General features: G+C 38.2%; 6 protein-coding genes and 5 long non-coding RNA genes across 15 annotated transcripts; 5 read left to right on the forward strand and 6 right to left on the reverse strand.

Annotated features, from left to right (window-relative positions):
* Nucleotides 1–9,555: 9,555 nt before the first annotated feature.
* On the reverse strand, nucleotides 9,556–19,093 carry LOC132122735 (uncharacterized). Its single transcript, XR_009426429.1, has 4 exons — nucleotides 18,844–19,093; nucleotides 11,614–11,772; nucleotides 11,343–11,420; nucleotides 9,556–9,619 (listed from the first exon to the last, which is right to left on the reverse strand). It is a non-coding gene; the product is annotated as an uncharacterized LOC132122735 (long non-coding RNA).
* On the reverse strand, nucleotides 15,303–15,989 carry LOC132122599 (uncharacterized). The gene is made up of 3 exons (XR_009426416.1): nucleotides 15,961–15,989; nucleotides 15,518–15,666; nucleotides 15,303–15,414 (listed from the first exon to the last, which is right to left on the reverse strand). It is a non-coding gene; the product is annotated as an uncharacterized LOC132122599 (long non-coding RNA).
* On the reverse strand, nucleotides 16,275–17,181 carry LOC132122674 (uncharacterized). The gene is made up of 3 exons (XR_009426421.1): nucleotides 17,037–17,181; nucleotides 16,666–16,949; nucleotides 16,275–16,558 (listed from the first exon to the last, which is right to left on the reverse strand). It is a non-coding gene; the product is annotated as an uncharacterized LOC132122674 (long non-coding RNA).
* Nucleotides 19,094–40,048: 20,955 nt separating the features above from the next.
* On the forward strand, nucleotides 40,049–74,173 carry LOC132150138 (myocardin-related transcription factor B-like). Of its 3 annotated transcripts, XM_059559222.1 has the most exons (17): nucleotides 40,049–40,190; nucleotides 49,776–49,838; nucleotides 54,212–54,433; nucleotides 62,994–63,059; nucleotides 64,180–64,235; nucleotides 64,455–64,530; nucleotides 64,640–64,780; nucleotides 65,062–65,222; nucleotides 65,510–65,617; nucleotides 66,880–67,127; nucleotides 68,531–68,702; nucleotides 68,781–69,509; nucleotides 69,609–69,740; nucleotides 71,165–71,293; nucleotides 72,321–72,446; nucleotides 72,858–72,918; nucleotides 72,997–74,173. In XM_059559222.1, exons 3-17 carry the CDS (start codon nucleotides 54,280–54,282, stop codon nucleotides 73,455–73,457), a joined length of 2,820 nt encoding a protein of 939 aa, XP_059415205.1. In that variant the 5' UTR covers nucleotides 40,049–40,190; nucleotides 49,776–49,838; nucleotides 54,212–54,279; the 3' UTR covers nucleotides 73,458–74,173. The 3 variants fall into 3 exon arrangements, with proteins under 3 accessions (XP_059415205.1, XP_059415206.1, XP_059415207.1); XM_059559223.1 differs by lacking the exon at nucleotides 49,776–49,838; XM_059559224.1 differs by lacking the exons at nucleotides 40,049–40,190; nucleotides 49,776–49,838; nucleotides 54,212–54,433 and adding an exon at nucleotides 59,340–59,601.
* Nucleotides 74,174–77,698: 3,525 nt separating this feature from the next.
* On the reverse strand, nucleotides 77,699–79,694 carry LOC132122778 (cell death-inducing p53-target protein 1-like). 2 transcript variants are annotated; one of them, XM_059533305.1, is made up of 6 exons: nucleotides 79,208–79,694; nucleotides 78,860–79,061; nucleotides 78,559–78,675; nucleotides 78,381–78,422; nucleotides 78,108–78,255; nucleotides 77,699–77,973 (listed from the first exon to the last, which is right to left on the reverse strand). In XM_059533305.1, the coding sequence occupies exons 2-6, from the start codon at nucleotides 78,993–78,995 to the stop codon at nucleotides 77,865–77,867; spliced, it is 552 nt and encodes a 183-aa protein (XP_059389288.1). In that variant the 5' UTR covers nucleotides 78,996–79,061; nucleotides 79,208–79,694; the 3' UTR covers nucleotides 77,699–77,864. The 2 variants fall into 2 exon arrangements, with proteins under 2 accessions (XP_059389288.1, XP_059389198.1); XM_059533215.1 differs by having other exon boundaries at nucleotides 78,860–79,694.
* A 1,995-nt stretch (nucleotides 79,695–81,689) lies between these two features.
* On the reverse strand, nucleotides 81,690–82,841 carry LOC132150190 (U11/U12 small nuclear ribonucleoprotein 25 kDa protein-like). Its single transcript, XM_059559226.1, has 5 exons — nucleotides 82,392–82,841; nucleotides 82,188–82,278; nucleotides 82,011–82,116; nucleotides 81,868–81,942; nucleotides 81,690–81,748 (listed from the first exon to the last, which is right to left on the reverse strand). The coding sequence occupies exons 1-5, from the start codon at nucleotides 82,647–82,649 to the stop codon at nucleotides 81,691–81,693; spliced, it is 588 nt and encodes a 195-aa protein (XP_059415209.1). The 5' UTR covers nucleotides 82,650–82,841; the 3' UTR covers nucleotide 81,690.
* Nucleotides 82,842–83,048: 207 nt separating this feature from the next.
* Nucleotides 83,049–84,320, forward strand: polr3k (polymerase (RNA) III (DNA directed) polypeptide K). Its single transcript, XM_059559228.1, has 3 exons — nucleotides 83,049–83,277; nucleotides 83,768–83,855; nucleotides 84,011–84,320. The coding sequence occupies exons 1-3, from the start codon at nucleotides 83,167–83,169 to the stop codon at nucleotides 84,136–84,138; spliced, it is 327 nt and encodes a 108-aa protein (XP_059415211.1). The 5' UTR covers nucleotides 83,049–83,166; the 3' UTR covers nucleotides 84,139–84,320.
* Nucleotides 84,321–86,541: 2,221 nt separating this feature from the next.
* LOC132150174 (cell death-inducing p53-target protein 1-like) lies at nucleotides 86,542–92,768 on the reverse strand. Its single transcript, XM_059559225.1, has 5 exons — nucleotides 92,554–92,768; nucleotides 89,178–89,331; nucleotides 88,839–89,009; nucleotides 87,954–88,224; nucleotides 86,542–87,114 (listed from the first exon to the last, which is right to left on the reverse strand). The coding sequence occupies exons 2-5, from the start codon at nucleotides 89,260–89,262 to the stop codon at nucleotides 87,003–87,005; spliced, it is 639 nt and encodes a 212-aa protein (XP_059415208.1). The 5' UTR covers nucleotides 89,263–89,331; nucleotides 92,554–92,768; the 3' UTR covers nucleotides 86,542–87,002.
* Nucleotides 92,769–94,812: 2,044 nt separating this feature from the next.
* LOC132122889 (uncharacterized) lies at nucleotides 94,813–95,737 on the forward strand. Of its 2 annotated transcripts, none has more exons than XR_009426452.1 (4): nucleotides 94,813–94,911; nucleotides 95,028–95,086; nucleotides 95,314–95,371; nucleotides 95,527–95,737. It is a non-coding gene; the product is annotated as an uncharacterized LOC132122889 (long non-coding RNA). The 2 variants fall into 2 exon arrangements; XR_009426450.1 differs by having other exon boundaries at nucleotides 95,314–95,367; nucleotides 95,518–95,737.
* Nucleotides 95,738–96,238: 501 nt separating this feature from the next.
* Nucleotides 96,239–99,928, forward strand: LOC132122967 (uncharacterized). Its single transcript, XM_059533531.1, has 3 exons — nucleotides 96,239–96,814; nucleotides 97,886–98,225; nucleotides 98,807–99,928. Exon 3 carries the CDS (start codon nucleotides 98,891–98,893, stop codon nucleotides 99,884–99,886), a length of 996 nt encoding a protein of 331 aa, XP_059389514.1. The 5' UTR covers nucleotides 96,239–96,814; nucleotides 97,886–98,225; nucleotides 98,807–98,890; the 3' UTR covers nucleotides 99,887–99,928.
* A 5,649-nt stretch (nucleotides 99,929–105,577) lies between these two features.
* LOC132123060 (uncharacterized) lies at nucleotides 105,578–106,539 on the forward strand. Its single transcript, XR_009426456.1, has 3 exons — nucleotides 105,578–105,632; nucleotides 105,883–105,961; nucleotides 106,104–106,539. It is a non-coding gene; the product is annotated as an uncharacterized LOC132123060 (long non-coding RNA).
* Nucleotides 106,540–129,254: the final 22,715 nt, after the last annotated feature.

Below are 129,254 nucleotides of genomic sequence, written 5' to 3' on the forward strand. Positions count from 1 at the left end.
ACACATGCATATAGCGAAACGTGCTGCAAATCTTCACAACACATGCATATAACGAAACGTGCTGCAAATCTTCACAACACATGCATATAGCGAAACGCGCTGCAAATCTTCACAACACATGCATATATCGAAACGTGCTGCAAATCTTCACAACACTTGCATATAGCGAAACGCGCTGCAAATCATTACAACACATGCATATAACTAAACGCGCTGCAAATCTTCACAACACATGCAAATTAAGAATCAATTAATTAAGCATTTCAAATTTATTTTCATTAACCTTGAAATTATATTTAGCTGAGGATATTAAAGTTAGCCATCTTAAGTAAAGTTTTACATTTAATCATGTAATTATTCAGCTTATTCAGGCTAATATCCCAAAGATAAAGGAATCATGTTGTTTAAAAAAACACCATGAAAAAAAAACCTCATCTTTCAGTTCACCAACAACTCCACTGACCAGTAGCCACTGCACGATAAGCAAATCCCAGCTGGGTTTCCTCGAAACATTTCCATGGTGGTCAGTGCTATTTGCAGCGCGTTTCGTTATATGCATGTGTTGTGATGATTTGCATTGCGTTTCGTTATATACATGTGTTGTGATGATTTGCAGCGCGTTTCGCTATATGCATGTGTTGTGAGGATTTGCAGCACTTGTGTTGTCAAAATGATGAAGATGTTTTTTTTTTATTTGCTGGTGTTTTTTCAATTTGCATGTGTTTTCTTAAATTGCAGCGTGTTGAGCTATCTCGGCCACCGTACTTTAATCTAGATTTAAACTGACAGAGTGTGTCTGCCTCCAAAACAACGCTAGGAAGACTGTTCCAGAGTTTGGGCGCTAAATAGGAAAAGTCTCTGCCACCAAGAGGTCAATTTTGAAATTCTAGATGTTATCAAATGGCCAGGAGTTTTGAGATTGCAAAAGGACTTTAATGTATGGAAGGATTTGTATATAATGTGAAGGATTTGCTGCGCGTTTCGTTATATGCATGTGTTGTGATGGATTTGCAGTGCGTTTCGTTATATGCATGTGTTGTGATGGATTTGCAGCGCGTTTCGTTATATTCATGTGTTGTGATGGATTTGCAGCGCGTTTCGTTATATTCATGTGTCGTGATGGATTTGCAGCGCGTTTCGTTATATTCATGTGTTGTGATGGATTTGCAGCGCGTTTCGTTATATTCATGTGTTGTGATGCATTTGCAGTGCATTTCGTTATATGCATGTGTTGTGATGGATTTGCAGCGCGTTTCGTTATATGCATGTGTTGTGATGGATTTGCAGCGCGTTTCGTTATATTCATGTGTTGTGATGGATTTGCAGTGCGTTTCGTTATATTCATGTGTTGTGATGGATTTGCAGCGCGTTTTTGTTATATTGATGTGTTGTGATGATTTGCAGCGCGTTTCGTTATATTCATGTGTTGTCATGGATTTGCAGTGCGTTTCGTTATATTCATGTGTTGTGATGATTTGCAGCGCGTTTCGTTATATTCATGTGTTGTGATGGATTTGCAGCGCGTTTCGTTATATGCATGTGTTGTGATGGATTTGCAGTGCGTTTCGTTATATTCATGTGTTGTGATGGATTTGCAGCGCGTTTCGTTATATTCATGTGTTGTGATGATTTGCAGCGCGTTTCGTTATATTCATGTGTTGTGATGATTTGCAGCGCGTTTCGTTATATTCATGTGTTGTGATGGATTTGCAGCGCGTTTCGTTATATTCATGTGTTGTGATGGATTTGCAGTGCGTGTCGTTATATTCATGTGTTGTGATGATTTGCAGCGCGTTTCGTTATATACATGTGTTGTGATGATTTGCAAGACTTGTGCTGTCAAATTGATGAAGATGTTTTTTTTTTTATTTGCTGGTGTTTTTTCAATTTGCATGTGTTTTCTTAAGTTGCAGCATGCTGAGCTCTCTCGGCCACCGTAATAATGCTTACTCAAGCACTGTGGAGCTAAAATATTCAGGGCTTTATAAGTAATCAGCAAGATATATCATTGCATTGCAGTTCATTATATTATATTGTCCCCCACAATAAAAAACTAGAGCTTTTATCATAAAACTAAGTCTTTAAATATCATATTACTAAGACATATTATTGGCCTCTATAAATTGACTTCCGATATATTTAAAGACATTTTATGTAAATGGTCTTTTATACTGCCATTCTGCTATTCTGTCAGCATTTACGGTACGCATTTCTTCATCCTACTTTCCTGTGGGACACAAAGGGACCTTTATGTGACAACAGTTATTAACTCAGGAATTATACAATTAAGATATTCAATTATAGAATGGAATATAGAGTGATGTCAAGTCACCTTTATTTATATAGCGCTTTAAACAAAATACATTGCGTCAATGCAACTGAACAACATTCATTAGGAAAACAGTGTGTCAATAATGCAAAATGACAGTTAAAGGCAGTTCATCATTGAATTCAATGATGTCATCACTGTTCAGTTTAAATAGTGTCTGTGCATTAATTTGCAATCAAGTCAACGATATCGCTGTAGATGAAGTGACCCCAACTAAGCAAGCCAGAGGCGACAGCGGCAAGAAACCAAAACTCCATTGGTGACAGAATGGAGAAATGGGAGAAACCAGGCTCAGTCGGGGGCCAGTTCTCCTCTGACCAGACGAAACCAGTAGTTCAATTCCAGGCTGCAGCAAAGTCAGATTGTGTCAGTGATGTGTTGGCGGTGCAGTTGTTTCCATTTTGATACTGCCCTGGTCAATCCAAAACTTTGTGTGAGTGTTTTATATACAGTATTTCCAGACATAACTTTAGCCTGAGGAACTAAAATATTTTTTGTTCTCTCTATAGATTTGTTTTAAAGCACTTTTTATAATTTCAAGGTTAGTGGGCAGAAAGGTTTTTGTTCCCAGAGACCTGGTAGTGGTTAGATTAATATCCAAAGGGCTCTTGACAAAAATGACAGCCAGTGCCATTCATGTGCACCGAGTGGTTATTTCAAGCTCAAAATAATATTTAAAGTCACAGAAAAAAAGATACAAAACCCCAGCTAGAAATGGACAAAGACATATCAAGCAAGATTGTTCAGAATTTAATGATAATTATACAGAAAGAATATCACCGGAATATTTTTTGGCTGCTTATTTGGAGAGCCACATTCAGTTCAGTGATACGGCTTGACATAGTTCCAGCATCTGTGACAATGATAGCCTGATTATGTGTCATTTACATTACATCATTAGCATTAATAACGCAACGCGGTCATATGTTACTGACTGTACTGCATGACTGATAGGTACAGCTCTCACTGACACACTTTAGCACTCTAAAATTATTCTGCTTGAGGAAAATGTTTAATTTTACCTTATACTTCCTTTCTTGTGTAGATAACAGAGTCAACTAGATTGATGTGCTGGAGTATATCTTCAAGTTCTGCAGTGGCCCTGTAATTACAGTCTATTAAGCAATGAGGCAATCTGGATCACATAGCAAATTAACAGGTTTTTAAAACCGCCGTTCTCTGAGCCTAGAGCACCCACTGTGAAATATATAGAATGTGTGTTGCACTTTAATTACATTGGTTGATTCTCCCTATAAGCCCGGTGAGTCATATGTGAATGCACAGCATTATGGAGCAGCTTCCTCCACATTAAGATCACATAAGATCTGTTAATGCACTGGGGGATTGAATACTAGTATTCCTTTAGATTTCATGCTAATTCAACCTTTGGGTGATTGAAGGTGTCAAGTCTCCATTGTTCTCCTAACACGCACCCGTTTTAAAGCACCCTTCAGCATCTCTGACATAATGCCAGCTGATAAACCTTTGTTAGATTTGCCACTGTCTTAATATAAAAACGCTTGGACTGCTGCCCTTTCAATTCAATTAAATTTTTTTATTTGGTAATCCTCAGGTTCTAAGAAATTCATCCTCGTCACATATTGTGAAATGTGTCTTCTGTGTAGACCATAAGATTCTTAGCTGCCTTTGCTTGAGGACAGGATATCAAGGTAAACAGAAATGTCCTTAAAATCAAACACTGAAAAGGGTTAATATTGCCATAAACTGCAAAAATTTGCAACAGTTATCTTTTTTTAATACTGTAAAAAAAACTATTTAAGGTTTAATGACATTTATTTATATTAAAAATATATATTTTAATAGGGTATTATATTTAACAGAATTTTTGTTTGTTAGTATTTTTTTCTGTAAATTACTGACAAAAGTAAAACCAAGTATACAAAGTGTACTATGTAAAAAATGCAATCCATGTTATGATTTACTGAGAAAACAGTAAAAGGATGTTCCCAGAAGAATGTCAATATTCAAATATTGATGTGTCACAAAATCTTTGTTGTACTGTATATTATGTGCATTAGGGTGTTCTGTGTTATAATTTTCTTACATAAATATAATATAAGAAAATATAAATATATATATATATATATATATATATATATATATATATATATATATATATAATAAGGTATGAAGGAGATTTTAGTATCTCAAGTGGGTTGGAATATGAAATTAGTTAATGATATGCACAGGTATAAAATACATGTTATAAGTATATATAGGCATCTCCTGTAATGCCTTTGTCATCAAATTTTTTGACTATGTACTTTTCCAACTGTGCACAATCATATGGTTAGATGTGCTTTATTTAGTGCATTTCACATAGCTTTTTTTGTTTGTTTGTTTGTTTTTTAAAAAGCCCATATTGATCGACCACTTTTCCAAAATTAAAATGATATGTATCTTTCTTAAATGGGCTAATAAATCAGGCTTTTATATAAACAAAACTTGTCTGTCTGCAGTAGGATTTTTTGTTTGTTTGTTTGTTTGTTTATTTTTTATTAAGGGGCTGTGGTGTTCCCTTTTGCCAAAAAGATGAGAAAACTTCAACACCCATAATGCACTAGGCTCAATCTGACTGTCCATGAGCAGAAACACAAAAATACTGAAGTACTATGTGTAGTTTTATACAATTCAGCAGGTTTTTGTTGTCAAATAAATGGAAATATGTCATACTGAAAAAAGTACACATTGTTTATTTGCATTCACTAGTAACAGGGTAACAAGAAAAAGCTGATTAAACTTCAGCAAGTTTATCCTTTAATGTCTTTCTCTTATGGATTTGACATGTATGAAGTGATATATGTAAGCGCATGACAGTGTTGTGTGGAGCACTGGCAAATGTGTTGCATTGATCACTGTTGTGTTTGCTGGTGAGAGATGCGAGTTCAGTACGCATGACACATTTTGGACAGGAGTGGGTGTTCAGCCCACATGGCAAAATGAGTGGAGAGCCTCTGAAACAGGTTTTTGTTATTCTGAGTACCAAGCTCTTTGAGAACAACATCATGTTCACATTGTTTTCAAAGGCTCAGATTGTTGTTTGTTAATGTCAGGTGTAGTTGCAGGCTATACTCCAAGCCATTTCTTGGTGTTGGGCTCAGAATCTATCCACCAATTTGTGGTTGTTTCAAGTTAAACTTAGACTTTCTGTATTTTACATGTAATATTTGACCAATTATAGTTGACTGTATAGAGCACCACTGCTCTTTCAGTGTGCCTTCAAAAATCTATTGAAATACAAATCTTAAACCTCCAAATAGAAGGGCTGCAAGCTGTTCTTGGTTTTCTAATGCTTTTTCCATAAAATTGCCAAATTGGAGTTGCTTGCGATGAGAGGAATTGGATGTGGGGTGTCTGCAGATGGGCCCGACAAGCCACTTTATTTCTTTTGTATCACTATTTGGCAAATTCAGAATGCAGGAGCAGAAAAAAGTGGTTGTCATGACAACAGCTGAAAAACAGCTGAGATGACCATTAGTAAAAGGTGCCTATTAGGTAGTCCATTGTGAGATGCCCCCTTTGACCTGACATAATGACACGCTGTATTATGACGATATCCTTAAAAGGATCATATTATGCTTTTTTAAAGATCATTAATTGGTGTATTTGGTGTAACGGAATATGTTGACATGCTTTAATGTTCAAAAAAATTTTTTTTAATAATGTACATAATTGTAGGTCCTCTGTGCCTTTCTCAAATGCATCATTTTCTTCAAAGTCTCTCCTTACAACAAGCGCAGTCTGCCCTGATTGGCCAACTGACCCAGTGCATTGTGATTGGTCGAACACTGCTAGCACTCTTCAAAAATGTAACGCCCATTTCCATAATCGTGAGCTTCATCTTTCAAAATAAATGTAAAGACAGTTAATAATGTCCTTAGTTTTACCATCAATTCAAGTTCAAAAAAGGGGAACAGAGTAGCGTGACAGACACAGTGATGAAGCTCCTGTGTTTGCAGTACACAAGCCACAGACGGTTAAGACAGCTGACTCCACTGTGTGACACTGTCTCTCTCTCTCTCTCTCTCTCTCTCTCTCTCTCTCTCTCTCTCTCTCTCTCTCTCTCTCTCTCTCTCTCACACACACACAACATGCAAAACTCCACATTTGAGCAGTCATTGGCAAATTCTTAAACTAATAACAAAACATAGTTATCATTTCTGATTCAGAAGCGCCAGATTGTTGTAGCAAAGTTAGAATGACCTCCTCTCCTAGGTTCACGAAACAATTGTCCATAAAATGTGTTGCTGTTCTGTTGTAAGTAATCTTAAAGATTCCTAAATGCATTTACTCTCGGAAGGCCAAATAAAGTGCTTTTGGCTTTTTTGCTTTTTGCTGATTCAACACTAACAGTGGCTACTGAAACTACATCTTCTTTCTTTGCGTGAACATTTGGGCAGCATTACGCAAATATTTCCACATAGTGACGTAGACATGTGGGGCTGTGTTTGAATGAGCCATTTTAGGGGGGCGTGGGAAATACTTAACTTTGAGACTTTAGTCTTTGCAACTTTACAGATCTTCTTCAGAGCTTGTAACACTCCAAAGAGAAAGGAGAAAATGTAATTGCATCGTATGACCCCTTTAAAAGCCACTTTCATGAGACAGCTTATCCAAATGAAACATACAAGTACCTACAGCTAATTTAGCCAAATAATGAATATATAAGCAATCTCAAATTAACAAGTGTTGTTTTGAATGTTGAAGGCAAAAGAAAAATGGCGAGCGTTATATTGCTTTTATACAACAGCTCAATTAATAAGTTAATATTGAGTTACTTATAAATGCTCACAGTATCGCTGTTGATTTTGTCAAAATATTTGCACTGACAATGAAAATAGTTCCAAATGAAGTCAAAGCAAAACTGTTGTGCATCTAAAAAAAAACATTCAGGGTGTTTCATTCCTGAATGAATCAGAATTTGAACAAATCAGTGGAGTGAATGATTCAGTGACTCACTCATGAAGACAAACACTGTTTTGTATTCTGAATGAATCAGTGTTTTCAGAAATCAGCGGAGGGGTTGATGTAGTGACTCACTCATAAAGCCTTCAATATGATTTGTTCCTGAATAAATATTTTTTTGTTCAACAAATCAGTTAAATGATTGATTCAGTGACTCATAAATAGGCTTGGGTATCGAGAATCGAGTATCGATTGGAACCGGGACTAGCTTTGCGATTTTCCCGGAATCGTTCAAAAGTTTACATTTCGATTCCTAGTTTCGATTCCTAGTCCGCCGACCAGAAGAAGAAGAAACCGCTGAACATCAACAAAGAAGCGTACACCAGAAGTGTTGGCATAATTGAGCGAGTTTAAGTGTGGTTTCACTTTCTTAAACAGAACGAAATCTTGGCAAAATGCAACATTTGCATTAAGATTGTTTCGTGCATAGGAGGGTGTACGTCGAACATGATAATGCACCTCCGAGTTCATGCAGTAGAAATAAATATGTGCCCCGTCTTCCATCCTCCGCTGCCTCTTTTTTCTCCTATTTATGCGTTCAAGCTTCTTCTACACCACAGCAGGAGATAATAAAGTTATCTGTCCAGAACGCTCACGCATCCTGCCTGGGAAGGCAGATATGATAATTTTCCTAAACAAGAACTGTTTCTGATTTTATACTGTACCTGCTGCTAATCTATACTGGGTTTTACAATTTGTTTCTTATCGTAAGACCCTATGATTTCCGCGATGCAGAAAATGCGGACGGAATCACGGAATCCAGTCATAAAAATGGAATTTACAGTTTAACGCGGAATGTCAGATAATTTGCCAAATTTTGAATGAATTAATCAGAAGTTGGTCATTGCACTTACATCAAATAGCGATATGGACTAGTATCTGTAAATATTGAGCCGGAACAGTCTATTTTAACATGAATCCTGCATGTTCTGCATGTCTGTGTTAATGAATGGCGCAGAAGCGCGTCGTCATTCATCACACACACGGAAGCGCGCGTGACGCTCGTGGTGATTTCAGTCTGTCGTCTCTCTAAATAAGTAAAAAAAAAAAAGTTAAAAGATAAAAGTAAAAAGTTCATAGAATTAAAATTGATGAAAAAGGTCAGACTATTTCCTTCAGAAAGACCGTTGGTTAGTTGGTTAACTTTTTTTGACCCTGCCTCTTAAAAGAATCGGAATCGAGAATCGTTAGGAACTGGAATCGAAACAAGGAATCGAAACCAGAATCGGAATCGTTCAAATTCAAAGGATACCCAACCCTACTCATAAAGTCCGTCATATATTTTTGTTCCTGAATGAATCACCTTTTTCAACTAATCGCTTAAATGAATGATTCAGTGACTCACTCATAAAGACTACATTCTTACACAATTTAATTATGGACAGTGGTTACACACAACCAAATTGTGTTTTGATAACATTAATGGAATTTTTTAAATCTATGCAAACTCCTTGTGTTGTGACAACACAACTGAATGAGGTAGAATCTATGTGAAATAGTAATGTCCAACCAAATCAATTTAATCAATTTGCTTTAACTTAAACCGGTTAAGTTAACTGAACATGTTTTGGTTTATTACAATCTAGCCAAAATTGTTTCACTCTATCAACATAAGGAGGTTTGTTTCAAATTACTCATTTAAATTATGGACAGTGGTTCCACACAATTAGTTCTAGTTACTTTAACTAAATATATTCTATTTAAAGTTACTCCCTTCAACAAAGCATTTTTTGTGTGATTTGTCTTGTAATGAGTCAAAAGACAAGATGTCACAAATGATCAAAGTGTATTTGTTAAACAAGCAATAATTAATTACACACAGTTAAATACAGTTGAAACCACATTACGAAATAGCGGAAATATGAAACTACTCATTTTCTAACTGGCATTCATGGGTAACCAATCAAACCTTATTCCAGGAACAGGAACTGGCTCCAGAAATTACTTCTTCAGTACTCCAAATGTGTACCTGAGTTCAGGAGGGTTGCTCAAGTTAAGTCCATATATCAGTCCCAGCAACATGGTTTTGCAGACTGTAAACTACTAAGTCCTGAAGAACTTTATCCTTTAACACTCCAACATCTGCTGGACTGTCTTCAGTGATTTCAGCTTCAAGATTCCCACGAGTCTTCCGGATCACCTCCTGATTGCTGGCAACGTCTTTATCCTAGAAGTATTTAAAAGGATGGAGAACTCAAATTCTTGTGTATTAACTTTAACAAATCATTTATTAACCTTGGAAAAAAAACTCACCATATACTCCATACTGCTAGGGTCTTCATTGGATACTTCAATTTCATTAGTCTGAAGATGAAAACAACATAATTTTGCCTTTGTTTTTTTTTTCTAAAATTACATGAAAAAAAAGTCAGTCATTCATCTCCTTATGGGAACTACAGGCAAGCAGTCAAGATGGGATTCTAACAAACATTACAATGGAAAATGGTACACACATCTGGACCCTGTACGGTAAGCAACAGAACTGGAATGTTCCCAGACCCAGAAACATAGTAAGGACATCAGTAAAACAGTCATGTGACATCAGTGGTTCAACCATAATTTTACAAAGCTACAAGACTACTTTTTTGTGCAAACAAAAAAACAAAACAGCGACTTTATTCAGCAATTCTTCTCCAAATCGCATCTTCCACCATTATCGACAGCACGTAAATAATTAATGCGCATGGTGCTGCTGACCCAGAACACGCATGCGCTGAGCCTTGATTACACGCAGAGGAAAGCAATGTTCATGCCTCTTGTTACTCTACATAATGGCGGCATATGTGATTTGGAGAAGAATTGTTGAATAAAGTCACTATTTTTGTTTTCTTTGCACAAAAACGTATTCTTGTAGCTTTGTAAAAGTGTGGTTGAAGCATTGATGTCACATGAACCGTTTTAATGATGTCCTTACCATGACTCTGGGAACATTTCAGTTGCATTGCAGCCTTTATGGAGGTTCAGAAATCTCTCGCATTTTCATAAAAATATTAGGGATGCACCAGTTGACCGGCCATAAATCGGAACCAGACGGTTTTTACTTAAAATATGCGATTGGTAATCGGTCGGTCTTTGGCCTTTTTTTCAGCCGATTTTTCCGGAAGTGCGCCCGCGTGCTCAGACTACATTACTTCTGTGTGAAAGCAAACACGTCCTGGGATTGATTCCGGGATTGATCCTGGGTCGGGGACCTAGTAACATTGCCGGGTTCAATCCCGGGACGAGCGCTGTGTGAACAAAAGCCAGATCTAATGCCGTGTCATAGTGATGACGCGCGTTATCGCGCAACTTTTTTACCGGCTGTTTGAAGGAAGATCAACGTTCACGAAAAAAAAAAATGCAAACTGTATGAAGCACAGATCAGTTAGTTCCTCACTTTCCGCGCTGACACCGAGATTGTTCGCCAGCTTCAGTGAAAGTATAACGTGCCTAATGTTTTTGACTCGTACATTACACGTCACATGTCGTTACGGGACCTGTATTTGCCGGAATCGCAGTGTGAAGGGGGCGTTATTGAGCTTTTCCTCAATATTGGACTGTAGAACTATGCAGTTGTTGCCTTTAATTTCACATGGTTACAAATAATCTTTTAATTTAAGGCCAGTTCTATGTCGTTTCAACCCAATTCAAAAACAAAAGCTAAATGCTGATGTCTGTACCATCTATGTCTGTATTGAATGTAGGCTAATTACTGTGCAGTTACTGCTGTTAATTTCAGACTGTCACGGTTATTGTTTTCAATAGCCAAAAGACAGTTTAGCCTATTAAATACCAAATAAAATCTTGTTTATGCATACTTTCCTTCTTTCTTGTTTGTTGCTTAAAGAAAAAAAAAAAAATCGGGGTCGGGGCATTCCTAAAAAATGTCATTATTTGTGCTCTGAAGATGAATGATGGTCTTACGGGTTTGAAACGACATGAGGGTGAGTAATTAATGGCATGTTTATTTTTGAGTGATCTAGCCATTTAAACACACCTGAACCAGCTAGTCAAGGTTCTTGGGAATTTTAAAACAAAAAAGTCTTACTAGAAGTTCCAGGCAGGTGAGTTAGAGCTAAACTCCATAGAACACTGGCTTTCCTAGAGCAGGTCTGGACACCCCTGCCTTGCATTAAAATAAATTGTTTTTGGGAGGCAAATGCATTCATAACCTGCCAGTTTATAGTATAACCACATATTTTGTATTTATTGTATTAATAAACCTTATCTTATTATATCTGTTTTTTTTGTCAATTTCCAGTGGCCAGTGAGAGAATAATGTTTTAATACAAGGTTGTGTTGAGTGCAGTAGTTCTTACCTGTGTAGTGGGCACCAAGAGGGTTTCTTTATTTGTCCAAGGACTCTTCTTCAGTATGCAAACATCTTCATAAGTCTTGTAGTGCGGATCCAGTTTGGCAAAGATTGTTGATTCTAATGGGCCTATGGTAATTCTGTATGTCTCAAATTCTGCACAAATCTGTAAACACATGAAGTGCAATGTGTTACAAAAAAAAAAGAAAAAAAAAAGTTTAACAGCAAAAACCAGTTCAATTATCAAAATATTAAGTGATTTATTTGTGTGAGTGATGAATAGTGACATGTTTACCATTCCAAAAGGGTGAACCTGATTACATATCTGGAGCATTTGTATAATGTGAACAGCTCAGAGTAGTGTCCGGTTTAAAGTCATTGTATGACCACACCGTCATGTTCATAAACATAGCTTCAAATACTTTCACTGTGCAGAGCCAGGGCTCTCCAAACTCGGTCACATTACATGGTTAGACATTTATTGATTATTTAGCTTTTGCAATTAGTTAAAATATACATATTCTAACAAATAAAGGTAATTACTCCCGCTTTTGAAAGTCATTATGTATTACTAGTATACAATTAATTTATACAAATAAATATATTTGGCACACAAAATGAGATAAGAGAGAAACTCCTATTCGCCATTTGATTAGTTATATGAAGAAGTAGCTGAATGACAAATCATTCTGCCTCTTAACATCTCTTATTGTAAGCCATATGTATAATAAAAGTAAAGGTAAGTGATAGGACGTTTTATTTTTTGGATAAACATTTTATTAATAAATACAATCTTTCTTAAAATACCTTATTGGGTTATGATAATCAAAACAGTTTGGTTTGATCTAGCGCAGAACTAAAACTTTAATGAAATATTTCCCCCAATTATAAAATGATTTTATCATTAGCTAGCTCCACACTGGAGAGCTGCTTTATAACAGGAAATCAAGTTATAATTCTAGCGACACTGACTCTGTATTTTCATGTTTAATATTGTAAAGCTATCTATTGCATAAAGGACTGTTATATAAATAAACGTGACTGGACTTTTCTTTACTGGAGTGCCTGGAGAACCTCAGAGTTCGTGCAAACATCCACATCGCTGTAATCAAATGTGTTCTTAAGAGCTGCTTTTACACATAGACAGAAATGGACACAGCGACCCCATTGGAACTCAATTGAGACAAGTGAAGCCCATTTTTAGCTATTTTTAGCACTTCCGTTTCTGACGCGCAGACTCAAACTAAGCTTGATGACGTCAGCAACCTGTCTGACAGATGTAATTCTTCTAGTAGCTGCACGTGAAAACTGCCATCGTTAATCTTGCAGAGACGGCGAGCTTGAGCGGGGAGTTCTTTGGCGTGAGTGAGCAGGAGTAAGTATTCTGATTAATTATTTTGTATAGTATTTTAAAATGTACCGCCAGGGCTTGTATCTATGGGCTTCTCTCTTGATGTCTCCCCGATTGCCTGCGAGCTTCTCCTCCTGTCTGTACGGTAATTTCTCTACTGTGCGACAGAGAGTCGAGTGGTTATGACGCAATCGTTAGCCTATTTTTACAAAAACTGTTTCTATGGGGCCATAATGTAACATAGAAGGTAATGGAGCCCTTTATACATTGTTGTGTATCTTTAGAAATAAATAATGGACAAATGGAGTCTTTAAACGCCTCAGATGTAAAGTTATTCGCTGTCAAAGTGACGCCAAAATGAATGGAGTCAATGGGATGTTCAAGCCTATCTTTCAAGTTGAAGATCCCTGTGAATGAACGTGTAGATAAATAGTGTAGGAATTCGACTTGCGTGAAGAAATTAATCATAAATGTACATTAAAAAAAGTTTTTTTTAAGAAATTGTGAGTAAAATTACTTCCGTTGTGAAAAACGCTCTGATCGGAAGTGACGCAACGGCCGGTAAACATCGTCTCTTCGTAATGGAGTCAGACAGTAAAGAGGTTGCAGTAGGGATAAATGTCAACTCTTATGATGGGCCATTGCCGTATAATTACGAGCCGCCTAGGCTAGAGAGGGGTCAGGCAGAGTTAAGGGGAAGGGTAAATGGACAGAGGAGAGAGATAGAGTTGTGGTGTGAGGAGAATCGGTTGAGAATTGGGCAGGTGTCTTGGTGAGTGACCACAGGCTAAAGCCAATTGTGGCTAACGTCTCCATGTTTAACACATTGCAGTATCTTTAATAGATCATATTTAGCAATATTGCTGTCGACTTTGTTGTTTTTCAAGCATCCATGTAGATTGTCACCATTTATGCCAGCAACATGTGTCTTAAAATAATTAATTTAGATCCCAGATTTTAAATGAATGTTGTAGGATGTAGGCTATAGCTTACATATGTGACGGTCAGCTAGTCTGGATAGGGATAGAAATTCTGTGCATTTCTACACAACAGTTTATCGTGAAATTTTGTAGAAATTGCAAGCTGATTTTTAATCAGTAACTGCTTTTAGACCTAGGTGTCCGCATGTTCTGCTTCTGCAGATGTCAAGCGTTTGGGCCGTATATCTAAACAACATAACCGGACAGCTGGAATTCCGAACTTAGTCGGCTGTTATACTACTCACCTTAGTATTTCCGACGGACATTATGTAAATGAGCTCACATGTACTGTGGAGTACGTGTATGAAAGCGGTTAGTCTTGAGGCTAGGACGGGAATATGCTGTTCATGTAAATACAGTCATTGTAACAAGGATCTTTTATTGTCATGTGAAGGGATACTGGTTGTAAGGCATACTGATAAATGCATCTAATTGACAGCCTATACTGTACAGGGGGTGTGTCTTTTTACAGTGCATATTTACCCAAGTTTTAGGAAGTAAGTAGTCTACATGTCGTTTCTTACAAGGTCTTACACCAACCATTAGAGCTACAAGGAGGGAAGGAGAGTGAGTTTATCTTAGCAAATTTGTTTAACAGGTGCTTGTGTGGTAGATGTGAGGCTATGCCATCAGCAGTGGAGAGTGTGTGCTGTAGGGAGGTCGACGCCTATTGGTCCCTTGTCCAAAACCTAGATCCCCCAGAAGACATTACCTGCCTCACACTCCATCCAGGGTTTGAAGCATCCTGTCTGAATCCTTTTGTGCTGCAGATAGCATACATGAACTCCAGACAGGAGCATGGCCCTCTTCAAGCCAGCAGACCAGAGTAGGTTTTGAGCAAAAATTATTTCACACTGCAATTCAAAGAAACGGCTTTTCTACACCAAAATAGTAAATCCTGTTAAGCAGGTTTTTAAACTCAGTGGTTTCCATATACTTCCTATAAAAACAACTTTGGTGTTGTGTAGTACAGTAGAATATCAGCCAACAGGACATGCAATATTTACCATTGGAATTGTTTACTATGAAAACATGGTATGATCAAAATGTAATTATATCCCAATCTACACCACAGGCAGTTCCGATACACAGCATACAGGCAGGTTGTCCGCTGGGCGTACGGAATAATAGGCAGGAACATTAGGAAAGCCATACCTTCATGTGTTGTGTCAGCAATAAGGAGGCAGTTTGCAGAGGAGGGACAAACATAAAAAGGTTTCCAGTGGCCCCGCTTGGAAGACGATTAATAAATACATAGTGAAACAAACTGTACTGGTAAAATTGATCTTTTATTACATGTTAAAACGTGAGTGTCGTGCGAGATGGAGGCTGACTGCCTCATCCTTGGCAACCTTCTGGACGGAAAAGGTGAGGGGGGGCGGTGCAGCAGAGGACAAGACGGCACTGCTTTCTTGTAGGGCCTGTGGTGACTTGCAGTATTCCTCTACCAGAGAGACCATAAGATTTGTTGCGTATCCTTGAGGAGAGAAATGTTTAGAAAACATTTAGTAACATGGATGACTCGCATAAAGATAGATTCACACAAAAAAGATATTGAAAAACTAAGTGAAACTACTAACCGTAAGATGGTTTCTCCTTGATGGGGTGGACTACCCAGCCACCTTTCCGAAACCGTGGGTAGCGAACAGCGTAGCGTACCTCACCCTCACTAGTTCGCGCTACATCTCTGTTGCCATTACTATTGAAATGTAGGGCTGCCAAGAGAAGTCTCTACGAGATAAGTAGATAGAACATTAGGTCTCCAAAGCTAACCCAATGCAGTGAAATGCAACAGAAATATGACATTAATGTTTTCAGTTCAAATGGGTATAAGACAATGACTTATCTTTGCAATTATTTTTTTGCAAACAATATGTAATGCTGTTATCAATCTATAACATTTTGGTCTGCTATACAAGACTGCATTAGTTTTTAGCCATATTCATTCTGTCATAATTTCCTGAAATTGAAAAAAAAAAAAACTAATTTTATTAGTATCGATACTTTTAAGTGATAACACTACCTGCTGTACATCCCAAGAAAAGAAAAGCCAATGTGTTTGGGAGCAAAATGCAGAATAAGGGAATGGTAGGCCTCCAGGGAGAATGTCTAATTCTGAGGTGACAATTGTCGAATATCCTTTACCAGTGCTTTCCTGGCAGCTACACTCTCCAGTTTAGTGGCTGCTGGTGATCCTGAATAAAACGTATTCTGTCATATAATCTCTCGCATTTCATAACACAAGTAATTATTAGTACACATGGGGTTACGTATTGATAAAACCAAACTAAAATTTACAAGCACTGAAAAAAGTTTAGACTCAAAACATTTGACATCTTTTAACATAGGCTATTATGTTGTACCTGGTTCCAGCCACTCCTTGTTTCTTGCCTCTCCTTCCAACGGTGGATGTGCGCAGCTGGTAAATGCTGGAGAGCTGTGTTCATGTATGTCCTGTACATGATTTATCATACTCTGCCATTTTGCCTGCATCTCATCTGGATCTCCTGTAGGGGTGGAAGCTGCGGTCCAGTAGAGATGGTTGATAATGGCAGGCCTCCACAGCTTCAGATCCTCACAGTCCCTCTCTTTTGCAGCAGCATCCAGTGCTTTCTGTACACCTGTTCCAGAGCAGACAAACAGAGCAGAGCAAATTAATTATTAGGAAAGTGAATTTAACTACAAAAACAAGTCTGTTATATAGAACTACCAACATCACAATACATACTTTTCCCAATATGCCAGACGTCAAAGAAATGCTTTGTTCCTTCTGAACACATTTTCTCACGTACCCACTTAGCCACCTAAAACACAAATTGATTTTATAGAATTTATTTTGAGTGATACTGTGCCTGTCAATGCTGTTCAGCTTTAGATCTCTCCTAGCATCATTACCTGCCGATTTCTGTCTGTTATCAGAGCAGACACTTGCATGTCTTGGTCCATCAGGAACTGCATACTCCGCTTTAGACCCTCTAGCTCACACCAAGAGCTGCTTGGGACTTCTGAGCTCTGTAAAACCAACTGATTATTACTGAACAGTAACTGTAATATCAGTAACTAAATCAGACACAAGATTTCTGTGTGACATCAACTTACTTGGACAAGCTGAACATCCAAAACTTTGTTAATTCGATCCTCAATCAAGGAGTAGCTACCATACTTGGCACAGTGTCCAGGAGAATCTGATCTAAGAACGTCAAAAACAGTTACATTTATAGGTTAATGCAAAAACACATTGACCTGTTCTAAATCAGTTCTGGCTCAGGGTCCATTGTAGAGATGTCTCCATCTCCGTCAGGATCTGAAGTGGCAGTTGCACCCGCCCCGTCTTTGCTGGCAGCACTCTCTCCCAAAATCTGAAAACAGACCGAGATCACAACTTTGAACTCTAAAAAATGTAGTCCTTTCATGAAAATCCCCCAATCATGCATTATTTAAAAGACTGTTAATCTTTTCAAAATCTTTTTAAAGTACGTTAGTCCCGAGCTGCATTCCCTCGCATGTGCCTTGTTGATACCAGCTTCGATTAGTCAAAGAAAACCAAGGCAAATCCGATTTAACTAAGAAAACTAATATTGTAAAGAATTACTTGGATGCGTTTTGGAGACGGTGAAAAGTGCGCGCTCTTTTTTTCAGTCAAACATGCGCCCTGTCACAAGGGCAGCAGTTCATCTACATTACTCACCGATCAAATAAGACTTTGGCGGGACAAAAAAAATCAATTTGGCGGGCGCTAAAACAAGTTAAATGTAGGAAAATTCAATGCGTGAATTTAACCGAGTAGTAATATGCGAATGCGACCACATAAAATTGTAATTAAAAAAAATAACATTTTCTGGAACCCTGTCTTAATAGCTCAATAAAATAAGTGACAGGAGGCTCATGTGCAGCCTCACGGGGTGTAACAAGAGTAAGCTGACGGCAGCTAGGCGGGCTTTCGTGCCATGCCAAGACTAATCCATTATAACGTTAAGAAAAATACATTTGCAGAAATTACATGCAGAGCTACATTTCGATGCAACAATTTGTATATGGTATTATAAGACTTACTGTGCAAAGCTCCCGTTTTCGACGTGCAGATTCTCTGCTAGTGCTAACATTAACGTTAGACTCTTCACTCCCGCCAGATTTTGCAGGTGGACTTGCATGCACCGATGGCACAGCTCCATTTGCCAGCCTAACCCACTCTTTTCGTCGAAATTCCATGCGAAATTCCATAAGATCTCCTTGGTTGTAGCTGTCCGGTGTGAAGTGTTTTTCACATACCACCGTGTGTCTTGTCAACGAGGAGGCAGCGAAATTGCTTCTCTTTGCCTGGACGAAACATATCCAAGCACGGAAATCTTTGTGTTTCTTGTTTGGAAATCGGTGGACCCGATGGCCAGACAAGTTGGAGTTGTTGCATCCAAAACAAACACAAGAATTCACCATTGTGACAACTCAAACCTACTATAACTATAATAACGATAACGACAATCTCTATTTTCTGTTTCCACCTCTCAGACTACGTAAACCCACACTGAGAACCAGGGCTGCAGCGCCTATGTTTGCCTGTCGTTACGTCATATGACGCGTTCTCTGGGAAAAGGCGGTTTTTTGGCGCGTAGCTTAGAATAGGCACTTTTTTTTCTTAATTTCTGCCCGTGGGTGTTGTAAAACATATGTATTCTTATGTACGTCTTTTTAAATTTACATTTTCATACAATATTCTGTATAAATTAAGTTATAAAATTATATTGAAAGATGGCCTTTAACGCAAGTGAAGCTCTGCTACAAGATGGCGGCACATGGCCGACTTCAACTTCTGGTCGACTTCTTTCCCGCCTGCTTTTACATCGCGGTCAGTTTTTGTTGTGTTTATGCAGTTATTGAGAGGAAGGCGTGCCGTGCAGTATATATTTACATATTCATCCAAGGTTCGGATCGGCTCGGTTTCCTCAAACTGAAGTGCTATCTTCTTCTTTTGAATTAAATCAGGAGAGTGTACAATTTTGCGCTACAGCGACACACTGGTCAAACTGCATTATTGCAGGCTTTCACATTAGGCAGATACGAGATCAAACCACTAACGTTACTCAAAAACATTTGCCGACAATTTTTTTATTGTCGACGTTGTCGATAATGTCGACTAATTGTTTCAGCCCTAGTGTATATATATACTAAAGTCAGTATGTTACAGAGAGTCGTGTGCTTTCACATCTCCCAACCGCTCAAAATCATCTATTAACGGTGCAATAAACCGATTACACAATACTAGACTGCAAAACAAAAGCACCCCAAAACAGAAACTCTAAGAGAAATTAAAGACTTTGACTTTAGATTTTCTTACCTGACTGGTACCTCTTGCTCTCCTCCGCGCCATCATCAAATGCGTTGGAAATCGTCACTTCCGTTTTTTTGTTTTTTTTTGAATGACGAAATTAAACCTTTTACGTTAGTTTAACGATTGATACTTAAGTAAAATTGAAAATGAAACATTTTCAAGTATAGGACGAAAATGTTAATAAGTTGTTTAAGCACAACACAATTGTGTTTTGGCGGAAAACTAAATATATTTGTGTTGTTTTAACAAAACATATCTGTGTAAAACGAACAGTGCCACAAATCCATTTTTTGAGTGTATCACTTGTTTAGTTCCAAAATGAATTAGTGTTTTCAAGCAAATCGTGCTGATGAATAAATCAAGAACTAATTTCTAAAGAATGTAATTTACCTAATAACAGTGTTACAATGCACATACCGTGTGACCTGCGGAAAAAGTAATGCAAACAATGTTATAGAAACAATGTGATACAAAGTCCCAGGCTGTTGGAATAAATTAATTAGAGCTTCTAGAATGCCATTCAACCAAGCAAATTCGAGGACTGGAACTATATGTCATTTTTGTCATTATTATGAAACAGCTATGCAAATTTATCTTCTTACATATATGTGCACAAATTGCTCTAAAGTGGTTGTTTAGAAAGTCTAGAAGTGTGTGATCGACAGCATATGTAGCCAGTTTGTCAAACTAATGTAAATCAAGACAGAGATTTGTTCAGTCACAAGTACCCACATTCCCCATGAGTTCTTCTGCACAAAGATGCTATTAGAAGAATAAACAAGGTATTGCCTTCAAGCAGCAAGAGCCAAAAGTCTTGTGATGTTTAGTTGTTGTGGAGCTAATCTAACACTGTTGATTCTGACACAGTTACAGCTGCTTAATTGTGCTTTAGGGAATGGATGATTCATCCCATCTCATTACAATAAAGATGTAAACCATTATGCTTTCTCATCCCAGAGCCTGCATTCATGCATTCTCACAGCACTCATAATGACGACTGAATTTGAATTGATTTCCAATCTGCAAAGTTGGGTGGAAATGTGGCACCCGGTGGGGTTTTCTGACAGTCTCAGAGATGTTCTTCGGTTTAAAAGCTCACGTTGTAGTATAACTCTGACTGATAATACTTTTGTGAATTGAAAAGTGAACTGAGGGGTAATCCTTATTTGAGAATGCAAAACATGACTTATTCCTTATTCAAATAGTCTTTGAATTTACATCACCTCTGTATTTATGGTGTAATATTTTGCTTATTTATTTACCTATGATTATTATATTGAATGCAATGATGAGAAATCCACTTAGAAATGTCTGTTTTTAGAACAAGAAATGAGAAGTGAGATTGAAACACAAAATTGGCTTGCAAATGCTGTATCCCTGATGCTTTTACCTATCACGACATCATCACTTCAGGGCTTCAGGCTTATATTTGCACTCTTCATTTTCACACAGCAGAAGGTGAAATAAGAATAATCAAGACATTAAAGCAACCGGAATAATGCCATAATGTTCGAATTATTCCATCTTTTTAAAAAAAAAACAAATTCAGAGCATAGCTTAAAATTTATTTGCTGAATTTTTTTTTTTTTTTTACTTAAACTATTACTGTTGCGGTGGGATTATACTGATACTAAACCTTTTCAGGTAAACATTCTAAAGAATCATTGTTAGGAGTTACTACTGTACCAACAAATTATGTTTTCAATACCGCGACAGTAATTTGATATAACTAAAGCCTAGTGGATATTTAAAGTCTTTTGATATAAACATTTGGGGAAAAAAGTAAACTTTAGCATAGTGTACTTTTGTACTTATACACATAATATACTATAAAAATGTATATGCAATTTCTAAAAACTGACTTTGATTAATATGATAAAAATATACTGCAGAATGTACTAAAAAGCTTTTATGAAGCTTTATAAAACTATAATCTACTTAAATGTCATTTATATTGAAACTTAAAATTTAATATCTGCAGATAATATAGGAAGGAAGGAAAGGACTAGTCGTGTGGCGTCCCATACTTGAAATTTGTGCTCTGCATTTAACCCATCATAGTGCACACACACAACAGTGAGTAACGAACGAACACACACACGCACAAACCCGGAGCAGTAAGCAGCCAATGCTGCAGCACCTGGGGAGCAGTTGGAGGTCCGGTGTCTTGCTCAAGGTCTCACCTCAGTCATGGAGGGTATTGAGCGTGCTGGTTATTCACTCCCCCCACCAACAATCCCTGCTGGCCCTGAGACTCAAACCCATGACCTTTGGATTACAAATCCAACACTCTAACCATTAGGCCACAACTGCACCTAGTATTATAAACACATACTTTTTAAAAAGTTAAAGTGAGGTGCATACAGCCAAGTATGGTGACCCATACTCAGAAGTCATGCTCTGCTTTTAACCAATCCAAAGTGCACACACACAGCAGTGAACACACACACACTGTGAACAAACACCCAGAGCAGTGGGCAGCCATTTATGCTGCGACGCCCGGGGAGCAGTTGGGGTTTCAGTGCCTTGCTCAAGGGCACCTCAGTCATGGTATTGCCTGCCCGAGACTCAAACCCACAACCCTAGGATTAGGAGTCAAACTCTCTAACCACTAGACCACGACTTCCCCAGTAACTTTAGTATGTTAATAGGCGCATGTCCTGATATTGCTGAGTTAGATGTGTTCCTAGGTCAACATATTTTGTTGACCCTGGAACAACATTTTCCTCCAAAAATTTATTCTTGACCATATCCCTACACCTAAACCTAACCTTAACCATGAGTGATCCTTAAAATCAGAGGAAATGATAGATGAATGACACTGATGTACAAGCACCTAACAGTGTTTGTAAGCGTAAACTTCACAATCTATAAACTTGTTCTGCAAATCTGATTGGTTAATCACAATGTTGTTCCAGGGTCAACAAAGATGTTGTCCCAGGAACATGTCTCACTTGGTAAAATCAGGTTCTGCTTAATAGGCACCTCAAAATAAGAGTACTTCTTTAAACCATGAAAAAAATAATTATGAAAGTCGTGACTTTTGCCAAATAAGGTAACCCATACTCGGAACTGGAGCTCTGCATTTAACCCATCCAAGTGCACACACAGAAGTAAGTAGTGAACACGCACCCAGAGCAGTGGGCAGCTATATCCAGCACTTGGGGAGCAAATGGGGGGGGGTTCAGTGCCTTCGGTAATTAGTATTGAGTATGAAAGAGCGCTGTTCATTCCCTCCCTCCCTCCCTATAACTCCTGCCAGCACCAAGACTCAAACCTACAACCTTCAGGTTATAAGTCCAACCATCTAACCATTAGATGGTTGGACGGACCTTTTCCTGGACTGTGCCCAGCTGGTGGAATGACCTCCCAATCTCAATTCGTACAGCGGAGTCTTTACTCATTTTCAAGAAACAGCTAAAGACTTTTTCGCCTGCACTTAACCAACTAGCACTTTTCCTTTTATTGTCTTTTAATTAAAAAAAAAAAAAAAAAAAAAAAAAAACCTACCTATGCGTTCTATACTAGACTGAGACTTGTCATGGCACTTGTATACTGTTGTTGTTCTCTTGTTGACCTGACTGCTTCTATTGTTCTCATTTGTAAGTCGCTTTGGATAAAAGCGTCTGCTAAATGATTAAATGTAAATGTAAATTAGGCCACAGCTGTATATTATTTAAATATAATGATTTAAATGTGTACTGAAGCATGTTAAGAAACATAACTTTTATATTATCTATTAGCTAATATGTTATATGCAAGTCCAGTTTTTTATATGCTTTTGAGATTTGCAGTATAAGTGCACATTCAATAAAAATAAGTGCAAAATAGTGATTTATAGTTTTATTTAGTGTACATTTATCTAATTAAAATGATACTGACCTTTTAACTTCAGTGTACTTTGTAATACATGTTAGTAGCTTGTTGTGTGCTTTACTGCTTTTTAAAAAGGTGGCTGGACTGTAGTTTAACTACTTTAAATGAGGAGCCTAGGAAACCAGAGTTTCAAAGAAACTTCTCTAACAGAGCCAAGTAGTGATGGCTGTGCTGTAAGTTCTGGTCTCAGCTGGAGTTCTCCACTCGGTCTCACCCCAGGGACAGAGATACAGTCAATTGATTGACAGACACAGAGCCATGCTGGAATATAGACAGCTTCTGCTGTTCAAGGATCTGCTCAGATGTAAGAACTCAGAAACATGTCACTTTCTGATGATTGCTTTCTTTTCATCAGTAGTTGCATCTGTTTCGGCATGATAGATGGCTTTTTATTGGAGTATTTACTTTTTTATCTTTCTTTTTCTATCTTTCTGTCTTTTCAAATTATTTCATATTAAAGGTGAAGTGTGCCATTTCTGTGGCATTACCAGTTACATTGCTAGATATAATAGCAGAATTACTTGTTTAACAATGTCTGCAGTTTGTTTGACATAACTTATGAGCTTATTAGCTTGATCAATGTGACACATTTTGACAGTCTCACCAATAAATTCACTGATCAGCTCACTGTTAATTTAATAGATAAGGTCATGGAGTTTATTAAGTATTTCATTGTCGGCAACACCAAGGAAATTACAGATGAGAAAAAAGATAAGGTCACCAATGAGCCATTGATTAAGCCTCAAATAACCTTTGCAATAAGGTCATCTTTGCAGTGTGATAGGTTTAATTATTCAGGCATGGGCTTTACGTTATGCTTTATATGCCCATCATACACCAATTACCCTGGTTGAACATCTTTTTTCATATTTTATTTTTACCCTGAATAGCAAAGCATTGCTGGAATTGAGACAGTAGTAAACTAAACAGTGCTTACTTCATTAAATATTCATCTGCTTTGTACAGTCTCTGAAAATGTCATGCTGCGTTTGGTTTTTATCAGTTTTAGTTCCATTAGTTTTTGATTTTGGATTTTTCTAATTTGTCAAGTCTTTAATGAGGTTGTTCGTATCTTCAAAATGAACCTTTCAGACAGTGCGCTCACAAACAAATTCAGCATGTTTGGTCTCAAGCAAACAAAGAAACTGACACCTCTGAGGTTTTGCTCCATCACAGAGTAAATGTCCATCACAGCTCTAACCCGAGTCGAAAAAAAGCTCTCTGATGCCAGGATATTCTCAAAATACTATGACAGAGCTGAGTAGAGGTGAGAAGAGTGTCCTCAGGTGTAGTTTGACAGCAGAGCTGAAGAGAGAGTGAATCGGGGATAGTGGTGACACGTAGACAGGATGATGGCACTTATCCAGACAGGCATGAGTCACAAGAGCAGAGCAACAGAATCACTGGCCCAACATCACACACTATTAATAAGGGACTACCTTAAAGTCTTAAGAAAGGAAGTCAATAATAACAATAATAATCATCATCATCATCATTATTATTATTATTAATATTTGATAGTTAATAGTTGATGCTACTTATATAACAACAAAAACAAATAATAATTATAACTGAATTTATTGTCAGATATAAATGTTTTATATATATTTCACGTAGCCTAATATTTATCATTCTATTATCATAGTAATAATATTTTATTACTATACGTATACCAATTCTGTACTTTATTGTGGTTATTATTATTATTATTTTACTGTATTTCTATTATTATTGAATTGTAGAAGTGTAATTACAGTTCAGTAATGAGATGCACATTGTGTGTTAATGCTAGAAATTCATCAAAAAAATTATAATAATAGTAACAGCAACAACAAGATCAAATGATTAGTAGTTGTATTTATTATCAAATATTAATATTCTTCTTTAAAATAGTTTACATAGCCTGATATTTATAAGTGTATTATTATAGTAATAATATTACTATAAGTATACAGATTCTTTACTTATTTATATTCTTTATATTATTATTATTGTTATTAATATTATTAGTTGTTGTAACAACACACATTCATTATTATATTGTATGATTTTATATGCACCATATTACTGTACTGTAATTATACTTATACAATTCAATACTAATAGTAATACTAGTAGTAATAATAATAATAATAATTATTATTATTATTATTAACAAAATAACAATAATGGATATATACATATATACATATACATAAATATACATATAAAATACATAGAATTCATACTACTACTACAACTAATAGCTACAATATGAGTAATAATGTTTGCAATAATAACAGTTTTAATTAATGTTGTATTTATTATTAAACATTCAAATTAAATTAAATATAAAATAGTTATATATATATATATATATATTTGATCAATTTAATAATTGTATATTTAATAACATATATAAGGACTGTTGTTACTTTTTTTCCTTATTTGATGCTTATTAAATAGTATTTATTTAAAATACTTAAAGGAATACTCCACCCCAAAATGAAAATTTTATCATTATTAATTTATTTCCATGTCATTCCAAACCCGTAAAAGCTTTGTTCGTTGTAATGAACTAAACCTTCATATTCATCCGGAAGAAGGAGGCGGGAACCGGCGGACAATCAAAATGAAGCTTTAATAACAAAATAAACACAAACACCAGCCCCTCACGGACGACTGATGCGCACAAAATAAAACCAAAACCTAAAATAACGCCCAGGCCTGGTCCTCTCTCGTCCTTCACTGTCGTCGCTCCAGTTTTATATCCTTCCATCTCCTCCGTGGGCCTCGAGACCGGTGGTTCGAACAGGTGTAGCTCATCTCCAATCACTCCAGGCTGCCATGTAACTTTCATTGTCTAGGTCCGGAAAAGTATGAAAGATGTCAGATGGACTATTCTGACGACGCCTTTCATACTTTTCTGGACTTTGACAGTGTAAGTTACTTGGCAGTCTATGGGACAGTCTCAAGCCTCCCAGTTTTCATCCAAAATATCTTAAATTGTGTTCTGAAGACGAACAAAGCTTTTACGGGTTTGGAACGGCATGGGGGTATAAGTGATTAATGAAAAAAAAAATCATGTTGGGGTGGAATATACTTTTAAGACTTACTGATATAAAATTTCAATTAAACTTTATTTGGAGCATTTCTTTATTGCACAATGCACATGTATGACTGAAATGTGCTTTAATATCACTATTAGTCAGAATTGCATGTTCTCTGTACAATATCAGTCTTTAAATTCAAGATATTTAATGAAGTAAACTTGCAATAGTTCCACTTTAGAACCATCAGAAATACTTCAGTATAACTTAGTTGGACTTCAGCAACTACTTCCACACAAAGTGCATTAAGCACAAAATGAGTTGATCCATTTTAGCAGACTTTACTCATTTTATATACCAATAGTACAATTGAAAAGTATTTTTATTAAGCACATAAATATGTCATTGTATTTGTAGTATACTTTTTTATACGTTTTATACTGAGCCTACTAAGAGGACATTGTGATGAGAAAATACAATAATATGAGATGGGAGGAATAAGGTTTATTCCCTCTCTTGAAGAAGTATTGTGTTCCCATTTGCTCAAAATCACTGAAATATAGTTTTTCTTCCCATCCTGTATGTTTTCCATCACAAAAGTTTTGCAAGTGAATGCAATGTTTCTCAGGGAAATTCTGTAATTTTGCAAGATAAACAATTTATTTTTTTCATCACCAGTCCCCTTACGAGTCATACTGTATCACTAAAATAATAATAATCTGTGATATGATTTTGTTTACTGTAGGGATGGGACGATAACCGGTTTTATTGATAACCGTGATAAAATGTGCTGAAGGTTAGTAATATCGTTTAAAAATGAATTATCATTAAAACCGTGTTTGATTATCGCGGTTTTAATAACTCACTATTAAATCATGTCCAGCCAGCAACAGTCTGACGCAAGCGCAGCGCACAATGTTTTTTTTGTTTTTTTTCGAGAAGGAATGGCGAAAGTCAGTGACTTTTCTATGCTTTTCTATGCTTCTACACTTTTCATTGTAAGGAAGGAAATGCCACAGAATTTAATCTTTCTTTAAATTAAGTGCATAGAGTTGCTTGTTTTATTAGTTGTTTGTTGATTATTAAATATAAAACTTGCTGAAATGTTTTCAGTGTGAACTATTTTTGAACACTTTCATCTCGTTTCAACAAAACCGTGATAATATTGATAACCGTGATAATTTTAGTCACTATAATCGTGATATTAAATTTTCATACCGTCCCATCCCTAGTTTACTGAGAACACATCCAGTCAAAGTGGTATTATAAACTACTTCAAAGTGTGATTTTGTCATTCAGAATAGTCTTTCAGTTCAGCATTTTATCATATTCACATTATTATTAACACAAACTTAAAAAAGAAAGAAAGAAATCTTTAAAAAAGTACTGAGGTGACTTTGGTCTCATATAAAACCAAGAACTTTCCTCGGCTTTATAGCCTGCTTCAGTTATGGAGACTGCAGGTAAATTATGTTTTTCATCTCTTCAAGGTTGATCAGGAAATGTGCTTGTCAGGCATGAGGAAAGTTTAGCGTGTTTTTGTCAACACATTCCCTGGTGACATTTACACTGCATATCAGATTAAAACATTTTGAACATATTATGATAAGAACGCATGACTTCAAACACTCCCGCTCTGAAAACTAGATATTATCACTAGGTCAAACTGATTTACAATTGTTTGAAGCAGCATGTTTTCTTGTTTATGCTTTTTATGAGTGACATCAGTGTGACAGCTTCAGTTACTGTGTAAATAAAGTTGGAGAGTTTAAAAATCAGATGCTTGAAAAAAGAAGAGACTTTTTGATTCTGTGTGCAGTTTCACAGCGGTACGCTGCAGTAAATGATATGCAAAGCCCCAGATCACAGAGATCCCTGCATATCTATTATCAATGAGTCCCATATCTCATAAAACAGTGTTTTAATTGTCATATAATTTTTGTTTGTTCAAATCAAAGCCAGTTCAGTAAAACATTTAGACACTTGTGCTGTCTAAAATAAACTGTGATACTCTAACCAGTCACTCTCAAAACATTTAGTGAGTTTTGAGCCAGATATGTGACTTGATGGGTACCAAAAATTTAATTACGGTACACTGTTGAAAAGGCTTGGGTCAATAAGATTTTTTTTTACAAATAATTGAATGCTTATATCCAGCAAGGATGTGTTCAACTGATCAAAAGTGACAGTATATATACATTTATAATGCTTTCTGAAGGATCATGTGACACTGAAGACTGGAACAATGATGCTGAAAATTCAGCTTTACCATCACAGGAATAAATTACATATTTTTTTTTTTTTTAAGAGAAAACAGTTGTACTGACATTTCTAATGTTTTACTGTTAAAAATATTTAACAGTTTAAAAAATATATATTTTTAATTAAATAAATGTAGCCTTGGTAAGCTCAACAGACTTTTTTCAAAAACATGAAATAATCTTACCAACCCCAAACTTTTGAATGGTAATGTGTGTGACTGACTCAATTTTCATACTGTAAAAAAAAAAAATGTTATATTAAATACTAATTAATTAATTAATTAAAATATATATAAACGTATAATCTAATTTTTCTTATTATATTAAATAGTTTACAAAATAATAAAGTTATTACTGTCATGGTTCTGACTTCATGTCCTGATTTTTCTCTAGTCTTGTGGCAGGATCATGACAGGCCCGTGTTTTGTGTACAAGCACATGGCCTTGTCTTTGGGCCATGTGCTTGTGTTGTCTCGTTTCCTTGCCCCGCCCCCTTGTTACCCTAGTTTTGTCATCATTGATTTACCTGTTCCACCTGTTGTGTTCATTAGTAGCCTCCCTTTATAACCTCGTGTGTTACTCTGTCCCTTTGTCGGTTCATTGTTTAATATTGCCTATTTCTGTCAGGTGTTGCAAACTGTTAATGTATGTGAGAGCTGTCCGTAAGTAAGTCTGCGAACGAGAGGAGGCTGTTCCTACCTGATATCCTCCTCAACCGCTACCTCATAGCGGGTCTCAATGCTCCTCCACCCCTGGAAGAACGGGAGAAGCTGGTCTGCTGCTCGTTTGGTGACATGGTGGATTGTTTGTCGCTGAGGGAGTCGCGGGGTTCCACCTTGTCGTCACCATCACCCAAGCTGTCAGTGATCCCGGAGGGTCGTGTCCTGGCTGTGGTTACCCAGGGGAATCAGGCTGGCTCCACTTCCACCCCTGAGGCTTCAGTCGTCCCCGAGAGTCTCCGTGGCAAACGAGGGAGACGGACTTCGTGGGATTCTTCGTCGGAGTCATCCTCGGCTGAGTCAGCGCTGTCTGAGACTGCCCGTCCAACGCAAGTCACAGATCCCGCTGAGCCTCACCCACCGGCCACATGTCCGGCTCTGTCTTCCACACCGCGACCAAAGAGGAAGAGGAGGAGAAAGGGAGCATCTCGCCCTTCATCTCTGCCAGTCCCAGAGCCTGCTACTGCAAGCGCTGTCCTGAGCGCTGTCCCAGAGCCCGCTACTGCAAGCGCTGTCCTGAGCGCTGTTCCAGAGCCCGCTACTGCAAGCGCGGTTCCAGAGCCCGCTACTGCAAGCGCGGTTCCAGAGCCCGCTACTGCAAGCGCGGTTCCAGAGCCCGCTACTGCAAGCGCGGTTCCAGAGCCCGCTACTGCAAGCGCGGTTCCCGAGCCCGCAGTTGTGAGCGCTGAGGAGAGAGCCGCGGCCGACACTAAAGCAGAAGCAGTGTTGCAGTCTGTCTCGGCTGGTCAGGAGATGCCTGTGGCCATTGCTGCCAGGACCCTGTCCGATTACTTGTCTCGTCTTGTCAAAATTCTTGAAGTCGCCGTCATGTCTAGTCCTGAGTCCGTGAGCACCTAACCCCAGTCAGCTGCCGTGAGCGCCGAACCCCAGTCAGCTGCCGTGAGCGCCATACCCCTGTCAGCTGCCGGGAGCACAGTACCCCAGTCTGCTGCAGACGATGATCTCCCCGATACGGAGACGGGGAGCTCTATACCTTTTCCTGCTCCAAGGTCACCCACAGTATCCCCTGTCGTCTTGTCTCCTGTTGTGTCGCCTCCTGTCTCCCCTGTCAAGCTCCCTACTGTTTCCCCCAAGTCATCCCCTCATGTGTCTCCCGCCAAGTTTCCCCGGATTCCCAGTCCTCAGTCCTCGTCCCGGAGACCCAAGACCCCCAGTCCTGCCATCCACCCTGGACTGCCCCCTAAGAACTTTGTACCCCCCCCCCCCCCCCCCCACCTCCTCTGCCTTGTTGGTTTTTGATTTTGCACCCTAACCCTGTGATTGTTTTTTTCATGTTTGCCCTTAGTGTTATTTGTCATGTCTTGTTGGTTTGTGTCTTTGTCCCAGTCAGTCGTGTCCCATGTTTGATGTTCCCTTGAGGAGCGTCTGGAAGCCGCTCCTTAAGGGAGGGGTTCTGTCATGGTTCTGCCTTCATGTCCTGATTTTTCTCTAGTCTTGTGGCAGGATCATGACAGGCCCGTGGTTGTGTACAAGCACATGGCCTTGTCTTTGGGCCATGTGCTTGTGTTGTCTCGTTTCCTTGCCCCGCCCCCTTGTTACCCTAGTTTTGTCATCATTGATTTACCTGTTCCACCTGTTGTGTTCATTAGTAGCCTCCCTTTATAACCTCGTGTGTTTCTCTGTCCCTTTGTCGGTTCATTGTTTAATATTGCCTATTTCTGTCAGGTGTTGCTAACTGTTAATGTATGTGAGAGCTGTCTGTAAGTAAGTCTGTAGAGAGTCTTGTCTAAGTTGTTGTTTGATCCTGTTTTAGTCATAGTCTAGTTTGTAAAGTGTTAGTCTAGTTTTGTCATCTTTCATCTGTCTAGCCCTTGTTTTGCCCCCTCGTGGGTTTTGTTTTCTGTTTTGTCTCCAATAAATCATTAAAAAAGTCTGCATTGCATTCTGTCTGCATTTGGGTTCATCTACCTCCCATCATCCACATGACAATTACATTATTAATTACAGTTATCTTTATCTACATTATTCACTGCAGTTATTTTTCCATGATTTTTTTTCTCCACAAAGCTCTTTATTTATACTTATATAAACAGTCTACAAAAACAATTTATGAAAAATTATGATAGTACATTTTTTATTCAGTAAATTTTTTTTCTACTTTTTTATTGTTGTGTTGTGAATCTGTTGTAATTTATTATTCTACATTTCTGTTACTTAAACTTCTTTCTTGCTTGCCCCTTTATTATTTATTTCTGTTGTTATTCTTCTACTGCCTAAGCCTTACAAAAAGCATTTCAATGTACATTCTTGTACATATAACAAATAAAACTTGAAACTTGAACTTACTGAATGACTGATGTGCTTTATAGTTTCCTGAATTAATATGGAACAAACTAAAATTAAAAATTTGAATCTACTGATAATCCACCCATGATCCATCCCTTTCATTACTATATGTACCTAAATGTGAAATAGATGGGAATACATAAAAATATAAATAAAAGAAGTTTCATTTTTAAGTGAATTTTTCTTGTTGGATAGTGACGACTAACCTAACTAACGCTTGTGAAGTCACTTCATGTTCTATGTTCTGAGCTTTAATAAATCACCATTAACCCAACTTTTCAACCCAGAGGTTGGGTCATATTTCTGCTTTCGCTTGACGAATGTTCAAGGTCAGACCCTCTGGTCTGGTTGACATGATGGACGCACACACGTACCCTTCTGCATGCCAATTAGCATTGCAACGCTTTCTCTCCAACATGAGATGTCATTATGGCCGCTTGCAGGATGTGGCATGAATTCTGAGGCCTGGCAGGACTTCTTATACTGCAATGTATAAGAACCAACGGATGGCATGAAGCTTCAGCTATAAACGGAGACGTTCCCGCGTCATCATTGGAGGGGTGCTAATTAGATGCAGATGTTCAGCTTTCAGCATCCATCCATTGAGAAGGGTTTCATTACACACCAAATAAAGCTCCCAAAACCACCCACATACTCACTTTCTGATGCGGTCAGACAGCATATGCTTTCCCATCAATAAACATTTTACAATTAACCTGAGTGTATGTGTGTGTGTGTGTGTGTGTGTGTGTGTGTGTGTGTGTGTGTGTGTGTGTGTGTGTGTGTGTGCTTACTGCTCAGTTAGATCTATTTTACCATTAGAAACGAGGGCCATTGTCAGTATTATAAGAAGAACACTGTCAAGAAATTCACTTAATGGATCATTTCATCTTAGATTAATGTATAAAGTAGAATAAATGTGTGAATGTCATCATGGTGACATGCATTATAATGAAGATAAACTGTGAGTCTCTTTATTCAGTCAAAAACATTAATTTGACAGGTTAATTTGAATAATTTGCCACTGATGCTTTGTTTTGAGCAAGATGCGACCAACAAGTGAAATCTAAAGTTTGTAATTCTCTCGGTATTTGCTGAAAATTTGGGCTCGACGCTGTCCTTTTGATTTCCCCCAGGCTCTTCAACAGCGAGACGCATTTTTCCTTGAGAAATCATTTCGCTCTGGTTTATGGGATCAAAACAGAATCTATAATTTTGTAACGTCCAAAAAAAAAGTAGCTCATGAGACCAAACAAAAATACTATACTGCCCTCTGCTGCTGTACAAGAGCTACATTAAGTGCGCAGTCATTCTTATGGTAAAGACTTTTGCATGTTATAATATCTGGAAGCAATGCTAATTCAAATTATTATTAAACATGATTACCTCAATAGTAAGATTAATTTATAACTGATATCAATGTTGAATAGTAGGCTTATTATTTCTGTATTATCCAGGCATGTCTGTCAGTTCAACATGGACTGTCATTTCAAACAGATGCTTTCATATTGTGATATATTATAGGTTTTCTATTTGAATGTATTTTAAAATGTAATCTATTCTGCAAATTTTCACCATCATTGCTCCAGTCTTCGATCTCTTTTGTTTGAAACCATGATGCTTTTTGGGCATAAATGAAATGTTCAAAATAATATTTTTTAACCTTATTTTAATCAATTTCATACATACTTGCTGAACAAAAGTATTGATTTAAAAGCATTATTTCTTTAAAAAACAAACAAATAAAACCAGATTCAACCATTCTGACCATCCGAAGAAAGGCCATCTCAAGTGTTTCTCGATTTTCTTTCTTTAGTCTCTGACTGGACACAAACTGTCTCCCAGAAAAGAAAGCCTTAGAGCAGGTGTTTGAAATGACTGGCTCAGTCTTCCCACCACCATACTTCAACACCAAATGGTGCCTAAGTAAGCCAGTATCATTTTAAAGAACAGCACTCACGCGTCATGCTTCAGTCTATTTCTACTTTATCATCTGTTAATCATGTTTTATGCACAACTTCGAAAGCTCATTTTTATAGAGCTGTGCTATAATATAATTGGCTATAATCACACATGAACACTGATACAATAACTGACCGCCAGGCCACAGCTGCAACACAAACAAAGACTGTTTTGTGGCTGCATTCCTAGATTGTAAACTAAATGAATAATCAGTGGACAGTGCTCCAAAGTCTCTCAGGCAGCTGGGGCTCCATCCTGCCCATCATCTCACTGCGTGTGAAGCACAACGTAAAAAGACACACGGCACTGCAATGAGTCACATCTCACGCCAGCACTTTCAGAGATACGGCTGGCATCCAGCCTGCCTCCCCCCTTCCCCAAACCACACACTATTCTGGGCCGTGATTAAGCCTCACACCTCCATCCACGGGGAAGTGTGGGCAATGTGGGACTTGATCATCCTGAATCTACTTTGTGGGCATAGACATGAGAAACGGAGCAGGAGAAACAGAAAGAGAGGGGAAAAGAGCAACCTTATGAATCACACCATTACTCAAGTTTGTTGTTATGTTGGCTCTGATTTGATTTGCATATGATCTCTACTACTTTCTAAATGGCTGTTGAAACATAAGGACACTCCCAAAGTTTCATAAGGTGGTGTGTTCCTGAAGTTTTGGGGTAAATCAAGAGCTGTACTATTAACTTAAGTTTTATATTGTAAACTTTCAAAAAATAACTGCTGGGTTCATAACTTGGCTCATGTTTGAGGCCATAGACAGTTCAACACCATAAACACTGGTACACAATAAGCAATCACAGATCACATGCATTTACTCTCTTACTGATGTAATCACAAATCTTGTGAATTATTCTTAAGATAAAATACCTTAATACTTGGTTTGCCTCTTTGCCTACCTGTTTCTATTAAGGATGTTAAGGATAGATCACCCAAAAAAATAAGATTCTTTTATAATTTTCTCACTCTCATGTAATTCCAAACCTGTATGTAGATATTTTGAAGAATGTTGGTAATTAAACCGTTTTAATTCACATTGACTTCCATTGAATGGCCAAAAGGAAAAAAGAAAATAAATTACTACAGAAGTCAGTTGGAACACTGTTAGGCTTCTTCGAAATATTAGTTTCTTTGTTCCACAGAAGAAAGGTGGACATACAGGTTTGGAATGACAAGGGTGAGTAAATTACGACAGAATTTTCACTTTTGGGTGCACTATCCTAACTCTCGGAAGTACAAAATCAAATGACAAAATCTGTCTCTGGGACAGTACCCTTTTGAAAGGTATATCTTTTATTTACCCTGAAGTGAAATATACCTTAAAGTATGTATTCGTACCTAAAGTGTACAAAGTTCCTAAATGTTTCATGTTATTAAGATTTGAAAAGGTTCCACAGCAATAAACTTTTGTACCTTTTTTATCATTGACATGATCGAAAATAATTTTTTAACAGCAATTTGCTAATTACTTCATAATGATTTTTTTGAATAATATGTTGACCTTATAATATAAAAGTCCATGGACATGCATTAACTACCCAAATACAGTATGTAGCCTACAGTAATTGCATTTTGCTAAAATAGGCCTATTTTGCTTATTCATGTGCACTCTTCTATACAGTGCAGTTTCATGTTTTTCTGATCTTACGGCTGGTTTTCTGATCCATAAAAAATGTAAGGAATCCCTCTTAAATCTCAAAATATTAGCTGCTGTTTGAAGTAAGAAAAGCTTAATCAAATATCTTCAAGAAATTCAAAGAATTGTGGCTGTTGTTTGTATTTTGTGAAGTTCTGGGACACTACTGTCGAATCTTCTGGCCTAGTGGGCCTTGGTCATTAAACAATGCCACCAAAAGCCTCTAACCACACCACCGAGGATTATGTTACCATGGCTCAAGTGCGTGAGTTATTGGATCAGCAGAAACTTCTATAGAACTTTGCTTGAACAGCAAGAAAAAAATTCAAATCTTGTGTACAAATCATAGTTGACTATTCTAATAAGAGGATTGATGATCTGTCAAAGCAAGTTTATGAATTCAAGGTGAGTCTGGAAATGACTCAAAAAGAATTTGATGACTTTAAAATCTCTTGTGGCACCTGGTCAAAGATCTGCAGAGAAACCAGGTCAGATCTGGACACAATCTGTAAAAGTTTCAATTCTATCACAGAGAAGGCTGACTATCTGGAGGGCCAGTAAAGACGGAATAATATTGTTGTGGACGGCATTAAAGAGTCTGTGAGAGAAAAAGTGTCTGATTCTAAAGATAAAGTGAGAAAATTATTCAGTGAAAAGTTACAGTTGGATCACTTGAAAATAGAGCTTGACTGGGCTCATAGAACTGGGAAGCCAGCGACCCCTTCAGAAAAGCCCAGACCTATTGTGGTCAGATTTCTGCGGCTTAAGGACAAACTGGCTGTTCTGGATAAAGCAAAGAACTTGAAGGGCTCAGGCATTTTCATCAATGAGGACTTCTCTGAAACCGTCCGTCAAAGAAGGAAAGATCTTCTCCCTCGAGAGAGGCGGCTCGAGAGAGAGAGTTGACATTGCATATTTGAGATATGACAAACTTATTGTCCATCCACCAACTCAAAATCCTCCTCAACAAAGGAGGACCAACAGTTAGAGTAAATAAGTAAATATACACTCTATGGACTACTATAATACATCTGATTCTGATTTCAATATTTTTGATTCCTCTTTAATTGATTCTTATAATTTTGATGTTGACCCAGATTTACATTTTTTTTTGCAGATTTTATGATGAAACTTTAAAAAACGTCATAGTTGGTGTCATATATCATTCACCAGATTCTGTTGTCAAAGATGTTAATGAATGTCTATCCAGTTCTCTTGATCTGATTAACAAGGAGGATAAACATCTTAGCCAGGTGATTTTAATATAAATCTTTTAAAAAATAATCCAGATACATTTACTGCAGATTTTCTAAATATACTTTATTCTAGTTATTTTTTCCCTCTTATTCATAAACCTACTCGAGTAAAGGAGAATTCAGCAACTTTGATTGATAACATCTTAACAAATAATTTGAGTGAAGGAATGAAATCTGGAGTCTTGTATGTGGATTTGTCTGATCATTTCCCTATATTCCAATTTTCTTCAATCAAGTTTAATACAACCAAACAAAAAAAGAAAAAGATGCTTAAAAGAATTATGAGCAAGCTAAATGCTTCTAAATTTAAAGATATGCTTGCCAGTACTTCATGGAATGATCTTTACAAAGAAAAAAATGCTCATTTTGCATATCAAAATTTTATGAAAATTATTAGCGTCAGTTTCAATGAATGTTTTCCAATTATTAGCTCTACTAGGAAATGTAGTCAGGCCTTTAGTAAGCCTTGGTTTACAGTTGACTTGTTGAAGCTTCTGAGGAAAAAGAATAAATTGTACAAAAAATATATTTCAAATCCTACACCCCTTACATGTGGTGCTTTTACATCTTGTAGAAATAAATATACTTATTACATTAGATCGTCAAAAAAGAAATATTTCTGTGAGAAATTTAAGAGGTGTTCAAATGATACTAAAACCACATGGAAAGTTATAAATCAGTTGCTGCATAGAGATAAGTCTCATTCAGAATTACCTTCAGTTATTTATGAATGTGATAATTCTTTTAATAACTCATTTCATATAGCTCAAAAATTTAATAATTTTTTTGTTAACATTGGACATGAATTAGCCAGTAAAATTCCTGCTTGTAATGGTAATCCACTAGATTATATTATAAGGAATTATCCTTCTATTTCTTTTTTTCAGCCTCCTGATGTTCGAGAGATAAGTGATATTATTGATGAAATGAAAACACCTTCAACCGGCCATGATAACATTTCTTCATTCCTTGTCAAACAGATCAAGCAATTTATTTTGCAGCCACTGGTTTTCATTTTTTCACTTTCTCTGAAAACAGGAGTTGTACCAGAGGATTTAAAGGTTGCCAAAGTTATTCCTCTGTTTAAAGCAGATGACCCTTGTTGCTTCAATAATTATAGACCCATATCCATATTGCCTTGTTTTTCAAAAATATTAGAAAAAGTTATATATAAAAGGATCTTATTCCATCTTGATTCTAATTTAATTCTTTATAAACATCAGTATGGCTTCAGGAAAAGTCATTCCACATCTATGGCCTTGCTTTATTTGATTGACAAAGTTTCCTCTGCATTAGAAAATAATGAATTTACCTGTAGTTTATTCGTCGACTTCTCAAAAGCTTTTGATACAGTCAACCATCATATTCTATTGAAAAAATTGCAAAAATATGGTTTTCATGATGTTACGCTTGAATGGTTAAAAAATTATATTTTAAACAGACAACAATTTGTTTGTATTAATGGATGCTATTCCAACAAAGCCAGACTACTTTGTGGGGTCCCTCAGGGGTCCATTCTTGGACCATTATTATTTCTTATTTATATTAATGATTTATCAAATGCGTCAAATATTCTTTTCCCAATAATGTTTGCAGATGACACAACTTTAGTTTATTCTCATTCAAATTTTAATTTTCTGATTAAAAATGTAAATACTGGTTTAACTGCATATGCTACATGGTTCAGATTAAATAAGTTATCGCTGAATACAAAAAAATTCTAATTATATAATTTTTAGTGGAAAAAAATCATATTCTAAGAACCTCTCAAAAGTCAAAATGGAGACTGTGGAGATATCCCAAGTCTCAACAACAAGATTCCTCTGAATTTTTGTTGATGAGAACTTGAATTGGAAAACACAAATTGACTGGGTTAGCAAGAAAATAAATAAATCTATTGGTATAATTAGGAGGATTAGCAATCTCATTACTACAAATTGTCTTCTTACACTCTATTACAGTTTAATTTATCCATATCTTTCATATTGTAATATAGTTTGGGCAAGCACTTTTCCTTCTACACTTCATAGAATTTTGGTTCTTCAGAAACGTTTTCTCAGGATTGCAACCCGATCTGAGTCACATTCTTCATCTGTGCCTCTATTTCAGAATCTTCAGATACTTACTGTGTATGATATTAATATCACTCAAATATGTGTTTTTATTTATAAGGTACATTTTAATTATGAAAATATCCCAGAGCACTTTAAGACTTATTTTAAATTTAACTCACAGGTTCACTCTTATTCAACTCGTCAATCCTTAGATCTTCATCTTCCAAAGTTTCTTACGTGCAGAGGTCAATTTACTATCAGATTTAGGGGTACCAAATTATGGAACAGTTTTTCCCACTTAGCAATAAACTCCTCCTCATTAAAATATTATAAAAGATATTTAAAAGCCCATTTAACTGCTGTTCTAAATTTTTGATATAGATATTATTCCATTTTTATGTTATGTTCATATTTTTTTTGCTCATTACTGTAATCGTCATTAAAATTTGTTGATGTTATGTGTATGTATACATGTATGTGCATGTGTGTTTTGTGTGTGTGTTATGGATATATGTATGTCACGAGTTTGTTGTTACTTTTATGTAGTAAAATGTTTTTATTTTCTATGTTTTTTGTTTTGATTTTATTGTAATAATGTCTATAGGTGGAGGCGTTAAATAAGCCCAGTTGGGGTTTTTGCCTCTTCCTGCATTAAATCATTAAATTGATAATATTTGTCTTATTTTTGTTCATAAATTTTATGTTTTGTTATTATTATTTTTGTCATTTTGTATTTTAAGGTGCAAATATAAATAAATAAAAAAATAAATAAAAATAAATGTTATTATTTTATTATGATTCTGAACTGCTACAACCTTGTGGAAGCACACAGAGTGATGTTTTTTAAGAATTCGGTTACAGCAAAGAGCTTGAATGTAGTTTTGTGAATGTTTTGCTTCCACCTGTATCAGTTCCTCCAGAAATGTTCCTGTTATTATATTTGGATATGTTCATGTAATGATCACTGCACGTTGGGCATGAACTGACTTTGAAAGCACACCAGATGGCAGTGTCACACAAAAATGTAGTAAAAAGTTAGCATATATTTATACATTTTTATTATTATTATTATTATTATTCATACTTGTCTTAGTTCATTGTTTTATTTTTCGTTGTAATATTGACTGTTTATTATAAGAGCCCACTTGGACTGGTGACAGACATTTAGAAGTAGGGTAAGGGTTCACATCAGGGTCTGTGACTGATATTTAAGAATCTCTCAGCAGCACAACAATGACATTATAAAACTACTTCACTCCAGAACATCTTTCTATAAATATATTTGAATATAATAGCCTACTTCTATAAAAATCAGCATTAAGAAATTTTCAGCACAGAGATCTAACATGATTTGACTAATTACATAAGTGTGAGCATCAGAGAGAGAGAGAGAGAGAGAGAGAGAGAGAGAGAGAGAGAGATAGAAAATATCTCCTTAGTACATTAAAAAAAAAGTATATACACATGTATATATATATTTACATCTCTGGGCATTATGTGCATTGTTGCACAGACTGTTGTTTACGTTTATCTTTCAGAATAAGATTGTATGTTAATTACTATATTACTTTACTTTGTTTCCGTTCACTTTCGTGATTGCGTCGAACGTTGATGTGGTGGAAGTGTTGTGTTGTGAAGGGTTAACACAACTTGATTACATCACCGGCTAAGCACAATAAGAGCGGCCATCTTTACCCGCAGCAACAACTGCTACTCCAGTAAAGAAAGAAAATAAATGCCCTGTCGCAATTCTGTTGTATTCTACATGTGTCATCAAAGGGAACACGTTTAAATTGTGAGCCAAACAAGCGGTAAGGTATTTATAAAGTTTTATTTGTGTATCTATAAGATGATATGCCGCACGCAAGAGGGAGTGAATGACACTCCAGTCATTGTGATACTCTGCAAGTGACACTTTAGATATAAAATACCTGCGCGATAATTCAGAACAATGAGTTACAAACTGAACTCTTATCTAACCGAAGGACGGATTATTTCCCTTATATTTTCAGAACAGTGTCTAACTTTCAGACCTTTTTATAGTAATTTTAGGGAATATTTAGAAACACTATTACATTCATAATAGTGGCGTCAGTTCACGGTTATAGAAAGTTCAGATGACGTCATCCCGTCTTATTACTGTTTGTGTGGGTGTGTGTGCATATATATATATATATATATATATATATATATATATATATATATATATATCCAAAATACGTTTTTTTTTACATTATGTATGTGTTCTGTGTATATTTATTATGTACATATAAATCCACACACACACACATGCATGTATATCAGAAAAAAATGTGTTATGTTTATATATTAAATGTATATATTTATAATATAAATTATATGAATATAAATATAGACATGTAAATGTTTTCAAAATATATACTGTATGTGTGTCTGTGTATGTATGTGTATATATACACATACACATAGACACACATACACATAGACACACACACACACACACACACACACACACACAGACAGAAGACGTATATTTTATACAAGCAAAAACATTTTTATGTATGTATGTATATAGTGTTCCTGTGGCTCAACTGGTAAGCATTGCGTTAGCAGCTCAAGGTTGTGGGTTCGATTCCCGGGAACATGTTAGGTAAAAACTGTTAGCCTGAATGCACTGTAAGTCATATATATATATGTGTGTGTGTGTATATATATATATATATATATATATATTACACACACACACACACAGAGAACATGCATATTTTATACAAACAAAAACTTTATATATTAATCGCAAACAAAAAAGTTTTTTTACATGCATGTATCATACACTGGTTTACATACACTGGTTTTATTCAAGAATAAAACACAAAAAATTTGTAAGGACTGTAAATTGAAATAGCTTCTAAAAGCAACAGCGGCACATTTCCACACTGTACAGCGCAAGCATTCAAAGAGTATTCTAATAAAAAATGTACAAGTCATTTAAGATAAATGCATTCGCAGAATTAATAAATTGTGTGCTTCGCTCCAACTCAACAGGTGTGAGGTCACAGAGTGCATTTTGAGTCGAGTATTTGTTACATAAACAAGTGAAACAGTCTTGAGAGTTCATTAAAATGTTGTTAAGTATGCCATGCACACTTGGCATTATGGGTGCGTCTACGAGGCATCGACCTTTAGCTTCAGGTGTGGTGCCTAAAACACTCCCAGTGTTTACTGCTACGGGCCTGACCAATTACTCTCGACTGCTAGTTGAAAATCATTAATTAGCACAGCTTTATGCCTAAATATGGTATGGACAGCAGGCCACCTTTCTTGCAATATTGAATACATTAATATTCACTAAATTCAGTTTAATAGATTGCCATTTTGAGCTACGGTATCATTGTACACTTACAGTAATACTGTTATTGTGTTTCTGTCTAGTTGCCATCATTGTAGTCAAGAAGGGAATGACAGCCACCTAGGACTGGATGAACCAGATTGTTATTATTGATATTTATTTAAGCTTGTCATATTAATGGAAATATGTCAGGCAAACCAGACAAACAGTTGTTGAAATAGTGAATGTGTGTTATGATTTAAGAATAATATTTGCAAGCAGCTCTTAAATGGCACAGCCATGTGTTTTTAATTGTTTATCCATGCCAGTTAGCCTGCATAGCATCAAATGCATCAAACTTATTTTGATTGCTTCTCTGCTCACATTTTTTTTTTTAATCTCTAGCGATCAAATATTATTCTCTGAGCGACATATCTTTCCTCGCCTAAATATAGCTCATGCTGTGGAAGTTGACTTGAAAAATAAAGCATTCTTTATTGATGACAGGCTGGATCTTACCCACCGCAGGTGTCAGTTCGCCACAGCATACTTCACATACATGTGTCCTTCGTCAAACAGCGTGTGCAGAATAGATGAATGGTGAGGACTGTTCTCTGCCTGTGAATCAAGTTAGAGGTATTATTTGACTTTGTGTAAAACAGCAGGCAGTGTTTTGATACTACCTTCCATCATCTGGTCAATGTCCACATGTCTACAGTTAAGACAGGACCTTTAGACTACAGCTGGACTTGAAAGCATGTAAGCATGATGTGTCCCTGGTGGTCTGGATATTGTTTTCTTAGTCTGCTGCGTCGCCTGTTTGACTTAAAGTTTGTGGCCTCAAGCTTGTTATCGTTACCGGTTATCATCGGGTAAATGTTATTTTGTGCATTAGAACTATAGTTTGGAAAGTTAAAGTTCACAAATATGAATGAGGTCATTGCAGAAGTAGATATCACTGTTCTGTTTGACTAAACATGTTACTGGCTTTTTTTAGTTCGTATTTCAAACGGATGCCTGGTAAAAAGAGAATCAGGACAAATAAGCACCCCCCCAGCCCCCCGATCACATGACACAATAACATTCCACTGCGATGTCATGTGATGCGACCTCACAGGCTTTGATGCTGATGAACCAGATTCATATCCAAGCTCAGGTGTCCTTAGATCAAACGCCGTGGACGTAATTAGTACGTGTGCACTGCCAACCAAAATTTAAGCTTCTCATATGGTCACCGAACTTGTGTGGGATGCGTTCTGATAAGATTGCGCAAAATGACTCGTTGGGTTGCGCCTGTTTTCCTTGTATATCTGTTCTCACTGAACCATCTCCTTTAATATATTACTGAATGGGAAAGTTTAGTAGTCGGCATGTATTAAGAAATATCATATATTGTCTGCTAAATCAAAGTAATTTGGTGCAACTCAATGCATAAACATGGCGGGGGTGGGGGGTGACGTTAAACAGGAAATGGCATCATAATTGTACCCTCAAGATTGAATGTCTAAGTCAAGAAGTCTCTTAATTTATCTAATGATTTTATTGCATGACAAGGTTCAGGTTGGAAAATGTTATGTGTGACTCCCCAAAAAATTAATGATATATGATTATTATTTTATTTTCTGTTATTTGGAGGACTAGGTAATCCGAAAATGAAATGAAAATGTGCTTGCCCTCAGGCCATCCAAGATGTAGATGAGTTTAGCATTACGTCACTTGCTCACCAATGGATCCTCTGAGTCCGAACAGCTGAGAAAAACACAATAATCCACATGTAATCCACATGACTAGAGTCCATCAATTAATACGGTGTGAAATGAAAAGATGCAAGTTTGTAGGAAACAATTTAAATTTCAAGCCACTGTTTATGAAGTAATGCTAATTTCTCCAAATCTGTTCTAATGAAGAAACAAACTCATCCACATCTTGGATGGTCTGAAGTAGGGCTGGGATAAACGATTATTTTTTAAACGATTAATCTAGCGATTATTTTTTTCGATGCATCGATTAATCTAACGATTAATTTTTCGGGCCGATTTGATTTCGATTATCTCCCCATTAATTGACTACTAACAATTTATACATGTTGATTTACATATCTGAATGAAAAAACATCAATTCCTTAACATTGCAATATATGTTTATTGCTCTTAAAATTACAAAATAAAAGACTGACTAAGAATGCATTACTCTGCACTTGTATAGAGATAGCATTCAATAAAACCTTGAAAACACATAGCTTACTGAAACAAGCTTACTGAACACATAGGGCCTAGCTTACTGAAAAAAGAAGTTCTTTCAGATGAAAATAACAACAACTTGATGTCTAGTATTCAATAAAAAAGGTCACCCAAAATACTTGTTTAGAGCAATTGAAAGAATACAGTATGTAAATGTAAACTTGAGGGCTTTAAGCTAATACAGAGAGTGCTTTTACAAACAAAAAAAAAAAATTAACTAGTGATGCACCGAAATGAAAATTCTGCGCCGAAACCGAAAATTTAGGATGCACTTGGCCGAAAACCGAAACTGAAGCCGAAAATGGCTTCTTTTAAAAACGTATATATATATATTGCTTGGATTTAATGGATCTGAATTGAAAAATCACAATATAATAATCAAACTTTTATTAACAGTTACATAACAAAACATAAAATATTTTTTACAATAAATATAAATAATAATTATTCTTCAAGTTTTATGTTCCATCAAATAAAATAGTTTTTAAAAAATTGTGCAAAAAAATCCACAATTTTGGAGATTTTTGCAGAACAAATGTTACATATTGCAACTTTGGTGTCCTCTCGTATAGGGCTGTCACTTTTGTGAAAAAAAAATCCTGTTCGATTTTTGAGACGTAGGCAAAGTGTTCATTGAATCGTTAGTAAATTGCCTATATTTGGCGTTGATCCGTTTTTCCACGCCAAATATAGGCAAATCCACCGACAACTAAACAGGCATTAGGGCGAACGTAAAGAGGGCGCTTGAGACGCGCACAAGTCAGCAATGTGGAATGCCATAACATCAATGAAAAACATTACTGAAGGCTACATTGATATTATGCACTAATAGGCTCTGTGTGTGTGTGTGTGTGTGTGTGTGTGTGTGTGTGTGTGTGTGTGTGTGTGTGTGTGTGTGTGTGTCAGAACCTGCAGTTGCTGTGTGACGCGCGTTCGCTGCGAGCGTATAGTGACGAGCTGGACGCGCTCCGAGAGAAGGCCGTTAAAATCGATTCCCTGTTTTCGTTTTCGAAACTTGTGTTGGTTGGTCCGATTGATTGTGCAGCTTTTGTGACAAGCCTTTTTTGATTGTGAAAGCCCTTTGACATGCTTAATCTTTGATAGGCAGACACGTGATAACAGCTCGACCGTGAGTGAAACCTAAGCGCTTGCTCACGGATGGGAGGGGCGGGTGACATTCATTTTCGGTTTACGTTTTCGGCTGTTTTTTTTATTTCGGCCCGAAACCGATAATGCCATTTCGGCCATTTTACAGGTTGAAAACCACTGCCGTAGATGATCTGCTCGCGCGCTTTAACTTCGCACATGAGTAGATCGGTTTCTTCGCTTGATAAGCGGTCAGCTTTTCCGCCAACAAAGTCCGCCATACAAATAGTGATCCCCCATGGCGCTAGCGCATCTCGCTCTTAAAGGGATAGTTCACCCAAAAACGAGTCAATTATTTGTTCATTATCTGGCTTGCCTCGGTGTTCATCTTCAGTTCTGTCTTCACAGCAGTTCAGTCAGTGTACTGTTTGAGTACATGAATTACTGCGGGATATTGGTTTGTTTTAACGCAGAGGGAGTGTCAGCCACATTAAACAAAATAACAGCTTAAGTCATTTGTGGATTAATGCTTATTGGAGACGCAAAGCGTTTCAAACGATTCAGTTCGATTTGGTAAACTGGTTCAAGAAGGTCCGGTTACATCGAGGGATTCGTTCGCAAACCGGATATCACAAAACTGCAGTGTTTTGAACTCTCTCACAACAGACACTGAAGAGAAGACAATGCTGAATAAAGTCGTAGTTTTTGCTATTTTTGGACCTAAATGTATTTTCGATGCTTTAAAAAATTCGAACTGACCCTCTGATGTCACATGGACTACTTTGAAGATGTTTTTTATTACCTTTCTGGACATGGACAGTATACCGTACACACAGTTTCAATGGAGGGACAGAAAGCTCTCGGACTAAATCTAAAATATCTTAAACTGTGTTCCGAAGATGAACGGAGGTCTTACTGGTTTGGAACGACATGAGGGTGAGTTATTAATGACATAATTTTCATTTTTGGGTGAACTAACCCTTTAAAGGGAATAGGAGATGACACTCTGATTGGTTTATTGAATGTTACGGCCATTATTCATTAAGAGAATAGGGACAACCCATTCCAAATATGCACCCCGGCGCACGGACTGTTTTTCCGTCATTAAAATAGCAAAAGTGGATTTGCACCTGAGTGCACCTGCGCCGTGCGCTTTACACTTTGCATTTAGATCGTTAAAATAGGGCCCTACGATGTACACTCACATGTATTAAAATATATATATATTTGAATAGAGATAGGCACAATATTTTTCTCATTATTTATCTTGAAAACTCTATTTTGAGTTGACCCAGCTGTCATTTTTCCAGTTTGTTTGTTTTTTTGAGTAACTGTAGTGCTGATGTCTGTTGTTGATATGTTTGTTTACCCAAAAAGAACACCATGAAACCACTTATTTCATCACTCTGGCCATTGTTCAAAATGATCAACGAGTTCATGTCATTGTTTGCCACATTGTTGCTTGATGAAAATGCTAAGCTACCATGAATCAGACTGCCAAACATCTGCTGTTCTGAAAAAGATGCATATTGTGCTAATGTAGTTTCACGGAAATCTAATAAAAACATACAATAACTGCATGTCTTACTAATTGGGTTGAATCATATTACCAAAAATAGCAAGTAGATTCTGAAAAGTAACCGTATAGATAGTCAGCTTTTAAATTGCATTAAATCCTTGATAAGCATCACTGTTAAGTAAATTTTCATCTTTTGGTGATTTGACTTTAAATTGTATCAAATTAACCCCATCAAATGCAGAGTGGTTGACAGCAAGCTAATTTGATTTCTGCTTTATGGGCCAATGGCATGAGGGGAAGTAGGAGGGGCAAAGGCCATGTGCGCTGTGCTCAGGGACAACCCCTTGGGAATTATCTGGCTTTCTGGGAAAGTTAAAAATGTGGGATAATTTTTGGGAATGGTAAAGGAATTTTCCCCCTTCTCTTTCCTTTCCTCACTTGAGGGGCTCTCGCAGTGTTTTCTTTGTGCTGAATCCTGATGCCTGCGTTCTCCTTGCACACATGGAAAAGCGTTGGAGGAGTTTCTTTTTTATTTCTGATGCTTATTCTGGCTGGTCTCACAGCTATATTTAGCAGCACAGCTGACCCCCTACAGTTTACTGTGGATGAGTCATTCAGTGTTTGTGTGAAGAGAAGTTCTCATTGTTTAGTAGTAATGCGGTAATACGGCCATAATGTGTCCCGCCAAACACCACTTGGATTGGTGTTTGGACTTTACAGAGCAACTGTTAACTTTTTTTTAATAAACAAAATTAAGAAATTTTCCATTCAACATAGCAATCTCTGTTAAGAGCCTTCAGGCTGGAATACACTGCACAATTTTTGCCCTGATTTGAGTCGACTTTAGTTCCCAAAAGCCAGAAGCAGTGTAAGGATTTTGGCCGGTCGGAACTGACGGATTACACAAGAAATTGTGTAGTTTATGATGAACTTGTATTTTTTTTTTCTGACTTTAATTTTATCCAGAGATAATCTATTAGAGAATATTTTGAGCTGGTTTGAGGACATGCATTGTTTTCATTTGCAACAAGGCGCAGGGTTCTGTGGGGCGTTGTTGTGTTCCGAACAACTTGAAAATCTAGTTTGTGATACTCGGCTGTTTAGTGTGTTATGTTTTTCTCTAAAAACATTTACAAATGTTATTGAGTCTATGATGCCTAGGGCTAGATTTATCAACAACTTGCACCAGCTCAAACCTTCTTTTGGCATTAAAAACTTGTGACAGGATTTACTAAAAACATCAAGTGAACAATTAGCAATAAAAAAGCATGGACATGCTTCAGTTTCCCTTTCAGACGCTAAATTTATGGTAAAAGGATATTTAAAGGTGCAGTGTGTAATATTTAGGAGGATCTATTGACCGAAATGCAGTATAATATACACATATTTTCAGAGGTGTATGAAGATCTTGCACAATGAACCATTATGTTTTATTGCCTTAGAATGAGCAATTTCTATCTACATACACCGCAGGTCCCCTTGCATAGAAGTTGCTAATTTCCATCGCCATGATTCTACAGTAGAATATATATATATATATATATATATATATACATGCATATGCATACAATCAATTAATTAGAGATGCTTTTGAGTATTGATATTTAATGAAACCATTAAAATGGAGTCCAGAAAATTCATGGAAAACAAAACCGCTGTTTAATATGGTAAGATTCATGATTTCAATTAATTAAACTGTATTTAACGTTTTAAAAAAAAGGAATTTGGAAAACAGATGAAATGGATTTCATAGGGCCCTAATTTGTGCTCTTTTTGGTAGATTGCATTGGTCATTATGGAAATTAGTTGCATTTGTGTCCTTTTAATTTGCACATTTTCAGTAGATCTCCAACAAATCTTCACTCCCATTGGCAATCCCATTTTTTCCAGCTTTCATTGCGAAATGAATGTTTTGTTAAGTCTATTATGACGTGTGATTTATTTTCGTTAAAGTTCAGCCACAATCTCCCCCCGTATGGAGAGAGAAGTTGTTTACACTGAGTTCTGTCATGCACATCTTCACTTCCTATTCTAGGTGGAGTGAAAATACATCCCAGCTCAAATAATCCAATGAACCGACCATTGAGTTTACTGGCAGACAGCGGTACAGTGATGTCCCCATTTGGCCCAAATTTCCACTTCAAAATAATACATGTAATTCTGTTTGAGGTTTTGAAATTGTGCTGGACTAAGATGAATTGTCATAGTGTCACTGAGAGGGGCTTACCGCTGATCCTTAGCGAGAAAACAGCCAAACGTCTTTAAACTCAGATGAATAAGATTGAGAGCAGGAAATCGGAGTAGGCAAGAAAGCCAGCCAAGGCTTAGTCAAGTCATCGGATCTTGTGTGTCTGGAAGAGTTAAGACATTCATCAACCTGTTGTTTTTAATTTGCACAAGATACCAGTATCACAGTATTCACTGAGTCACTTAATCCGCTTTCTCTGCTTTCCATTGAATGTGGTTGTGAACTCAACAAGAATGAAGTCCTTAAGTCCACATATTTAGGATATTTTTTCAATGCATTCATCAAAAAAATCAAAAATAGCAAGGATGCATTAAATTAATCAAAACCTTTAGTAAATATGTTAATAAAATTACAATTGTAATAGAAGATTTCTATTTCGAATCTTTGAACTTTATATTCATCAAAGAATACTGGAAAAATGTTATAACCGTTCCCACAGACTATTTAGAAGTAAAACGGTTTTCCACATTGATAATAATAAATGTTTTCTGAGCAGCAAATCATCATATTAGAATGATTTGTGAAGGATCATGTGACACTGAAGACTGGAGCAATGATAAAAAGTAATCACAGAATTTCAGATGTGCCATGGAAAGCAGCAGTTGAATGTTTGTCTTGTGCTTTAATGAATATTAATGTCCTTATTTGCGGAGGCGGTGTTTGAGGCTTGAGTGCAGACTCTCATAAGCTTGTTTTCCATATCTCTTGATGGTCTCTTCTGTGGAGTGGCACACATCCATAAATATCTGTCATCTTTTTGTTTAGCTATTAATCAGCACACAGGAACACTAGCGTTTCCACAGCAACTGCATTGATTAGATGCAAACCACCCTTCCTTTTCCTTGCCCTCTTCTTCACATGCTGCTTTGCAGCTGGATGAGGTACAGTGTTTCTGCTTTCACCTATAGAAAACTGCTGGTAGGAAGATTTATGTCGCTTCAACCTGCTGTTGTTCTTTTTCATCTAATGACAGAATATTGCTTTTCTGTTTCACAGGCATCATGACCTAGTGATCTTTGTAAGGAGCGCTGTGGCTCAAAGCATCCTCTCTTTTGACAGGTAAATCGTCTGCTAGGACAGATTGGAATTAAAGGTATTGTTCCAGAGTTGTTGTTTTTTATATGAGCTAGTTGTAGACCCTTTTAATAACACAAACTGGTTTTCTTTGGTCTGTTGTCTACCATAGTGTATTTTATTTAAAGGAAAGTAGAATTACAAATGATTTTGTAGATTTCATCCAGAAAGTATTTAATCATTTGAATGGGCAGATTAAATTTAGAGTTGTGAATTAAATTGGGATCGATTTTTTATTATTGCATGAGGCTTTGTATTATACAGAAATACTTTTTTATTCATTTATTTAATTTTATTTTTTTTATTCAAAATTTATAAATTCAATTATTTTCATGAATGTATATTATTTGTTTATTTACAAATATTTTTAGACTGCGTGCGTGCGTGTGTGTGTGTGTGTGTGAGTGTGTGTGTGTGTGTATATATATATATATATATATATATATATATATATATATATATATATATATATATATATATATATATATATATATATATATATATATATATATGTACACTGTAATTCCTCAAAAACCTGAAGTCAAATAAACGCCGGACCTCTTATAGTGGCCGGGGGCGTGGTCAACACGGACAAATAAAGGCCGGTCTTAAATAAAGGCCGGGGGAAATTTGTGCAGCAGAGCCAGATAACGAACGTACACGCCCACTGCCAGAGCGTTTCACGTTCTCGAGCCAAGAACCGGTTGCATCGGTTTTCGGATCACCAGTTAAGCGTTTCTGTCGGACGCGTCCGATTCGAGAACCAAGGAGCTGATGATACTGTGCATGTGTGATTCAGTGTGAAGCAGACTGACACACAGCGAGTCTGAACCGAACTGATTCTCTTGGTGATTGATTCTGAACTGATTCTGTGCTAGTGTTATGATCTCTGTCCACTGGAACGCTATCGCTTTTAAAAGGTTTATTTTAAAAAATTACTTATCAAACAGATGGAATTAGAAAAATAAAGGCCTGCCTCTAATAAAAGCCTGCTTCAAATAAAAGCCTGTTACCTTCTGCAGTTCAGGTAAATAAAGGCCCCGGCTTTTATTTGAGGAATTATGGTATAATGCTTACATTATAAAAATGGCAAAATAATACACATACATATGTGTTTACAGTCAAACCAAAATTTATTCAGACACCTTTAAAATTTCTCACATTATCAAATTATTCGTTATAGTTTAGTAATGGTAATAAAGTATGACAAGTTAAACTGTGTCAGAACAAATTAATCTTAATGTCAAATAACTTTGATAGAAAGGTCTGTAATGAATTAGGCTGAATAGCTGTCAGCTGTTAAATGAAAGTACACAATTAAATAATACCAATTTACTGTAGGTCAACAAATTACCAAGCAATGCATAATTTTGTTCATTTTGTAGTGTTAAAAGGTCACATTAGCAATTAAAGAAAAAACAAACACTTAAGCAAAACATAGTCAGGTCAAAGTGTCTGAATAATTTTAGGTCCCAGATTTTTATCAATTTTACTGGTAATCCACTGTATGAAGAATTTTGGCGTATAGTCTGTCACAGTTTACTTTTTTGCTATCCTCACTTTAAAATTAATTATAGTGTCCTGCATTCACTAGTAAAAAATAAATTAAAAAATATATAAAAAATTATATCTGGTGTCAGAATAATTTTTGGTTTATATGTGTATTTTATGGTAGGCAAAAAAGTAATAATAACTGTGCCAAATGTTATTTTACCCTGGTTTTCTTTTGTACACTGCACCACTCAAGTGCTCCACATCACATTGTAATAACGTCACAAGAGCTTTTTATTTATGGTGACTGTTAGAGAAACTAGACTTTTCTAGATAACCGTACAGTGGGTGGAGGATGTTTTTGAACACTCGTGTGTAGTCAACGCCAACCCGTAATCACTCACTGGCTGTCGTGAGACTCATGGCTTCAGAACAAAAGCACGCACCCGTAGGGATGCGCCTGTGCTTGTTCTCAGCATTGCTGAACTGAAGTCTCCAGAGAGAAGAGCACCACCATGAGAAGGTGGTGGGTGTTTTCAGAGACATCAGTGAAGCAAGAGTCTAATCTCACAACAAAACAAACCATCTTTCATAATTTTTTTTTTTTTTTTCAGTTCATCACATTACTCATAGGCAAATCTCCATCCTTCCACTGAGACTAAAAACTCTATGTGAAGCAACCCAAACAGACTCAGTCAGGGTAGAATAAGCAGATGCTGTGGTTTTGCCAAACTCCACTTTGTCTTCAGCTTGACATGGATGGATAGAACAGCCAAGTGCAGGATTAGTCTTTGACAGAAGCACACCTATAGCTCCACATCCCATCAGTCTTATGCTGCCTCTTTAGTTCTCATCCTTCTGGAAAGAGAGCAGGCTGTGCACTCTGAGCAGACATCATGCAAAATGCATATCGAATTCATTTTATAGCATTCCAAAGAGAAGCATCTTTGTCTTCGCCCTTTCAGTAGAAGAGCCTAAGAATTAAAATGTAAGATTGTGAAATACATTGTTGAGATATATTTGATAAAATAGCCAAAAGGTTTGAACTTCTGTATTTCTACTTGTATATTTGTAAACTCCTTCAATAAGGTTTTTTTTTTTTTTTCATTGCATTACAAATTTCTAACTAAGAAATGGCATATGGAGCCAAATAATGTTAGCGCTTCATTACAAATTAGCTTTACATTTTTCGAACCATTCTTAATTATTGCTTGAACTTCATATGGACAGAATTCTGTCTTTGTTGCATATTTGTAGGTAATATACCGCATACATCATGTACAAATATATAACACTTACATCATTTCTTTTGTTTGTTTGTGTATTTAAGTGTTGTTTCAGAGTCCAAATCATTTTTGGAGCCACTGAATTGTGAAAAATTTACATTCAAGTGTTTGCTAGTTATTTTTTTATAACATTGTATTGTTGAAATGCTAGAAATAATGTAATTATGAAATATCAGTTCTGCATCCCAGTAATAGAACCACGGCCAATAAAGTTTCTTTAAAGCAGCTTTTTCTTAGTTTTAATAGACTTTGAAATTATAAACACAAGATAGGTCAAAATACATTTTAGTTATAGGTATTAAGTGAATGATATGCATCACTAGTCTGCATGACTTTTAGCATAGACATACAGGCATTCCTGATATGTTGATCATAAATTTGCAGTGTGACATTGAATTGTACATGTCTTGAACTTTATGCAGCCCTGTGGTCATTTAAATATTTGCTTTATAAATCTCCATGTCTGAACCATGAAATGTGGTTACATATATTCCCAAGCGCAGTACACTGCAAAATTAGATTGAGCAGATATTACAGACAAAGCTGTCCTAAGTGGCCTTTCTGTGTACTAAGATGTAAAGCATCCATCAGAATAACACATTAAACAGCTGGACCAAACGTGCTGCCTGGATATACTCCCATATAACTTGCCTTGGATTGGAGCCACAACAAGACTTAAACAACTTGCACTTTTAAACATCAGCCATAAGGATTTAAGAGCTTTCTTTATAGGTTAACTGGGTGGACCATCAAACTTACTTGATTAAAAACATGGGAGTGGATAGTTCAAGGTTGGGAGATTGGCTGGTCAGATTTCAATCAAGAGCTTCTTTTTAAGTTTACCATCACCAGTTTACAACACAATTTATCTTGGATCTCAGTAGGGATGGGACGATAACCGGTTTTATTGATAACCGTGATAAAATGTGCTGAAGGTTAGTAATATCGTTTAAAAATGAATTATCATTAAAACCGTGTTTGATTATCGCGGTTTTAATAACTCACTATTAAATCATGTCCAGCCAGCAACAGTCTGACGCAAGCGCAGCGCACAATGTTTTTTTTGTTTTTTTTCGAGAAGGAATGGCGAAAGTCAGTGACTTTTCTATGCTTCTACACTTTTCATTGTAAGGAAGGAAATGCCACAGAATTTAATCTTTCTTTAAATTAAGTGCATAGAGTTGCTTGTTTTATTAGTTGTTTGTTGATTATTAAATATAAAACTTGCTGAAATGTTTTCAGTGTGAGCATCAACTATTTTTGAACACTTTCATCTCGTTTCAACAAAACCGTGATAATATTGATAATCGTGATAATTTTAGTCACTATAATCGTGACATTAAATTTTCATACCGTCCCATCCCTAGATCTCAGCAATGTGATACAAATGGATACATTAACCTCTGAGCCACATTTCTGGCCCATTTAAAGTTTATTAGCAATCAACCACATACTAGTAAATTAGTTTTGCCACCACACCCCAACAACAACAACTTTAAGCTCCATTAGGGCTTTCTAATGTTTACAAGGGCTGCAAAACACTTGAAAGCCTTTTGTTTTTTCTTTTTGTTTTTCTGGCAGAGTGTAGTCATCTGTACCGCTGTGGTAGGTTCCCTCGGAGAGACCCTTGCCTCTCCCCCTCAGAAAATATGGAGCCCCAGGAGAGTTTGGGAGTGGAGGGTGACTCGGGCGCACTGGGCGGGCTAGTGCCTAGCCCACGGAGCGAAGCAGTGACCCATGACCTGGAGGAATTGTCTCTGCAGCCCTCTCAGAGCCTTCCACCCATTAAAGAGCGCAAGAACGGTGAGTAAGCCCATTTGGTCAGGGCTGTAGGCCATAACTCTGCTCCTGAGCTCCTATTTCCTCCTCATCCGTTAAACTACCGCCCTGATTTGACACTGAGAAAATAAGGCCTGCCAGAAGATTGAGAAATTTGTTTGCGGTAAGTCGTGGGGAATTACACAGGAATTGCTTGTGAATGCCAACATGTAATCATGTCTTAAGTGTTCCCTTTAATTCTTTTCCAAAGTGTTCTTGGCTCATGTTGGGGTGCACGACTGCTAAGCTAATGTGATAGATTTTGCGTCAAATATGGTTGCCTAAAACCTCAAATATAGAGGATTCTTAGGCTTGCAGTCGTGTTGTGGTTTTCGTTTGGCTGTAATTTAAAGGAACAGTTCATCATTCAGAAATAATCATTATTTTATTCTTTATACAACCTCATTATGTTCCAGAGCTTTCTTTTTCTTTACAAAAGGTGTTTTATTTTTTTGTAGGATATCTTAAAGTAATGCAAAGAAATAAAAAATACAGTAACATAACATTATGGACCATACTGATAAGCTGATCGTTCATGCTATGGCTGGTAACAGATAAATGGTGAATGTTTGAATTCTTTACTATTTTGTGTAGTGTTTCACCATAATTTCACCAGTCAAATATTCATCCAAAAGAGACAAATAATAATAATTCATCTTCAGTTTTGTAATGCTAAAAAAATGGATATTTACAGTAATTAACACTCAGATGACACGTTTGAATGTGTTAGTGTCTATTTCCTGCACATGAAGTGGATAAACTATAACAAAATATCAAGAGTCCGCTTATTGTCAAAGAATTTTACTATGACAGGTTTAATTCATTGCCTGAAAACATGATACTTTCAGCGTTTATGGTAAACAGTTACCCAATTACCGTATTTTCCGGACTATAAGTCGCACTTTTTTTAATAGTTTGGCTGGTCCTGCGACTTATAGTCAGGTGCGACTTATTTATCAAAATTAATTTGACATGAACCAAGAAAAATGAACCAAGAGAAAACATTACCGTCTACAGCCGTGAGAGGGTGCTCTATGCTGCTCAGTGCTCCTGTAGCCTACTGAAAACATAGAGCCCTCTCGCGGCTGGAGACGGTAATGTTTTCTCTTGGTTCTTGGTTCTAAATAAATGCGACCTCTAGTCCAGAGCGACTTATATACGTTTTTTTTCCTCATTATGATGTATTTTTGGACTGATGCGACTTATACTCAGGTGCGACTTATAGTCTGAAAAATACGGTACCCCAATTACAATGAAAACTAAATTTATGTATTTCCAATAATGACATACAATTATTAATTAGAAAAATCCCTATTATTTAACCAGTTTGATGGCAATATATGTGAATGAGGACTGGGTCTTTCGGGCTCAAATTATGTAAAATAAAAAGCGCTCCATGCAACATCCTCCTAGTGCCTTTATGAGAGAAATAGCAATAGTTTGATTCATGAACATATCTTTCTTTTGAGTCTTTTTGTTCTTTTCTGTGAATCCATCTATCATTTTACAAAACCAAATGATTTGTTTCAATCAAGTCCCCATTAATTGTTTTATAGAAAACAGCAACCAGGCATTGTTCAAAATTCCTCTTTTTGCGCTCCAAGGAAGAAAGTCAGTCAAAATTGTTTGTAATGACATGAGGGTGCATAGTTTGTTCTCTTTACATTTGCCCATTTTAAAAAGTGATGTTGAATTCTTTGAGTCACTCTGATGTTGGCTTTCACAATCCTGTCCAAAGTTTAATCCTGGAAATATTTTAGTGGTACATGGACCCTAATGAGACGGCACTAAAGGGATGGTCCTGTGGGCGGAGTGGCACTGAACTTTTCCGAGCTACAACTCTCCGACCGCAAGAAATGTTCATATCTCACTCCCTATGGACATCATTGCCCTTGAAAATGTCAGTGTGTCCTCGGGCTGCTGGGTAATTTAGTGCAGAAGGGAAGTAAACAGAGACCCCACCAGGGCATGTGTGCATTTCTGACCCCACTACATGACTATCTTCATCTCATTCTTCATGTCAATAAGCAGTTTCTCAGGGCTGTTGCATTGAAATAGACATAAAACTGTGACTCATTTAGACACTTCAATATTTAACACAACCTCAGAATTACCCTGTTTATTTCCTGACTTTTGCAAATGTCTAGAGTTGTTTTAATCAAGTGCTGCTTGTACTGTATGCTACAACATTTGTGTCATGTCTCAGTGTCATGTGGTTACAGCCCTGGTACAAGGTGTATTTCATGAGAACATAATGTGCAACAGACCACCTTATAACATTCAGCATAAGCTGATAAACTTGAAAGAGACTCGCAGTAAATCCTAATACAAGGCATCATTTCTGCTTTTTATCAGCTTCGAGATACTAAGTTATGAGTTTGAGTAAATGCCATTTATCAGAATAACCGCACTATTAAATACCTTTAAGAACACTCTTTTCTTGTATTTTCTCGTAATTGATTCCTGCTCGCTGCTGCCTAAAGATATTATGAACTCATAGAGCGTTTGTTGCACTGGTCTGAATCAACATGATCTGTTCCTGCTCCGGCTGAAGGACAGACTGTACCCATCCTTCCTCTTTTCAACCCACCCGCCTAGTGAAACTCAGCGTCACCACTCCTCACAAATTCCCCTACTGAAACATTTATGACTATGTTCCCACAACTTATCTGGAGACATAAACGCTATATTATATTGAGATATGAGTCTTAGCATTGTCTCATTAAAACTTAGTGAAAATTGAGTGTTTTCATACTAAGTGTTCCTGTGGCTCAGTGGTAGAGCATTGTGTTAGCAGCACAAAAAGGTTGTGGCTTCGATTCCCAAAGAACACGTTAGGTAAAAAAAAAAAATGGTTATTTTGAATGCACTGTAAGTCGCTCTGGATAAAAGTGTCTGATAAATGTAAATGTAATCTTTGGTTGTATCTGTTTGTCCAGTGAGTTCACATGAGACTCTATTGGATGGGTTATTGCTAAAATATAGTGTTATGGGTGGACACAATGTGTCAAAACATCAGCCAAGACAAACAAATCTAAATTTAGTGGTTTTTATTTTATATATATATATATAAATAAATAAATTTTGATATTTCAGTGAGCGATTAGATTTGCACTGTGAAAAAAGTTAATAAAAGTTGAGCTTTTAAACGAATTCCCTGTAGAACACAAACACTGCAACCGTACACATTTAGATGGATGTTTTTGGCTTTCACATTGCATTTTTTAATATAATTTATCGAACGTTTACATTTTTGAGTGTCCCCTTAAGGGTTCTGTTTTTCAGATAGCATGCCAAGTTAAGAATGATATAACTCCCTTTAGGATCATGCATTTCAAACATATCAAATATCATAAGTGATAAAGTAAAGAAACATTTTAATGAGGTTAAAAGTGTCTCCGGACCATTGAGTTCTGATCCACTCTGTTTAGATGTATTTAAAAATAGGAATGCAAAGTATGTAAACACTTTGTAAGGAACAACAAGTCTGGTGACCTGAAACTTGATAAATTATTTAGGTCACACTTTATATAAGATGGCCTTAACTACTATGTACTCAAATTTGTGCTCTGCATTTAACCCATCCAAAGTGCACACACACACACACCGTGAACACACACCCGGAGCAGTTGGCATCAATTATGCTGCGGCGCCCGGGGATTCAGTGCCTTGCTCAAGGACACCTCAGTCGTGGTATTGCCGACCCGAGACTCAAACCCACAACCTTAGGGTTAGGAGTCAAACTCTCTAACCACTAGGCCATGACTTTTGCATTTTGCAAAACACTTCTGCTGCTGCTGGTGGTGGAAAGGTTAGGCACAGGTTTGGGGGTATGGGGAGGTTTAAGGGTGAGCTAAGTTGTAAGGGATGGGTCAACAGTGTAATTATAAATGTAATTAAATATAGGTATTTTTAAGTAAATAAGTAAAAGCATACATGTACACAAAAGTGCACTGTACCAAGGTTAATTTATACAAGGTTAACCCTGCCTGGTTTAGATGTTTGAAAATGATTAACAATTGAAAACATTCACTAGAAATTTTGAAAAGTAATCAAAATATAACCAGTTGCATTGCTTTAATAAAGTAATTGAAATAGTTACATCACTTATTACATTTTGAATAGGGTAACTTTTAATCTCTAACCATTACATTTCCAAAGTAACCTTCCAACATTGTTTAGGACCTATTATTTGTCCACACAGCGCACTCACTAAATATGTAGTTTTGAATGACCCTAATAGACTAAACCTTACAGGACCTCAGTGGGCCTGGGACTACGTTCCCTATTCCCTTCCCCCGGGACGTTCCTGTTCCATCGTGTTTAATCACTTTAGCTGATTCAGATAGGCTTTAAATATTTTCTTTCCCTCTCTGCAATATTAATCTCCAGAGACTATGAAAGAAACATCCCTGGATGTAGATAAGAAATGTAATGCCATTTTTTGCTCGAATCCCCATGAGACACATAGTGCTTTATTAGAAAGGCGGATTGCTGAAATACAAATGAGAAGAGTGAAATGTTGACTCTCATCTGTAAACCCTGAATATGAATAGTTTATTTCCACACTAAGTGACAGAGACAAACAGAGATATTCCTGGGGTGCTGCTTGGTTGTTTTTGTCATTTTTGTTCCATGACAACATGTTTACAAGAGGGAAAACAAGGTACAAAATTAATTTACTCTCTGCTAAAGCTGAAGTAGCATATAATAGAATTATGGGAAGTTGTGGTTGTACGTGTATAGTTTTGCGTTGGCTTCCTCTTTATTGTCTAAGTTTAAGTTAGCTTTTGGACTACTGATTTTTTCCTAGTGTTCAGTGCTGTTGAGGGTTAACAGCTGCAGCTCTGTAGTCCCGCCTCTCCTGTCAGTCAGTGACGGAGCCAGAGCTGAAGTGCTGCAGAGAGCACTGACTCTCGCTGAGAGCTACATACCCACAAACACTCACACAAGCAGTCTAGAGACAGAACCGGTGAAGGGACTTGTCGGAACGGTCTGGAATCAAACAACACGCTGAGGATTTTCCGGCCAGATATCGCCGCTTTGGTCTCTTTTCTCTCAGCAATCCATGGGACTCCAGACACAACAGCTCTCCGGTCCGTCTCTCGGCTCCATGGCCTGCCTTGAAGTGGAGACCTTGAGTGTCTGCAGGGGTAAATGCAAATAGTTTGAAATCTTTTTAAAATTCCATGTCAGCATGAATTAAAATGGGGAAGTTGATGCCAAACATGAGTGAAGGACACTGAATTAGGCATCTGGTAATTATTACTGCAGCAGATGTTGAGAAGATGTGTGATCAAAAGTCATGAGAAAGTGACTAAAGGTTTGGTTATGGTGAGGGTACAGGGATTTATTTCAGCTGTCTAATGTTGGTTTCATTTTTTATATATATATATATATATATGTGTGTGTGTGTGTGTGTGTGTGTGTGTGTGTGTGTGTGTGTGTGTGTGTGTGTGTGTGTGTTGTATTGATACCAAGGTTTTTATTCAATCTCGCACCCAAACATTACTTTAACGTTCAGTTAATTTAGCTGGCTAACCATGCCTGTTCAGGAAGTTTGTCTGCTTTTAATGCCTTAAGGGAGTAACACCTCTTCATAGGTTTCTTAACAATAAGACTTTCAACTGCATGACGATATATCTGCACTGTTACTAATATACAGTTTCACTTGTGATAGTTTCAAGTGAGTTATTGGTCATTGGGATGATTCCCATGAGTGAACCGTAAACCAAATGGTGTATTCGTTTATCATACAGTCCTCTGGAGCTCTGCGAGCACCCATAAAGATACAGCTGAAATATTTTTGCTACAAAAATGTCAGCACAGTCCAGGTCAATGTCAGAGTGTTTCTTAAACAGCTTCAGTTTAGTCAACATTAATAGGCTCGGTAGCCATAACACAGCCCATTCATTTAATTTACGATAGCGTCTGGTTGCGTTAAGGTGCGGTCATATTAGCGAAATTTTGAGGTCAAAAAAGTTCCATTGTTTATTGTCATCAATGAAGCTCACACGGAAGTCGCTTTTAAACCAAGCGGCTTTCTGTAAGTGATAAATTTAACTAACTTGAACCCTATTCCTATTGAAATGACTTGATTTCACCCCCCACCCAAAAAAAAGCAAAACAATGTGACAACTTTAGGCTTGGTTTTGGATTTAAACCAAATCTTAAGAGGTTTTTTGAGAAGTGAGACATACAAGGATCTAAGCTGCCTTTTGTTGATTGTACAGTTCGAGAGAGAGGCCTGGAGCCAGATAAAGGTCAGTCAGGGTTCAGAAGAGAACATCAGGAATGACATCAGCTCAGCAAACACCGGGATGACTGCAGGCATGTCATGTACCAGCGTACTGATGTGAAGATGATTATGGTATTACTCTTCCATCAAGCTTCATTGGGCCCATTGCTCTGAGAGAAAAAAAAGATGCTTGGTGGTGGCACGGATCTTGATTTGTAATGGATAACCGCTTTAATACAGAAACCCACCAAAGAACCTTCTGGCACAGATAATAATGGAAAACATGATCTGGGACAGAGTGTTCCAAGCTGTTGGGGGGGTTTAGTAGAGGCACTCGGTCTCCTCCTTCGGTCTGTCCACTCTTTATTCAGCTGTGAGACCGTATGTATGTGTTCAACGTACACCCCCCCCACCCCCAATGCCATTTCCAAACTCTTCTGCTTCCCAGGCCTTGTTCTCACAACGGCTGGGTTTATTTTAGCAGGGGTGAGTCAGACAGAGTGGTCGCTCTCCCGGGACTTCGGCAGAACTGGGTGTGCTAGGCCTCATTCTGCAGCCAATCCGATGGGCTCTGTGCTCCCAGTGCTGATGACGGGTGGAAGCGCAGGTCTGCTGGGCATGTTCCACTCTCCGCTGTCCCATTTGTCACAATCAACTGCCATCCTCCTCTTAAAAATGTTTTGCAGAGGAGTGGTGTTATTCTCTTGAACCAGCATGCCTACGCTTGTGTGTTTTGAAATGTATAAACCGAGCCGTCTTGTTAGGCTGGTGAAATAACATTGACGGTGTAAGTAGTAGGCTGTGCATAACGGCCTGCATTTCACCTTTTCGCTTGTCTTTTTGATGTTCTTTGTCGTTAATGCACCAGTGCCTCCTCTTCCAAAGCATAATACCTTGCATCTCGCTTTTTATGGACAGCAAATCCAAGCCAAGAGTTCAGATGACATCACCTCGAGAAGTTGATAGGACCATTGCAGTGTTTATTATTTTGTGCTTTGGACGCTGTCCTGTTGTTTATCCCTTTAATAAACAGCAATCTGTTGTATGTTTGCTTTTGAGGTCAAAACTGTTGAGGTTTTTTTTTTTTTTTTTTTTACAGCTTAATACTTAGTAGAAATCTTGGGTTGACCTTCATCCCCAAAACATTTTGGATGAAAGATTAAATGTTGTGGATTATTTGTGATGTGTTAAGTTCCAATATGATTTATTACCAGAAGCACCAAAACCAAGCAATACTACCACTATTTACTTTTCCCTATTAAAATTATGCATAGAATAAATAACTTAATACCACACCTCACGATTTTGGCCTTTCTTTCTTTCTTTCTTTCTTTATTCATTTATTATTTTATTCTTATTATTATTGTTGTAGTACCCCATTGTATATGGTGCTATAAACCTGTCAATCATTTTAGTATCATTGACATACTATTATAGTATTTATTATTGTTTTGAATTAGTTTTTATTTGTATGTTTTTGTTTTCATTTTATTTTATTTTATTTTTTATTATTTTGTTGTTTTTGTCATATTTTTTTATATATTTTTTTTTTATTGTTGTTGTCATTTTGAAATGTTTTAGTTATTCCAGTACATCAATTTAAACTGAATGAAAATTTGAAATCTTAGCAACTAGATGAAATTAAATAATTTTTAATTTTAATTATTTCAATTTTAGTTAAAGAGATAGTTCACCCAAAATTTAAAATTCTGTCATTATTTACTCACCCTCGTGTCCTTCCAAACCCATAAGATCTTTGGTCATCTTCAGAACACAAATTAAGATATTTTTGATGAAATCCGAGAGCTTTCTGACTCTCCATAGACAGCAATGCAACTGACACATTCAAGATCCAGCAAGGTAGTAACAACAACGTTAAAATAGTCCATGTGACATCAGTGATTCAACCATAATTTTATGAAGCTACAATAATATTTGTTGTAGAATGTAGGACCAGGATGCACTCTCTTGTTTACAGGCAGAGGATTGCACATCGTTGTACTTTCATGAATGCATGTCAATGATTGACATGGAAGAGAAGAAATTATCTTCAAAAAATTACGGCTGAACCAGTTATGTCACATGGGCTATTTAAATGATGTCCTTACTACCTTTATGGGCCTTCATTTTGGTAGTTTCTTAACTACCTTAAAATATCTTAACTTGTGTTCTGAAGAAGGCCTTTGAGTTTGGAATGACATGAGGGTGAGTAATTAATGATAGAATTTTCTTTTTAGGCTGAACTATCCCTTTTAAAAGTAGAAACTCATCAAGTTACATATTTTTCTGTTTTTGCTTCCTCCACAGTGCTTCAGTTAAGACTACAGCAGAGGCGCACACGCGAGCAGCTCGCAGACCAGGGCATCATGCCACGTGAGTATGCATGCTTCATGGAAACATAACGCTCAAATGTCAACTATTAATGTTTAGACAAATTCAGCCTACATGCAGTTTACTTTCATGGAAAAAATCGGTTGCGACCGAAAAAATATGTTAATCAAATGATCTGCTTCCTTGTTGTTTTAACTCTAAACCAGCATCAATAACAAAGTGCCACTCATATTATCACCTAAGCTCTGCACACACACTATACTTATTCTTCATTAAGAGAAACACAATTACCTCCAGACACCGTTTTTTGTAGATTACCCTTTTGAAGGCACGGGGATGGAGTAAGTTATGCTTGTCAGTACGGAGAGCAGTTCTAATAAAAGAAAGTGTCTGTCGAGGATACAAACTGATAAGGAAGGAGATAGAACAGTAGTGTGACTGATGTCTGTGTGAAACCGCAGGAGCCGTCTGTATAGGGCCCCTAACATCATGGTCCAAGCTCCAAGAGTAACAAGAGTGAGTCAGCGACTGGGCCTGCACTTTTGCTCAGCAAGATCTGTGGTCACCTCCCGGGCTTTAGTCAGTGCTCAATGGCTCGGATTCTCCCACAAAGACCAGTTCTTGCAGTCTTTAATCACATTAATGTCAGGCTTATATACCTTTCCTGAAAGTGTTGTTGTAAGCTCAGTAGACCATTTAAGAGGCCACTCTTGGTTAGTGATATATACGACTAATCAGGATGAGCAACTATAGCGACTGTGACATTGCACTCATTTCCTGTTGGCAAAGCATGCAGATGACAGTTCAACGCCCACTGAAATACTTGTAGCAGAAATTTTTCTTGAAATGTTGTTTGAAAAAAATATTTCTTTACATGTAAACAATATTCTAAAAATGGTTAAAACATGATTTATGCAAAGGAAAATTACATAAAATAATTGAACTTGTTTTCAGAGAATGTTGAATGAATTGTAGTTTAACTTGTTTTCAGAGATTATGTTGAATGAATTGTATTTTTCTTTAACCATTGGCAGATTGACTTTTGTTTTATGCATATATATGAAGCTTTGTGCCATGAAAACATGATGTATTATATAACAGGATATTAAATGTCATGTGACTTGTTTTGAAATGAAGGCATTGAATATATTTTTCTTTCCAGCGCTGAAGACACCTGCAGCTTTTCACGGGCAGGTCAGAAGTCTGGAGAGGGCAAGAGTAAGACTCAAACGCTCAGAAATATTCCTACACTTTGCATTATTTATTAGTGAACTGGACTTTACACAGGTTTAGTAAAATAATGTTATAGAAAAATCACAACAGTTCCATTATATGTGTTGTTTATCATCATTTAATTTGCTTAAGTCATGAGTAAATTAGTCATGAGTCTGTGTAATTCTTAAATTCATTTACTCATACTGCATTTTCATCATACAGACTGAGAACTTCCTGAAGCATAAAATCCACAGGAGACCTGACCGTGCTGAACTTGTTCGTATGCACATTTTACAAGGTACGCACCTTATCAAACGGATGTGATTTTTAGCATTTTGCGTCACTTCCTGGATACTTAATTTATCTCGCCGCTTTATTACACTCTGGTCTGATGTTATGTATTTCAGAAACCCATGCAGAGGCTTCTTTGCAAGCCACTCAGATGAAACTAAAGAGGGCGCGTCTAGCAGATGACCTCAATGAGAAGATTTCACAGAGGCCTGGACCAATGGAACTGGTGGAGAAGAACATTCTGCCTGTTGACGTTGGTAAAAATGAAAAATAAAATATTGTATTTTTCCATGCTTAATAAAATTCACTAGAATTGCCAAAGAAAGTAAATGTCAGTTACTAAATTGTTTTGTTTGTGTGTGGCTTTTTGTTCTTTTGTTTTGTGTTTGGCTTGGTTTTCTTTGTTTTGTTTTTTGTTTATTGATTTTGTTTGGTTTGGTTTTCTTTATTTTGTTTTGTGTTTATTGCTTTTGTTTGATTTTGGTTTCTTTTTTGTTTTGTTTTTTTTGTTTTTGTTCATTTTTGTTTGACACTGCAGTTGGAGAACTGGATGTTTATAACTTCAATGAGGACAGCAGTGAAGCCCTGTCTCCAGAGCAGCCAGCTAGTCATGAGTCTCAAGGCTCTGTATCTTCTCCTGTAGAAGCCAGACTGCCAGAACCATCCTCTGTTTCACCTCCAACTGGCTCCAAACTCCAGGTAAGTGTCTTAACAGTCCCTAAATTCACATCCAGGCTGATAACCAGTTCAGAAATATTCAGTTCTAAAGTTTACAGTTAGCTTATAATTAATAGGTCTGATAGAGAGTGATTTCATTAAAGCATATGAAGTATGAAGCTCTCCCAAAGAGCTAAGTCGTGTCGGTTTTCTCTACAAATTATCCAGACATCAGCCTTGTGGTGCTGGTTAGATTCATACGTCTGTCCCTTCTTATGGCCATATGGCTTTTAATCTCTTTTTATCAACTATGTCCACCTACAACCCAGAGTCCAGACTTCTTGAATAGAACATCAGTAGAAGATGGCCGAGTAATGATTTCAACTCAGACAGTCACTGCTGCTGCTCCCACAAAGCCTGGACCCACCCTTGTGAAGGTAAACCATATGTCCTAAACACCATGATGTAATTTCCTGCCTATGTTTATTTTTGAGATAAGGGTCAGTGACTCATAGCATTACTGGCTAATTTCACAACAGCAGCTCCAGCTAAATAATGAAAAAGACAATGCTGACTGTGAAACTGAAAGAGTAAGAGGTAAAAAATTGATAATGCAATCATCATAGTCAGACATTAACTAAAATAAAAAATGAGTCAAAGATTTAATCGTATGCTTATGTCTCTTATGCTCAACAAGACTGCATGTATTTTATCCCAAATACAGTAATATAGTGAAATATTATTAGTTTTAAATAACTTGTTTTTCCGTTTGAAAATGTATTTTTAATGTAATCCATGTCAGTGATGCTAAGCTGAGTTTTCAGCATCATGACTCCAGTCTTCAGTGTCACATGAGCCTTCAGAAATCATTTTATTTTGATGCTTTGCTGCTCAAGAAACCATTATTGTTATTATCAGTATTGAAATCTGTTGTGACGCTTAATATTTTTGAGGAAACTTTGAAATTAACAGCATTTATTATAAACATCTTTACTGTTACTTTTGATAAATGTAATGCATCCCTGCTGAAGTAAAAAAGGTACCTTAAATCAGTAGAAGTGCTAGCAGCCGTCTTCTGTCTTCATTTGGAGATTAAATTAAATATTCACACTCATAATGCAGAGAAGAACAAACTAAAGCTGGGGACATAGAAACAGGAGTCAGGCAATAACTTGTGCACTTATCATAATCCATGCCTTCAAAGCATACTCCGCATATTTACTCCATGACAGAGAGTCACTGCTGACCCAGTAGAGCTTCGGGAACATGCTCACACATAAGCCAGCTTGAAATTGTGTTATTACATCCTGATGACTTCCAACTCCCTTCCTCAGAAGCCAAACCATTTTCATGTGTATCCTGTGACTCAATATTTAGGAACAATGAGGGTCATGTCCCCTCCAAGCATCCTGTTTCCTCTTCCTGTGATTTTAGGTAGATGTTCATACAAGACCCACCTAGTCACAGCAGCTGCAATACTTGCGGTTTTGCCCACAAATCTCTCAGCTTCTGCTGATCTCAGAGTGCTGACATCTCTGTTAGCAAGAGAACTGGGCTTGTTGAAACATTAAGGGAATCTCCTAAAAATCGCAAAGCAAATAGACTTGTGTTGTGATATCATGCCAAAGCGCTAGGGTGTTGACTGTGGGATTTCAGGTGACACCTTTTATTCAGTTCTTCTGTCCTTGTTTCCATGCAGCAAAGCCAGCCCAAACAGTCCAGTGACAAGAGCCGAAGCAAGAGGAGTAAAGAACCTAAACCACGAATTAAGAAGCTCAAGTATCACCAGTACATTCCACCCGACCAGAAGCAGGAACCCAGTGAAGCCCCAATGGACTCGACATATGCCAAGCTGCTTCAGCAACAGCAGCAGTTCCTGCAGCTCCAGATCCTCAGTCAGCAGCATCAGCAGTACAGTTACCAGGCCATATTACCAGCACCTCTCAAGTATGCCACACTTCCAATATAGTTTCCAACATAACATGCAACCCTTAGCATAAACACCTTGTGTCTCTAAAACCTTAACATGAAAAGCATTTTTCACAACCAGTTTGTTTAATAATTCACATATTAAATAATAGAATGATACAAAATGAGTATACTATGCTAATTATTATTTCAATGTCATAACATGTTGTTTGAATATGGATAAACAAGAACAAGTTGAATTACTGATTATTTGGTAAACTCTGTCAGTGATGTAATTTTACATTAATGAAAAACACATTTTGGGGGGGGGGGGGGGCATTCTTTGCTACAAGAAAAGTGGACCGCTCAAGCTATCCAAAGCACACCTTTATTTGAAGTTAGATGTGTGTTCTGTTTAATGTTTGTTTTCGTCCAGTACATAACTCAATTTGTAACTCTTGCAGTTGTAAAATATGAGTATTTACATTTTGCAAAAAGACTTGCATGCACATTGACCAGACTGATAATATAACTTTGACTACAATATTAATTTTGATAAAATATTTAGTTTTTGGACATAATTCAGCTTTAAATTGATTTTAATTAGAACATTCTTAATTGAAATCATACATTTAACACACAAAACAATTGTTATGGGAGACATAAGTCTATTATTTTCATAGTATAGTAATATTTTCCAAACATTATACCTCTTGTATTATTATAATTATTGTTGTTATTATTATTAAGGATCAGGATAGTTTTTGTGTAGATTAATGTATAGCATAACCTACAATTATACTTTTATATTTGTTTTGTACAGCCTTCAGTTTGCACATTATTTTGAAGGAGAATATTGAGCAGGGGATGGAACGCTATACTTTTCCAGTATATACAATAATTACATTTGCCCTCTTTATATGTACATTGTGCAGATTGTCCATAAAAAGTGCTGTGCATCAACTTGCTACAGTAGCACTGTAGTTTGGCAGTTTACTTCATAGAGTTCAATGCCTTGGGGAATACTGTCACTTTACTGTCACCCAAGTGCTAGTTCACTTGTGTGATGTCAGTTCAGTTGAATAATTGGTTACAGACCAGCGCAATTGCATATGATTCTGATATATCAGTTTCAGCTCTGACACTAAAAGGATTTACTGTGAGCCTGATTGCTTTGCTGCAGAAGTATGTAACTCAGAAAAGAATGTGAGCGTTGTGTGCTATGAGCTATAGCCTTTAAATAATAGTTTAACCTACTAATCATGTCTAAAAGACCTGTCATCACCCAAGCTGTAGTACGGCAGTTCCTCAAATTATTTTCCATTTTGGCTTCTGTTGCTGCAAGATATACCTCCGCTTCTATTGTGTAGAGAAACCGTTTATTGTGAATGATGAGAGAACAGGAAGTTCCCATTGCATTTAAAATCCTCCATCCTCTACAGGCCAGTAGCTGAGAGTCAAAACAGCTGCCCCAACATCACATTGAGCACCAGCCCGAGTCTTCCAGCTCCCATTGTGATATCTCTGCCCAATGCGGCTCCTTCACGTCCCAATAACACCGTCGTGACCGGTCGTAAAACCGGTGCTCTGCCTACCAACCTAGATGAGATGAAGGTAGGTAACAAGCTGATTTATTTCCTGCTCCTACAATATAGAAGTATGCAGAAGTACCACTGTTCTTTGAACCTCTAGGTGGCTGAGCTTAAGATGGAGTTGAAATTGCGAGGACTTCCTGTATCCGGCACCAAAACCGATCTCATAGAACGGCTTAAGGCCCACCAGGGGAGCTCTCAAGTTGCTACAACCATAGATACGAACATCTCCAAAGCTTCTCTGCAGCCTGACAGCATGAGCACAACTCCACCTGTTTCTCCTGAGGCCTCCAACATCAGTATGGAGGACAGCAGAGACAGTCCCACCAAAGCTCTATTTACATTGTCTCCAGCCCGTCCACCAACAGGCACCTCACCCCACAAACCCACGACTGAAGACATGACCATGGACATCAAGGTCTCCAAAAAAGACCAGCGCCTTCATGAGAAGGAGCGCCAGATTGAGGAACTCATGCGTAAGCTGGAGCAGGAGCAGCGGCTGGTGGAGGAGCTGAAGATGCAGCTGGAGGTGGAGAAGAGGAGTCAGCAGGGCGGAGGGCAGCAGCCTGAACTCAATCCATCAGTCCAGGTCAAAGAGGAGAATGGAGCCTCCCCGAGCTGCAACTCCAAGCAGAGTCCCCTTCTGCAAACTACTGGTGTGAAACAGGAAGAGCCACATGCCCAGCGGCACCACACCCAAGTCCAGCAGTTCTATATCAACACCCAGCAAGTCCCTCAAGTGCTGCATCAGCAGACACTGATCAACACTCAGCCTGCCGCACAAATCCTGCTGCCCATCAGCCTGCCCAACAATCCCATCAGCACACAGGTCTCTTAACATTCATGAAATGCCAGTTCTATTTACAGTAAGAAAAAAATTATAAAATAACATTATCTTATTTGGAGTTTTTCTCTATACTTTTTGCAGGCACAGACCGTTCTCCAACATACAATGCCCAATTTGGCTCAAAGCATGATACAAACACCACTTCTGCAAACACAGACGTCCAACAACACAATGTTACAACAGCATTCAAATCAGACGGCATCTCCACCTCAAGTAAGCGAAATGATTTACATCAAGCAAATGATCAAATGGGAATTGAGTTTGAGAACACTGCCCTGCCAACTGCATGGCAGCACATTATCAAACACTCAAAACCCTTTAGCAGTCCTATAGAAACATCTTTGCAACTACCCTGAACACCCTTATAACTGACACCCTTACAAACAATGAGAGAGCAGAATACAGAGAGTTCAGGGGGAGGAGTCATAATAGATGTGCAAGACAACATGAGGAAGCAAGCATTCCCTCCTTAATATACTACTTTATTTATTTTATTTTTTTTTCACTGCATATCAGTGTACAGATGACTTGGTTTGCAGGCTTTTTCAGGCTACCATTTTTGACAGGAATAATTTCATGCTTGTGCGAGAATGCTTGTGTCTCATGTGAACTTGCGTTATTTCCTGTATCAATTCTCGCGTGTTTGCCTTGTCTAAATATATGTTATCAACGACTCTTCCTATTGAAAATTAGTATTGTCTAATCCATCATGTAGTGTGCACACAACAGCGACTATATGGTACACCAAACAGTCGTGCAGTGTGAGAAGAACAGCAATCCGACGTCATTTAAAATTGTGCATTAGCAAAAAAAAAACAGAAGTGATGAAAACAAATGGGAGGCTTTGTATACTGTTTTTATATACACAACCCTAGCTTTTGCGGTTTCCCTTTTGGAATGACTAATACAGATTTCTGCCATCTACTGGTATGGAGAGCAATTCCCTCTGAAGCTGGCTAAGAACATATGTGCTGGTTGACCATTGGCTATCATCTTTGTGGCGTGTTCAAGCGCATCTTTTCAGCTCAGACACAGGGCAACATATTAACTATATGAGCTGCTTTAGACATACAGCGTAATTATGATATCCATTACGCACAATTCTAACTGAAAAGCCACCACAAATAATGATATTTTACTTTGCAGTAAAATAGAAACATTAATACAACAGTTAGAAAGGAATACACCATATGATCTGAATTGTTTTGTTATGCATGTAAACTTTAGGGTGCTTGTAGACCTTTCCTCTTGCTTTTAATGTTCCTGCACTTCATAAATCCAGTTCAGCTCACCTTTGTGATGACAAGGCCCAGACGCATTGCTCTCTGATTTGGCACGTGCGTTGAAATGGAAAGCATTTCTTAGGCCTGCAACATGTTCTGTGCTTATCTCTGACGTTGCCCTGGAAATAGCTGTTGAGTTCAGGTGATGCATTACCCTCTCAACTACATCAAACGCAGACCTGACTAAATAGGTGACAGAAGTAGAAGAGTACAGAGAAAATCAGAAAGAGCATTTATCACTAACTCAGAGATTTGGTTCAAGAACAAAAGGGGTCTGTTTATACACTGATATATGCATATTTTCTTAAACCGTGCACTGGGCCTAAAACTGCCTCCTGCTACATGTGTTTACAGGCTTTACCCCTGTGTGGAAGCTCATCTTCTGGGTTTGAGTACAGACAGAACCAGAGCCAGCCCATGGCAGAAATGCCCCAGTGCTTCCTCAACAACTCCGCCAGACACACAAATGGACCTAGTAACAAAGTAAGACAAAAGTAACCATTCTGTTACATCCTGAAAACATACTCCGCATACGCAAGTACACAAACACAAATTCTCCTAGCTAGCACAAGCTATGTTTCAAGTGTTCAAGATGCTCTTAAAAAATGGTTTCGAACTCATAATGCAAAACAAGCACTCAATGCTTTCTCAATTTTGCAATAAAGGGCACTATATTGGCTATTAAAGGGGTCATATGATGTGATTTTAAATTTTTCCTTTCTCTTTGGATTGTTACAAGCTCTTGGTGCATGAAGAAGAGCTGTAAAGTCGCAAAGACTAAAGTCTCAAATCCAAAGAGATATTCTTTATCGAAGTCAAGACTCGTCCACGCCCCCCTAAAACGGCAGTTAACTGCAGTTAGTGTTGAAGCAGTCATGTCAGGGAGATGCTGTGTGTATCTAGGAGAAAGCAAAAGTAAAAGCAATTTATTTGTTCTTCAGAAAGTAGATGCATTTAGGAATCTTTAAGAATCTTACAACCGAACAGCAGTGCATTTTATGGAGGACCATTTTGTGAACCTAGGAGAGAAGGTAATTCTGACTTTGCATTGCAGTGTTTGGCCAATCACAATGCACTGGGTCACTTGGCCAATCAGAGCAGACTGCGCTTGTCTGAAGGAGGGACATTGTAGAAAAAAAACTCATTTGAGAGAGGCGGGGCATAGAGGACCTACAATAATGTACAGTATTTGTCAACATATTCTGTTACACCAAATACACAAAATAATGATCTTTAAAAAAGCATTATATGACCCCTTTAAACTATCTACACAGTGGGAGAATAAACAGTCTTCTTCAGCTTCTTCAACTCAACTTGCTAGCTAACTATCATAAAATCAGAACAGAACACTTTAACATTGTGGCAAGTTTGCACAAGCATTTGTATCTGTCTAATGCATATATTTATTTTTTAGGCCAAGATCCTTATATGCTCTTGTATACTCTTTATTTGTCTAGAACTCTGCTTCGTAACCCCATTACAGAGTTTGAAAATTATATGTTTTGTTCAGCCTCCCTCGCCCTGTCAGCTCAACTATATCCTTCATCCATCGAATCACCGCAGCCCAAAGAGCAAAGACCCACCCCGCTACGAGGAGGCTGTCAAACAGACCAGAGGTCTACAAGCTACAATGGAGGTAATTTAAAGTTAGGCCCAAAGTATACTTCAGTTTTGACAGCCAAACACATAACCTTTCATAGTATGCACCACTTGATCGTGTGTCGCAACACAGAAAAGTAAAAGTTTAATTCTTGTACAATGTCTGCGACATTTCTCTCCAGACGTTATATCCGATAAAAATGTCTTCGAACTCGTATAACTTACTAATGACTGTACGCATACCCTGGCATATGCATAAAAACTAAAGAATGCTCTGGGATTTAGGTTAACAGACATTTCCACTCAAAAATATGATTTCATCCGTCATTCATGTGCTCAGAAATTGAATATTTCCACCTCCAGTTGAAGGGCACAGTACTAAAATTGCCCACTTGGTAATCGATTTTGAATACTTTGTTGTCTTAATACCTTGTATTCTTCCATAAAGGTTCCTACTGCTACCAGTCAGCACATGGACGATTTGTTTGACGTTTTGATCGAGAGTGGCGGTGAGAAAAGTCAAAACAGCTCTTTGATTTCAGCTACAATAGGTTTCTAAATCTAAACCACTTTCTGTGCTTTCCCAGAAATATCCCCTCTATCCAGGCAGGATCCTTCTCTGGACAAATTTCTTCCAGTGACAGCAAACATCACCACCCTGCCCATCAACACAGTGCTGTCTCGTCCTCCACCGCAGATACATGTTGCCCGCACGCCCAACCAAACCCAAGCGCCTCCACCCAACATGGTAGCCCTGGCCTCTGATAACCAGTTGGAGGCCCTGCTGGAGGACGCTGAGCCACGGACCCTGAGACTGATGGAGGAGCTTAAAAACCAGCTGCTGGAGCGGTCCCACTCCCCAATGGACACTTCGGATCTGACCTTCACCGACACGCCGCCTTCTGCCCTCCCTCTGCATGACACAGGCCTCGACAACATGGAGTGGTTGGACCTTACGATTCCAGGTCCTGCTGGTATCTCCTCACCAACTGCAGTCTTTTCCTCTGATTTCTTGGACTCCACTGATTTACAGTTACACTGGGACTGAGCTCTCAAAGGGATGGAGAATGGAGACGTACTGAAAAGATTTGCGGATGGTTCCAAGGAACTGTGTACAGACCACTGATAGCGTAGTGTCAGCTTTTCTCAGTTGCACCTTTACGAGCAGGTTTGTGTGCTGTTATTGTCACCAACACCTCTTTCAAAGCAGAAGTAGAATGTAGAGACACTTTTTCCACCTGTATATATAGGCAGTGAGCTTCTGCTTTTCATATTTTGAAGCAGTCTTTGAAACTGCTGGCTTATATTATAGAGAATGTTAGAATGTTGTTTTTTGTTAGATTCTGATAAGTATAATTTCTTACAGAACATATTTTAAATGTATCATATATTTTGGGGAAAGCAAGGATTATAAGTACAATCATAGTGCCTTTTCCAGAAACTCTTTTAGAGTTAAAGGGATAGTAAGTTCAAAAAGCATTGCCCTCATTCCAAGCTCGTGTCTTTCTTTCTTTCTGAACTCAAAAGAAAATGTTTTAGATCTTGTTCAGCTGGGGTTTTTTCCATTGGGATCCAAAACTTTCAAACTCCAAAAAGGCCATAAGGTAGCATAAAATGAATCCATATGACTTGACTGGTAAATTCAAAGCTTTCTGAAGCAGCACAATTACATTTTATGATAAACAGATCAAACTTTATTTACTCAAAGTCTTTTAACTCTCAAACCATACCAGAACATCAATCAGTGCAAACAGAGATGAAGTTAAATTTGGCTTCAGGAACTTTTTTTTTTTACTTTTTAGTAACATGCTTCACTCAAATATGTCACTTGCATTTAATTAACTTTAAATGTCAGATCTCACTGAATGTTGCATGTCATGTGCCCAACCAAAATAAAGGCTTAAAAACTGCACATCATACAAAATGATTCATATGGATTAATTTCATGCTACCTATATGTCCGTATTGAAGATCGAAAGTTTTGGACCCCATTATCCAGCTGAAATGTTCTATGAAAAATCATTTTTTTGTGTTGCTGAAGAAAAAAAAAGCCATTTGAGTTTGGAACAGCTTAATGACAGACTTGTAATTTTGGGGTGAACTATCCTTTTAACTACAGAGTTTGCAAATGTCAGACTTTTGTGATGGAAACATTGTGCCAATGTAATTGTTACAAATGTGATGTTTAGTGGCTCATTTACATTCAACTGCCATGGTCAATGAGCTGTTAACTGTTGCATTAGGGTACTCAAAATTGTGGCAGCTAAATAATAACATTCAATTCCTAAACATTCAAAATCATCCAGTGCATTGACTGGGAAAGGTCAGACCGAGGTTGTTTACCAAACCCAGCATGGGGCCAAAGAGAGGGAGGGAGAGAGGCACACAAACGCCTGACCAGGGGCCATACTTATCCCTATCAAAAGAGTAGATAGAGTTGACAGGGTTCAGCTCTTACAGTCTGAACTGACACTGTGGTCCTGTTTAGCCTTGTTTCCCTGGTCAAGACACAGTGAAATTTTCCTATTCAGATCAGAATGACATCAGAGAGCGGCTGCATTTTGATTGGCCAGGCTCTTTAGTACAGTACAGATGTGTTTTTTGGATGTAGATGAACTGAAATTCAGTGAGTCTGAGCTTCTTTCTTCATAACCACTGAAATATAGGTAGCTGGCAGCATTTGTTAATGTACCTAAACCTCATCTTCTCAGTTATTTGTAAGAATAAAGGAGTTTTTGGTTTTAGATTGTAATTTTTTATCTATAAAATGTGACAATGTAGCGTCATCTGCTGGAACAGTTTGAAAAAGACAGCTGAATGATTTCTCATCACCGCTCCCTTCAGATGGATCACTATGAAATGTTTTTTCTTCCATGTTTGGCAGATGTAATCGCAGGTTTCTCTTTAGACACTCTGTGGAAATATGCCAAACATGCCAAATAGTGCACTTACTTGACCTTGGACTGAACCCATTGACAATCAGTTCCTTATCCAAGCATGTTGTCAAAATGAAAGAATGGATTTCTATGTTTAGAAATGTAATTTCGTGATTTCTAAAGGGATACCATAGTTCTGTCTCTATCAGAGACCCAAAGCTTTTAATTTTGTAAACGTACCATTTTACTGCATTTATGCAGTTTTCATATATATTTTTAACACATATTTTATGACTCTACGTGTATTTTTCTGTGTAAAAAATGGCCGAAAATCCTATTAGACCTTTAATGAACCTGTAAAGACTATTAGGGTTTGTGTACCCTTTTTTCAATGTCCATTAAGAGTAGTTGCTCTGTTATGAAGAGGAAAAAATATATCAAATCTTACTGACCCTTTGAAGTGCGATGTAGATTGTATGCCTCATTTTGCACAGTGTATATATTTTTACAATTTACATTTTATACAAATGTATTTGTGCAACTGTAAATAATGTTTTTGAGGTTATCTTTGTACATATCTTTATTGTATATACAGCCTTTTATCATTAAAATGTTCCATTTAATTGTTTCATTGAAATTACTTGTTTGGCCTTCCAAAGGACAGAACCAGGTTCTGGTCCTTATTCAGCAATGCAAAGAACACAATGAATATACTTAACATTTGACAATTTACCAAAGATAATATTTTTAACCTGGCATAACCTACAAAACAAGCTAAAATTATTTAGAATAGTTTTTAACCAATATAAATGTAATAATTAATGATCTACTTAAAATGTCCCACTTACCAAAACAAGTGGTTAGCGTTATTTCAAAGGACATTTAAACCATCTGATTTTCTTATATCGTGTTATATTGTTATTGGACATAAATGCAGGCGATCCGAAAACATGGAGGAACTTTGTGCTTCGCGAGTCACCCATCGCTTGTTGGTAGAGGCGTGTGCCACAGATAGCTTTGCCGATTGATAAACGTGATTGGTAAACGGTTTGCCAGAATATACCCTGACCCGCGAGCAAAACAGAGAAATGGAAAATCAAAGCAATGAGTAATTTTTTATGTTTATTCAAAAGATAATCAGACTCGGACGCAACAACCCAAGCTTGTAGAATTGAAAATTAAACTGAGGAACAATTATCCGTTTGTGAATTATTCCAAAGAAATGGAAAATGAAAGTTTGAAGCCAATTTTTCATTTGTTTAATTTTGATGGTGCAAATTTAACAAAGCACTGCAAAGCATTACAAGGACCTTCTTTTGCCTAAGGATGTCTACTTCCTTAAATCAAGAAACATTTATTTCACAAGCAAATCTGAAGATGATTATTTACATTTGAAGATTGTCACATTTGGTGAAAATGGGGCCAGTGGTTTAGGAGGGGAAGCATGTTTGAAAATCAAAATGCCAGACAGGACATTTGTGGTGTAATTAGTATCGATGTTCTCGGCATGATCCAAGAAAATCCATCAAGACCAGTCTCATGAAAAAATAACAAAAAGCTAATAGCATTTTTTGACCACAAGGTGGTGTTGCCCTGAAACGTTTTGAGTACCATCAGGGCATGATGCCAAAGACACATACAGAGTTTTGTAACCATAAGCTAATGCTTTTGTAAAATACAGCAAAGCTAAGATCAAAATGGCCAACATGGGAACATTGGGTATCAATCCAGTTGGTATGCTGCACCGAATTCAAAGAGACCGCTGTGGTCTTGATTTTTGACCAAACTATGGAATGATATTGCGGACTTTATTCAAAAGGCATTGCAAATTGTATTTGCAATTGCGTTTTCAATTTGTGGACGCATAAAATGTGACACAATCCAAATGCAAATCGCGCATTACCGTTTTCATTTTCGATTAAGTGAACGCACAGTGTCTGTCAAATTTAAAATGGAAATGCAAAGTCCGTTTGCAATTGTGTTTCCCATATCTTAGGAGCTATGAACCTGTCATATTTAAATAGCAATATTAATTACCACATTTGCCTTTTCACTCTCTCTGCACTGTGCATGTAAACTGCCAAAACTCAAATGGAATGGCAATACCTTTTGCATTTGAATTTCCAACGTCTACACGGAAACCTGTCAATCAAGTGACAGGGGTGGGGCCGTTTTATTGGGCGTGTTTGCATTGGGAAGTGACGATCGTACTAAAATGTAATATGTTTTTACTAGGGTAAATATGAGTTAAAGATAGTGTTTATAATTAAGCCACAGTAGCCACAAATGTACAGTTGTCTTAGACGAATTCTCCTTGATTCAGCAGTTTGCACGATGTACAGCCGAGAGTCCTGTCTTGAATCTAGAGATCTGGTGCTATTTCAGTGTAGCTTAGTAGATCAGTGGTAAGACAAACCGAAAAGTCGGCTTAATCCTCACAGAGAGCGAACCGTGAGATAGCGCCATCACATCCTTTAAAAAAGCCACTCCAGGTAATTCCATGGGCATGACACCGGCGGAAACAATTCCAGCAACCATTTCATTTCAGTTCACATTACGGGATTCAAACGTTTCCCTCCTCAGAGCTTTTTGCATGTTTGTATGTGACTCCGACATTTTGGACACTTGTGAATGACATCTTTGCATCTATCCAAGCAGAATGGGAGGAGACAGCATCCAGCTATACAACTACAAAAGAAACAGTCAAGAACACAAATCTGTCATGTTTAACCCTTAATAGAAAGATAGAATGGTAATCACAGTGGCATAGTGGACGTAAATCAGAATAAATAAGTCAAATATCAGACGACAGTTCAACTCACCAAAAAAGAATGGAAATAAAACACACAATATAGGCCGCACTGCCAGCTTTGGTTGTGACCTCTGTGGTAACATACTGGCGACAGAATGGACACTGTGTCGGAGCTGAGTGTCGAGGAAGTTCACCAATTTCCAAAATCACCCGCGGAGCTGAGGAAAAACAAACATGAGCCGCTTTCAGGAAGCTCTGGTCCAGTTGGATTTTGTAAATGTGTAGTTGTCGCAAAAAAAATCCCACCTTACCATCACAGAAACTAGTGTCAAAACCTACTAACCTGGATAAGATGGCGGACTTTCTGTAGTTGAAACAGTTGTGTCTGGAACAATCAAAACATAAGGACATATGAAAAAAGAACTGCACCTTCAAATACAAATACAGATGTCAAATTCCTAATGTTTTAAGAATATTTCCTGTAAAAAAGAATATCTGTTCAAGATATCATATTGTCCTACCTATTAAATGACTGCCTCCCAGCCTTTCTTGCAAATTCTCCAGTTCAATCTTCTTTTCAGTGAGAACTTTAAGCTGCTCATCAATCTCTTTGAGTTCTTCAGCCTCACTGGGATACTCTGTTGGTTACAAGATCTCGTGTGAGCAACATTCGCTTTTTCCTTACATACTGTAACACTATATAATGAGAAATCACGATATTTGCATATATAACCAAATTCTTTATTTAAGAAGAATCTGTAAATGTCTTTCACTGTTTATTTGGCTTCTTGTCATCAAGTAGTTCAAGTTAATTTGACTCACGTTGCTCATTCTGGCCATTGTTTTTCTTGAACTGGATGAGCAAAGCCAGGATGTTGCGTTTGTCAGTCAGCTGCTGTCTGCTAAAGGACAGCCGGTTCAGTTCCTCAAAAATGTTCATCAGCTGTACATCAGACATGTTGAGGCTCGAGATGACGCTTCACTTAAACCTCCAAAAGCCTCAGACCTTCATACTGCATCCACTCTGAAATAGATACGATAGTTTCATAACAGAAGCTATGGCTGTTTAAAAGGAAAAGAAAGTGTATTCCTGATATGAAAAATATTGTTTAACCCTAGTGCAATTACAGAATTCAAATTCAAAAATAATTACTATATTTTAACAATTACCCATGCATTGATGCAGTGTCTCTTCAGTCGCTCTTCACATTGCAGTAATAAGGAAATAAGAGGCTGGTCATATTGTAGCGGAACAGTATGAGGAACATCTCCGTAATATTTAAAGCGTGTGGTTTACCTGTATTTTACTACTAACTCACATCCAGACTTAAACTACAAATATCTATAGTTTTGCAGCGAATCTGGTGGGACTTTAATATTAAGCACTTTAGCAAGCAACATTAGCGGGACCTAAATTGCACCTTTGAAAGCGACTCATTTTCACCATGTTCAGATTTCATTATTTTGATCAATATAAAAGCAACATAAAATATGATTTTTGTAAGCACTTTATGAGACATTTACTTCCAGTGAATCAGCGGTTTTGAGGATGTACCATGAATACATGTTAATAACTACGGATCTTAGAAAAGGAGGACTATCACACATTTGCATCTTTGCAAATGTGACAGTTTTGTTTTTGGTCTAACTAAAAAGAATAAAGTTGTCATATCCGGTTCGCGAATGAATCATTCGATGTAACCGGATCTTCTTGAACCAGTTCACCAAATCAAACTGAATCGGTTTAAACGGTTCGCGTCTCTAATACGCATTAATCCACAAATTAATTAAGCTGTTAACTTTTTTAATGTGGCTGACACTCCCTCTGAGTTCAAACAAACCAATATCCTGGAGTAATTAATGCACTCAAACAGTACACTGACTGAACTGATGTGAAGAGAGAACTGAAGATGAACACCGAGTCGAGCCAGATAATGACTCGTTCTCGAGTCAAGAACCGTTTCTGTCAGACGCGTCCGATTCGAGAACAGAGGAGCTGATGATACTGCACATGTGTGATTCAGTGTGAAGCAGACTGACACACAGAGCGTCTGAACCGAACTGATTCTTTTGGTGATTGATTCTGAACTGATTCTGTGCTAGTGTTATGAGCGCGGGTAAACCGAAGGCTTGAATCAAGGGCAATCATCGCCAATGACGCCATTACGTTGAGCGCAAAAGAACCGGTGAACCATTTTCTTCAACCGTTTTATTGAATCGAGCTGTCCAAAAGAACTACTGGTGATCCGAAAACCGATGCAACCGGTTCTTGACTCGTGAACGAGTCAGTCTGTTGTTCGTTATCTGGCTCGGCTCGGTGTTCATCTTCAGTTCTCTCTTCACAGCAGTTCAGTCAGTGTACTGTTTGAGTGCATGCATTACGCCAGGATATTGGTTTGTTTGAACTCAGAGGGAGTGTCAGCCACATTAAAAAAGTTAACAGCTTAAGTCATTTGTGGATTAATGCGTATTGGAGACGCGAACCGTTTAAAACGATTCAGTTCGATTTGGTGAACTGGTTGAAAAAGATCCGGTTACATCGAATGATTCGTTCGCGAACCGGATATCACAAACTGCTTTGTTTTGAACTCTCTCACAACATACAAGGAAGAGAAGACAATGCTGAATAAAGTCGTAGTTTTTGCTATTTTTGGACCAAAATGTATTTTCGATGCTTCAAAAAATTCTAACTGACCCTCTGATGTCACATAAGCCCCTTTCACACTGCGATTCTGGCAAATACACGGGTAAAGTGTTCCGGCAATTGTTCCCAGGTCACTAGATTTTGCACTTTCACACTGCCAATGATTACCCGGGATATGTGCATGCTTTTCACACACAACCCGTAAAGATCCCGTAATGACACGTAACATCACGGCGTGACATGTAATGTACGAGTCGAAAACGTTAGGCACATTATACTTTCAGTGAAGCTAGTGAACGATCTCAGCGTCAGCGCGGAAAGTGAGTAACTAACTGATCTCTGCTTTATCACAGTTTGCACATATTTTTTTTTGTCGCAAATGTTGATCTTCCTTCAAAACAGCCGGTAAAAGAGTCACGCGATAACGTGCATCATCACTACGACACGAAATTAGATCTGGCTTTTGTTCACACAGCACTCGTCCCGGGACTGAACCCGGCAATGTTACTAGGTCCCCGACCCGGGTTCAATGCCGGAATCAATTCCAGGACGTGTTTGCTTTCACAGAGAAGGCGACCCGGCAATGTTCCGGCAATTTGCCGGGTCCGACATGCAGTGTGAAAGAGGCTATGGACTACTTTGATGATGTTTTCCTTACCTTTCTGGACATGGACAGTGTACCATACACACAGTTTCAATGGAGGGACAGAAAGCTCTCAGACTAAATCTAAAATATCTTAAACTGTGTTCCGAAGATAAACAGAGGTCTCACGGGTTTGGAACGACATGAGGGTGAGTTATTAATGACATAATTTTATATATATTTTATATATATTAACATATATATTTTTTGTTTTGTATTTTTGTTTGTTTTTTTGTTGCACAGAAAAATAACAGGGAACAGTATTTGGTAGGGAACATCATGGGGATGAGTTTTTAATTTTGGGGTGAACATTTCATTTAAATGTCTATTCATTATTTACAAATTTCACCCGTTAAAGAGAACTGTTCATTTACTTCTCAGGTTCTTTAAAAACGTCACTTCATCTCTATTCTTGATCCCGTAGCTGAGAAAAGAGGAAACACAATCAAAACATATTATAATTCAAAGCACCGTAAATACTGAGAAACAAAACGAACACAAGTTAACAAATTTCTACAAAAGCAACTGATTATTTGGACTCACTCCTTCAGCTTTCTTTTGTCATCTTCTAACTTTTCTCCATTGAAGACCAGATGAAATGACCTCCACACGTATTTCCTTGACAGAGAAAGTAGATTAGGAAAAATAAATACAAAATTACACCCTATACTTTTTTCATGTCTCACCAGCTGATGTGCTTGACACCTCCCTCTCGTTGTTGTTTTAGCTCCATATATCTGCGAATGGCATTCTTCAGATCCAGAACCATTGCAGACTGCACGACAACAATAGCTGTGAAGAGATTTGCTCCAGTTAGAACCAATAAATGTATAGCAGTTCCAAAAAATTCCAAGAAAACTCACGCATGACTTCTTCATCAGCCTTACAAACACGAACAGTCATGGCTTGACCATATTCCAGAGCCACCTGAGAGTTCACCTCCTCCAAAGTGACCTGAACATTTAAAAGATCAGAAAAGATTCTGAATTCTAGACCTTATGAATTAATACATTCAAATATGAAGCTTGTTTCAATTTTATTCTATTAAAACAAGTTGGACGGTCGACCTGAATTGGCAGGTCGCATAATAAAGGGTCCTGGACCATCAGAGCCAGTCCTTCCTCAAAGATGTCAAGAAATTCAGAGTGTGGCAATGCCTCCTCCTCATCTTCTTCTTCTTCTTCTTCATCTTCTTGTTCTTCTTTAGTTTCATCTACAACAGTTTTCCCTTCAAACTCGGCCTCGTCGACATTCTTTAGGCTTTCTTCCTTTAATTCATCCATGTTCAACTGACAAGCGAAAACTCCTTGACGCAAGTCTAGCATCCAGAAATACGAGACATTAAGGCGTCAAGTTCTTTCCATGTTTATTAAACCAATTAGTGAATTTAAACGGAATTATGGTACCGCTGGCAAATTATCTCGGATAAAATTTTAACATCTAACATTACAGTTCTGTTGCGTTCCAACATTCCTTATCCATTTTTTTAACAAACACGCTGTCGGAATATTTCTGTGATACACTAAACTTTAGTTCCGCTTACGTTTCTATGTTATATTTCCGATATTAACTATATAATTCTTAACATTTAACTAATTTAATATAACACATATATATAGTTCCTGACAGTTATAAGTATATATAACATTATTATATAGTTGATGTTTATTCGCGTTTATATTTCGTTTCATGTCGAGCATAAAATAGTGAGGCACGTTCACATTACGTGTTTCCTGTAGCGACTAGGCATGAGAATATATGTAAACACCAACTTCAGTTGCATCAGAAAAAGAAAAAAAATAACAGTATTTAGTATACAATATTATTTATAACAGGTTGAAAATGCTCCTGTTTTGTCCAACTTGTGGGAATGTGTTGATCGTGGAGGAGGGACAGAGATGCTTCAGATTCGCGTGTAACACATGTCCATATGTGCACAACATCACGAGGAAGGTAACAAATCACCATAACAACACAGAAACTCGTTTGAACGCTCTGTTTAAATACGTGGTTATCTGTAGTTCGTTTTTAAATGGAACACAATGAAATACTTTGAATATGAAATGATTGGACGTTATGATTCAAGCATATCTGTGAAACTTCGATTAGATTACTCGTGAAATAAAAGTATTGTTCGATTCCAACACATGTGACGTGCGAACATGTGATTCTGAAACATGATATGATTAATGTTTTAACATAACGATAAAGCATACTAAATTCGCATTAAACAATGTGAACGTTCCATTCAAATGCATGTAATGCTGGAACAGAACGTGAACCTTACTTTTATAACGCATGTAATACGTTTATTTGAATAAAATAAATAATTCTACTGCATCTGAATATGAAAGACATGCACCATGTTTTCTACATAGTATCAGCCAATGATACCTTTGTAGTAGGCGGAGTGTGTGGAATTAACTGTAGGTTGTTTTGACAGGTAAATAACAGAAAGTACCCCAAACTGAAGGAGGTTGATGATGTTCTCGGGGGCTCTGCTGCTTGGGAAAATGTGGATTCCACTCCAGGTAAAACCATGTATTTTGTAGTGTATTATTTATTATTATACAGTACCTGTATGCACAGTGAATATTTTACTAAAAGTCCTGGTGGCTTTAAATTAATGTTTTTAATTATTCTCAATTCGTTTTGAGGTATAACACATCATAATATTTCTTTGCAGAACCTTGTCCAAAATGTGAGCACCCAAGGGCCTACTTTATGCAGATTCAGACTAGGTCTGCTGATGAACCAATGACAACCTTCTACAAGTGCTGCAATATACAATGTGGGCATCGCTGGAGAGACTAAATCAGAGATCTCAGATTTAAACTTTATTTTGAGGCTCAGAATATGTGCTCATAACAGAATATTCAGTTTCCATATAGAAGATTTATATTTATTTGTTGGAGCCAAAACTTGATGATACTGTGTCGTGTATTTGGATTCAAAACGACAGACACCCCTTTATTCTTCATTAACTACTTTATTTTCACTTTTACAGAATGTGTATGTATCATTAAGACAGTAACTATATGAGCTTCGTTGGCCTGATGACTGATTTTTGTGTGGGTGTGCAATTAATAAAATTACTCTTCATATATGATACAGTTTGTCTTTTTATTTGTTCAGTCAGTCCATAAGTTTTGTTTTACATCACATTTGAGACTTGAGTTGAGCATGGCATCTGCTGTTGTGCCATATACTATTCTCAAGGCATTTATCTACAGCAGCATTCCTGCAACACAAGCTTGAACACATCTATTTTCTGCAACAGCATCAAGTCACTTCACAAAGCAAGTAGACCTACGTAGTCAAGAGCATATTAAAGGGAGCCAGACTGGATTGTGTAAGTAAACCCCATGGTCATGCATACATATTTACTGGAGATTATCTTCCAATAATCAGACAGACATGTAGTTTTTGCAGATGACGGTGAGGTGTCTTGATATTACAGGTCATGGTTGATAGGATGGAATTAAGCTGGATGGGATGAGGTCATCCTTATTTTTTTAGTCAGACAATAGTACATTGTAATTTTAACTGCTGAATACTCTGAAATCATAACTTAATGTGGCAGTTTGTAATACCTGCATATAATTCAGTGTTTGTTTCTGATTTAAAAAATCATACAATAAGGCTTTTGTGAATTCAGAGCGACTGTTGTTTTGTGTTAAAAAGTACAATGGAAAGATGGAAAGTCTGACTGTTAATCAGCTATAATGTTGGCAGATTGTCTACCAGAAAAACATAATTATTATCTAAATCCTCGTTTAAAACTACACTATGGAACCTTTTGAGTAAATACTTCCTTAATTCACCCAAATATAATTTAGTTACCCTATAATATTTACTTTTTTTTTTTTTTTGAGCAGTTAGGATGGATTTCGCGGGAAATTGCATAGGCTACTACGACAGTCTTCCGTGCATTACATTATTTATCAGCATATATCCGTAAGCCGAGAAATATTTTAGCGTTTATGTTGTGGGAGAAGAGCGAAGCTTAAAGTTTGCCGTCACAACGAATGAGAAAAATTACCATAGATCACTCAAAATGGTATATCGCGATTGTAAAATCAAAGAAACCACGCACACCGATACAGCGGCCCGTCGAACTACATTCATCCGCGCAGAGGACCGGAGCCGAAGCACATTAGCACAACCAAAACAATGTTCTTCCGCAAGACGCATGCAGGGTTATTTTTATATTTATTTTTTTTAACCGCTACAGACCCAAATGTTACTTAGTGTCGTTTTAAAAAACAGAGGTATATATATAGCACTGCTGATGTTGTAACTTTTAAATTTCGTAACATTTCAGCAGTAAATCACATTTATGGACAGAACAAGAAGAACCGAAAATTTACAGTTTCGAAGCCAGGACAGACAACTAATTATTTATGTATATAAATCACAATCTGACCAAAAAAAAAAAACGTCCCATGTTGCCCAAAGTATTAATAAGCAAAGGGTTAATCTGCTTTGAGTTATGAAGCCCAGTGCAGCAGCGTGACACACTGAGGGCACATATGGCCCAATAGAGCGCTATGCAAGATTACAGCGTTTTCATGCAGCGTCCTTCATCATGCCGGTGAACTCAAACAGCAAAGCAGCTTTGAACAGCTTTAACCAGAAATGTCTAGGACGACGACTTCAAAATGGCAAGTAGAAATGACAAAATATGCAACAACCACTTCTAAATATGTTCTTCAGCAGAATAACTGTTCATCGATGCTTGTCTGTTATTATAGACGTTTCTACCCCAACCTTAGTATCAGCAAACACAGACCTATCTACCGTAATGATTAATAAACTGACGTGAATAGCAGATGATAGTTTACAGAAGTCTCAAACAGCCTACTGACAACACAGAACAGCTAGTGAAGTGGTTTGAAAAGCATCATGGCTATAATTTTTTTATTCACAGTTCAAAATAATTAAGTGTATTTTGGTTGAATTGTTCCTAGCATCTCTAAAGGAGATTTAGATGGACATATAGATCCCTTTTTCCAATAGAAATAATTCATCTAAAACGACACAGTGCCTGTTACATTGGTACGCATTTTTCAAATCAACTTGAAATGAGCCTTATCGACAAATAGAAGAAATCCGAAACAAAAGTGAAAGAAAGAAAAAAATCATGACATTTGCATAAAATGCCAAATACATTGACATTTTCACATATAAAAACAACAATGTTACTCCAGGACTTCAAAAGTCCCAGCCATCAAAGAATTTCATTTTAATAGGTTAAAATAAAACAATAATGCATACAATAATAATCCTACAATCCAACAACACTGACCCTGAAGTGAACTTCGTTTAGTTTCGCTACTCTGTAATATTCACATATGAGCTTTGCGAGGTTAATGTTTTCACATATTTTCTAAATGTATACACTTTGCTCTACTGCTAAAATAAAAATAAAACAGTACTTGGATGATACAATGTAATCCTGACCATTGTGCATATAAAATCTACCGATCCTTCAATGACTGCTGCTTAATTTTACAGGCATCAGTAACTATGTCAAAATGAGTGAGAATCAATGGTTACATGAAGTGAGAAGTGGCTGGAAAGATGAGCAGTCAGCTTGGGCAAAATGAACACGAAAAAGCGAGTCATCAACACCCACCAGAACGAGGTCACAGCAAGATCGTTGATGGGATAAAGTGTTAGCATATGCGCTTGTATGTGTAAATATAGCCCTTGCAGTTCGGGCAAGTGTGTGTCACATCCTTGAGTTCGTCAATCAAACAGGGGATCAAGCAGCAACCTAGATCACACCTGCAAAACAAAGACAAAAGTCAGAAGGAATCTCGAAAAGGTATTACTGTAGGCTCATTATGTATTCATTTATTCAAAACTAAATTAAAAATACAATTCAGACACACAATGATCTGAATACAACATTTCTGCTTTGAAAACGGCTTTAATTTCTGTACTTAAATTCATGTACACCACCATTCAAAGGTTCATCAGTAAGGTTCTGAAATAAAATGAACACTTTTATTCACTAGAGATGGTTTAAATTGATCAAAAGTCAAAGTAAAGACTTTTACAATATTACACACAACAAAAATCTTCAAATAATGCCTGTTCTTTTACATTTCTTTTTATCATGGTTTAATAATCATGGTTTATTAATAGTTTTCAATTGATAATAATAATAATAATAATAATAATAATAAGTGTTTAAGAAAAAGAACTGTCAAGAAAAAAACTTGACAGAAAGTCGATTTCACAGAGAGGTCCAGTGTTATTTTAGAATCACTGTGAGACTGTTATTGTTTTTATTAATATTTTTAATTAATATGTATATAAATTGCCGTTTTCATTGTAAAGTTTTGGTAATCATGTTGTGTTTTTGTCATATTCGTTTTTTATATATCTATATATCTATGTAGATTTTATTCATTTTTATTTCAGTTTGAGTAATTTAGTAAATCAAGTTACACTAAATGCTGAAATTAATGCAGAAATTATAGATTTTTTAATACTCCATTTCAAATAACAAGGTCTTTTTATGGTTGTGGTTTTAGTTTTAGTTTAACTTGACTATAATAACCCTGCAGAGATCATAACACCAGTTCACACTGAGCTGTCTGGTTCCAGAGCTCACTTACCCGACAAAGAAGCAGAACATACAGAAGAGAGTGTTCATGAGGCCGATGTCGTGGCTGATGTGGGTGAGGATGGGTTGTTGGCAGTGTGGACAAACCGTCTGCACTGGATCCGTCTGGAACATCTCCCCCTGTAGAACAGTCACGGTGGTGGTGGTGGCACCAGGAGGGGCGAGGACTGTGGCTGTGTGACCTGGAGCAAAGTGACTGGGCCCCGGACCATAGTGCTCGGCTATCGGATGAGGAAAGTGTCCAGGCGGAGCATAGTAACCACCTGCAGCACATACAGCAATTTTATGAAGCTACAAGAATCATTTTTGCGCACAAAGAAAACAAAATGACTTTATTCAACAATTTATTCTCTTCTATGTCAGTCTTTGACGCGCGTTCACAAGAGTAACATGATGCAGGAAGGTATTGCGGGTTTGGAACGATGTGAAGGTGAGTAACTAATGACAGAATTTTCAGTTTGGTTCTTCAAAATATCTTCTTTTGTGTTACACACAAGAAAGAATGTCATACAGGTTTAGAATGACATGAATGATGGCAGAATATTAATTTTTGCATGATTTATTCCTTTACAAGATTTTAAAAGTGTAAATTCGGTCGGTGCGAGTTATTACATTTTAATGCAAGATTACAAACACAAGCTTTTTTCTATCGAATAATATACACACCAATCAATCATGATGTATATTAAAAAAGAGAAAAGGATTTATTTTGTGAAATACTGCTCCTAGCCCTGACACATCACTTTTAGTTTCACTGTGAACGGAAAAAATGACCTGTTCCTAGAAATATGTTGCATCACAGCAGATTTTGATTTCAATTGACAACTAATTCTTCTTTCTGAACTGCTAACGGTTTCAGTTAGGAAGGCACTCTCACCGTGAGGATGAGGCATGGGCATCGGCATATGCACAGGCTTAGGCATGGGACCTTCTCCTGGGACGTGTGGAGGAACAAAGCCTGATTGTGTAGCTTCATAAGGCGGAGGTCCATAATCTGGAGGCAGTGGCTGCCCTTGTGGAGGCCCTGTTGTTACTGGAGCACTGGCAGCTGAGGAAACACACACTTAAATACAAGAAACAACAACTCAGATGCCTTCTGCTTGATTTGCAAGTGGTAGTAAAATAAGGTATATAAAATGTATTTTAAGAGATATATGTATATCAAAGTGACTGTCAATAATGTCTATAAAGATGAGAAAAATATCTAGGAATTTACCAGGAACTGGAGGCTGCCCATTTTTCTCCATGAGAAGCGGGGCACTGGGGCCCCCTGGGTAGGGAGGAGGGGGGTCACTGGACATGTTGGTTCCCTGGAAGGAGGCCAGAGAAGGAAGCTCTCCTCACACTGTGCTGACGTTCAAGCAGCGTTTCTGAGGGGAACACAAACAGGCCGCAGGTTCAGTAACCACATAGTGTAATGTGATAGTGCCATCCCTGACTACTGTTGCCGAGGCATTTCAAGTGGATCCAATTATCATCGATTTGCAGCGGCTCATTGCCTCTACATTCCCCTGAGCCCACAAATAAAAACAACGTGTCCATAAGCATGAATTATCTGCTCTTATGGACACAGATTTTCTTTGCACTTTAGACTAATAAGAGTCAGTCCGTCAAGCCACCTGTATCCCAATACTACAAGTTATGAGATAAAACACTGTTCTGTCTGTGATCATCTTTGAGTCTGAGGTAAACACTACATCAATATACTTCATGATAAACCATTCAAAAGTTAAGATTTATTTTAAAGGTTTTGGGTTAATAAGATTTTTTTTTAAGTAATTTAAGCTTTTACTCAGCAAGGACACATTAAATTGATCAAAACAGACACTACAAAAGATTTATATATTTATATGAAAACAAACAACGATTAATATTTTCTTTCAAAAGGGATGCATTAAATTGATCAAAAGTGAAAGTGATTTTTCTTTTTCAAATAAATGCTGTTCTTTAGAGCTATAATTTATTATGGTTTCCACAAAAATATGTAGCAGCACAGCTGCTTATCATTGATGATCATTGATCATTGATGATGATAAGAAATGTTTCTTGAGCAGGAGACACTGTAGTCTGGAGTTCAGCTTTGTATCACGGAAATAAATTACATTTTGAAATATTTTCTAAATATACATTTTAATTGTAATAACATTCACAATACTGTATTTTTGAACAAATAAAGGCCGTCCCAGTGAGCAAAAGAGACAAATACTAATTATTCCCTTCATAAATATAAAAAAAAAAATCTTACCAACCTCAATGTTTTGAATGGTAGTGTATAATGCATAATCCTCATGATATATGTGCCTGAATGGTGAAGTGCATCATCCTACCTGATGGTTAAAGATAGTTAAGTTAGTTAGTAAGCTAGTTAGTACAACTGTTCAAGATTTTACCAATCATTACAGAAATCTACAGCTAGAATAAAAACAGACAAATGAAATAATAACTAGGATACCATGCAATGTTATGTAGTAAGTGTAATCTTCAGCACCTGGGTTTAAGTAGACAGTTTGGGCCTTAGAGAAGTTAAAGTAATAACATTTACAGTAGAAACAATAGCACAGTATTCTTGGAACCATGTAGGTCAAGTCTAACTAGAGGTCAAGCACTGCGTCCTTTGAGTGAAATATGTGTCATTTTGTAGGGGGAAAAGAAAATTAATTCATTTTTAGAAAAAACAAATGCAAATTAGAAACAAGATCTTTGGGAAAACAGCACCTCATTTGAAAGCCAAATTGAAGTATAGGCATAACAAAATGCCAATATTGTATCATCATAGCAGTATCCCCTTTCATGATCTGGCAGGTGATATAAACACATCTAATTTGCATTTTTTGGAATGGTTACCACCAGCCTATGAATGATGGAGATTAAGCAGGAAATGTGAAAACAAAAGCATGTGACTACTACTAGGCTATATGTGAAGCATATAAATGTTGTGTGAACCGAACGGCTGTTGATTTATGAGAGTAGTTTGTTGCCCAGTTCACATCCTGTATTATTTGAGATAATGGAAAATGATTATGCAGAATGCTTCTCCATAACCACAAATCCCACACATTTCTCTTGTGTCGTTAGTGCAAACATTAACATTGCATGTATCTGAATATTTTATCCACGCTGACTGTACACCAGCTTATATACCAGCATAAAATAATAGCGCCAGCTATAGGCCAGTGGTGGTACTGTTCTTCTACAGCAGATATATAATATATTTTAACAAAAACATTCTAATTAACCAACATTGATAAAAAAAATTTACAACTTCTGGATGTTTGAACGTGCTTGGCATGGTTTTATGTATTAATTTGTTCAATGTTAGCTGCAGGGAATCCAACTATAAGATTAAGGTTAATGTTTGGCTATTTTAACGTGTCCAAATGACCAACCAGCACAAAAAATAGTGTGTTTGCCAGGGTTTCTGAAGGTTTTATGAAGGTAAATTACTTTTTAAGAAATGCAACACAGTTCGTCAAAATATGGTTGCTTAATGTATTTTGTATAAGGCATGCTTTAAAGTTTGAGAATAAAACTTTCAACAGATCTCCAATTAATTTTAGTTAATTTGACTTTTACTTTACTGTACTCTCTGATCAAACTGCAAAAAAAGAGTGTTGTCCTTGATTGCTAAATCAAGATGCATTTAGGCTATTTGAGAAGCAATAAGACATAACCTTAAATAAGTCTTGTCTTATTAGAAATGTATCTGCAAATGGTGTCAGAAAAATTTGCTTAAATCAAAATGCTAATTTTTTTTTTTTTTTTTTACAACCTACTGATAGATATTTGTTCTTGTTTTGAGCATAAACTCACTTAACTATTTTCAATTTGCATCTCAGTGTATCTTGATTTAAGGATGTTTGGATATTTGTTTTGGAAAACAAACCAAACATACTATGTAAGATATACAATTTTGTAATGCACGCATGCAAAGTTTAATGGCTTGAATTTAAGACTTTCTTCTTTGATTTAAGACATTTTTTGGCCTTACTAGTTTGTGTAAAGACAGAAGCCTTTGTTTTGGTGCTTTCTGGAGTAGATGATGCGCTCAAACAGAGATCAGCGATTATCCATCCAACCTGTTTCATCGCCACTAGCACCGATGACATAAGACTGCCCTAACCTTCAGCATCACTACACTATTACTGTGATTCTCCATGACAAATAACAGCAAATTGCTGATTGTGTCATTAGTTACTAGCCTCTCATCATTAACAAGAAAAGGCTACCGTTATTCTAGCTAAAATAAGCCACAGTAGGCTATCTAACGTTATACTATCCCCAAATATAGCACACAAGTGTAAAATGACTCTTTGTTGCATACATGCGATCCTCATTCATCGCAGTAGACTCAGCAACAAACCTGGCAAGCTAACATGTCTCACTGTCATTTAGTAACGAAGTTTAACTGTTAAAAAGCCAAGCATTATATACAAACGAAACGTAACAACTTTCCAGGACCGATAAACATCGTAGCGATTAAAACCACTCGGCGATGCAGAACGTTACTAATGCGAGCACAGGCCTGGCGGCTGCAGCCACGCTCCCAGCACACAAAACACAGACTAACAGTCACTCAGACAACACACCCTTACCTTCTGGATCCACCGTGTTTATGAAAATATCAGGCCTGACAACTTTTCAGTGCTTTCCAGCTCATATGTGCACGTTTGTAGCCCCACTTTTCCAATAACATCCGCCGCTGGGAAGGATTTGACGTAAACATGGGCGATGGGAGGTGTGTGTGAATCCCTCTGCCGAGTTTACATATCCTACTATGGCCAAGGCTTGGACTGAATATGAATTAGGTTGAGAGGACCTCTTGCGAGGCTACAAAGCAACGTCAGCATTGCGTAATTAATATTCATGTGTTAAGGTTTCGCCTTAGTAGGAGGCAAGTTTTCCCTCTTTTACTCGAGAAGCATAATTAAAGGGAATAACAATAAGGAACATTTGTGACCCTGCCTGAACCACAAAGCCAGTCATAAGGGTCCATTTTTTTAAATTAAGAAAAAATAAGCTTTCCATTTATGTTTGTTAGGACAGGACAATATTTGACCGAGATATTTGAAAATCTGGAATCTGAGGGTGCAACAAAAATCTAAATATTGAGGAAATCGCCTTTAAAGTTGTCCAGGTGAAGTTCGTTGCAACTCATATTACGGGAATATTTCTAGCAATATCCAACAATACAATGGTTATAGTTATCTTTAAAAAAAAATCAAAAATTCAAAAAAATTATTACAGGATATGTCTTGCTACAAACGTTATATAAGAGAATCATTTGTCTGATGTCATCTCATTTACCTTAAATGCTTAATACAATGCACTTTAGTTTTTTTATGTGATGCTATGTCAGAACATGGGATCAGCATATTTTAAACAGATTCTCAGAAAATCAGTCTGCTAAAACAGATTAAGGCTATATATAAACAGATAAAGACTGCAATAAAAGTGTTCTTGTGGCTCAGTGGTAGAACATTATGTTAGCAGCGCAAAAGGTTGTGAGTTCAATTTCCAGGGAACACACATACACACAAATGTATCTCCTAAATGTACTGTAAGTCGCTTTGGATAAAAGTGTCTGCTAAATTCATAAATGTTGTTAAATAAAAATCTTAAAGATTCTTAAATTTGTTATCCCACAGTCCTCCCTTTGAGAGTTCTAATAACTTAAACCTTCATAAGTCCATTCTATGTCCTATGTTTGTAAACACAATCCCCCTCTTGCAGTAATTGAATAAGTTACAGGCACATATGACTTATTCAGTGTCTTGTCCTAGATTAATTTAGGTCTAATAGTTATTTTTAGAACCATAACTGTTGACACATATGACTTGACCATCCATATCATATGTGTCAACAGTTATGGCTCTAAAAATGTCAAACAAACTACATGATTGATGACAAAAAAAACATGTAGCAGAAGAGTGGATGTCCTGAAGTCAGTCCACAGCACCTGAATAGCTGTGAAGTCTGTTTTCTGTAGTCAATTTCCCACATAGGTTCACTCAAAAGACTGGCGCCCTTCTAGCAATGGTACTAGGTGTGCTAGCACCCTGGGCTTGCAGAGACGAAGATGTGCTAGGTGATGTGGATCTCAGCTCTCTTCATCTCCTGGTTGCAGCGATGACTCTGAGACTGTACACTGTAAAAACTAAAGGTGCCTCAGGTATCCTTTTGAGTACTCCAGGAACCTTAAAATGTATTTTAATTGCCTCAAAGCTCTTTTTCTCATAATATGGTTCCTGGAGGAACCATTATAGTCTTTGCAGTTCGTGTAGGAACTCATGGGATCCTTGAAGCACTTTGTTCCCAGTTCTGAGGTTCTGGAGTCACCCTTTCATTACACTGAGACCTCAAAGTGCTCTGGAGGTTCCTGGAGGAACTCAAATTTTAAAAATGGTTACTGTAAGCTCTGTTAACATTAAAGTGGTTCCTGGAAGATCTCACTTGTAAAAGCCAGCATCTGGAAGAACCCAGAGATTCATGTGACAAAAATTAAATTTGACTGATTATTATTATTATTAATATTTACTTTTTAGGAATGTGATGGAACAATGATTTTGTGGCACTTTCCATGTGAAAAAAACCCCTAAATGTTTGTAAAAATCTTCTCACTTGTTCTGTCAAAACATAAATAAATAAATAAAATAACAAAAAGACATACAAAATCTTCTAAACAGCCAGTATATTCAACTAAAATATGTCTCAACGCATTAATTTAATAAAAAAAATACTCTAAATATAACAATCGGTACAATAGTAATATTTAGAGTTTTTTAATTTGCCTAATAAAATAAGTTTAAATTATTCAGAAATAATTGTTCAGCTGTTGTCAAGAAGAAGAAAATGCGCTCCCGCTGTTTGCTCGCTCGCGCGTGCGTGGAAGAGCGAATTCAAATACAAAGAAGTAACGGCTCCTTTCCTCAAAGAAACAACCGCTGCGCAAGGTTGAGTAAAGACTCCGAAATAAATACACAGATTTATTATTTGTATACTAATTCCTACACTGACACATTAGATATGTTTTTTTTTTAAATGTTTGTTTTAACCATTAATTTAATAGCCGCGATGCTTACGAGTCTAATGCACTTTGTGGGACGAAATGGAGACCACAAACACAAGGTCACAAACAATAATTATTAGTTTGGTTTACGCATGATGTTTACGTTTATTCATTGTAACTATTTTCTTTAACTTTTAAAGAAAATTATTGTTGTCGTTTACGTTTGTTAAATAGTTACACATCCATGTAACGTAACTGTTAACGTTAGGCTATTAGCCTATTTTTCGAGTCATTTACACATAACGTAAGTTACATAAAACTGGTTTTGATAATTTTCTCTCCTCAGAAAATCCAGTATGACTTCTCTAAAAATCTCAAAAGGTTCACAGAGCAGCACTATGTAAGTATTTAATTATTTATTTGACATTGAAATAACTGAAATAGTGTTTCAGCTTGGCCTAATCCAAAATTATATATGACTGTATACACTGTTATACTGAACTGAATTAAAAAATAAAAAACTACCCATATGTTCTTTTTTATTCATCAGTCAATAAAGAAATGTGGCTCTGTAGTGGACACCTGTGAGGGAGTGGACAGACAGCTGCTGATGTCTGATGCTGGCTGGCAATAAATAGACTTCTCTGGATGTACCCCATCTTTTGCAGGTGTGTAAATAAGTGAACGGTTGCAGACACACACCAGAAACCCTTCTAAAACATACAATTATTTATAGTTTATTAACAGTTATTTTATTTTTTGTTTATTTATTTTTTTCAGAGAAATTATAACATTGCTACGGAGCCCCTAAAGTGACCTTTACAAAAAAATAAAAACACAGACTTTCGGGTGCGCACGAGAAACTATGACGTGCGCACGAGAAATGTTTTGCGTGCTCACGAGACACTTTTGCGTGAGCACGAGAAACCTATGGCGTGCACACACATCGCAATTTCCGTTTTATGCATTTTGATTTAGCTAATGTGTTGGTGAGAGTGTTTAGAGCGTACTAATGTGTTGGTGAGAGTGTTTAGAGCGTAATTTTTCAAAAGATCTCAACATGGAAGAAGATTTTGTTGATTTTTTGAGGTCACGAGATATTTCTCAAGATTCGATTGAGAAAATAAAAGAGGATAAGGTAAATTGTTACAGTTAGGATAATTGATCAATATGCATGCTTTCGTTGCCAATGTATTTATAGCTGAAATTTCCTTTTGATCAACATAAGTGTCATTGCAATTATGACCGAAGACGAACTTGGAAAATATATTGTTAGATATGGGGATCGTCTTGCAGTTAGAGCATTTTGCCGTCAAAGACTCGCAGCATGTGAAACCACCAAGTCCACTGCACTGCAGAGATTAAGAGACAAGATCCAAAAAAGAGGCAGTACATCAGCAAATGACGGGTGTTTATTAAGCAAACTTTCAGGTATCGGCAACAAACATGCTTCTAAAGAGACCAGACGACTGGAAATTGGGTGGCTTCATTTTTATAAAGGAGAATTTCACCAGGTTCGGACAAGACATGGAGGAGGAACGCGACATGTGACGGTTAAAAAGAACACTTCGGTTGAGGAACTGATGATGATTGGGAAGGATTTGTTTTTTCCTAAAGGGATTTCTTCAAAAGGCCCAACTGCAAGCTATATCTTTGAGATGCGAGATTTCAGCCAGACCACTATTCCATTCAGTCTTACAGTGAATGAACTATATGAGCAGAGTAAACTCAGAATGCTACGACTGTACGTATGCACGATGGAAAAGGATTTGGTCAGTTCTCCCCAAGTTTCATCAGACTCGTCCTCAGATTTTACTCTTGACGAACTGGAACGAGAGCCAAGAGTGGTAAGATGGATTAAAAAAGTAATTTATGTGCTTGTCTGTTGTGAATCTATTTTATAGAGAGAGAGGTAGAGAATATGTTGATGATGTTATGTACATTGTATATCTTTAGGTGTTTATATGCTTCCTGTCCTGTATCTATCTATTTAGAGAAAGAGAGAATTAAACATTAATTTAGGGCTGTGCAAAAAATCGAAGGCGATTTTCATGCGCATCTAGTCAGTAAAGGCGCTCCTAGTATTCTCCAGCGTTCAGATCAGGATTGCCAGGTTTTCAAAACAAAACCCGCCCAATTGCTTCTCAAAACTAACCCAATCGCGTTTCGTTCCAGGCGATAAAATACAATTTTTTTTGGCAGGGTTGCCTTGGTAAAATTCGCATTTTAGGGGCTAAACATCACGTTATTGGGATTGGGGTCGCTTCAATTCGCGGACAAGAAAAACTACCGCTGACTTGGCAACACTGGTTGGACTTTACTACACATATCCGTACTTCACTGAAAATCTACACAAAATCGATTTCAAAATCGCTGGCGATTTATTGCCGATTTAAAAAGCGATTTTGTGTAGCTTGTCCGTGAACTACGTACGGCTCTGTGTAGTAAATGCCCACCTGAAATGTTGCCAAGTCTGCGGTCGTTTTTCATGTCCGCGGGTCGAAGCGACCCCATTCCCAAAAACGTGATATTTAGCCCCTAAAATGCAAATTTTACCAAAGCATTTCTGCCAAAACGCAATTTTGATCGGGGAACCCCATGGAAAGGCGATTGGGCTAGCTTTGGACTAGTTTTGAGAAGCAAACGGGCAGGGTTTGTTGTTAAAACCAGGCAACCCTGATCTGAACGCACGTGCTGGAAATATACTAGTAATTACAGGAGCGTCTTTACTGATGAGATGTGCATGAAAATCGAATTCGATTTTTTTCACAGCCCTAATGTTATAATGTACACTGTATATCTTTAGATGTTTATATGCCTTCTATATATCTATTTAGATCGAGAAAGAAAGAGAGGGAGAATGAGTTAATAATGGTATAATGTACACTGTATATATTTTATTTGCCTGTCCTTAACAGACAGAGAGTACTAGGAGAACCAGAAGCATGGCAAGAATATTAGGACAACCACTTGTCCAAACAAGTGATCCTGTGCCTGTCAATCATTCATCACTCATTGAAGAAGAGGATAGATTTCTCTACCAGTCAAAATTCCAGAGAGGAAAATTGGGCATCCACTCCTCATGACCATGAATCTGATGATGTGGTGTGTTTGAGCGAAGAGCCAGGGTCATTCGTTGCGGTGTCTTATGATCTAGAACTGGAGGACTCCGAGATCCAGATTGGAATTTCACATGATAATTTTGCCATTTTGGATTCCACTCTTTCCTGGAATACAGAAGATGGGGATCCTAGACAGGTAGTTATATGTATGATATTATTTATTTATTTGTACTATTTTTTTTTATCTTATTTTTTTAAAACATAATTTAAACCCTTAAAGTGATAGTACGCTTAAAATCTGTTATTTATTCTGTTTTGATTTTATTTTATTTTTTTACTGTGGAAAACAACAGGAGAACCTTGGAATCGTTCTACACTGTAAATAATAGTAAAATACAGCCTTTGGTTCATTTAGAAATTCAAATGAGTTTTTCCTTCCACAAATTAAAATTTTTTGTTTTATGGAAACAAAGTTAAACATGTTTGAAATGACATTTGGTGAGTAAACTATTACAGAATTACTGTATCATTTTAACATTTACTGAAACTTGTAAAATGTCACTATCACACTCATGACAGAGGTATATATTTACATATGCTTAATGTATTTAAACTTTACAACAGCTAAGTCTGACACCATAGATGTAATACAATTCAATTATCAACAGTACGCATGAAGTGGTTTGGATGTGGTTTTAGTTAATTGTAAATCACAAAGGCACAGTGTTTTCAATGTTATCTTCTCATGTTATAATACACTATTTTTGAATCCTGCAGAATCCACCATTAATAGATCAACCTCAGACAGAAGGATCATTTTCTGCAGAACAGCTGATTGAAGAAACAGAGGATCATGAGAGCATGAAAGAAATCCAAAGTGTGAAAGTGAGAAGGGTCAATATAGTAAAAGATGTTTTGGAGATCTTCTCAAAACCCGAAGTATTAAAGCAAGTCCTGCGTGTAGAATTCACTAATGAAAATGCCATTGATGATGATGGAGTGTCACGTGAACTGTACACTGCCTTTTGGAAAGATGTTCTTGCTCAGTGTGAGGGTGAGGATGAACGAGTTCCAAGACTGAGACCAGACTACTCCGAGAGGGAGTGGCAGGCTGTTGGAAGAGTGTGGGTGAAAGGCTATGTTGATCATGGTGTGATGCCCATCAGGTTGTCTCCGGCATTTATATTGGCTTGTATTGATGGTGTTGACTCCGTTGTTGAAGAGCTCTTGATGTCCTCATTTTTTAAATATCTGTCTGCATCAGAGCAATCTGTTGTTGAAAAAGCTATTCAAGGCAACCTGGATGAAAATAATGCAGAAGATTTACTTGATCTCTTCTCACGGATGGGTTCATACTGCTTGCCTCCAAAAGAAAACATTCGTTCTGCTATTTTGACAATGGCTCACAAAGTCCTCCTTCAAGAGCCCAAATTTATAATTGACTGCTTCCGGACCATTATGCCAACTGGCATTCTGAATCTGACCAGACAATGCATACTTGAAGCATACGAGTCAAAGAAAGCTACAAACAAGAAAGTGTCACAAATGATAAAGCCAGCAAAAGATTGCTTGAACCAGCAAGAGCAGCTGACCCTTAATCATCTGCAGCGCTATGTGAAAAATCTAGACCAAAGAAAGCTGGAGACTTTCTCACGATTCTGTACCGGCTCTACTGTCATGTGTAAAGACAAAATCGAAGTCATGTTTAATGTATCATGTGGCCTTGGACGTAGGCCTGTTGCACATACATGTGGAGCAGTTCTCGACTTACCGTGTACATACAGCTCTTATCCAGAGTTTCGTGCAGAGTTTGACAATGTACTAAATGGAGATTGCTTTGCAATGGACATTCTATGACTGTATTAATTGTAATGAAATGGAGTAAGTCAGGTTAAGCTTATTTTGTGTACACCGGTGCATGCAATTTTGTTTGTAATGTAATTTAATCATTCTTGAACTTCCTGAGTACAACCCGAATTCCGGAAATGTTGGGACGTTTTTTAAATTTTAATAAAATGAAAACTAAAGGAATTTCAAATCACATGAGCCAATATTTTATTCACAATAGAACATAGATAACGTAGCAAATGTTTAAACTGAGAAATTTTACACTTTTATCCACTTAATTAGCTCATTTAAAATTTAATGCCTGCTACAGGTCTCAAAAAAGTTGGCACGGGGGCAACAAATGGCTAAAAAAGCAAGCAGTTTTGAAAAGATTCAGCTGGGAGAACATCTAGTGATTAATTAAGTTAATTGATATCAGGTCTGTAACATGATTAGCTATAAAAGCTTTGTCTTAGAGAAGCAGAGTCTCTCAGAAGTAAAGATGGGCAGAGGCTCTCCAATCTGTGAAAGACTGCGTAAAAAAATTGTGGAAAACTTTAAAAACAATGTTCCTCAACGTCAAATTGCAAAGGCTTTGCAAATCTCATCATCTACAGTGCATAACATCATCAAAAGATTCAGAGAAACTGGAGAAATCTCTGTGCGTAAGGGACAAGGCCGGAGACCTTTATTGGATGCCCGTGGTCTTCGGGCTCTCAGACGACACTGCATCACTCATCGGCATGATTGTGTCAATGACATTACTAAATGGGCCCAGGAATACTTTCAGAAACCACTGTCGGTAAACACAATCCGCCGTGCCATCAGCAGATGCCAACTAAAGCTCTATCATGCAAAAAGGAAGCCATATGTGAACATGGTCCAGAAGCGCCGTCGTGTCCTGTGGGCCAAGGCTCATTTAAAATGGACTATTTCAAAGTGGAATAGTGTTTTATGGTCAGACGAGTCCAAATTTGACATTCTTGTTGGAAATCACGGACGCCGTGTCCTCCGGGCTAAAGAAGAGGGAGACCTTCCAGCATGTTATCAGCGTTCAGTTCAAAAGCCAGCATCTCTGATGGTATGGGGGTGCATAAGTGCATACGGCATGTTTTGGAAGGCTCTGTGAATGCTGAAAGGTATATAAAGGTTTTAGAGCAACATATGCTTCCCTCCAAACAACGTCTATTTCAGGGAAGGCCTTGTTTATTTCAGCAGGACAATGCAAAACCACATACTGCAGCTATAACAACAGCATGGCTTTGTCGTAGAAGAGTCCGGGTGCTAACCTGGCCTGCCTGCAGTCCAGATCTTTCACCTATAGAGAACATTTGGCGCATCATTAAACGGAAAATACGTCAAAGACGACCACGAACTCTTCAGCAGCTGGAAATCTATATAAGGCAAGAATGGGACCAAATTCCAACAGCAAAAATCCAGCAACTCATAGCCTCAATGCCCAGACGTCTTCAAACTGTTTTGAAAAGAAAAGGAGATGCTACACCATGGTAAACATGCCCCGTCCCAACTATTTTGAGACCTGTAGCAGAAATCAAAATTGAAATGAGCTCATTTTGTGCATAAAATTGTAAACTTTCTCAGTTTAAACATTTGCTATGTTATCTATGTTCTATTGTGAATAAAATATTGGCTCATGTGATTTGAAAGTCTTTTAGTTTTCATTTTATTAAAATTTAAAAAACGTCCCAACTTTTCCGGAATTCGGGTTGTAGTTTCTAAGACGTTTTAAGATTTTATAGTTTGATTAGCTTTAAATATGTTTTATGGAGTCAAGTTTAAATTTCCATCCTGTTCCATTTTATACAAAACATTAAATTCCACTGAATTGAAAGATAGAATAGCTATCCTGTACATTGGTTTACAGTTGCAAATATTTGTTTGTTACAAATCAGAAGCCAGCTATTAAATACCCTATTAAAAAAATTGTTAGATAACGGTTTAGTGTTTAGAATTAGACATGGAGGAGATTATGTAAATCATTATGTTTCACCCCTACTGGTTTCAGGGAAGTTAAGCTTGTTATTAAAAACTTGTATAGAAGCGTTTTAATACACAAACATGTTCATAAATTTCAGGCAAACGGTCTTCCAATCTATTCCTGTTAAATTTTAATGGGGGGGGGGGGGGAACAGACAGGTCCTTACACACTGTAATTTTAATCCATTTAATATTGTTGACACTGACATTTTTTTTCTTTCCTTTACAATTTACTGTAATGCATGAAAAACATGTAGGAGTATCCATGTTTGTAAACATTGTTAGATGTCAGCAAAACATTGTCTGTATTCAAGTATAATAATCAATAAAATGACCCCAACTGTGTTAAAATCTTTCAGTGCATTTGATGCTTATTAAATTATATCAAGGGAGGAAAAAAAATTCTGCATACGAGTCTAAAGTGATCGTTCACAAGAAAATCACAGTTCTGTTATTTATTTGTGTTGCTTCTAAACAAGATTGACTTTGAGGAACACGTTTAACAGAATTTCAGGCATTAGCAGCCTGAGAAAACATTCACAACAATTGTATGAAAAATGGTGACAGAGGAAACTGATAACTGCTTTATGCACATTCTGCTAAACATTTGTGTTCCACAGAAGAAAAAGTCTGAATTTGGAAAACACAATTGTAAATAAATTACATAATTTTCATTATTTAATAAGACTAATAGAAAGAACCTTGCCTAAACAAATAATAACATATACTCAATAACATTAAAGGGTAAGTCCACCCAAATATAAAAATTATGTCATTAATAACTCACCCTCATGTCGTTCCAAACCCGTGAGACCTCCGTTTATCTTCAGAACACAGTTTAAGATATTTTAGATTTAGTCCGAGAGCTCTCAGTCCCTCCATTGAAGCTGTGTGAACGGTATACTGTCCATGTCCAGAAAGGTAAGAAAAACATCATCAAAGTAGTCCATGTGACATCAGAGGGTCAGTTAGAATTTGTTGAAGCATCGAAAATACATTTTGGTCCAAAAATAACAAAAACTAAAACTTTATTCAGCATCGTTTTCTCTTCCGGGTCTGTTGCGAGTGCGACTGCTATGACTGTTGATGTACAACACTGCTGACGTGTTTTCCGGTGTGCCCAATAACAAAGAAAACATGTCAGCAGCGTCAGATGAACGGAGGTCTCACGGGTTTAGAACGACATGAGGGTGATTCATTAATGAAATCATTTTTATATTTGTGTGAACTAACCCTTTATGTATTTTAGAGAATTACTTTTCCTGAAAACTGTTGCCTAAATATTTACATAATACAAAGTGCACCTTTAAACTGCTATACAAGCCTTTTAAAATGTATAGTGTTACATCATAGTACTTCTTTAGCAATAGCATTTGGGCATCGGATATCCTGTAAATAAAAAATGCCACCAACCCCTCTATTTATTTTCAGTCTGAGCACAGGTTACAATAAAGTCAGTATTGCATTCCTTAGAGGCAAGTATAAGTCTATTGCTTGATAGGAGTCCTTTGGAAGCTCAATGTTTGCTTCAGTCATAACAGAATTACAAATGTCATAGACATCACTGTCACAAGGTATAGATGAACGAAATGTGCATTCTGTCTTGCACAGCTGTAGGTCTCCTGGGTCCGCTGGTGACATGTAGTTCTCTGTTCTGTAGAGCTCTGGGAATAAGTACTGTACATGACATTGGGTCTACCGCTCGGCACTCTTTCGTTTTTTGAAGGTCTTATTACATGTGCATCCCACACACGTGCAGTTTCATCCAATTCATCCTGCAATTAAATAAATAATTATAGACAAAAGGTTTGCATTAAAGTTATTCAACCTGCAATTGGGAGTGTAATTTTTTTAGTCTCTAGATCATCAATATCCATAAACATGTTTCATTTAGGTCTTCATCAAAGTGACTTTTTAATGGAAATGTAATATTTCGTAAGGAAATGGTGTTGAGAATATTGTGATGAGTAAAAAAAAACTAACAGCATATATTTATAATTATAACCCCACAATTCCATGACTTAGACTTAGAATTTAAGGGATATATCATCCAAAACATGTTGTTCCAAACCTGAATGAGTTCCTTTCTTCTGTTGAACACAAAATAAAATATTGTGAAGAATGCTGTTTACCAAGTAGTTTTTCTTACTGTGAAAGTCGGTGTCTACCATCAGCTGTTTGGTTGTCAGTATGAAGGTAAGGAGCTCATCCAGGTTTGGAACAACATAAATCATTTTCAGTTTTGGAATTAAAGGGATAGTTCATCCAAGTGAGTCACACTCATGGACTTGGGGGGTTAGTTTGACCCCACACAGTAAATAATCACCTGTATAAAACAATATACACTTTTGATGATGCAGATTATGAAATTTTCACAAATAGGCATTAGGCTTTTTTTTTTTATTAATGTGAATTTTTATTACACAATTATTTACTTATAAGGTTTGTATTTACTTCAGTAAAATGTGAATTGTTACATTAATTCAGTAAAAACTCTAAAATAAAACGAATAAATTGGCAATGTTACGGATGATAACATGGATTCGCGATACTTTTGGTGAATCCCAAAGCAATGCTTTATAGGTAAACTAGGTAAACTTTTAAGACAAAACTCACCTGGATAATTCCCAAGAAACAGAAACGGATGAGATTTTTATCCAAAAATCCCCCATCGAACAATCCTCTGTCCTTCAGGTCAGTGAACAAAGAGATGAAAAATTCCATGCATTCTTTCCTGAGGAATCCCCACCAACTCTCTATTCGCTGATTGGCTGTGCTTGCACCTTCCATGTAGCTGTCAATGTTGGATTCTGGCAGAATGTTGCGTCTGAGCAAACGCTGGAAGTCTCTCACGTGCCCGTTCTCTGTTCCACAGTCGCCTCTCATGATCCGAGGACAGCCACCTGAACTCTCCACTGTTTCCACGTAGTATCCTCCGACGACCTTCGGGTCACTGCTGGTTGTGAACGCATTTAGCCAAATGATCTTCCTTGAAAAGCCATCAATACAGCCGTTAATACAAATACCATATGGCTTTAGTTTATCGTAGTAATCAAAATGCCAGATGTAATTCGGTCCTTTTGCGAAATTGTTACGCCGATGGAGACGTCGGGCTTTCCTAAATTCTACTCCAGCAGGATCTAAGAAGCTCAAAATGAAGCGAACATGTTCTTTTCTAACATGCAGTCCGTTTTCGTTACACTTTGCATGCATCCACCTGTATCCATGGAGCTGGCCTGATGTTTGGAGTTGATGCTGAATAAATGCGATAGCGTCTTCGAAGCTTGAGTAGTCTTTTCGTCGAAACAGGCGTCTAGACCTCAAAATGCGTTTTAGATGCCGCTCAGTGATTATATATCTGTGTCGAAATGCAAGAACAGAGACAATTTCTCTGTACTGAAGGCCAAGTTTAAAATAGATCTCAAATAATTTGTGCGCATCCATGCTTTTGCTTCCAGAGAGTGATGGCAGAGAGTCAACCGGAAACTGTAACGCGTGAGCAAGCAGAAAGATTCTCGTGCGCACTTCATAGTTTCTTGTGAGCACGCAATAGTTTCTCGTGCGCACGTCATAGTTTCTCGTGAGCATGCAATAGTTTCTCGTGCGCACGTCATAGTTTCTCGTGAGCACGCAATAGTTTCTCGTGCGCACGTCATAGATTCTCGTGCGAACGCGAAATTCTTTGTTTTTATTTTTTTGCAAAGGTCACTTTAGGGGCTCCGTACATTGCCCTTCCTGTAACATGATGATCCTGCTGTCCTGGACTGTATATGATGAGGTAAATATGAGTTTGTCCATGTGTGTATACATATGTAGTGTACACACACACATTACACACATTGTGCACTTAATTAGTCCACAACCATTAATCAATGCACTAATATGACAAAAATAATTCCTGTGGTGTTCCTCATTTTTAAGATAATAAAAAAAATACCTGTGCTAAATGAATAAATATATATAAAAATAAATAAATAAATATTCTATTATTTAATTTTTTGTAAATCACTCTTTTTTTCAATGAATAGCCTACACATAATCTCAGAACAGCTGTGGTAATAACAGGAGACCCATTTGGTGAGAGCAGCACTGCAGACCTTCCTGATGGTGAGGAGCTACCTGCTGATGTACCTGCCGACATGAGTTCACTTTACTATGAGTGCCTATGTTCTGTTCAACATTATACAGAAAAGCAATTAAAAGTACACTAAAGCGCACTATTTTTCTGCTGTATCTGTTGGCCATTCAGGAGGAGATCATGGACCATTTTCACAAGACTAATGATGTGTTTCAGCTGTGTTTTCATCGTAAACCCTCACAATGTTTGTATATTTTGAATTTAAAAAAATGATGTGCATTAGTTACACTATACTTTGTATTATATCACATTCGTATCAAATTACAGAAAAGAAATAGTTAATGCTAATGCAAGGGTGTTTCTAATCCTAATCCAGAGTCTTTGGGAGGAATGCTAAATTTGACATTGTTCTCTCTTCTGACTGCTGTTATCAGTGTCTGTCAGATTTTTTCCTTTGATTGAAAGTTGTGAAAATGCTATTGTAGAGTTTTTCATTTTGCTATTTGAGTAAATGAGAATGCAAAAATATATATTTGTGATACTCTCCCATTCACTGCTCTCGAAGTTAACCCAACTATAACAACTTCCGCTGCTGAGAAACTGGTTTATTAAGTGTCATGATAAATAAACTGCTGCAGATGGATCTAACTAACTAACTGACTCCGCCGTTTCATCACAGAAAACTTCACCAACTCAAGATCCAGCAGCGTTTCATCATCTCGCCAATGAGGTTTCATCCCAGGCTGCGGTGCTCGCTTCACATCAGCAGCAGCTGGTTAAACTAACCTCGCTCACAGAGGAACTTGTCAGGTCTGTTCAGGCACTAACCCCGCAGATTGCAGCTGCTAGTCAGGCACCAGCTCCCACTGCACCTGCTCCTCTGCTGCCAGTCGTGAGTACGATCTCAAATCCAAGATTATCCCTACCCGAAAAGTATGACGGTTCACCCTCCACTTGCAAGGAATTTTTGTTGCAGTGCGAGCTCTAAGTCAGCAGGCCCCGGAACATCGCACCGATGAGGGTCGCATCTTTCTCATCTGCACCCTGCTTACGGGAAAAGCGCTGGAGTGGGCAACGGCACTGTGGTCAGGAGGTCAGCTCACGTCTATTACTTATGATGCTTTTGTCACCCTATTCAGAGAAGTGTTTGAGCACCCAGCTGGAGGAAAGGATCCAGGTGAACTGTTGCTCGCCCTGCGGCAAGGGAATTCCACAGCAGCGGATTACACTCTCTCCTTCCGTACGCTCGCCGCTCAGACCGGCTGGGGGGAGGATCCTCTCAAAATATTGTATCGAAAGGGTTTGAATGCGGAGCTGCAGGCAGGAAGAACTTGCTTGTCGTGATGACGGAAGGACCCTCAGTCAGATCATGGAACTTACCATCCGGCTCGATCATCTCATCCGGGCTCGCCGCCCTCCAGCCAGGACCAGCCTGAGGTTCAACCCGGTATGCACCTCTGAGCCCGAGCCCATGCAGATCGGATACACCCATCTCTCCGAGGCGGAACGTGAGAGGAGGAGGCGCAATCATTTATGCATGTACTGCGGTCAGGCTGGTCATTTCAGGGCTTCCTGCCCGGTGAAATCCGCTCCTCGTAACCCCGCTGCGGTGAGTTCACGTTCACTCTCTTCGAAATCTCTCACTGTGGATATTTCGTTAATTGTTAATGGGCAGGTGGTAAAATCGAGGGCTTTTATAGACTCGGAAGCTGCTGGAAATTTTATTGACTCAACCTTTGCAAAAACTCATCAAATTTCTCTCCGCTCTTGTGAACCCTTTGTGACAGTGACAGCATTGGACGGTCGCCCCCTGGGGACAGGGGAGCGTCAGCACATCACACCACCTCTCACCCTCAGCATCGGCTCGCAACACAGGGAGACCATCCAGTTTTACACCATTCACTCGCCACTTCATCCTATGATTCTGGGGTTTCCTTGGCTGGAGAGACACAACCCGCAAATTTCCTGGTCGTAGAGGAGGATTATTCAGTGGTCTTTGTATTGTCGGAATAAATGCATACCCGCTGTCCAGGGTCCTGAATTGAGTGACAGCCCCTCCGTGGACGTTAATCTACAGGAAATCCCCGCTGTTTACCATGACCTTGCCCAAGCATTCAGCGAGCGTGAAGCTTCACACTTACCTCCCCATCGTGCTGTCGACTGTGCTATTGAGCTCCTGCCGGGAACCATGCCTCCACGCTGTCGTGTCTACCCCCTATCTCAGCCAGAGACCGAGGCCATGAATTCGTATATAGAAGAACAGCTTGCCAAAGGCTTCATTACCCCTTCAACATCTCCTGCTTTGGCCAGTTTCTTTTTTGTAAAGAAGAAGGATGGGGGTCTCCGACTGTGCATAGACTATCGGGGTCTCAATGAGATAACTGTCAAATACCGCTATCCTCTGCCTCTGGTCCCAGCTGCCCTTGAAATGCTCTGTACGGCCCGATATTTCACCAAGCTCGACCTACGAAATGCTTACAACCTTATTCGTATTCGGGAGGGTGATGAGTGGAAGACGGCGTTTTCTACAACCTCCGGCCAATATCGGGTCATGCCATTTGGCCTTTCCAACAGTCCTTCAGTTTTTCAAGCGTTTGTCAACGAGATCTTCAGAGACCTGCTCAATCAGAGTGTAATTGTATACATTGACAACATCCTGATTTATTCAGACAACCTTGAAACGCACGTTCAGGATGTGCGAGCTGTTCTCAAGCGCCTCATCGAGCACCAGTTGTATGCGAAGATACAGAAATACGAGTTTCATCAGACTCGGATCTCGTTCTTGGGTAACATCATAAGCGCAGACGGAGTGGTAATGGATGACAACAAGGTACAAGCGGTGGTTAACTGGCCTCGACCCACGTCAGTGAAAGAGCTACAGCGCTTCTTGGGCTTCGCTAATTTTTACCGCCGATTTATCCGAAATTTCAGCATGGTTGTGGCTCCTCTCACTTCTTTGCTCCAAGGAGGAGGAGGACGTTTCCGCTGGTCTTCGGAATGCACTGTGGCGTTTGAAAGTTTGAAGAAGAGATTCACCACATCACCCATTCTCCATCACCCAGATCCCGAGAGAGAGTTTATTGTGGAGGTGGATGCTTCTAACACGGGCGTGGGTGCCATCCTGTCACAACGTCATGGTAATCCAGCTAAAATGTATCCCTGTGCCTTTTATTCTCGTAAACTCAATGCAGCAGAGCGCAACTACGATGTGGGCGATCGAGAGCTTCTGGCGATGAAGACCGCTTTTGAAGAGTGGAGGCATTGGCTGGAGGGGGCGTGTCATCCTTTCACTGTGCTTACGGACCACAAAAATCTGGAGTATCTCAAATCCTCTGAATGCTCGCCAGGCTCGCTGGTCCCTCTTCTTCTCCCGATTTAATGTCAAAGACAGTAAAGACGGGTGTTCTGAATAGAGATGTTCCGATACCCTTTTTCTCTTCCCGATACCGATTCCGATACCTGGGCTCAGGGTATCGGCCGATACCGAGTACTGATCCGATACCTGGGTGTGTATCTGTATATACAGCTGTATATACTACTAGCCCTGTGTAAATTTCTAGAATTATTTTATGGTGTGCTCCAGACTTATCCCTTGATAAAACATGAACAAATACATGGTTAACTACTGTATTTATTACAGTATTTTTATTATCTGACATGAATTTGACAGTAATATTATTTAATTTCTTAAGCGAAAAAGAACTTCAGATGCATCCAAAAAATCTAACACCGCAAACTAAAAAAGGTATTTTAGTATTACAATATTGGTGTATAAAAAACTGCAACAAATAAGTCTAGGAATATAAAAAATTAGGCAAAGCTAGCATTCATAACTAGGTCTTGAAAATGGTATCGGATCGGTATATGGGTTCATGTACTCGCCGATGCCAGAATTTGTTGTGGTATCGGAGATATTTCCGATACTAGTATCGGAATCGGAACAACTCTAGTTCTGAACCAGTTCCTATTCTGCCCTCCTCTCTCATTGTCGCACCAGTGCAGTGGGATATAATCACGGAGGTTTCTACAGCTCAGCAAAAACATCCCGCACCCCCGGAATGTCCGGGGGACCGCCTCTATGTTCCTCCCGAGCTCCGCGACCGTGTCCTCCAATGGGTTCATTGCACTCCCAGCGCGGGACATCCAGGTATCACGGCCACCACTCAGCTAGTTTCCAATCGCTTCTGGTGGACTTCCCTTCGAGCTGACGCGATCAAGTTTGTTCATCAGTGTTCCACCTGTAACATGGTCAAGGCTTCTCACCTGAAACCAGCTGGCCTCTTACAACCCCTGCCGGTACCACGACGCCCTTTGTCCCATATCGCCGTGGATTTTGTCACGGACCTCCCTCAGTCCCAGGGTTTCACCACCATCCTCTCGGTAATAGACCGGTTTTCAAAATCATGTCGTTTCATCCCTTTGTCTGGTCTTCCCACAGCCTTACAGACCGCCGAAGCCCTCCTCAATCATGTGTTTCGGCTCTTTGGCCTTCCTGAGGACATTGTGACTGACCGAGGCCCTCAGTTTACTTCTCCTGTGTGGAGGGAACTTTGCTCGAAACTCAATATTAATGTTAGTCTCACCTCGGGCTACCATCCTCAGGCCAACGGGCAGGTTGAGAGGTTGAATCAGGACCTAACTCGTTTCCTACGGACCTATTGCCATCAAAATCAGCAGGAGTGGAGTCGTTTCCTTGTTTGGGCGGAATACGCTCAGAATTCCTTAGTTAAACCGGCCACTGGTCTGACACCTTTTCAGTGTGTCCTGGGATTTCAGCCTCCGCTCTTCCCGTGGGCGGGCGAGCCCTCCGATCTCCCCGCGGTTGATTCCTGGCTTCGGCGCAGCGAGGCCACTTGGGATGCTGCTCATGTGCATTTACAGCGGGCCATTCGCAAATATCAGCATTATGCGGATCGGAGGCGACGCGGGGGTCCCCGGTACCGTCCCGGCCAGTGGGTGTGGCTTTGAGCCCGAGATTTCCGTCTCAAACTACCCAGCAAGAAGCTATCCCCTCGCTTCATTGGTCCTTTCAAAATTCTGCGCCAGATCACCCCGGTCTCATTTAGGTTGGCTCTTCCTTCTCATTACAGAATCTCACCTACCTTTCATGTGTCTCTTTTCAGAAGCCGCAGTCACCCCCAGGAGAGAGGAGGGCCAAGAGGGGAACACGCCGGTGCAGAATCCTCCTATTGAGGTTGACGGCATGGAGGCCTACCGGTTGCGAGCAGTACTGGACTCCAGACGTCGTGGCGGGGCTCTACATTACCTTATTGACTGGGAGGGGTACGGTCCTGAGGAACGCTCCTGGGTCAGGTCATAGGACATTCTAGACCCCTCTCTCCTTACCAGCTTCCATCGCGACCATCCTGACCGACCTGCTCCCAGACCCCGAGGAAGACCCCATCGACGTTCTTGTCCTCGCTTCCGGAGCCGCTCGCAGGGGAGGGGCTATGTCATGGAACGGTCTGCTACGCCCTCCTCTGGCGGCATCAGATCCCTCTCTCCTGAATATTAGAACTGCATTTCCCAGTCTCCCTCTCCCCAGACATCCCCGTCTAACCCTGCTTAATTATCTTGATTACCTTAAGTATTATCACCTGCAACTAGTCTTCTCCCCTTTATATGGATTGCTCTCCTCTTTGTTATTTTGTGAAGTTTTGTTTTACCCCTGGTCTATATTGCTATTCTCCGTATTATCTCTGGACTCAGTAACCTGATTATTTAGAATATCGGAGTTCTCTACTAACGTCAGCTTGAGTTGCCTTTTGATGCCAGCCTGCCGTTCTCTGTTTGATTACCTGCCTAAATAAACTGCTGCAGATGGATCTAACTGACTCCGCCGTTTCATCACATTAAGCTATCTTGAGGCTTTTCAATTTCTTAAAATGTCCTGTGTGAATTCTCCCAATCAGTTACCACTATTAAGAACAGGAAGGAAAATGTTACTATTAATTACATTGTGTCTAAAATTTAATTAAATTTAAGCTAATCATTGTGTTAGCTACATACAATGTTTTTTAAAGTTCTAAGATAATTGAGTCACATTTGTTTGTTTATAATTTTACCAAGGTGTAAATGTTTTTTGTTGTTGTTTATAGCAATATTAACACTGATGTTTCCATGAATGGGATTGTGATGTGCAGTACTGACTATTTAAGGTGATTATGGATATTGTTGTTGTTTATCAATAAACTATGTTTTATACGCATTTGTTTTATTTTTTCAGTTTGTTTTTTTAAATCATTAAAAATGTCAATAGCAGGACAAATAAACTGGTGGGTGGTGGGGTGGTGGGGGGGGTATTAAAGAACTGAAATTAGGGAAATGGTGCCTTGAAGCACATCAGGTGGTTCCTGGCCATCCTAATAAAAGGGTTCCTCCAGGAACCATTGAAAGTTCCTCAGAGAACCACCCCCCATTTAGAGCGGTGCCTAGAGGTTCTTCAGAGGGTTCCGCCGGTGTGGCGAAGTGAAGAACCCCAAAAGGTGCCTCCACGAACCTTTAGTTTTTACATTGTATGTGCGCGTTTAAGGTACATAAACAATGACAGTTGGGTTGCACTTTATTTTACAGTACGTGTACTTACATGTACTTATAGTGTATTTATCTAAGAAAGTTCTGGTAATAAAAGGTAACTACATGGGGTAGGGTTAGGTTTAGGGGTAGGATCAGGGTTAGTACCTAGTTATTACATAGTTATTGTAATTACTATAATAAGTACATTGTATGTAAATGGGGAACAGGAAAATAAAGTGCTACCGACAGTTGCTACAGGACTGAGGGCTGGGTTGGAAGATATGTCATTATGTTTTTTAATTAAATCAATGTTGATTATGAAAGTGAGCATGCAGCATGAGAAAGATATGATACATCATGAGATGTACCACTACATTAATTTTTGTTTTGTAGTCTCTTTTTTAAAAGATTTTAATTTTGATCAGTGTTTTATCAACCAGTTGCCTGTATTTAATAAATAAGAAGCAAATATATAGCAGACAATGTAATAAATCGCCGACACGATCACTTAACCCGAAGCAGGTGATCACTTGCATTGCAAGTGAACTGGAGGGTGCCGAAACTCAGCTTGTGCCTCACAGATTTGAGAAATATAGGCTATCTATAGAAAGCTTGAAATGTTTACTTTTAAATGAAAATATTCAAAACCAAAATTAATAGGCTACTCTCTGAATATGTAATCCATATGAAATGTGCATTTCTCTCTGGCGTTCATGGCGAGACCGCATCGTCTACTTCATCTTTGCAGCGACACAAAAAACACCAGTTTATTAATAAATAATTATATGTCTCCTTGCTATTTTAGACACATTCAAATTGGATTGGAGAAAACAGCAAGAGAGACAACAGCATGTGATGAGAGAGAGAGAACAGCAAGTGATGAGAGAGAGAGAACAGCAAGTGATGAGAGAGAGACAACAGCAAGTGATGAGAGAGAGACAACAGCAAGTGATGAGAGAGATGGAGAGAGAACAGCAAGTGATGAGAGAGAGAACAGTAAGTGATGAGAGAGAGAGACAACAGCAAGAGAGACAACATCAAGTGATGAGAGAGAGACAACAGCAAGTGATGAGAGAGAGACAACAGCAAGTGATGAGAGAGAGAGACAACAGCAAGTGATGAGAGAGAGAGACAACAGCAAGTGATGAGAGAGAGACAACAGCAAGTGATGAGAGAGATGGAGAGAGAACAGCAAGTGATGAGAGAGAGAACAGCAAGTGATGAGAGAGAGACAACAGCAAGTGATGAGAGAGAGACAACAGCAAGTGATGAGAGAGAGAGACAACAGCAAGTGATGAGAGAGATGGAAAGAGAACAGCAAGTGATGAGAGAGAGAACAGCAAGTGATGAGAGAGAGACAACAGCAAGTGATGAGAGAGAGACAACAGCAAGTGATGAGAGAGAGACAACAGCAAGTGATGAGAGAGAGAGACAACAGCAAGTGATGAGAGAGAGAACAGCAAGAGATGAGAGAGAGACAACAGCAAGTGATGAGAGAGAGAGACAACAGCAAGTGATGAGAGAGAAAACAGCAAGAGATGAGAGAGAGACAACAGCAAGTGATGAGAGAGAGAACAGCAAGAGATGAGAGAGAGACAACAGCAAGTGATGAGAGAGAGAACAGCAAGAGAGACAACAGCAAGTGATGAGAGAGAGAGACAACAGCAAGTGATGAGCGAGAGACAACAGCAAGTGATGAGAGAGAGAACAGCAAGAGAGACAACAGCAAGTGATGAGAGAGAGACAACAGCAAGTGATGAGAGAGAGACAACAGCAAGTGATGAGAGAGAGAACAGCAAGAGATGAGAGAGAGACAACAGCAAGTGATGAGAGAGAGAGACAACAGCAAGTGATGAGAGAGAAAACAGCAAGAGATGAGAGAGAGACAACAGCAAGTGATGAGAGAGAGAACAGCAAGAGATGAGAGAGAGACAACAGCAAGTGATGAGAGAGAGAACAGCAAGAGAGACAACAGCAAGTGATGAGAGAGAGAGACAACAGCAAGTGATGAGCGAGAGACAACAGCAAGTGATGAGAGAGAGAACAGCAAGAGAGACAACAGCAAGTGATGAGAGAGAGAACAGCAAGTGATGAGAGAGAGACAACAGCAAGTGATGAGAGAGAGAACAGAAAGAGAGACAACAGCAAGTGATGAGAGAGAGAACAGCAAGAGAGACAACAGCAAGTCATGAGAGAGAGAGAACAGCAAGTGATGAGAGTGTTTGCTGCTCAATATGTGTCTGCCTGCCATGATATTAGAGAAAACACTCAACCTGCCCTGATCTGATGTTTCCAATGTAGATTATGTTATGCCATATTACTGTATTGTATTACTTAGATGTATATTTTGCCTCTGTAAATCTAATACCATATTCTATTTTGTTTTATTTCTAACTTATACATTCACATACCCTAATTCACTTTGCACTACATGGTTAATACTTTTTACATATTTTATTATTACTATTATTCTTTTTCTTTCTGTAAATACATATGTGCACTATTTGTAAGCAGCCCAGCTGCAACTGCTTTGGCAATACATATGTACAGTTTTTGTCATGCCAATAAAGCACACCTAAATTGAAATTGAGAGACAACAGCAAGTGATGAGAGAGAGACAACATCAAGTGATGAGAGAGAGAGAACAGCAAGTGATGAGAGACAACAGGAAGTGATGAGAGAGAGACAACAGCAGCAAGTGATGACAGAGAGACAACAGCAAGTGATGAGAGAGAGAGAACAGCAAGTGATGAGAGAGACAACAGCAATTGATGAGAGAGAGACAACAGCAAGTGATGAGAGAGAGACAACAGCAATTGATGAGAGAGAGACAACAGCAAGTGATGAGAGAGAGAGACAACAGCAAGTGATGAGAGAGAGACAACAGCAAGTGATGAGAGAGATGGAGAGAGAACAGCAAGTGATGAGAGAGAGAACAGCAAGTGATGAGAGAGAGACAACAGCAAGTGATGAGAGAGAGACAACAGCAAGTGATGAGAGAGAGAGACAACAGCAAGTGATGAGAGAGATGGAAAGAGAACAGCAAGTGATGAGAGAGAGAACAGCAAGTGATGAGAGAGAGACAACAGCAAGTGATGAGAGAGAGACAACAGCAAGTGATGAGAGAGAGACAACAGCAAGTGATGAGAGAGAGAGACAACAGCAAGTGATGAGAGAGAGAACAGCAAGAGATGAGAGAGAGACAACAGCAAGTGATGAGAGAGAGAGACAACAGCAAGTGATGAGAGAGAAAACAGCAAGAGATGAGAGAGAGACAACAGCAAGTGATGAGAGAGAGAACAGCAAGAGATGAGAGAGAGACAACAGCAAGTGATGAGAGAGAGAACAGCAAGAGAGACAACAGCAAGTGATGAGAGAGAGAGACAACAGCAAGTGATGAGCGAGAGACAACAGCAAGTGATGAGAGAGAGAACAGCAAGAGAGACAACAGCAAGTGATGAGAGAGAGACAACAGCAAGTGATGAGAGAGAGAGACAACAGCAAGTGATGAGAGAGAGAACAGCAAGAGATGAGAGAGAGACAACAGCAAGTGATGAGAGAGAGAGACAACAGCAAGTGATGAGAGAGAAAACAGCAAGAGATGAGAGAGAGACAACAGCAAGTGATGAGAGAGAGAACAGCAAGAGATGAGAGAGAGACAACAGCAAGTGATGAGAGAGAGAACAGCAAGAGAGACAACAGCAAGTGATGAGAGAGAGAGACAACAGCAAGTGATGAGCGAGAGACAACAGCAAGTGATGAGAGAGAGAACAGCAAGAGAGACAACAGCAAGTGATGAGAGAGAGAACAGCAAGTGATGAGAGAGAGACAACAGCAAGTGATGAGAGAGAGAACAGAAAGAGAGACAACAGCAAGTGATGAGAGAGAGAACAGCAAGAGAGACAACAGCAAGTCATGAGAGAGAGAGAACAGCAAGTGATGAGAGTGTTTGCTGCTCAATATGTGTCTGCCTGCCATGATATTAGAGAAAACACTCAACCTGCCCTGATCTGATGTTTCCAATGTAGATTATGTTATGCCATATTACTGTATTGTATTACTTAGATGTATATTTTGCCTCTGTAAATCTAATACCATATTCTATTTTGTTTTATTTCTAACTTATACATTCACATACCCTAATTCACTTTGCACTACATGGTTAATACTTTTTACATATTTTATTATTACTATTATTCTTTTTCTTTCTGTAAATACATATGTGCACTATTTGTAAGCAGCCCAGCTGCAACTGCTTTGGCAATACATATGTACAGTTTTTGTCATGCCAATAAAGCACACCTAAATTGAAATTGAGAGACAACAGCAAGTGATGAGAGAGAGACAACATCAAGTGATGAGAGAGAGAGAACAGCAAGTGATGAGAGACAACAGGAAGTGATGAGAGAGAGACAACAGCAGCAAGTGATGACAGAGAGACAACAGCAAGTGATGAGAGAGAGAGAACAGCAAGTGATGAGAGAGACAACAGCAATTGATGAGAGAGAGACAACAGCAAGTGATGAGAGAGAGACAACAGCAATTGATGAGAGAGAGACAACAGCAAGTGATGAGAGAGAGACAACAGCAAGTGATGAGAGAGAGACAACAGCAAGTGATGAGAGAGAGAGACAACAGCAAGTGATGAGAGAGAGAACAGCAAGAGATGAGAGAGAGACAACAGCAAGTAATGAGAGAGAGAACAGCAAGAGAGACAACAGCAAGTGATGAGAGAGAGACAACAGCAAGTGATGAGAGAGAGAGACAACAGCAAGTGATGAGAGAGAGACAACAGCAAGAGAAACAACAGCAAGTGATGAGAGAGAGACAACAGCAAGTGATGAGAGAGAGAACAGCAAGTGATGAGAGAGAGAACAGCAAGAGAGACAACAGCAAGTGATGAGAGAGAGAACAGCAAGAGAGACAACAGCAAGTGATGAGAGAGAGAGACAACAGCAAGTGATGAGAGAGATGGAGAGAGAACAGCAAGTGATGAGAGAGAGAACAGCAAGTGATGAGAGAGAGAGAACAGCAAGTGATGAGAGAGAGAACAGCAAGTGATGAGAGAGAGAGAACAGCAAGTGATGAGAGAGAGACAACAGCAAGTGATGAGAGAGAGAACAGAGAGAGAGACAACAGCAAGTGATGAGAGAGAGAGAGAACAGAGAACAGCAAGTGATGAGAGAGAGAACAGCAAGTGATGAGAGAGAGACAACAGCAAGTGATGAGAGAGAGAACAGCAAGAGAGACAACAGCAAGTGATGAGAGAGAGAGACAACAGCAAGTGATGAGAGAGAGAACAGCAAGTGATGAGAGAGAGAGACAACAGCAAGTGATGAGAGAGAGACAACAGCAAGTGATGAGAGAGAGACAACAGCAAGTGATGAGAGAGAGACAACAGCAAGTGATGAGAGAGAGAGACAACAGCAAGTGATGAGAGAGAGAGACAACAGCAAGTGATGAGAGAGAGAACAGCAAGAGATGAGAGAGAGACAACAGCAAGTGATGAGAGAGAGAACAGCAAGAGAGACAACAGCAAGTGATGAGAGAGAGACAACAGCAAGTGATGAGAGAGAGACAACAGCAAGTGATGAGAGAGAGAGACAACAGCAATTGATGAGAGAGAGACAACAGCAAGTGATGAGAGAGAGACAACAGCAATTGATGAGAGAGAGACAACAGCAAGTGATGAGAGAGAGAGAACAGCAAGTGATGAGAGAGAGAGAACAGCAAGTGACGAGAGAGAGACAACAGCAAGTGACGAGAGAGAGACAACAGCAAGTGACGAGAGAGAGACAACAGCAAGTGATGAGAGAGAGAGAACAGCAAGTGATGAGAGAGAGACAACAGCAAGTGATGAGAGAGAGACAACAGCAATTGATGAGAGAAAGAGAACAGAGAACAGCAAGTGATGAGAGAGAGACAACAGCAAATGCTGAGAGAGAGAGAAAACAGCAAGTGATGAGAGAGAGAACAGCAAGTGATGAGAGAGATGGAGAGAGAACAGCAAGTGATGAGAGAGAGACAACAGCAAGTGATGAGAGAGAGACAAGTGATGAGAGAGAGACAACAGCAAGTGATGAGAGAGAGAGAACAGCAAGTGATGAGAGAGAGAGAACAGCAAGTGATGAGAGAGAGACAACAACAAGTGATGAGAGAGAGACAACAGCAAGTGATGAGAGAGAGAGAACAGAGAACAGCAAGTGATGAGAGAGAGACAACAGCAAGTGATGAGAGAGAGAGAACAGAGAACAGCAAGTGATGAGAGAGAGACAACAGCAAGTGATGAGAGAGAGACAACAGCAAGTGATGAGGGACACACAAAGAGCAGCCTAGGGGCCCCTGACTACCTCAATCTGCCCCTGCCTGTAGTTGGTATGCAAACTTTATTGTGCAACATCTCCACCCTTTAATGGAACATTATAGATCAGTCATAACAAACATAAACCAAAGAGGATAGGTGAGGGACTGAAGTGTGCTGTAGTAAAGCTTTGAAGGCTGTGAGTGTACTTAACTCAAAGTACACTATTAAGCGGCACTTAATAGACAGAGCCGTAGATCACTGACATGTTATATTGGGTTCATTATCCCAGATGAATCGCCTTCGATAATGAATTTGATATTGCGTAGCTTGTCTGTCTATTAATTGCCGCTCCATTTGAAAGCAGGTGATGGTGATTTAGCGATAATCAGGGAACCAGATTTAGTGACTAGATGCGCATGATCATATCGTTAGATATATCACCCAGCCCTAGTTGACACACTGTAACTGCTACTAACCTTCTTTGACTGAACAGAGGATGAACTTTCTTCCCTGGCAAAGCAGAGGATAACTAGTCTGTTATCCAAACCCTGCAGCTGTCTGTTAACACTTCTCTGACAGTGCAAAGGATAACCACACTTACTGGTCTGTAGTGGTTCTTTGGATAGAGTAATATTGACCAAATTGTCATTGAGCTGAAAAAAAAGGATCTTTAATTCAGTCTGGAACAATGTGAGGCAAGAAGCTCTATCGGGGTCACGGCACCAAAACTGTTGGAAACGCAGAAGCGAACACCAGGAGACTGACAGATCAGCTTAAAGGTGCCATCGGTCATATCTGGCAAAAAAATCAAGTCATACTCCACATTCCATACCAGATGGGGGCAGTATGCCTCAATAAAGTGAATTGGTCTACTCTAGAGTAACAAACGAGAAACAGCATAGTCTCTATGCTCCGCCCCTACCTTCACAACAACACTAGAGCATAGCCGAAGCCTATAAGACAGCGGTTCTCAATTGCAGACCTCGCGCCCCACTGCTCTGCACATTTTGAACGTTTCTCTTAGAGCTTCAGACATTTGTTCTAATCGAACATAAGTGCCCTGCGAAGTGGTCATCACAGGATATTCAGCCATGATTCCAGTTTGAAGTGAACGTAGCTATATGTTCCAATCAAAGTGCATTGAAGTGTGCAAGACGTGAATTTAAATTGTATTGATTTACAGAGGTATATGATGTCACAGTTGTCCATGTTTAAAGACGCTGCACAGCACAAATCAGTGAATGAATGTTTCGATGTGAGGTAAACTTCAACAGATTTCCCCTGCTCAGAGAGTAGGGAGCAATGAACATTTGAAAAACAGTTCATGCACGGAGTTCATTTCTAACGAGCTGATTATCTGAATCAGGTGTGTTAACAAAGAGAAACGTGCAAAATATGCAGAGCAGTGGGGCGCAAGGACTGGAATTGAGAACCGCTGCTATAAGAGGACGTTTTGCCTCCAGAGGAACGTTGGGTGATGTCAAGTGATTTTGAAACATGACATCTTCAAGCTACTCCCCTTCACATTTACCAGTGAATATGTTCATATTCGTTTTGTTCATATTACATTGAGTTGTATATACACATTATTGGAATTAAATTAATTTGACAGACAGCATTCTATCAACATCATTGGTCAACATCAGACAGCTGATAGCGCCAACCAACGTAACCAGAGCTGCCAACTCTCAAGCATTCACCGTGAGACACACGCAATTGACTCTTTTCACACGCTTTCACGCCACACATCAATTTTCTCACGTACAGAAAAACCACGAAGCAAAGAGGACACGGAGACCCAACAGACTAGACAGAGCAGATTACTTATGATATAAAAATATGGGTAAGTTATAGCTAGCTAATTATCAAACGCAGCTACGGTTAGCCATCGCTAACATTAGCACGTTTATAGAACAGCCTTCGATACATTTCTATGTTATAACTTCCCGAAAAAAAATACACAAACATATAAAACAAACTTCTAGCGAAATACTAACAGCATCTAACTTACCAATCCAAAGGAAATGTTGCAAGTTCGGTGTCGAACCTCATTTCTTTCAGGTCCATCAGTTGTCTCCAGCGATTGAAAGCAGTTCCGATGTTTACTCTGGTTCGGCTCCTTTTCTTATCGGATTGGATTTGTGTTTCCGAGCGCGATTGAAAACTGATATTTCAAGGCTAAAAATAAAGGGAAAGAAAGAAAACAAAAGAAATAAAGTAACTCAATATACAGTTAACACTTTAATGAAGGCCAAAAAATGTTGTTATGATATAATACACACATTTTCATCATGAACATATTTTAACATATTTTTAATGTTTTGTAACATTTGTAACTAAAAAAACATGTGTTTGAAGGATCTAAGGGTTCTTTGTACAGAAACATGTCTGTTGCATGAACAGTAAAAACATGTATTTGTGTTGTTGGTTTTCCTTTCTTCTATATTCATTTATTAATTTAATCTTTTAATAATTGTATTATTAAACATATTCTAATTTATTATATTCATTTGACCATTTATAACTGTTTTCCATTGTTGTTTAAACTTGTGATTGAGCAATTTCAAGTTTTTTTCTTCACAAGTAAGAGACAAGACATAAAAGATCCATTTCAAGGTTTTTACCATCACTGAATGGTAATTTTCCATAGCTACTGCTTGTTGTATAATAACACTTCTTGGATTTGTACTGGTGCAGACAAGACTTGCTGATAGCGGGTTTTGGACATCAGACCATACTCTGCTGACTGGGTTTTGGATACAAGACAAACTCTCTGGCAGGATCCAGCATTCAGGGTCGGATCTGAAATGTCTGACGTGGAGACTTTTATTAGAAGCTACTTAATGTTACTGGGTCCAGATGGCAACATTTCACAGCAGTTAAATAAACAGCAATAAATAAGAAGTTCTCATCATAGCAACATCTTTGATGATAAAGAGGAAATTATGCCGTCTTCCATTGCTCCCGATTCTCACTTTCGATTGGAGTTTGCTTGGTGACTGACTGATGGTACATAATAGTCTTTATATTGCTCAATATTAGTCATCCGTAGGTGTTTCCAATCAAACCTCCAAAACACTGGAGATTAAAATGGATCTCTATTCTACTGTAGCAATTTATAATTTATGTGCTTGTGCAGTATTTAATTTCACTCTCATGTCACGAAGACAATACAGTAAATGATTCAGTAATTCACTTTCAGGACAATGTAAAATTTATACACAAACATGGTTGCTGATCAAGTGTTGTGAATCATTCATTATTTAACCATTTAAATGACAAATTATTAATTTGGTGAATGATGCTTTTAATCCTTTAGCCTAATATTTGATATTAATGACCATTTGTGACCAATGACCATCAATTGAACCTCAGATTTGTACCAAAAACTGTTATAAAAGTATTATTCTTCCCCTATGGTGTCTGAATTGGAAACTGGATTGGAAAATGGATACTTGTAAACTTTGCAAACACATGGTGTCACTTCTTTCATGTCTGCCACCAAACACTTGTCAGAATGGCATGTGAGGTTTCAGACATACTGTATATTCAGCACATGCAGTCTATTTCACAGGATCCCAGGCCCCAGTAAGCATGCTCTCTCAGCCTGATGCTGTGGATGAACACTCACCATTTAAGTCAGGCAGATGTTTCTGGATTTTTTCTTGTTGTATACTGTAACTACCACAAGAGGGCATTGTATGCAATAAAACCGAGCCATTGTCTGCCTTGGATCCTTCGGAAAATGTTTTAAACATTCCAATTGGTTTTTGTTGTTTTGCATGTTAAAAATAATAATGATAAAAAAAGAACACTGTATCAATCAACCCCAAGCTTCGCCTATAGATGTTCTGGTAATCTTAATTAATAAAATTATGAGGAACCACCGAGTCACCCTGGCGTTCATGTCCTTTACTCGGTCCATCCACTGCAAAGGAGTGTGGTCGGTGATTAGGGTGAAGTGGTGGCCAAGGAGGTAATATCGGAGCTCCAGAACTGCCCTCTTGATTGCCAATGCCTCCCTTTTGACAGTCGCGTACAGTTGCTCTGCTGGGGTCAGCTTTCAGCTGATGTATATCAACGGGTGTTCCTCGCCGTCATGGACCTGGTACAGGAAGGCTCCCAACCTGGTGTCGGATGCATCCATCTGCAGCAGGAAAGGGTGGTTGAAGTCGATGGCTCTGAGCACCAGTTATGACGTGAGGGCTGTCTTTATTCTCTGGAATGCTGCCTCTGTCTCAGGGCCCCAAAGGATCTTCTCCGGCTGCCCCTTCCTGGTCAGGTCTGTCAGGGGAGAAGCTAAGGAGGAGAAGATAGGGATAAAGCAGCGGTAGTAGCCTGCCAACCCCAAAAAGGCCCGTACCTGAGACTTGGAGGCAGGTCGCGGCGCGGAGAGGATAGCTGCCACCTTCTTATCGCAGCCGCTCCAGATGGTCTTCCCAAGTCTCAGAGTGGATAATGACCTCATCCAGGTAGGCAGCCACGTAGGCTTGGTGTGGCCGCAGGAGGACGTCCATTAGACACTGAAAGGTGGCTGGGGCCCTGTGCAGGCCAAAGGGAAGGACCCTGTACTGCCAATGGCCACTTGGGGTTGAGAAGCCTGTCTTCGGCTTGGCTTGTTCCGTTAGGGGGACTTGCCAGTAGCCCTTGGTGAGATAAAACGGGCCCTTTTGAGGAGATCCAACAGCTTGTCGACCCGGGGCGAGAAAGGTTGGTGCCTGAGCCAGGGCCGGCTGCCGCGGGTCGAAGGTCCATTCGTGGAAGAGTTGAGCGGCGATAGCCCAACCAGGCCCAGGATCTCCGTCCTCAGTTTCTCATTGAAGCACTCCATTCCGGTGTAAGTGCAAAGTACGCCCATTGTGCCTCTCCCGTCAAGAGCAGTGTCACACACCCACTCGTCCCTGGGCCATGCCTCCCGGGCGGCAATGGTTTCGAACATTTTCCATAATCATGGTCCCCTCCACATCTAACACATCTTCTCTGCCTATTACAGTTCATTGCAGTGTGACCAAACCTTTAACATTTATAACACCTCAATGGTTTTGGTGTAAACATCCTCACTGGAGTATAGTATACTTTTTTTGGGAGGATTTCTTCCTCAAATTCTATTGAAACAGTTTCTTGTGTCCTTTACCTCTCCATCTCTTGATGTTTTCATCCTTTGGACATTTACAACTTTTGCTCCCTTGATATTCTTCATTAATTCCCCCATTGTAACGTTCATTGGCACCCCTGTTATCACCCCTACCCTTTCATCTTTTTTCCTCATTCGCACCCTTCCTGTGTTTTCCACCTTACACTTTGCTATATCCTTGATGTTTAGGCCTTTTTTCATTTGCCCATCATCCGTCCGAGAGTTTTACACACTGGTCTGTTATTGTGGCGACATTTCCATGCTTCGAAACGTGACGATGAATGAAACAAACTGTGATTGGTTGTTTGACATGTCGGTCAAACGGCATCATGGGCGGGCCTTGGCCAATGAAAGCTGCCATGAATTTCAGACCTTCAGCCGTCAGACCATCTATTAATGTGAACAATTCTTGGAATCAGTCTCCACTGAAATGACCTCTCAAAATATTTTCTGGGCGGGGACGGGGTATGCTCTTTTTTATTATTATTATTATGGTGTGCTCAAAGCATATTCAATCACAGACTGTACAGTCAGAGTTTCTGTCAGAAAGTTAAGGGCCTTATTTCCAACATTTTCTGCTCAGTTTCTTTTTCTTGAGCACTGAATATGCTTCAACTTTTCTTTGGATTTGTTTTTCTCTCTTCAGTTTCACAGCTTTAGAGTCTCACAGGTTTGTATACTGAAGTGCAAACTTTCTTTACATGGAATTAGCTTAGATATGTTTTTAGCTTTTGCTTTCTTTGAGATTAAATGATAATAACTTTTTTTAAGGAAAAATGTTTGGAGTAATTAATGGAACTTGAATAATTAATTAATTTCTATTCAACTGACATGTTTGAGCTTGTACTAACATTGTCAAATGTTGTCTTGCTACTGCATTTATCAGTAAACATGTTTTTTTTTTTTTTTTTTTTTACATATGATTATAACAAAAGATGGACTTCTACAGCAACCAAAAACAAAATGTTACTTGCCCAGCTCTATAAAATACAAAGCTCTAGAAGCAGGTAGTGGTCAGTTTGTATATGGTGACATGCCAATCATCTAATCAACTCAAAACACCTGCAAAGGTTTCTTCAAAATGGTCTCTCGGTTTGGTTCACTAGGCTACACAATCATGGGGAAGACTGCTGATCTGACAGTTGTCCAGAATACAATCATGACACCTTTCACAAGGAGGGTAAGCCACAAACATTCATTGCCAAAAAAGCTGGCTGTTCACAGAGTGCTGTATCCAAGCATGTTAACAGGAAGTTGAGTGGAAGGGAAAAGTGTGGAAGAAAAAAAGATGCACAACCAACCGAGAGAACGGCAGCTTTATGAGGATTGTCAAGCAAAACCGATTCAAGAATTTTAGAGAACTTCACAAGGAATGCACTGAGGCTGGGGTCAAGGCATTAAGAGTCTGTAACGATTCATCACAGGAATCACAGAGATCAAAATCACAGAGATCCAAATTCAGTGTGTTTAATTGGGTAATCCAAAATCCAAAACAGGCTAGAGGTCAATAACCGGGAAAGCAGTCCAACACATCTTCTCTGCCTATTACAGTTCATTGCAGTGTGACCAAACCTTTAACATTTATAACACCTCAATGGTTTTGGTGTAAACATCCTCACTGGAGTATAGTATACTTTTTTTGGGAGGATTTCTTCCTCAAATTCTATTGAAACTGTTTCTTGTGTCCTTTACCTCTCCATCTCTTGATGTTTTCATCCTTTGGACATTTACAACTTTTGCTCCCTTGATATTCTTCATTAATTCCCCCATTGTAACGTTCATTGGCACCCCTGTTATCACCCCTACCCTTCCATCTTTTTTCCTCATTCGCACCCTTCCTGTGTTTTCCACCTTACACTTTGCTATATCCTTGATGTTTAGGCCTTTTTTCATTAGCCCATCATCCGTCCGAGAGTTTGACACACTGGTCTGTTATTGTGGCGACATTTCCATGCTTCGAAACGTGACGATGAATGAAACAAACTGTGATTGGTTGTTTGACATGTCGGTCAAACGGCATCATGGGCGGGCCTTGGCCAATGAAAGCTGCCATGAATTTCAGACCTTCAGCCGTCAGACCATCTATTAATGTGAACAATTCTTGGAATCAGTCTCCACTGAAATGACCTCTCAAAATATTTTCTGGGCGGGGACGGGGTATGCTCTTTTTTATTATTATTATTATGGTGTGCTCAAAGCATATTCAATCACAGACTGTACAGTCAGAGTTTCTGTCAGAAAGTTAAGGGCCTTATTTCCAACATTTTCTGCTCAGTTTCTTTTTCTTGAGCACTGAATATGCTTCAACTTTTCTTTGGATTTGTTTTTCTCTCTTCAGTTTCACAGCTTCAGAGTCTCACAGGTTTGTATACTGAAGTGCAAACTTTCTTTACATGGAATTAGCTTAGATATGTTTTTAGCTTTTGCTTTCTTTGAGATTAAATGATAATAACTTTTTTTAAGGAAAAATGTTTGGAGTAATTAATGGAACTTGAATAATTAATTAATTTCTATTCAACTGACATGTTTGAGCTTGTACTAACATTGTCAAATGTTGTCTTGCTACTGCATTTATCAGTAAACATGTTTTTTTTTTTTTTTACATATGATTATAACAAAAGATGGACTTCTACAGCAACCAAAAACAAAATGTTACTTGCCCAGCTCTATAAAATACAAAGCTCTAGAAGCAGGTAGTGGTCAGTTTGTATATGGTGACATGCCAATCATCTAATCAACTCAAAACACCTGCAAAGGTTTCTTCAAAATGGTCTCTCGGTTTGGTTCACTAGGCTACACAATCATGGGGAAGACTGCTGATCTGACAGTTGTCCAGAATACAATCATGACACCTTTCACAAGGAGGGTAAGCCACAAACATTCATTGCCAAAAAAGCTGGCTGTTCACAGAGTGCTGTATCCAAGCATGTTAACAGGAAGTTGAGTGGAAGGGAAAAGTGTGGAAGAAAAAAAGATGCACAACCAACCGAGAGAACGGCAGCTTTATGAGGATTGTCAAGCAAAACCGATTCAAGAATTTTAGAGAACTTCACAAGGAATGCACTGAGGCTGGGGTCAAGGCATTAAGAGTCTGTAACGATTCATCACAGGAATCACAGAGATCAAAATCACAGAGATCCAAATTCAGTGTGTTTAATTGGGTAATCCAAAATCCAAAACAGGCTAGAGGTCAATAACCGGGAAAGCAGTCCAACACATCTTCTCTGCCTATTACAGTTCATTGCAGTGTGACCAAACCTTTAACATTTATAACACCTCAATGGTTTTGGTGTAAACATCCTCACTGGAGTATAGTATACTTTTTTTGGGAGGATTTCTTCCTCAAATTCTATTGAAACTGTTTCTTGTGTCCTTTACCTCTCCATCTCTTGATGTTTTCATCCTTTGGACATTTACAACTTTTGCTCCCTTGATATTCTTCATTAATTCCCCCATTGTAACGTTCATTGGCACCCCTGTTATCACCCCTACCCTTCCATCTTTTTTCCTCATTCGCACCCTTCCTGTGTTTTCCACCTTACACTTTGCTATATCCTTGATGTTTAGGCCTTTTTTCATTAGCCCATCATCCGTCCGAGAGTTTTACACACTGGTCTGTTATTGTGGCGACATTTCCATGCTTCGAAACGTGACGATGAATGAAACAAACTGTGATTGGTTGTTTGACATGTCGGTCAAACGGCATCATGGGCGGGCCTTGGCCAATGAAAGCTGCCATGAATTTCAGACCTTCAGCCGTCAGACCATCTATTAATGTGAACAATTCTTGGAATCAGTCTCCACTGAAATGACCTCTCAAAATATTTTCTGGGCGGGGACGGGGTATGCTCTTTTTTATTATTATTATTATGGTGTGCTCAAAGCATATTCAATCACAGACTGTACAGTCAGAGTTTGTCAGAAAGTTAAGGGCCTTATTTCCAACATTTTCTGCTCAGTTTCTTTTTCTTGAGCACTGAATATGCTTCAACTTTTCTTTGGATTTGTTTTTCTCTCTTCAGTTTCACAGCTTCAGAGTCTCACAGGTTTGTATACTGAAGTGCAAACTTTCTTTACATGGAATTAGCTTAGATATGTTTTTAGCTTTTGCTTTCTTTGAGATTAAATGATAATAACTTTTTTTAAGGAAAAATGTTTGGAGTAATTAATGGAACTTGAATAATTAATTAATTTCTATTCAACTGACATGTTTGAGCTTGTACTAACATTGTCAAATGTTGTCTTGCTACTGCATTTATCAGTAAACATGTTTTTTTTTTTTTTTTTTTTTACATATGATTATAACAAAAGATGGACTTCTACAGCAACCAAAAACAAAATGTTACTTGCCCAGCTCTATAAAATACAAAGCTCTAGAAGCAGGTAGTGGTCAGTTTGTATATGGTGACATGCCAATCATCTAATCAACTCAAAACACCTGCAAAGGTTTCTTCAAAATGGTCTCTCGGTTTGGTTCACTAGGCTACACAATCATGGGGAAGACTGCTGATCTGACAGTTGTCCAGAATACAATCATGACACCTTTCACAAGGAGGGTAAGCCACAAACATTCATTGCCAAAAAAGCTGGCTGTTCACAGAGTGCTGTATCCAAGCATGTTAACAGGAAGTTGAGTGGAAGGGAAAAGTGTGGAAGAAAAAAAGATGCACAACCAACCGAGAGAACGGCAGCTTTATGAGGATTGTCAAGCAAAACCGATTCAAGAATTTTAGAGAACTTCACAAGGAATGCACTGAGGCTGGGGTCAAGGCATTAAGAGTCTGTAACGATTCATCACAGGAATCACAGAGATCAAAATCACAGAGATCCAAATTCAGTGTGTTTAATTGGGTAATCCAAAATCCAAAACAGGCTAGAGGTCAATAACCGGGAAAGCAGTCCAACACATCTTCTCTGCCTATTACAGTTCATTGCAGTGTGACCAAACCTTTAACATTTATAACACCTCAATGGTTTTGGTGTAAACATCCTCACTGGAGTATAGTATACTTTTTTTGGGAGGATTTCTTCCTCAAATTCTATTGAAACTGTTTCTTGTGTCCTTTACCTCTCCATCTCTTGATGTTTTCATCCTTTGGACATTTACAACTTTTGCTCCCTTGATATTCTTCATTAATTCCCCCATTGTAACGTTCATTGGCACCCCTGTTATCACCCCTACCCTTCCATCTTTTTTCCTCATTCGCACCCTTCCTGTGTTTTCCACCTTACACTTTGCTATATCCTTGATGTTTAGGCCTTTTTTCATTAGCCCATCATCCGTCCGAGAGTTTTACACACTGGTCTGTTATTGTGGCGACATTTCCATGCTTCGAAACGTGACGATGAATGAAACAAACTGTGATTG

This window comes from Carassius carassius, chromosome 1 (assembly GCF_963082965.1).
Source record: "Carassius carassius chromosome 1, fCarCar2.1, whole genome shotgun sequence".
Classification (NCBI taxonomy): Eukaryota; Metazoa; Chordata; class Actinopteri; order Cypriniformes; family Cyprinidae; genus Carassius; species Carassius carassius.

What these genes read in the sequence shown, in the direction of transcription:
- LOC132150138 (XM_059559222.1), top strand. Translation starts at nt 54,280, where the DNA reads ATGGAGCCCCAGGAGAGTTTGGGAGTGGAGGGTGACTCGGGCGCACTG. An exon ending in AGACCAGGGCATCATGCCAC is followed by an intron (nt 63,060 to 64,179) that starts GTGAGTATGCAT and finishes TTTTCTTTCCAG; the next exon opens with CGCTGAAGACACCTGCAGCT. An exon ending in ACAATCCCATCAGCACACAG is followed by an intron (nt 69,510 to 69,608) that starts GTCTCTTAACAT and finishes TACTTTTTGCAG; the next exon opens with GCACAGACCGTTCTCCAACA.
- LOC132122778 (XM_059533305.1), bottom strand. Translation starts at nt 78,995, where the DNA reads ATGTCTGATGTACAGCTGATGAACATTTTTGAGGAACTGAACCGGCTG. An exon ending in CAATGGCCAGAATGAGCAAC is followed by an intron (nt 78,676 to 78,859) that starts GTGAGTCAAATT and finishes TGTAACCAACAG; the next exon opens with AGTATCCCAGTGAGGCTGAA. An exon ending in GGGAGGCAGTCATTTAATAG is followed by an intron (nt 78,423 to 78,558) that starts GTAGGACAATAT and finishes TGATTGTTCCAG; the next exon opens with ACACAACTGTTTCAACTACA.
- LOC132150190 (XM_059559226.1), bottom strand. Translation starts at nt 82,649, where the DNA reads ATGCTAGACTTGCGTCAAGGAGTTTTCGCTTGTCAGTTGAACATGGAT. An exon ending in TATGCGACCTGCCAATTCAG is followed by an intron (nt 82,279 to 82,391) that starts GTCGACCGTCCA and finishes TTAAATGTTCAG; the next exon opens with GTCACTTTGGAGGAGGTGAA. An exon ending in GGTGTCAAGCACATCAGCTG is followed by an intron (nt 81,943 to 82,010) that starts GTGAGACATGAA and finishes TTCTCTGTCAAG; the next exon opens with GAAATACGTGTGGAGGTCAT.
- polr3k (XM_059559228.1), top strand. Translation starts at nt 83,167, where the DNA reads ATGCTCCTGTTTTGTCCAACTTGTGGGAATGTGTTGATCGTGGAGGAG. An exon ending in TGCACAACATCACGAGGAAG is followed by an intron (nt 83,278 to 83,767) that starts GTAACAAATCAC and finishes TTGTTTTGACAG; the next exon opens with GTAAATAACAGAAAGTACCC. An exon ending in AAATGTGGATTCCACTCCAG is followed by an intron (nt 83,856 to 84,010) that starts GTAAAACCATGT and finishes ATTTCTTTGCAG; the next exon opens with AACCTTGTCCAAAATGTGAG.
- LOC132150174 (XM_059559225.1), bottom strand. Translation starts at nt 89,262, where the DNA reads ATGTCCAGTGACCCCCCTCCTCCCTACCCAGGGGGCCCCAGTGCCCCG. An exon ending in GCCCATGCCTCATCCTCACG is followed by an intron (nt 88,225 to 88,838) that starts GTGAGAGTGCCT and finishes TATGTGCTGCAG; the next exon opens with GTGGTTACTATGCTCCGCCT. An exon ending in ATGTTCTGCTTCTTTGTCGG is followed by an intron (nt 87,115 to 87,953) that starts GTAAGTGAGCTC and finishes TTTGTTTTGCAG; the next exon opens with GTGTGATCTAGGTTGCTGCT.
- LOC132122967 (XM_059533531.1), top strand. Translation starts at nt 98,891, where the DNA reads ATGAAAGAAATCCAAAGTGTGAAAGTGAGAAGGGTCAATATAGTAAAA.